A 144,179-nucleotide genomic window follows, 5' to 3' on the forward strand; every position below is an offset into this window, starting at 1 on the left:
ACAAACAAAAAAAAACCATGCACAGTAGGACAGGGGACAAATGTGGCTTAAGTTATGAGAGCGAAAGATTACACACAAAGAATTCAAGGCATGAGCAGACATTTGCCCTTTCAAAAATCCCTGGGTCTCCAGGAAGAGAGAGCGAGTTGCCGGCCTTACTCAGGCTTACTCAGCCTGACATCACAGGGACATCTGGGGGGTGAGGCCGCAGGCAGCCGCAGCATGTGAGAATGTGTGTTATCGATGGGGAACAGTTTTCCCCTGCGCTCTTCTGTCTGATATGCCTGTGGGTGGAGGTGGGCAGAGGGGAAGGGAGTATCCAGTCACTGGCGACAGAAAAGTGTCATGAGGTCATCAGAGTCCTAGCTTTCCTCGGAGACCATCGGGAGCAACTGTCTTCCCAGCTTTCATTCCACTCCTGTGGAGGGCTCTGCTCCTGGAATGGCTGTTTGGGATATTCATTTTCTTCCCACTGAAAGTATATGCTGATATCCAGATGCAGGCTACGCTACTTGGCAAGAGATTTGAGATTTAACTTTGAGAGCAACAACCCAGCTTCTGACGGCCTCTCCCTCGCATCAGATCCTATCCGAGATGCTCCCCCTGCCTCTCATATAATCCCTGCCAAGGCACAACCTTGTGGGGACCCCTCCATGTGCCTTTCCCACATCCTCCCCTCCCAGGGTCCCTTACTGTAGCCTCCCACTAGGACTGCAGACCAGAGGCATCTGAGTTTCCTACCCCCTCTTCTATCCCCAGATCTCAGAGCTACTGAAACAGTGTCGCTGGAGCTGAGAGCTGGGAATATGCGTTATAAATAGGCCACCCTGGTGATTCTGCTGCATATAGAAGTTTGGGATTCCTTGAGGCTGCTGATCTATAAGGACCAAATTAGCTCCAATAGTGTAGCATCTAAATAATCTGAGGGGTGGAAGCCTTGAGGGAAAAGGCACGCAGGCTCCACCTTGTAAGGTAAGTTTTATTAACTTAGCAAGTCAGCCTTCTTACCTCCGTAATTTGCTACCTTGGCTGTATATCTGCATCATGTGAGAGATCTGGTTTCCAAGTAGCGATGAGATATGTGTGTGTGTGTTATTTGTCCCCTCTGCCCCTTCTATAAAGCAAAGGTGGTGAAAACCTACCTTAGAATTCCTGGCAGTGACATCACTAGACAGGTAGGTATGACATCTTGCAGTCTTTCGGGCAATTCCCTTTATGAGTGTAAGGTTTTCAGAGCCAAGGGAAGTGTGGGGACCCCCAACCTCACCATGGTAACTTCCTCTCTGGGGAAAAGGAATGTACTCAGATCCTTTAGGTTCCAGGGTGGTAAAAGAAAAGCTGCAGACCCCTGTGGTGGGTCTCTGGGGAGGAGAGGAGCTGGGTGAGTGGTGATTCTGACTCCACGAGGTCTTGGGGCTTGAACTGGTCCTGACTCAGCCTCCCGGGCCCACCCGGTATTCTGGGAGGAGACTGCAGGGGAGCTGCTCTATTAAGAGCCAAAGTGGGAGCACTCTTGAGCAAGGGTAGCAGGCCTGGAGCGAATGCTCCCTTCTCCAAGGGTCTCAGTTGGTTCTGAGGCTGCTAGAAGCAGCTGTTAGGAACCAGCTGAGGGCTGGGTGTGACCAGTGTCCGACAGCGACACCATGAGGCAGTGAGAAATCATAGCAGAAGAAATGATTATTTCTTCGATGTTGTTTACCCAACATTGATGTAAGTACTTTACATTTCTTCATTCATTTTATAACTCACTTAACAGTTCTATAAGGGATTTTTTAGCAAACCCATTGTACAGAGAAGGAAATCAAGGCATGGAGATGCTAAATTACTTGTTCTGGGTTATATAATTAGAGCCAGACACTCTGGTGACCAGGTAGGCCTCGCTGCCTCCGTAACAATAGCTGACATTTATTGAACACTTACTATCTGCCGTTATGTTCTCTATGCTTTTTTAGTCATCACAATCTGATAAAGTGGGAACTATTTTTATTCCTTCTTTACAGATGAGGAAAGTGAAGCACAGGGAAACTAAATCGTGGTCCACTCATTGCCCATTCTCTCCTCTCTGGAAATGGAACCAGACTAATCCCACCTAATCTCCCTGCAGCTTCTTCACTTTTTGGAACTTCATAAGCCTCTGGGGTTCTCAGAAAATTAAAGCAAGTTGAGAAGCATCACTGGGGCATATTGGCCTTTCTACCATAAAATGTGTGCACTTTTCTGCGAAGAATTGGAAAAACAAAGATGGTGTGACATCCCCAGAGAACCTCTTTTGTTGCTCAGATGTGGCCTATCTCTCTCAGCCAACACGACAAGCAAACTCACTGCCCTCCCCCTCTCTACGTGGGACATGATTCCCAGGGGTGTGGACCTTCCTGGCAGCGAGGGACAGAAATCCTAGAATAAGCTGGGACTCAGCACCAAGGGATTGAGAAATCTTCTCGACTGAAAGAGAGAAATGAGACAAAATAAAGTGTCAATGGCTGAGAGATTCCAAACAGAGTCGAGAGGTTATCCTGGAGGTTATATAGATATCACATTTTAGTTAAGGTATATTGGAGAAGCTGGAGGGAAGTGCCAGAAAATGTAGAGCTGTGTTCCAGTAGCCATGTTTCTTGAAGATGATTGTGTAATGATATAGCTTTTGCAATGTGGCTGTGTGATTGTGAGAGCCTTTCGTCTGATGCTCCTTTTATCTATGGTATGGACAGATGAGTAAAAGATATAGATTAAAAATAAATAAATAATGGGGAACAAATGTTAAAATAAATTTAGTAGATTGAAATGCTGGTGATCAATGAAAGGGAGTGGTAAGGGGTATAGAAAAAAATAGGGGAAACAAAAGTTATAATATATTGGGTAGGTGGAAATACTAGCAGTCAGTAAGAGGGAGGGGTAAGGAACATGGTATGTATGAGTTTTCTTTCCCTGTTTTCTTTTTATCTCTTTCTCTGAATTGATGCAAATGTTCTAAGAAATGACCATGGTGATGAATATACAACTATGTGATGATATTGTGAGTTATATACCAAGAATGGAATGATCATATGGTAAGAATGTTCATGTTTGTATGTTATGTTAAAAATTTTTTTTTGAATTAAAAAAAAAAAAGGTGGTGTGACAATATTTCTACCTCCAAATTTGTGAAAGCAGATCACACCAGACTCACTGAATCAGAATACATGAAGGGTGGGGCCAGGAAATCTAAATTAAAAACGAAAAACAAAACCGCAGGTGTTTCTGGTACACCTCAGCCAGGGCGTACAATAAGCCGGAATTACTGCCTTATTTCACAATCCCCAATGCGCAGGCGGCAGTGCTTCCAGGAATGGTTTCCAATGTTTTTAAATCTTCTTTCTTCGAAAGAAACTGCATGCGGGCTTGAACCAAGACTCCTCTTCAGCCCTAAAGGAGGGAGAGGAAGGTGCTTAACCGGCAGGACAGTGAGCAGAGGGAAGGAGCCTATTAAGGCTTGGGGCAGAGAGACTCGGCTCACCTTCTCTACTTGGAAAATCATTATCTGTTCTTAAAAGCCGGGCTCAAATGTCTTATTCTCGGGGAACCCTTCTGTCTGTCTGTCTGTCTGTCTGTCTGACACGCACACCGCAGGACTGACTACCTGCCTGCGGGCCGCCCGCCCCTGCCCACGGCACTGCTCTTCGTGCTCCCGGGAAACCTGTCAGAACACTTGTCACCTGGGCCACATCTGAGGACTTGTCCCCCTCACTGGGCTAAGATGCGCTTGTTGACAAGACCTGGCTGGTGTTCACACGCTCCCCGTGGCAGCATGCTAGGGACAGAGTAATTCCTCAGAAAGCACCCACTGAATGAAAATATGGAAAGAAAGAAAGAAAGAAAGAAGGAATGGAGAAAAAGAGGGCGAGGGGAGACAGGACACAGGGATCTCCCCTTTGGATGGAGGATAGCTTGCGAAATCTGATCTAAGGGGGGGCTCCTTTACTCTGCCCCAGGGGGTCACCAGTCCAGGTGTTACCTGGTCACCCTGGAAGTGTGGGTCACGGACACCAAGAGAGGGGAAAGACCAGCAGTTGGGTTGTACCAAAAAACATGCATTACATGTATTATTTCTCTTGAGCCTTAGAACCCCATGAGGTAAGTTTTCTAAAAGGGGGAAAACATAGAAAACGAATGGTTTCAAATCTAGGAAGAAATTGTAACATATCTATGGCATTTAGTCATTGGAAAAGCCCTTTCTTGGCGTGTTCTTAGTTTTTGCAACCACCCATAAAGCAGGTAGAAGGGGGTAAACTTTTTTGTGTGTGAACAAGAATAACTGAATCACAGCTGGTGAGTGATAAGAGTCAGGGCTTGGCCTCTTCCAGGTCAAAGGTCAAACCTGGCTCTGTGTGTGTGTGTGTGTGTGTGTGTGTATGTGTGTGTGTGTGTGTAGCAGGTCTGCGAACCCCTCTGGGGACCACTCAGGTGCTGGCATGGCAGGCGCTCATGCTCTAGCTCAGGCTTCAGCACTGTCTGCCCCCAGCTGGGATTTGTGGCAGCACTTCTGAGCCTGGCGCTTTATTGTATACTATCTTATCTCAATAGGAAAAGGCAATTCGGGGAAAGAATTTCCTTGTCATGGTGCTCCAGACTGTTCATTGTCCAGCTCTACTTAGTCCCGGGTTCAGCCCTGGGCCTGACGATTATTCATACGCACGGAGGCATCTTATCAGGGCTGTCTAAGATAGAGAGCCTGTTTTTTTTCTCTCAGGCAAACTGGAATCTTTCCACGCTTTGTGGCCTGACATCATAACCACAATTAGCACGGCTCAGAATTCAGCCACACCGGCAAGCTGCTTGAAAAGCAATTCCTGGTAAACCAGCTCTTCCCTGGTCACAGGACTTCAGGGTCCCCTACCAGCAGGTGTGACGGTGGTCAGCGCACAGGCCTTATGGAGGGGCTGAGAGTCTTTCCTTATCCTGTACTTTCTCCCCCAACAGGTTACATTGCAAAATCTCAAACTCATAGAAAAGTTGAAAATTGAAAGAAAAGTACAATGAACATGCTTACACTATTTACCCAGAGCTACCAATTGTTTGTATTTCATTATATTTGCTTTATCTCTTTCTCTTTTCATATGCATGTATACTTGAAAACTAAACACCTTTTTTTCTGCTGAACCATTTAAAAGCAAGTTGTGAGCTCTTGATGCTTCACTCCTACATAGAGCATTCTCCTTCTATACAACCATAGTACTATTATCCCTCGTGCAAAAAAATAAAATAAAATGGCACAATGTTAAGTAATATTCTATATGTACTCAAATGTCCTCAATTGTCCCAATAAGCCTACATAGCTTCTCCTTTAGTCTCCTTTGAACTCGAACAGTTTTTTTCCTTTTTTGTCTTTCATGACATCGACATTTTTGAAAATCCAAGCTGGTTGTTTTGTAGAATGTCCCCCAATTTGCATTTGTGTGACTGTGTCATCAGAAATAGATTCAGATTAATATTTTGGCAAGAATACTTCACAGGTGATAACTGTATCCTGCTCAGGATATTACATCAGGAGGCGCATGATATCAATGTATCTTATTTTTGGTGACGTGAATTTGAATTCTTAGTTAAGCTGATATCCTCCAAATTTCACCAGTGTAAAGACATCCCTTTGTTATTAATGAAGCAATCTGTGGGGGTGATGCTTTGAGGTGGTGTGACTATCCCATTCCCCAATAACCTTTCAGCCAATGCTTTTAGCAACTATTGAGGTCCCGCCCTGTCAATTATTATTATGGTGGTTCACAAAAGGGTAGTATATTTTTATCTAATTTTAAAAGAAACACATACTCATTATAGAAAATGTATAAAATACTAAAAGTACAAGGAAAATAAAATTTGTTCACAAACACAGATAAGATAAAAATATATGTATTAATACACAACACAGTTATTTAAGAACTCCCCCTTTTTCTAATGTTTACATGGATTTTACTTGGGCGAGCATATACGTGTTTATAATTTTCTTTACATTGTTTTGTCTGATTATGAAATAGATACACGCTAATTGAAAAGTTTATGCTGGAGCTTGCCCATGCCAAAAAAAAAAAAAAAGTTTATAAATACCAGAAAAAGTACTAGAGAGGATGAAGTTCATAAACATATCCATAACAAAGTTACTTATATATTTTCTTTTTCACATGCCCTTTTTCCGATTCATACTAAGATTTCTAAGATAATTCAGTCTTTTTTTCTCTTGCCCTGCTTTTAAATAGCAACTTGGCTGTCATATTTCTCCTGGGGGTTCTCTCTTGTCTATTTTCCTTGATTTGGGAGTAAATTCTATCTGGTCCCCAATACCTTTCTTTAGTCTTATGGAACATGATTGACAATGAGCTGGAACCGCTCATTGCTTAGCCCAAATGGAACAAATGGTGTCTATGCTGCAAATTTTAAAGAAAAGGGAGTTTTAGGGGGGGAGATATGTTTTATTTGGGGGATATATTTAACAGTCAAGAAACTACTACCACAATAAGAATTCACTAAATCTCTTTACAATGGAACTTAATGAAACATAAGATTCTTCTGATCTTAGTAGATGTTCTAGTTTGCTAGCTGCCGGAATGCAACACACCAGAGATGGATTGGCTTTTAATAAAAGGGGATTTATTTTGTTAGTTCTTCAGAGGAAAGGCAGCTAACTTTCAACTGAGGTTCTTTCTTATGTGGGAAGGCACAGGGTGATCTCTGCTGGCCTTCTCTCCAGGCCTCTGGGTTCCATCATCTTTCCCCAGGGTGATTCCTTTCTGCATTTCCAAAGGCCTGGGCTGAGCTGCAAATGCTTGGAGGTATGCTGAGCTGCTTAGGCTGTGCTACATTGGGCTCTCTCATTTAAGCACCAGCCAATTAAATCAAACATCATTCATTGCAGCAGGCACGCCTCCTAGCTGACTGCAGATATAATCAGCAACAGATGAGGTTCACATACCATTGGCTCATGTCCACAGCAACAGAACTAGGTCCCTTCACCTGGCCAAGTTGACAACTGAATCTAACACATATCCACCCCTTGTCAACTTGGCAACTACACGCATCACCTTAAACAATATTAAGGTGCAAAAAATTCTCTTCTGACTGTGGACCTATGAATCTCAAAACAAGTTATCTGGAGCCAATATGCAAAGGAGGACATTTACAGGATACAGGTTCCCGTAGGGAGAAATTGGAAGGAACACAGGGGCCACAAGACCCAAACAGTTCTGAAAACCTGCAGGGCAAATTTCATTGGATCTCAGAGACTGAAAGTCATTTATCCTTCAGCTTTAGAAAGTGGCAGTCTCACCCTTTCCAAGGGCTTATGCAGTGGCCCGCCTCTTTCCGAATCAACCTCAGGGGACATTGAGGAGACCACTCACTTTTTTCTTGGCTCCACTCTCTCCAGGCACTAGGGCCACAATTGGGCTCTCTGCCATTTCTGGGGTACATGCTCAACCCTTCCACGTGGTGGCAGCCAGGCTCTCCCCAGTCCCCCAAGGAGCGTGCTCTACCTTCTCCAAGGCCTGAGGTTATACTTCTTCCACTGCAACAAGGTGGGAGACTCATCCTCGCCCTTCAGGGTAAACTCACCCTCTCCATGTATATGGGTGGGTCCATTTTCCTGGCTGAGGTTTCTTGGCTTCAGACCTGAGTTTCCATGGTTCTCACTCTGCAACTCCAATTTGTCCCTTTTGTGTCCCCTTTTTCCAGATTGGCAGTGGTCCCATTTACATCAACAGTCACTTCGAACACTCCAGGACTTCACCATCATTCTCTTCACAGTTCCTCAAAAATCTTCCCCTTAGCCATCCAAAAAAATGGTTCCAACATATCTGGTATTTACAAACTGCAGCAGCAGTTTGTACCTCTGGTACCAAATTCTGTTCTAGTTTGCTAGCCGCCGGAAAGCAACACACCAGAGATGGATTGACTTTTAATAAAAGGGAATTTATTTACTTAGTTCTTCAGAGGAAAGGCAGTTAACTTTCAACTAAAGTTCTTTCTTACGTGGGAAGGCATAGGGTGATCTCTGCTGGCCTTCTCTCCAGGCTTCTGGGTTCCAACAACTTTCCCCCGGGGTGAATTCTTTCTGCTTCTCTAAAGGCCGGGGCTGAGCTTAGAGTGCTGAGATGAGGTATGCTGAGCTGCTTGGACTGTGCTACATTGAGCTCTCTCATTTTAAGCACCAGCCAATTAAATCAAACATCATTAATTAGAGCAGGCATGCCTCTTAGCCGACAGCAGATGTAATCAGCAACAGATGAGGTTCACGTACCATTGGCTCATATCCACAGCAACAGAACTAGGTCTCTTCACCTGGCCAAGTTGACAACTGAATCTAACTACCACAGCATATTTTATTTGCTATTTGCTAATAGTGGCACATGTCCTGTTATGTTCTACTTTCATTACTCAATATGATCTTCTGTAGATTTTGTTTTTTTAATTGTGTCAGAAGTGGGAATTCATGGTGTGGGAATGGGCAAGCCACTCTGTCACTAGATGACCTACAGGATTGTAAGGTAATTCAAGTGTTTTCTTTAGGCTATGATTTTATGAATTTTTAGATTTAATGGTAAAATATTTATTTTCAGCCCTTTCCCAGCAATGATGTTTGAGGGCTTTACTGCTTTGTTGTTGTTGCTATCCTAAATAGTTTTATGGGAATATCTCAACAAAATAGACCAGTTTGAAAAGTAATTAACTTAAGGCAGTGTTCCTTAAAGAGTGCTTCTGTATCATCTGTAAGTTGAGCTTGTTATGAATTCCAGGCTCTGCCCAAGGCTAAGGTGGAATCTAGGAGCCTGTATTTGAACAAGGTATCACAAACAGTCAAACTTTAAGATGTACAAATGTTCTAGTTTGCTAGCTGCCAGCATGCAATATACCAGAAACAGAATGGCTTTTAAAAAGGGGAATTTAATAAGTTGCTAGTTTACAGTTCTAAGGCTGAGAAAAGGTCCCAATTACAACAAGTCCATAGAAATGTCCAATCTAAGGTATCCAGGGACAGATACCTTGGTTCAAGAAGGCCGATGAAGTTCAGGGTTTCTCTCTCAAGTAAGAAAGCACATGGCGGGCACAGTCATGGTTTCTCTCTCAGCTGGAAAGGCACATGGTGAAGACGGTCAGGGTTCCTCTCTCATTTGGAAGGGCACATGGCAGACATAGCATCATCTGCTGGCTTCATCTCCTGGCTTCCGGTTTCATGAAGCTCCCCGGGAGGCATTTTCCTTCTTTATCTCCAAAGGGTGCTAAGGTTGCTGCCTGGTTGACTCTGCTTCTAGTGGCTGTGTCATTCTGCTCTGCTCTCTGAATCTCTTTCTTTCTACAAAATGTGTTTCCTCTTTTATAGGACTCCAGAAGCTTATCAAGACCCACCCAAATAGGTGGAGACATGTCATCACCCATTCAGTTTATCAAACACTCTTGATTAAATCACATCTCCAGGGAGATGATCTGATTACAGTTTCAAACATACAGTATTGAAGAGGGATTATTCTGCCTTTATTAAATGGGATCTAGATTAAAACATAGCTTTTCTAGGGGACACAAATCCTTTCAAACCAGCACAACAAATTTCAAAGTGCGATTTCCAGGTCAAAAGGTTAAGACCTATTGAATAGCTTTTTTCACATGTGGCCAAGTTGTCCTTGGGTAAGATTGTGGCAGCCGCAGGGTAAGAGGGTCCTTAGGGCAGTTTGGCGTTTAGAAAATCCCACTGATATGCACTGGATTTCAGCAAAGGCACTTGTAGGAGGAGAGGTAGGGAGCTGAAGGGAAAGGGCAAGTCTGGTGCAGAGGTGTAGAACTTGCCAGGCTGCCCTGAAGGCAGAGTTCGATGGAGCAAAGCTAGAGTCAGAAGCAGGGCCCCAGCTCAGAAATAACAAGTGGCTGGGGAGCGCAGGCACGAAGGGTTCCACAGCAACCCGCAAAAAAAGTGAATATGTTTCTCAGTACACCGGTGACCCAGTCCTAGTTATTGTGCCTAATTAACATGCCCTTCCTGCTTTTAAGGAAGGTGGCGATAATTTAGCAAAAAAAAAAAAAGCATAATCTTTGGAACGTAACAGCTGGAAAGCATGCTCAAAATCAAACAACTGGTCAATTCAAGAAGAAAAAAAGTGGTTGTCTGACAAGCAGGACTATTGGGGAGGGGAGAGAGCACCAGAGCAATGTTATTTTTTCTCATAAACGCTTTAGTACAACTTAGATCTCTCTTTTTTTTTTTTTTTTAATCAGTATCTTGCCTTGCGTGTGTGCGTGTGTGTGTGTGTGTGTGCGCGCGCGCGAGCCGGAATAGAACCCGGTCTCCCGCATGGCCGGCGAGCGTTGCTATCACCGAACCACCCGTGCACACTTCACTTTTTTTTTTTTTAAGAAGGGAATGTATTTAAAAGCAAAGAGAAAGGTTGACAGTACAGCACCAACGCTCTTCAGCGGCCTCAAATACACTAAGAATCGTAAACTAATCCTGTAATTGTCTCCTTATAAAATACGAGAGCGGGCACTTTTACAACGCAGGCGCTGGCGGAGGTCCCGCCGCGGCTGCCAGCTCCACCGCAGGGAGGCGGCGGCCGCGCGGTGCGCATGCGCCGAGCCGCGCATTTCCTTTCTTTTCGGAAGTGGCTGGCTGCTGCTCGAGTGGGTGAGAGGTCTGTGGCTGGCGGCTTTTCTGATAAGGAGGTCGGCAGTGGAAACTAGGATTCAATTCTGACCAGTGCCGACACTGGCCCTTCTCGCAGCTCGAGGAGGCTACTTATCGCCTGGACGATCGAGGATGAGCCCGTAGAGATTGAAGGGGGTGGGTGGGGGTGGCGGCAAGCGAAGCGACCCTAACCCAAGGGAGGGTCTAAGTCCCGCCACAGTCACAGCAGCAGATCGGGGAATTTGCCGTCATTACCGTTAGCTGATGGAAAGTTTCCAGCGGAATCGGGAGGATAGGCTCAGTTCTCCGAGCGACGGATTAACTGAGGCACTGGAAGCCAACGACCGGTTTAATGAAGTGCCCTGATCAAAGTTTATAGTCCTGGATCCCCGGCCTTGTTTGGCTTTCAGTTAGTTGAAGAAAAGGCAAACCAGTTGTACTCTTAAGTCATTTGATCATTTGATTCCTGGAACTTCTATCTTCTCCAAGTCGTACCTCTCACCTGATGACCTTTTGAGTAATACCGGACAGGCACATGTAAACTTATCAAAGAGATCTTCCTCAGCATTGCACTATCTCTTGGATTCCTTCAGGACAGAGCCTTCTCTGCCAACGCATCAACCTGAACATTAGGAAAAACAATGCAAAGTCGAGAGAGTAGAGCAATGCCTGCGCAGTTGGAAAATGTAAAACAGGATGATCAAAAAGAGGCAAAAAAAAAAAAAAAAAGAAAGTAGTATCTGGGAAATGTTGTGACATTATTTTCCAGATGCTCTTAAGGTGCCCTTCTTTTCCTTAGTGAAGGACCAGGATCCCCAAGTTCAGAAACAAGGTGCTATAGTTTTTGGTTTTCAGTACTGGAAGAAATCTGTGCAGAATCTGAAGATGTCAAATGCTGTGATGTCTTCATGTTGACAGCAAAGACTGGGTTTTTAATAAAAGGTGAATTTTGTATTTTCAAAAATATCTGAAATGGGTAATAAATAGAAACAACATAAAGTGTGTATTACATAATGAAACCTATTTGCAAGGTATATTTGAAATTCGTCTTAATATAATGTCTCTTTCTTGAGAGTTTATAAAAAAGCCGTAGTCTTCTGTGAGGAATAAAGTCACTGTCATATTCATAAAAGATCTAGCCTAATTTTCATTTTATAGAGGAGATATAAAGTGGTCAGATATTCTGACACAGAAAGAGGAATGACTTGATAAATGCCGAGTGGGTGACAGACCTGGGAACTGGAACCCAGCTAAGCCCCTTGGCCGAGTGCCTCTACACTCTAAGAGTTCATACCCCATTGTAATAAACACATTATGAGTGTGTAGTCTAATGATGCTCATAAATCTCATCATACTGAAGTATTAGACAGAGATAAAAGCATCAGTTCTTCAGGATCTAGCTTTCCAAAAAAAATCTTCGTGATTAGAACTCTCCATAAATAATATAGACTTCTTTGGGAGATGGTGAAATTTCTTTCTTTGGAGGAGGTTGAGCAGAGTCTGGATAATTATTTATTGGGATTGTTGACAAGGGGCTTCAAACCTCTGAAGTTTCTCCCTATCTGTAGGACTGATTCTTTGGTTACTGGCTTTCAGCACGTAGATGGCAATATTGCCAGGAAGTATTGGGAGGAAGGAAATATTCCTCTAATATCTACTTTAAGTCGGGTATTGGGTTAGGCACTTTCATATGTTGAGTCACAACAGGCTTTCTAGATAGTTATTATTCATTATCTACCTCAGGAGTTCACAAGGGTTAGGTAAACCATGCCCCAAGCCAAGATAATTGGCAACACAACTAAGACGGCATGATACCATCTCTCATCCACAGATGAGTGTTAATAGAGGATGATTATGCAATTTGTTCCCCAGCCCTCCCCAGTGTACCTCTTCTTGCACTGCTCACTGGATCATCCAGGGCTAGTAATTCCCGTGGCCCTAGTGGTGTGACTCATGGCTAGAGATGAAGCTGCAATAGAGAGGCCCAGGGCAGAGAGGAAAGGCATTTGGGTTGGCACAGAGGTTCTAGAGCTTTACATATGAGCAGATTCTCACTGGAAAATGAAACAAAACTTTACTTCCAAAATTCCCAGTTTGATGGTTGGTTTACTCGGGATAAAGAGACTTGGGATTCTGCTTTGAGACAAGGCGGGGTGGGGCACAACAAAGATAGGAACTGGCTTGTGAAGGGAGGAGGCTGGGGCAGTGGGATCTAAGGAGACAGACAGCATCGGGGCCTTAAGTAGTTTATGCTGCTCAAAGTCTGCGAGATCATTTGATGGTCTTGGTTGAAAAGCCATTTCCACTAGGAACCAATCAGTTTCTGGTGCCCCAGGGAGCATGATCCCTGTGCCAAAGGTAACTCCAGAGGTATCATCCCATCCTTATCTGATGTTACTACTCAATACCATTTAGATTAAACATACCCTTGTCCCTATATTCATTCTGTATCCATTACTGCTTCCTGAAAATTTGAGGTCAGAGGGATGAAAAACTCACTAATCATCTGTGGTAGCCTCCTACTATGGTATCTTCAATGACTACCCATTGGCCACAAAATCAAGTACCAACTATCTAGCCTCTGGTTTCTTTCCATCCTCTTCTCCAACTCCTCCCCCGCCTCCTTCAGCCCATATTATATCATACATTCTGGCCACATTAGATCCCTCCTTCCTTGACTAGATTCTACTTCCCTGCCTCCATTCTTCTATGCCATTTCATCTGTTGGAATGCCCTTCTCCTCAGCCATCCAAATCTTCCTCTTCAAGTTCAGCTTCAGCAATTATGATAAAGGAAAGCTGACTAAGGAAATATGCCCTTACAAGACAATCAGGGACCAAAGGAATTCAGGTAAAGGGGCTAGAAGGCAGTTTTACGTTCACTTCTAGCTCAGTGGTCACCTAGGGGATTAGGATCTAAACAGAGACCTGTAGAACAGCCAACTTGCTTCCCTGAGGTGTCCCTTTCTTCACGCTGCTTGAACTTGCATTACCCCTTAGGAAAAACTGGGCAGCAGCAGTTGAGTCACACAAGCTGCCGTGGGCCAGCCAGGATCTGAGCTTCCGTTGGCATTTCTCCCGGTTTCTCTTGCAGCAGGCTTCTGCGACTGTGCTGAGATTCAGACTTATTGCTATGCTCCACATAACATACTTTCATTCACTCAAGCAAGATTTATTCACTCCTGTGCTCCACCTTAGCTCCATCCCCTTTTCCCTTCCTCTCACTCATGATCACACGATCAAAACAACAATCCTAACATGGGATTTCTGTGCTTGAATTTAACACCTCCCACTATACGTCTTACCTTCTGCATGCTTTTAGTTACCTCCTGAAGTACATAGTGTCCCCTCAGCTGCAAACCCTGCCCCAGCACATACCTTGTCCAGTTCCTAGAACAATTTGCTTTGCTTGTCTTTATAGTATCAATGATGTCGCAAACATTTGGTTGACTCAACCTGCCCTAACTCTTCCAGCAGATAATGTAAGAGGGTGACTGGAAGGCAGAAGCCAGGTCCTGTCAGCTGCTGGCTTGTGTGTCCGAGGGCCCTCTTGCATGAGGGCCCACCCCTCTCATTTCCTGGACTTAGCTAATTCTCAAAGAATGGGGCTCTGTTGAGATGCAAACACATCATGCATATGTTCGATGAACTTGTTCCTGGAACCTAGCAGGTATTCAGGGTGTGATTGAATCTAAAGAGAACAGAGAGAAAAGCAAAAAAATGGAGAAGAGGGTTCAATGTCCTTCAGACAAAAATGTTTAAAGCAAGACAAGTCTGTGAACTTCTAATCTTCAGAACAAACTCTGGGTCTGTCCATGTCTGTTCTGTCCACAGGACCCAAAATTTGGCTACATTTTGAGGTATGATGCAGCCCAGTCAAATTCAGTACAGTTACTGGTTCACTTTCCTGGCCAGCCTCTGCAGCAGCTTAAAATTCCCACCATGGGTGTCACTGCAGGTTGCTCCTTGTTCAGTTTCTATCAAAGGCCTGACCTTGGGTGCTGAGCTGAAGAGCTGGCTCCAGAGTGTATTAGACAGAGGTCAAGTCTACTGGCTTCATCGAGCCCCTGTGGACCTGGGATCTGAGCATCTCCACATTGTCTTTGTTCCTTTCAAGGTTCACATCTTCCGGGTCCCACTGTAGCGAACAGACAGTACCTTGGTGGAACGGATCCTTCCCATATCTTTCGATTCGCAAACCCAAACTTTAATCCTAGTTCTTCTGTCCCCAGTACAGATAAGGACAAACAGGTAAGGGACACGTTAACCAGGCCTGGACCTAAGGATCTAAGGGGGCAAATGTAACTTTAAATCAAAGTATTAATGAATGGCCACCCTGAACAGACCAATTCCACTTCCCTTCCCAACCTCTCATCTCTTGTGAGACTGAGTCCTGTTTCCTTTATCTTGAGAATTCCCACCTCCATGCCTATCTCCTTCCAGGAATAGGCCAGATAAATTCAACCCAGGAAAGCACCTCCTCCTTTAGGAAACCTCCCTAGGCTATTAGCTCACTGAGCTTTGATCCCCTTCTCTTGTACCACCTTTCATGATAGTACAAAGCAGCTGAGCATAGACAACCTTGCCCTTCCTCTGGGTATCTTCCTCATTCTCTCAGGTAGATGATAAGGTCCCTAATGGTACAGGTCTGCTCTTGCTCCCAACATGATGGTTCCTCTAACTTGAGGTACAGTTGACTTGTCAAGAACAAACATGTAAAACTTAATTCAGAGTGGTGGTCACTGTCAGTGACTATTTCAACTCTCAGATTCAGATAAGTAAGGACAGGAATAGAAGGTTAATTAAAATAAAAAATAGGCACATAAGCATTAATGATGTTATTTTAAAAATCTTCCTATTGTTCCAAATGATGAATGAGAGAGAGAACTTTACAGATGGGTCAAGGGAAAAGAATCTCTAGTTCTAATTCTCCATGGAAGCAAGTGGAGGTTTGGTTTGTGTCCTCCTTATCCAGTAACTTGCAGTGCAACCTTTCTCTTCTTTGGGCCTCAGTTTCCTCATGTATAAGTTGTGGCATTGGGTCAGCAACTGGATAATAAGATCTTTTCCATTTCTGAGCCTTGATGACTGATGGGTCTGAGTCAGGTCACATCTGACCATATTGAAAGACCTAGGAAACATCTGGTAAAGGACACATAGGATATGTCAGCCTGGGCCACAGCTGAATGATCTATTTGGATGAGAAAATAGGCCACAGCGTGGACATGCACTCCAGAGATACCCATCAGCTGTCAAATGGCCCAGTCGTTCGAGGTCCCAGATAAGGTCTTCAAGGCTTCCTGAGCCATTGGCAGTTAATACCCACACTGTGCCCATTACAAAACACAAATTGTGGTTTTGCTTTGAATACAAAGAAACAGTCCAATTCAGTCAGTGATTTATGGATAATAAGTGAACCGAGTTCTACTATTTGATGATAAAAAAAGCAACAAAGCTGATTTGATTCAAGCAGCTCAGCCCCCCTGTACCTTTATTTGGGCTGTGCCAGCCAATTTCAGTGCTAACCTCGCATTTGATGATGATTGCAGGCCTGACTGGACAATCTCACCAAATTTTTTACTGACATTAGCAAAGATTCCAAGTTACAAAGTTTGCCCAACCCCTCAGTCTATGTGACCCAATTGGCCCATGGCAGAACTAAGGGCCTGCCGGGTTCTCTAAAGATGGACAATGTGCTTTTCAATCAATGCCATTTCCAACTGGAGGCCTGTGTTCTAGATCACGCTTCTCATAGTTTGCTCTGGACCACCTCTGCATCCAGGCTGCTCCTTACAAGGGCTAACTCTGGAGTCCATCCTAGCCCAGATCAGTGGATTGGGACCTAAGCTTGCCATTTTAGCAGACTTCCAGGGTGATGCTTTGATGCCCTAATAATTGAGAATCTCTGTTCTAGCTTCTCAAATGACTTCCTGAGAGTTATTATTCTAATCCTGACTAACAGAAACAACCTGCTACCTTGATCAAGGGAACTGCTGGATTCAGTTTAAGTCTCAGAAAACACTTTAAATCTCTTTCTTCTCAATCCCCACAATAAAGTGTTTTAAAACACCATTTAAAGTAATAAAAACATTGCTGGGATCCAGGCATAAAGAGAATTTGAACAAAAGATGACCTATTCTCTTATCAGAAATGAAGCAGAGAGATGACAGGCACAGGTGGTTGTCATAAAACCTGTGTTTACCCATCACGAGGAGCAATTTGGCATGGAGACAGCAGCCAGCAGTCCAAGGTCTCAGAATGATGATGTGTGAGAATGTTTAGTTTACCAGCTACTGCAGCCACTCCCAGCACTACTGCAACTAGTCACTTGCAGTTATTCAGTTTGTTCATAGACCCTCTTCCAAACCCATGTTTCTTTACTGGGCTACGCATCTTCTCTGAATCCCTACATGATAATCTGGGCTTATTTGAATACCCCCAAAGGATAAAGAACTCTGAAAACCCACTGATCCTCAGACTTGCCTCCTTTTTTCACATTCCATATTTTAAAAGGCATTTGGCATGGGCTCAGGCATCCAAGTGGGTCTAATAAAAACAGGAATTGGAATCAAGCCACCGGAAGTCCCTCCTGGAATAGAGAACATGATTGTCCATACCTGTTCCGAGTTTAGGGCCTCCCAGCACTTCTGCTGCAGAATAAAAAGAGAGATAGAAAAAGTGTTGGACAGATTTTGTCACCAACATAGAGCAGAGCAGAGTGCCAGCCACTGTCTCCAGTGTTACTTCTGGGAAGCAAAGAACAGTTGACTGCTGCAAGCAGAAAGGCTGCAGCTACTAAAAGTTACAGCTTGGCTAAATGATCAATAGGATAATTATAATAATTATGAAGAAAGGGCTGCAGGTTCCTGGAAAAATTATAGTCTATAGAGATGTAAAAATTACTATTATTAGGAATGATTATTATTAGAAGTAATAATAATAATAAATCTCCCTTTTATTAACTGTATGGCTGAGATGAGTCAGCTCAAACCTATAAAACTGAAGAGAGATGTAAATAAAATCCCCAGATTGCAAACATGGGGTATTTGCTACCAGCCAAAATTCCTTTTTAATCAGCATTTGCTGCATGGTTGGTTCCACCCCAAGCCTCAAATACGCCTGACTCAGGTTCTTGAAGGCGGGCATCAAGACCTGCTCTTGCTCCTCTCACACCTTATGCAGTGCCTGGGAGACAGATATTTCTGACCTAGAGCACCTGAGCTATCAATGCCTGTTACACTGAGTAACAGCAATGCTGAACAGCATACAGGATTTGGGGGTTATCACATTAAAACAAAACCTCTCCTGTCCAACTCTTTTAAAATTTCATTTTATGTCCAGTTGACTAACATGGTAGTATAAGATACTGCAGGCTGCCATCCCCCACCCCCCAAAAAATCTTTGAACAATTAGCAAAAACGGGCAGAGCCACCTTCCTCAAAACTGTGGAAAACAAAAGGTTGTAGTAACTGGGCAAATGTGGAATAAAAAAAGTACAGTTTAAAAGTGGCAGTAAAAGCTCATGGTGCCTTTCTTGGGCTTTCCCCCTCTCCTCCCTGGCCTCCTGTTGTGGGTCCCTGCCCCTGTTCCAAAGCAAGCAGAGTAACCCCTACGTACATACTGGGGTGCCTGTATGGCAGTGCCAATCTATTGGGTGGGCAGCCTGAAAGACTGAACCAGGACACTTGTCTACGGTGTCCCACTCAGAACTTGCCTTGTAGGCAGAAGCAGCTTGTAGAAAGCTAAAGCAGGGTAAGAAACAATGAAGTTAAAGTGGATTGACCAAGATGGCCAAGTGAGATGCCACAGGGCTCCATCCCTGCCTTCGCAAGCCAGGTGCTTTGAACAACCAGAAAGAACTGGAAGAAACATCTTTGTCAGGGCTAAAAAAAAAATGGTCAAAGGACTGCAGTAACAGGGTGGGAGCTGAATCAAGAAAAAGGATTCTTAAAAGCAGTAGGATTTCATGGTGTCCTAGCTGGCTCCTTCCCTACCCCCTCATGGCACAGTGCAGAGCTGGCCCCTGGCTTCAGAGGGAGAAGAGTGATGATTGTGAGCTTGCTGAGGGTATGTCTGTGCAGCCCAATCTGTCTGGTAGTGGCCTGAAGGACTTGCTGTCCCAGAACTTGCCTTACACGTAGGAAGGCAGCTCAGGAGCTCTCCAGCAGAACACTGTGGGAGAGCAGTCATGTTGTGTTGCCTGGGGCAAGGGATCAGTGGCTGTAGGACATACAGTGCAGTGCCCAGGACTGTGAGAAACTGTTTCCTGGGGAAGATATTGGTATCTGTGTAAATGGGGGAATTCCCAGGGCCACACAAGCATGCTCCAGTCAGAGACAGGGAAAGAGCAAGAAACCTTTATGCTTTGGCCTGGAACTATTCTAATACCACCCATTGAATGGGTAAGCCCTGAAGGAAAGCACTTACACAGGTCAATCTACAAAAATTGAAAAAGGTGTTTTCTTTTTTTCCTCCCTCCCTTTTTTTGTTAGCTCTTGGCATCCAAGGAGAACTCCATACAAGCTGGATACAAGTTTAAGGAACAGACACTGAACACTGTGTTCAGTGATAATACATTAAAATACCATAAGGTTTCAACAAAAGGTTATAAAACATACAAAGAAACCAGAAGCAATAGCTTAGGCAAAGTAGAAGATTAAAGTATGAAAACCATCAACAAGGAGGATCAGACTTGGGAAAATAAGACAAAGACTTTTAAAAAATGGTCCTAAATATGCTCAAAGGGCTAAAGGAAAACAGGAACAAAGCAGCCTGGGGCAAAGGACTATGGGCTTTAGGACATATAATAGAGCACTTGGGAGGGGTATATGTCTATTACACAGCAGGTCAAGAGGCCTTTCAGATCCCTGTAAATGGGGGGCATGCCTAAGGCCAAAAGTCCAGGACAAGGTGCAGGCTCAGAAAAGACAGAGTGGGTCCCCACACTTCACTTTTGCTTCAGGCTAATATTTTTGGTAGGTAGAACCAGGATACTTGTCTATGGCTGCCTGCCCATAAACAAGTGTCCTGTCCTTCATTTGAAGGAAAGTACCAGCCAATGCAAAGCCAATTTGCAGAATGTAAAAAAGTGTTTTTTGCTTTGGTTTGATAAGGAACTATTAAACTTTACTATCAGGGAACCCCTGATACTGTGTCAAACCTTAGGGACACCCAAATCAATAGGCCATGCCCTCGATCATGGGGCTTACTCTTGTGAAGCTTATGTAGGTAGCAGAGAAGCTTAGCCTACCTATAAGCATGCCTAAGAGTTACTTCTGGAGAACCTCTTTGGTTGCTCAGATGTGGCCTCAGTCTCTCTAAGCCCAATTCTGCAAGTGAAATCATTGCCCTCCCCACTATGTGGGACATGACATCCAGGGGTGAAAGTGGGAGAAGACTCCCAGGGATGAGTTCAGACCTGGCACTGTGGGATCAGCAAGTCCATCTTGGCCAAAAGGGGGAAAAGAAGTGTAACTAATAAAGTATCAGTGGCAGAGAGAGTTCAAAGAGAGTTGAGAGGCTACTCTGGAGGTTGCTCTTATGCAAGCTTCAGTTAGACCTTGCTACCTGTCATAACCTGCCAATCCCCAACCAGGACCATTCCAGCCAATTCTAAAGAACAGCTAAGGCAATATATAAGATTCCACAAAGGTTCCATGCACTGAGTAATTTTCTGGAAACTTACAGATGGGTCCCTGCTCCAGATAAGTACTGAAACCTAGCCCAGCCTCTCTAGAATATTAGATAGTTCTGTCTCCCTACCCCATATTAGTGACAGCCCCTTCCAACATGAAAAAGTTAGAATGGCCATAGCCCAAACACCGCTAAAGAGAGGGATAGAAAGATGAAAGGTGTTGGTGGAGTTATACAGAAAAGATAGGGTTTAACAAATGAATATGAATGTTGAATCATTAAATTGATATTTCTTTTAGTCTCCAGTATCTTAGAGCAGCTAGAAATAAAACCCTAAAATTGTGGAATTGTAACCTATATCAAACCCTGAAATATGTTCTATAACAAATTGTGGTGCTGTGCTTGAAAGTTTATAGCTTTTTTGGTATATATGTTATTTTTCACAAAAAAGAAAAAAAAGTCGATTGTGATGATAAAAAAATATTTATTCCTTCTAGCCTCCTATATTCTGGAGCCGGATCACATGGTAGCCTATGAAAAACTCTGGGATCTGTCCTGTAACTTTCTTGTTGAGGGGTGCTTTGGGAACTATTGCTTTTCTATTTCTTTGCTTTGTATAAATGATATTATATATCCAGCAAGACCATCTCAAAATTGATGGAGTGATTAAGACCTTCTCAGATAGGGCCACCAACATGCTATCCAGATGGAGAAAGACCTGGACACCCTGGGGCCCCCTAAGTCAGGGCCATGGCAGTAGAGGTAGGCACTAGAAGTAACCAGAGGGCTGGTAATGTTGGTTGCATGCATCACCACAGGATCAATTTTTTTGTGTGTAATTTTTTTTCCATACCCCTTACCCCTCCCTTTCACTGAGCACTAGCATTTCACTAAATTTATTTTAACATTTGTTCCCCCTATTATTTATTTTTATTCCATATGTTCTACTCGTCTGTTGACAAGGTAGATAAAAGGAGTATCAGACACAAGGTTTTCACAATCACACAGTCGCATTGTGAAAGCCGTATCATTATACAATCATCATCAAGAAACATGGCTACTGGAACACAGCTCTACATTTTCAAGCACTTTCCTCCAGCCTCTCCACCACATCTTGACTAACAAGGTGATATCTACTTAATGTGTAAGAATAACCTCCAGGATAACCTCTTGCCTCACCACAGGATCAATTTTGACAAATATCATCCAGATTACTTTGGAAAGTTGGTATTAGACATTATCACACGAAGAAGAGAAACAAAGATGTGGGATGATAGTGGAGTGGGAAACTCTAGGATTCAGTCCTTTTATCAGAACAACTATTAAAGAAGCAGGAACTGTCTGAAACAACTATTTTGAAACTCCTGAGGTCAGTGTACGGCAGCCAGGGAAGAGCTAGAAGAAGTAGAGGGGACATTCAAACTCCTGTAAAAAGGGGAACTCCAAAGCAAATAACGAGCACAAGCCAAGGACAGGACACAGGCCCAGAAAAGAAATGGAGAACACTGCATTTGCCTTGGGGAGACCTTCCTGATAGGAGAGCTGAACCTCAGGAAAATCTGTCTTATCACCAGCTGGCTACACAATTAAAAAAAACCCAGATATCTCAGGGAATAAGTCCCAGTGTTAACATTTTAGAATATTAAAATGTACAAGTCAAACAAAGGAAAAGAAATGATGGTCTATCTAAAGGAAGGGGATGAAAATTCAGAGAACACCAATGAAGAAACCAGAATGCAGACATACCAAGTACTTTTTTAAAAATGATCTTAAAAATACTCAAGGAGATGAAGGAAAATACAGAGAAAGAACTAAAGGACAGCAGGGAAACAATGAATGAGCAATATGAGAGTCTAAGTAAAGAGACAGAAATTTTAAAAAGGAACCAAACAGAGCTACTGGGGTTGAAGAGCACATAAACAGAAATGGAAAATTCCCAGGAGGGAGTACAGAGCAGAATGGAGCTGGCAGAAGAACGAAGCAGTAACCTAGAAGATGAGACAATAGCAATGAGTCAGGCTAAAGGGCAGAAAGAAAAAAAGAGTTACAAAAAGTGAAAATAGCCTAAGTCACCTCTGGAACACAATCAGTCACACCAACATATGCATTATGGGAGTCCCAGGAGAGGAAAGAGAGTAAGGGGCAGAAAGTTTATTCAAAGACATAATGACAGAGAACTTTCCAAACTTAGTAAAAGACAGGAAGGTGCACATTCAAGCCCAAAGAACACCAAACAGGAGGAACAGGAAGAAAAATAACCCCCCTCATATATTGATCACACAGTTGAATGCAAAGGACATTTGCATAATTATAAGAAGGCTTAGCCTCTTCTTTACAGGAATAAGCTTCACAGGGGCGAGCCCCAAGATTGAGGCCTCAATCTATTAAATTGGTTGTCCCCAGTGCTTGCAAAAATAGCAGGAATTATTGTGAATTACTGATTATGTATGTAGAATGGAATGAGCATATATTAAGAATGTTTGTGTTTCATTCTTATAATTTTTAAATAATTAATAAAAAATTAAAAAAAAAAGAATTTAGAGGAGGTAGAAATCTCTTCAGGAAAGGATCTGAGAGAAGATATAAATTGGGCTGAGCCTTCGAGGTGGACAGGATTTGGAAAAAGGGAGGTTTGGTAAATTTTATTTTATTTATTTTCTTTTTTTATTAGTTTTTTGGGGTTGGTAAATTTTAAAAAGAGGACTGTGATATCTTTTTATGTAGTATTTTTGAGTGGTAATTCAGGAAAGAGAGAAGTCTTTACCAATTCTAAACATAGTTGGAAAGAAAGTTGTGGTCCCAATGGATTTGTAAACAAAGACTCAAGGAATTGTGAATTATTCAGATTGCTGGTAGATCCCAAACTGCTTTCTCTAGGAAATCTATTACTAGATTCTTTCTCCCTATTCTGAGCTTGAGCTCCTATTATGCTGTGCAGTTCTGATCTGATTTGTCTCTTAAAAGTTTGCTTCAGTTGTACACATCTGTGCATTATGGATAAGTCTTTAAGGAGGCTTATGCATGTCTACCAATTATGTGGGAATCAGATGTACCAGATATAATAGTAATAGATGTTATAGTCTGTGATACAGGTAACATAACATTAATTTATAAACTGTAAAGGATGGTAAAGACTAGATGTCATAAATTTGGAAGCAATCTGAAGGGTCTTCTCCTTTTGCAGATGAGAAAACTGAAGCTTAGAGAGATGAATTGATTAACCATGATGACAGAGTGCCAGAACCAGAACCCAGCTCTCCTGATTGTTAACAATGCCTATCATCTTTTCTCACTACATTATTCAAGTGCCTACCATGTATTAAGCACCTGGCTAGAGGCTAAGGAAATAATCCTGAGCAAGACAAATGTGATTCTTTACCTTGAGGAGAGGACAAATAAATAAATAAATAAATAAAAAGTAAACATAAAAAAAAAATAGCAGGAATTCCCCAGGTAGGGAAGTTTATTGTTTCTTCATTTCTACCCAGCCCCTCAAAGGGATTTTGCAAATACTTTTTTATTCACTGCCCAAATTACACTGGGATGTATGGGAGCATCACACTAACCTGTACAAACCAACAAGATCTCATTCCCTATTAAAGATTCCATGTAATTAGAGTGCCAACTAAGAACTTTTTATCTGGTGAAACTTTCAAAATGAGGGAGAGATTAAGACACTGCCAGATAAATGAAAACTGAGGGAGAAGAAGAGATGTTTATTTGGAGCAACATTTATGTTTTTGGTAGCACACTATCTAATCTAACTTTTAGGGTTAGTTTATTTGAACACCATAATTACTTGGAACCTTGACTAGGGAGTGTGGTCTTGTTGATTTGAATAGGTTGGTGGGATACCAAGACACATCCCAGAGTAATCTGGGCAGAGGATCAAAAAGTATTTGCAAAGTCCCCTTGAGGGACTGGGGAAAAAGATAGAAATATTAAACTCCCCCTCCAAACTCCCCCACCATGTGAAGCCCTGATTATTCTCACAACCATTGGAGACTGTCAATCTGATGGGCCAGTCCTTTGATCTTGGGGCTTGCCCTTATGAAACATTCCTGCAAAGGAGAAGCTAAGCCTACTTGTAATTATGCCTGAGAGTCACCCCCAGAGAACATCTTTTGTTGCTCAGATGTGGCCTCTCTCTCTAAGCCAACTCTGCAGGTGAGCTCACTGCCTTCCCTCCTGTGTGGGACAGGACTCCCAGGGCTGTAAATCTCCCTGGAAATGTGGGACATGACTCCAGGGGATGAGCCTGGCCCTGGCATCATGGGAGTGACAAAGACTTCTTGACCAAAATGGGGAAGAGAAATGAAGCAAAATAAAATTTCAGTGGATGAGAGATTTCAAATAGAGTCGAGAGATTGTTGTGGAGTTTATTCTTATGCAGTATATAAACATCCCCTTTCAGCTTCTGGTACACTGGAGTAGCTAGAGGGAAATACCTGAAACTGTTGAATTGCAATCTCGGTTTTTGAAGATGATTAAATAATTATAGAGCTTTTAAGTTATGACCATGGGACTGTGCAAACCTTGTGACTGACACTCCCTTTATCCAGTGTATGGATAGAGGAGTAAGAAAAAAAAGACCAAAGTAAGTAAATAAATAAATAATAGGGGGGAAGAAGGGCATGAGATGTTTTGGGCGTTCTTTTTCACTTTTAGTTTTACTTTTATTCTTATTTTAATTTTTTGGAGTAATAACAATGTTCAAAAATCAATTGTAATCACAAATATACAACTATATAATGATACTGTGAATCACTGATTGTATAATTTGTCTGATTATTTGGTATGTGAATATATAATCTCAATAAAATTTCATTAAAAAAAAGCTGAGGAACGTCATCACCACTAGTCCTGCTCTAAAAGCAATGCTAAAGGGAGTTCTTCAGACTGAAAGGAAAAGGACACTAGACAGTGATTCAAAGAGGGATACAAAAATAAAGGCTTCCGGTAAAGATAACCATTTGGGTAATTATAAATGTCACTATTATTGTATTGTATTGTTTGAATGTAACACAACTTCTTACTTCCTATAGGTGTTAAACTGCAAATGTATAGAAAGTAATGATAAATCTATGGTTTTAGACATACAAATATAAAGTGGTAACAAGTACAACAAAAGGTGGGGAGGACAAAGGGATATAGAAAAGTATTTGTGTATGGTACTGAAGTCAAGTTGGTACAAACCAGATATGATTGTCACATATTTAGGATGTTAAATTTTAACCCCATGGTAATCACAAAGAAAATAAATGAAAACTATATTCAGATAGAAAAGAGAAGGCACTCAATGTGGTACAACACAAACATCAAATAAATATAAAAGTAGGCATTAATTGAGGGACAAAAAAGGTATAAGACTTGCAAAGGCAAAATGGAAATATGGAGAGGAAAGTCCTGCATTATCATTAGTGACTTTAAATTAATTTTAATTAAAAATAATTAAAATAATTCTCCAGTCAAAAAGCAGAGATTTGCAGAATGGATGAAAAAGCATGACCTAATTGTATGCTGCCTGCAAGAGACTCATCTTAAAGTCAAGGATACAAGTAGGTTGAAAGTGAAAGGACAGGAAAAATATACCTTAAGTCAAAACAGTTACAAGGGACAAAGATGTTCATTATATACTAATAAAGGGGTCACTTCAACAAGAACATGTAACAATTATAAATATGCAAAATATAAATGGTAACTTGCTGTTACCAAAGTGAATGAGTGCTTTGTTTGCTTCTTAAAATAAAATATTACTAAATGCAATGTACATCCTTAATTGTATCCTGGAGCAGAAAAAGAACATTAGTAGAAAAACTGGTAAAATCTAAAAGTATACAGTTAGGTAATGGTAATGTACCAATGTTCATTTCTTAGTTTTGACAAATGTAATCACCGTTACATACATTACAGAAAACTGGATAGAGGAATTACTGTATGATTTTGCAACTTATCTGCAAATCTGAGACTAATTACAAAATTAAAAAATGAATTTAAAGCCAGCTAGCTGGATGAATAGATAGATGGGTGGGTGGGTAGATAGACAGATAAAGGAAATAGGCTTGGAGTCCTCCAATTGCATTGAAACAAAAATCATGAAACTTCCATTCCAAATCTTCAGCATCAGTCTAAAATTTAGGAAGAGTGCCCCCTGGTGGACTTAGTACTTGAGATTTCTTTTTTAAATTACTTGAAATCAATGAGGGCAATGTACCTAAAAGGTACACTTGACCTAAATCTTTGCAACTGAGGTTTCCTCCCACACTCTCCTACACACACACACAACCCAAACCACCCCCTGAAAAAACTTAAAGTAGTAGTAAATAATATTTTATCATTTCAAAACCAAAAATACTGATTATAGATTTCAATTGTTTAATTTTCAATTAAACCAAATAAAGATCTTCCATAATTCTACCCCCCAAAGAAAATCTCCATGAACAGTTCATTAATAGCTCTTTCAACATATAATTTGCATTTCTCTACATCCTTAAATGGTCTTCAGGAACATGATTCCATCAACCCTGTGAACCATATTTTAATTCAATTTCGATTCAATGCTTCTAAATTGAGAAACATCCTACAGCTGCTCTCTACAAGACATGTGATAACTTTTCCTTTGTTCCTGTAGAGTCTGGGGGTATTGTCTTAGCCTCTGAGAAAACGGGTCACTTTCTAGGTGTAAATTTAGGCTCTGGGAGTTGGATAGGCCCTCAGACACCATTGTATCTTTTAGAATGAAAAGCTCTGATCCAAGGTCTGGCTTCAGCTTCTTGGGAGATAACAGATCTGTGGAGGGCAAAAACCATGTCTTGAACTTGATTTCTGGCATCTGGAACCTATGAAAATACTCTGGTTCTTTCATCATACTTACATGTATTTTCTTCTAAAATTAGTGTTTTTACAGGCAAATGTACACACACGCACATACACACTTTTTTTTTCTTAAAAGAATGATATGGCTCTAAGGATGGCAAATGTCCAAGGGAGTCTGCCCTGGTTTGCTGGTGCTGGTGCTGGAAGCTGGATCCGGACAGGGAACAAGCAGTCTTGGTTATCAGGAGGCCAAGGCATAGAGGAGCAGGGACATGTGAGCTTGGACTTGTTCTCTTCAGAGTGATCTGGTCTTTGGTTTTGCTCTAATCGACCCCATGCTCATGCTCACACACACATGCACAAATGCACACTTGTGTGTACATACACACACACACACACACGATTGCACCAGCTCCAGTGACAGTCATTCTGCAACATGCAGACTTTGTGCAAATGGCAGAAGTGGCCTCCTTGCAGAATTCGTAAAAAGCTTCTTATCCTAGAAGGGTGGGATCGCTGGGAAGCACAGAAGGTGAAAAGTGACTAAATGCTCTTTTGTCACAAAGCTGGACTCAATCTTTTCTTGATTCCAAGAGCCTAAACAAAAGGAAAAATTTAAAAGGCATTGGAGCAGCATTCTTCAGGCCTCTCACAAAGCAAGTTTTTGTTCTCTGCCAGTTTTCCAAGCCTCACCCTGTGCACACACACACCCGCCTTCTGAGTAGGTAAAAACGAGGTACCTTTACGGTTGCATAGACCTGTGTGTCCAAGTGATTAACACTAGAAATATAAATATTCTTGCAAGAACTACTTCAAAGGTATGATTCATGTACAAAGAGTGTTTAAATCCAGGGCACAGGGGGATCACTGCTATTGCATGCTATGGCTATGTTTACCAGGAAAACATCAGCAGTATCACAGCTACAGCAGGAATAAATAATGGGGGGGAGGGACAAGCGTTAGGGGAGCTTTAGATTTCCTATTTGGTGAGGGTGTGTTATTGGTTATCTTTCTCTTGAGAACAACGAAATTATCTAAAATTGAGAGTGTTGAATTTTGTGGAATTCAACAAAACTGGAATTTAGGCATTATCCATGATGCCTTATGCATGCAGGATGCACTGACTGAGAAGTAGATTGGCAAACGATGGTGCATACATACGATTGAATATTGTGCTGCTACTAAAAGGAATGAAGTTGTGAGGCATGCAACGAGGTGAATGAAACTATGGGACATTTGGTGAGGCAAAATAAGCCAGAAATGAAAGTGCAATTATCGTATGATCTCCTTTAGAAGATGCTTATAGGAAAACAGGGGCCTAGATTGTAATCTCTTATAGCAGACACATTTAGCCTGGAGTGGTAATTATTATTTTCTGGATTTTGAGAGGTTGTTTTATATACCTATAACCTGGTTTTTAGAGATAAGAACAAAGCTTATCAGGTTGGAATCAAGGTAATTCAGAACACAGGGGTAAGGAAGACCTTGTCTATATTTTAGAACCTCACCTACTCTCTGAGACCAAAGGAAGAAAGGTTTATTTTGTCTGGAACCTAAATTTTCTGTAGACATAATCTAACTCAACCTGTCTGGATGGCTTATTTAAACAATTAAACACAGGGAGCCCAGATTAAGAATGAGGGCCCTTAATCCTGTATAGTTGAAGGTAATGCCTGGATACATCCTAGAATATATCGAGCAGATAATAAAAAAGTATTGGCAAAGTCCCTTGAGGGATGGAGGAAAAATATGGAACTATTAGACTTTGCCATCAGGGAATCCCCTGACACTGTGTCAAACATTAGAGACACCCAAATTATAGGCCAAGCCCTTGATCTTGATGTTTACTCTTGCGAAGCTTCTGTAGGTAGGGGAGAAGCTTAGCCTACCTATAGGCATGTGTACGAGTTACTTCTGGAGGAGCCCTTTTGTTGCTCAGATGTGGCCTCACTCTCTGTAAGCTCAACTCTTCAAGTGAAATCATTGCCCTCCCCCCTACGTGGGACATGACATCCAGGAGTGAAAATCTCCCTGGCAACATAGGAAATGACTTCCAGGGATGAGTCTGGCCTTGGAACCATGGAATCAATAATTCCATCCTGATCAGAAGGGGGAAAAGAAGTGTAACTAATAAAATACCAGTGCCTGAGAGAGTTCAAATAGAGCTGAGAGGCTACTCTGGAGGTTGTTCTTATGCAAGCTTCAGTTAGACATTGCTACCTATTATAACTTGCCAAACCCCAACCAAAACCATTCCAGCCAATTCTATAGAACACATTGGGCAATATATAAGATTCTACAAAGGCTCCATGCACTAGGGTAACTTTCCAGAAACCTGCAACCTCCAGATGGGTCCCTGGACCAGATAAATTCTGAAACCTAGAGGGCCCAACCTCTCCAGAACATCAGATAGTTCCATCTCCTTACCCCATATTAATGACAGCTCCTTCCAACATGAAAAAGTCAGAATGGCCATAGCCCAAATACCCCTAAAGAGTGGGATAGAAAGATCAAAGATGATGGTAGAGTTATATAGAGAAGGTAAGGTTTAACAAACGAATATGATTGCTGAATCATTAAATTGATATTTGTTTTAGTCTCCAATATCTTAGAGCAGCTAGAAGCAAAAACCTAAAATTATGGAATTCTAACCCATACCAAACTCTGCAATCTGTTCTATAACTAATTGTTGTGCTGTGTTTTGAAGTTTATTGCTTTTTTGTATATATGTTATTTTTCACAAAAAAGTCAATAAAAAAAAAATATATATATATATATATATATATATTACTTCTAGCCTCCTATATTCTGGAGCAGCTAGAAGGAAAAGTCTGAGAGGATGGTATGGTAGCCCATGACAAACTCTGGGATCTGTCCTATAATTACATGTTGAAGAGTGCTCTGAAAATTGTTGCTTTTTTCTTTCTTTGCTTTGTATATATATTATACAATAGAAGAAAAGTTAAAAAAAAATACCTTTAGAAATCAACTGTGTACTCATTAGACGGTGTGCCACCTGCCCCTGGAGGATGAGGCCACACCTTAAAACTTTGCTCTCTCCGGGCCTCTGGTCCCCACCAGTACACTTTGGGGCTCACTAAGCTTTAGTAAACATACCCTTGGATGGCTTTCCTGGAGTGGGGATGATCTTGTGTTGAGTGAGGGAAAGAATAATGGATTCACAGGCTGTAGCACACCTTGGCACTTATGGAGATGGCCAGAAAAGCGAAATGATCTCTACAGGATGCGGGATCTCTACACTGAGGCTATCTCATTCACCTGAACCAGTCCAGCCAGCAAACACTTGAAGGAAGGAGGAAAATAATCCAAGTCCTCATTCCCCCTGAGCTCCCATGGCCTCATCTGCCTCTGTCCTCAATCCTTCCCAAGTTCTGACATCACTGGATGTCGATAAGACAAGGCTCTCCCTGAGAACAGAGAGGCAGAGCACAGGTGAATGGAAAGAGTCCTGGGCAGAGACTCATTTTCTCTTCTGTAAATTGAGAATAAATGGATATTAGACCTTATTTTAGTTTCCTGGGCTGCTCAAGCAAATACTATGAAATGGTCAGCTTAATCAAGGGGAATTAATCCACTCACGGGTTTGAGGCGATAAGAAAGTCCAAAACAAGATGCCACCGAGGCCATGCTTTCTCCCCAAAGACTGTGGTGTTTGGGGGCTGGCTGCTGGCAATCCTTGGTCCTTTGTTTGTCATATGGCAGTGTCTCCTGGTCTCTTCCTTCTCTTCTGGGTTCCAAGGATGGTCAGTTTCTGTCTGCTCCCTCTGTGGCTTTCTCTCTCTCTCTCTCTCTACATTTGAATTTCATCCCGTTTATAAAGGATTCCAGTAATAAGATTAAGACCCATCCTGATAGAGGTGGGCCACACCTTAATTGAAGTAAGCTCATCAAAATGTCCTACTCACAATGGGTCATATCCATAGGGATGGATTAAGTTTAAGAACATGTTTCTCTGAGGTATGTATAGCTCCAAACCAGCACAGGCCTTGTCCTGCATACCTCCTTGTGAACCAGTACCTGCCGAGGCAGTGGAGTCAGTAGTTAACATTAGAGATTTCAGAGCTGGGTTCAAATCTCAGGTCTGCCACTTATGATGATACTGATGATGCTGTTTTCTTGGGCACATTAGGTAAACTCACTGAACTGCAGCCCCATTTCTAAAAAGCAAAAATAACAACCACACCAACCTCAGAGCTGTTAAGGGTTAAGGGTAAAACAGGCTTGTAAAGTAGAGCACATACCATGCCTGGCACATGACTGCACCCTGTTATTATTTAGCAATGAGTTCTGTTCTTTTTATTAATGGATCTAAACCTACTCTGTAAACGAGAGTGCTGTGGCTACAATGTACTGTTGAGGCACTATTCATTCCTCTACCTTCCTGGTACATCCCAGGAAGTAGGAGTTCATGACAGTCAATACACTAGAGGGACGGTGCAGTGAGAAATTCCCCAAGAACACGGACAATCACTCTTTGAGAGTTAAGTTACAAAATCGTAAAGTGCCACCAAAGAGAGAAGACATCATCTTGAAGGCAAAACAGGTTCCCAGGCCCACAGACCTTGATGGCAGGCAGCTAGAAAGCATTCACTTACTGACCAAAGTGGTCAAATAGACAATGGGGCCTGTGGTTGAGGCAATGGGACACCACTCAGCAGAGTCCAGGGAAGGGGCAGGGCAGGTATCAAATGGGAAGGCATGTGGCTGGCGTCGGTTGATCCTTATTCCTGCTTCCACTGCATCCAGTTTCTGATGTCAGTGGTTTCCTCTCTAAGCATCTGTGGGCCTTCACTTAGCTCCTCCAGGACAAACTTGGGGTTCTGGCTTGCTTAGCATCTCATGGGAAGGCACATGGAAGCATCTGCTGGGTTCTGCATCTCTAAATATCTGTCTCTGTCAGTTCTGAAGTAACTGCTCTTGAAGCATCTGCATGTTTCATTAAAATTTAAATTATCTCTTTATAGAACCTCGGTAACTGCCATATGCAATGTACAGATGTTTTGGGGACTGAAGAGGGATCTTCTGGGGAATGAATTGGGTGGAGTAATTGGGGGAGTGGGGCTGGGACAGCAGAGCTACTAAAATACATTCCCTGTGGGAAAGCATCGGTGTCTATGTGCCTAATTTAAGAGTGTGACCTCTTGCCCTTGGAATTTCCATATTTAAAAGGACTGGGGATGAGAGAATCACCCGTGGCCAGGTTGGAGGGGCCAGGTGCCCAGGTGAGGGTGGAGGAGGTGCACACGCTGACCCGGGTGGGGACAGGCTGTGAAGGGCCTGGGACACCACACTGAGGAGCCCAACTTCATCCCCCAGATCAATGGCCCTTGGTCTTTCAGATTTCAGAGTAGGCAATCAATTCAGCAAATGTGGGGACTCACTTACAATGGCTATTAAAACCAAAATCAAAAGCTCAACACTAACTCCCATCATTCCACAAAAGGGCACTGCTATGAGTTGAATTGTGTCCCCCCAAAACATGTTGCAGTCCTAGCCTCTAGCATCTGCCAACATGAACTTCTTGGGAAATAGGGTCATTGCCGATGGAATTGGTTTAGTTAAAATGAGATCACACCAGAGGAGGATTAGCCCTTAATCCAATAGGACCGTGTCCTTAGAAGAAGAGGAGAGGAGACAGAGAGGAGAATGCCATGTGAGAGCGGAGCCAGCGGAAAAGGGGAGAACATGGAGAAGGAGGCTGTTATGCCGCCCCAAGCCCAGGAACACCTAGAATCGTCAATAACTGCGGGAAGCTAGGAAGAGGCCAGGCGTTTCCTACAGGTTTCAGAGGGAGCTGGGCCCTCCACGTACCTTCATTTCAGCCTTGGAGCCTCCAGAACTGTGAAACAATACACTTCTGGTGTTTTAAACCACCTTGTTTGCGGTACTTTTTAATGGTAGCCTTAGGAAACTACGCCAATCTCTCTCTCTCTCACACACAGACACACATAAAAGAACAAAACTCAGAATGAAGGACAGCCCTTCCTCCTACTAGCAGACAGCTGGCAGGCGTCTGTTGGCGCGCGCGTGCGGACTGCATGGTCCTGGCTGTTCTCAGGTTTTCTCACAAGCAGAAACTTCCTCATAGAACAGGGCTGGGAACCAGACCTGTGGGGCGGAGGGTGACAGGACAGCTCAGACCTGAGTGTAAGACCTGTTCCTGGATCTGAAGAATGGTGTTTTCTTTTTTTTTTCACAGATCCAAAAATTTAAAAGGAGGCACAGTGTATAAACGCACCGGGGCACGGTGCCCCCACAGGGTCCAGCAGTGACCGAGCCCCTTTGCTGGTGGCGTGTGGCTGGTGTTCTTTGAGAGGGTGCCGGGCTCGGGCGAGAGTGGGGCAGAGGGGGGTCCTTTACGGTCAAATGGGTTTGAGAAACACTGAGATTTTTAAGAGTTTACTATTCATTCACTTATTTCTGCAGGACTTGAATGCGCAGGTGACTTTCCAGGACTGGACTCGAACATGCAGCTTTTACAAACGAAGCTGACGGTGGAAACCTCTTAGGCGCGGCGCGGTTTGGGAGGCTGGGGGGCGGGCTGTGGCGCCCTGCACAGTTACTGAGCAAGCACAGCCTCCCCGCACCGGGTGGCCCTGGGCGCAGAAGCTGCCCGGTGCGGTTGGGGAAGAGCAGCGACGCCCAAGGGGGCACCCGGTAGTGCGGGTGGGCGAGGACAGCCCGCCCCGCGCAGCAGGCGCCCGCCGCCTACCTCGAGGTCGGAGTTGACGGAGGAGGCCTCGGAGGAGCTGCCGGAAGACACGCGGGCCCGGATCACCCGAACCGGAGGGTACGAGGGGGGTTCCTGCAGGGGCGCGTCTCCAGCGTCCGTCTGTCCGTCGCCAGGCAGCCTGGTGGCGCTGCGGCCTGCCTGCAGGGGTGGAGGAGAGGATGACGGAGACGGGGGTGGGGGGAGGTGGGGAGAGATGCTGTAGTTTTTTTCTTAATTTTTGAATACATTTATATGCCCCGATATTCAAAAGGCTTAAAAGGGTGTCCCGTGCAACACCCTCTACCTCCACCCTCATCTCTCAGCCATCCAATTTCCCCACTCAGAGGCAGCCAATCTCTTATGTATCCTTCCAGGCAGTCTACACATATACACACCAATGCATATATATATATATAATATAATATGTATGTGTATATATAATACAATGTATTATATATATACCCCATTTACATAAATGATCGACTGCTCTACAGTCTCTTCTGTACCTTGCTCTCTTTTTTTTCACTTAAAAATATACCTTAGAATGAAAAGGCCCCTGACTCAATGGTAGGAAGTATTTGGAAACCACATATCTGATAAGGGTTTCATATCCAGAATATACAAAAAAAAAAAAAAATCCTACAACTCAGCAATAAAAAGGTAAACAACCCAATAAAAAAAAGGGCAAAAGACATGAATAGATATTTTTCCAAAGAGGAAATATACATGACTAAAAACCATGTATAAAAAATGCTCATCTTATATCACCTTGTTATCCAAGATGTAATGGAGAGGCTGGAGGGAACTGCCTGAAAATGTAGAGCTGTGTTCCAGTAGCCATGTTTCTTGATGATGATTGTATAATGATATAGCTTTCACAATGTGACTGTGTGATTGTGAAAACCTTGTGTCTGATGCTCCTTTTATCTACCTTGTCAACAGATGAGAGGAACATATGGAATAAAAATAAATAATAGGGGGAACAAATGTTAAAATAGATTTAGTTTGAAATGCTAGTGATCAATGAAAGGGATCAGTAAGGGGTATGGCCTGTAAAATTTTTTTTTTCTGTTTGTTATATTTTTCTGTTGTCTTTTTATTTCTTTTTCTGAATTGATGCTAATGTTCTGGGAAATGATCATGATGATGAATATGCAACTATGTGATGATATTGTGAATTGCTGAGTGTATGTGTTGGGAATGTTTGTTTCTTGTAATTTTTTTTAATTAATAAAAAATTAAAAAAAAATGCTCATCTTTGCCAGCTGTGAGGTTGGAGGCTACGTAGCCCAGAAAGGATCACGTTCTTTTAACCCATTTCTGTGAGTGCAGACCTGTTGTAGGGAAGACCTTTTGATTAGGTTATCTCAACTGAGTCTACCCGGGGGGGGGGGGTGTCTTAGTCTTCTTACTAGTCCTCTATAAGAGGATAAACACCTATAAAAGCTAAGAGATAACTTAAGAGCTCACAGAAAAAAGCTGAGAGAGGTCCCAGAGAAAACAGAGAGGAAGCCACTTCAGCCAGAAGCTGGAAGCAAGGCAACCCAGGGAAGAAGGACCAGCAGATGCCAGCCCTGTGGCTTCCCACATGACAGACATGTCCCAAACGCCAACAGCCTGTCTTCAGAGTCCAGGTATTGTCCTGTTGATGCCTTGAGTTGGACATTTTCGTGGTCTGAGAACTTGTAAATTCTCAGCTAAATTGTTAGTTAGTAAATTCCCACTGTATTATAAGCCAACCAATTTCTGGTATATTGCATTCCAGCAGCGTTAGTAAACCCAAATATTAGCTATTTGTGAAATGCAAATCAAAACCACAATGAAGATATCATTTCACACCTACTAGAATGGCTGCTAATAAACAAACAGAAAACTACAAGTGTTGGAGAGGATGTGGAGAAATACGAACACATATTCACTGCTGGTGGGAATGAATGTAAAATGACATAGGTTCGAATATAGCAATCCTGCTACCTGGTATGTACTCAGCAAAAATGAAAGCAGGGACGTGAACAGACATTTGCACGCTGATGTTCAAAGTAGCATTATTCACAGTTGCCAAAAGGTGGAAACAATCCATGTGTCCACCAACCAATGAATGGATAAATAAAAGGTGGTATATATATATATACGATAGAATATTATTCAGCTTTGAGAAGGAATGAAGTCCTGAAGCAAGCAAGATGGATGAACCTTGAGGACATTATGTCGTGTGAAATAAGTCAGACACAAAAGGACAAATATCGTATGATCTCACTAATATGAACTAATTATAATATGCAAACTCACAGACATAGAATCTAGCATATAGGTTTCCAGGAGATAGAATGAAGCTAGAAAATGGGGAGTTGTTGCTTAAGATGTGCAGAATTTTTAACTAGGTTGAATTTAAATAAGTGGAAACAGATAGAGGGGATGGTGGCATATTATTGTGACTATAATTAACAGGGCTAAAAAGTGTGTGAATGTGGTTGAATGGGGAAGTTTATGGTCATATATGTCACCAGAAGGAAAGCCAGAGGATAAAACATGGAACTGCGTAACTTAGTAAATCTTGTGGTGGACGATGACAGAGATTAACAGTACAAATATAAAACATTTTTTCCACAAACTAGAACAAATGTATGAAACTATTATAAGGAGTTAATAATAGGGTGGTCTATGGGAAAAAATGCACATTTTGCAAACTATGGACAATAGTTAAGAGCAATATCTTAATATTTTTTCATCAACAATAACAAAAGTACCACACCAAGGCTAGGGATCAATGATGGTGGCTGGGGGGGAGGGGATAAGGGTATGAGATGTTTTATGTTTTTTTCTCTCTTTTTCTTTTTTCCTGGAGTAATGAAAATGTTCTAAAATTGATTGTAGTGATGAATGCACAACTATGTGATGATACTGTGAGCCACTGATTGTATACTTTGGATGGATTATATGGTGTGTAAACATAAAAAAACATTTTTTAAATATGCCTAAGGAACAAAAAAAGAAAAAAAAAAGGGTGGTGAAATGGTGGCTCGGTGGCAGAATTCTTGCCTGCCATGCCATAGACCTGGGTTTGATTGCCAGTGCCTGCCCATGCCAATAAGTAAGTAAATAAATAAATAAATATGCCTTAGAGACAGCCTATATCAGAAGTGTTCATTTTTGTTTTTGTAGAACTGCATATGTGTTCACAATTAAACAGTCTCCAGCAGATGGACATTTAGACTGTTTCCAATCTCTTGCTTTTACAATCAACACTGATTACAATAAATTATATTGTACATCCAAGATTTCAGGGTATTTAAAGGATAAATTTCTGGAAGTGGAATTGCTGGATCAAAAGGCATGTGCATCTGTAATTTGGATAGCTACTGCCAAAAAATGTATCCTATAGGAGCTTTACCAACTCACACTCCCACTGGCAGTGTATCAAAGTAAATTGGGAAGATTTAACGAAGGAACTTGTAAGATCTTTCTTTTCTTTCTCTTCTTCCCCCCTTCTCTTTCCTGTCATCTATCTATCTATCTATCTATCTATCTATCTATCTATCTATCTATCATCTATCTATTTATCTATGCCAGTTTGAAACTGTTGTGGACCCCAGAAAAGCCATGTCCTTTACTCCTCATTCAATATTGCTGGGTGGGATCCTTCTGATCAGATTGTTTCCATGGAGATGTGACCCACCCAATTGTGAATGGGACCTTTTGATTAGGTGGTTTCCATGGAGATGTGTCTCCACCCATTCGAGGTGGATTGCTTACTAGAGTTCCTTTAAGAGGGAACCATTTTGGAAAATGGTCTTTAGAGCTAACAGAGCCAACACAAGACCCAGACGTTTGGAAATGCAGAACCCAGCATATGTCGCCATGTGTCTTTCGATGAGATGCTAAGCAAGCCAGAACTTGGAAAGAGCTAAGGGAAAACAAAAGACAAAACCCAGTCTTGGAGAAGACAAGTGAGGGGCTCCTACAGGGAACAGAGGCTCAAAGCAATGGAGCTAAGGAGCAAGAGACCAGCAGATGTCAGCCACATGCCTTCCCAGCTGAGCAAGGTGTTCCCAGACAGCATCATCCTTTCTTGAGTGAAGATAACCTCTTCTTGGTGCCTTAATTTGAACATTTTCATAGCCTTAGAACTGTAGCATTCTAACTTAAATTCATTTACAAAAGCCATTCCATTTCTCATATATTGCATTCTGACAACTTTAGTAAAATAAAATACTATCCATCATCTATCTATATTGGAGACAAGAGCTTCTTTCCAGAGGGTTCATGGGGAGCCTCCTCAGAGATCCAAAATGCTCTGTTTGGCCCGAACCATGCAGGAGTCAGGCCATTCCACTGACATATCACAGGACCGAGAACCATGCCTTCTGGAACTACATCTTCTACCAATTAACCATGTGACATCAGAAAGAAACTTATTCTCTTAGTTTCCTAATCTATAAAAGGTGTGATATTTATATATCACCCTATAAAAGGCCCTGCCTGGCCTCCCGTGAAGGGGTGTTGCGATGATAGCTGCAAATGCCCTGGACACTGAGAAGAACAGCTACTGTCACTGGATCCCAAATCAAATAGGGCTCCAGTCCTCAGTGGCTTAAGTGCACAGTTTCATGTGCAAGTCAATTGAACAGGCAGAGAAAGGCAGAAAGGAAACAAAGGCAAGAGAGGAAACAAAGACAGAAAGGAAACCAAGTCCCTCGAAGCAGCCCAGGAACCAGCTGAGGTGCCGCCCTGCCTGAGACAGATGCTGGGATAGAAACCTTTGGGCGGCCCTTTGAGGGTTGGGGGCTGAGGTGGGGGGAGCACAGAAGCCTCCCAGTCAACAACAGTGATAAATAGTATAAACTTCTCCAGGCTCTGAGCACACCCAAGTCAAAGATAAAATGGAATTTCCAAAAGCCTCAAGCTGATGGTGAGGCAGTTGGTCCACAGGTCCCCATGCCCACCAGGCTTGGCCTGAGGGGCTGGGCTGCTCTATTTGTGCCTTTGGATACTCTCTCCAAGGACCAGTTTCCCAGGCTGCTGGGAAAGCAAGGGAGCACCTCCGTGGTGCCCGTCACCCATTTCCAGGTGGCTGTCTAAATGGGACATGCACATTGCCAGCAGGGTGCCAATTTCATCACCACTTTGCCAGAATTGGAAGGGTCCCATTAAAAATTTTTTTAAATGCTAACTGAGCATGTACAAAATGGCAGCCAAGAGAGTAGGTTCTCTTTATAAAAGCTTAGATCCTAGAATCAGACAAGCTTAGAGTGAGACCTGTTTCTATGATTTTCTAACTATGGGATCTGCGATAAGTCACTACCCTTTCTGTGTCTCAATCTTACCTAGGGATAGCAATGATTTCTATCTCATGGGGTTATTAGGACATTTATATTATTAATAAAATAATAACAGGAATGTATTATTAATACATAAAATTAATTCATACACAATTTTGAATGAATTAATATATAAAAAACAGCAACCGTGTACCAAGTGCTTGGTGTCAGTTATTACGGCAAGTGAGCAAGAGTGAAGCACAGTGGTTAAGGGCACAAATTCTGGTAAAGACAGGTCTGAATCCTGGCTCAGCAACTTATAAACTGTGTGATCTTGAGCAAGTTGCTTAACCTCTCTGTGCTTCACCTTCTTTATCTGTAAAATGAGGATAATAACTCAGGGGATGGCTGTAAGGACTAAATTAATCCATGTAAAGTATTTAGAACAGTACCCTAGACCATAATAAGTGCCATTTAAGTGCTGGCCTTTACCATCTACTCAGAGCCTGTCAAGTAACACAGTAAGGAGACTACCACAGGAAAGGTCCCTGTGGGCCGAGGTGCTCCAGGCGCTTGCAGGCTCGCTGTTGCAGAGGCATCTTCGCCCTCTGGTGGACAAAGAGGGAAGAGACAGAGTGGACAAATTTGCTGGCTCCCATGGAAGAGAATAAGGTGGAACACACTTTCCCTTCTCTCACGGAATTTGTTTGTTCCCCAGCAGGAATCCACTCAGGATTCAGGTACTGGAAGGATTAAAGTGAATGCAGCTTTGTTTTGTGATTTGAAAATTTATAGTGCAAAGCTTTGGCTCCCTGTGCTTTCCTGAGGGCAAATGAAAAGGGCTCTTGGTCGTGAAGGCTTGTTCTGAAGCCTTCTGAACTTCACTTATAACACACACTGGGTTACAGGCAGGAGTACAGAAGGCTTGGGTGATGGCTGGCATTTTTTTTAGCAATAAAGTATTTTTAAATTAAGATATACCCATTGTTTTTTTCAGATGTAATGCTATTGCACACTTAATAGACTCCAGTATGCGGACTCCTGGCTTGGAGTCTATATCCTCCTTGCATAACTTTTATTGCACTGAGAAACAAAAAAAAATTTGTGCAACTCCCTTTAGTGCGATATTCTTTTTATTGCAGTGACCTCGCACTGAACCGGCAATATCTCCGAGGTATGCCTGTATTTGCATCCAATTTCCCAGGAAAAACAACAAAGTGTAAAACTTTCTCTCCAGCCCCAACACTGAGCACCAGTGTGTCCCTGGGTAGCTCACCAGGGACACTGCCAAATCCAGCTCTGGATATACAAAACACACTGTACTGAGAGCCTAGGATGACCCAGATGCTAGGTACTAGGAATCATCAGGATGGAGGGAGACAGGAACAGTGGTTAAGGGCACAAGTTCTGGTAAAGACAGGTCTGAATCCTGGCTCAGCAACTTATAGACTGTGATCTTGAGCAAGTTGCTTAACCTCTCTATGCCTCACCTTCTTTATCTGTAAAACGAGGATAGTACCTCAGGGGATGGCTGTGAGGACTAAATTAATCCATGTAAAGTATTTAGAGCACCCTAGACCATAATAAGTGCCATTTAAGTGCTGGCCTTTACCATCTACTCAGAGCCTGGCAAGTAATTAGTGCACAGTAAGGAGACTACTTGGAGTTTGCATCCTAGTAGGAGGAGATCGACAACAAATAAAAGTAAAAGATACCAAGTATTCTGCAGAGGATTAGAATAAGGTAAAAGGAGAGAGTGGAGGCTACTTCTGACCTGGTGGTCCAGGATGGATTTTTGCAAAGGTGACATTTAAGTTGAAGTTTGAAGATAAGAAGAGGCACCCATGTAAAATATCAGAAGGCAGCACTCCCTAGACAGAGGGTGGAGAGAAATCCTGTGCACTGGAGAGCAGTGAACGAAGTGGAGAGAAGAGGGAGGGGAGGCAGAGGGAGCAAGGGCCTGAGCCATAGGGTCTGAAAGTCTTAGATTTTATTCCTGGAGTTTAAATTCTGTTCGGGATGAGACAGGGGCCATAAACAAAAGATGCAATTTATATTTGCAAAAGATCCTTCTGGCTGCTTGATGCAGATGGAGGGGGAGAGGCAAAAGTAGAAATGGGAAGAAAGAGTAGGCTGCTGGATTCCAGATATTTGTTAAAGATAGTATTTGCAAGACTTGCGGATGGATCAGATGGGGGTGGAGGGTGGGTGGGTAGCGAGGGGAAGTAAGGAACTTGGGGCTTGAATAACTGCATGGATGTGCTGCTTTGAAACTGTTATGTACCCCAGAAAAGCCATGCTCTTCTAATCCAGTCTTGTGGGTACCTTTTGATTAGGTTGTTTCCAGGGAGATGTGACCCTTTTTCAATTCAAGGTGGGTCTTAATCCTTTCTTGGAACCCTTTATGGGACAGAAACTAAGAAAGAAAAATACCCTAGGGAGAAGCAAGAAGGACCCACAGAGGCTGAGAGAGCTGTTTGAAACGAGAAGCCAGGAGAGAAGGACAAGAAGTATCACCGTGTGCCCTTCCCATGTGACAGAGGAAACCTGGATGCCAGCTGCCTTACCTCTGAGAAGGTAACCTCTTGTTGGTGTCTAAATTTGGACATTTTTAGGGACTTAGAAATGTAACCTGTAACTTAATAAATCCCTTTGTAGAAGCCAATCCATTTCTGGTATATTTCATTCCATCAGCTTTTGCAAACTGAAACAATGGACAGGTCATTTCTTCAGATGAGGAGAATGGGAGAGGAGCAGATCAGGGTATGAAAATAAAAAATTCTCTTTCAGACAGAGTAAGTGAAAGATGCCCTGCGGTGATGTGAAATCAGCACCGGGGCAATCCAGACTGTAACCAAGAGGAGAGGGATAGGATGCAGATACGAACCGGGGATATCAGCCAGGAGTTGGCATTTAAGCCTATAGGACTATGGGACTAGATAAGTACACAGAGAGAAGGACACCCTTCTGGGATACAACTTGGGGGCCCTCCAACTTTAAAAGCTCAAGAGGAGGGCGGGCCACGGTGGCTCAGCAGGTAGAATTCTCACCTGCCATGCCGGAGACCCGGGTTCGATTCTCAGTGCCTGCCTATGCAAAAAAAAAGCTCAAGAGGAGGAGTCAGCAGAAGTGATGGAGAAAGAAGAGCCTGTGAGGGTGGCAGACAACCAGGAGAGCAGGGACCCAGAGATCACAAGAAGCTAGTGAGATGAATCCCAATTAGAACAGAAATGACCACTGGATTTAGCAACTTAGAGGTCACTGGCGACCTTGACAGAACAGTCTGAGTGAATGGCAGCAACAACTTAGTAAACTTGTCATCTCTTGCCCTCTCTTCTCTAGCCCTCCCTGCTCTGTGGCCTTGGAGTCACCTACCTCTCCCTCACCCTGCATCCTCACACCCTCCAATGCTCTACTTCCCAGCTCTCTCTTCACTCTATCCTTCTCTATCTGCTCTGTTTAGGTCTCATCATCTCTCTTCTTGGACTCAAAACAGTCCCTTACCGACTGACTGCTTCCCCTCTCTCCCTGGTCCACCTTCCACAGCGCCCACGCAATAGCTCTAAAATGCACAACCCATGCTGAGTCTCTGGTACTGAAACCTTTTTGGCTCCTGCCACCCTCAGGATGACAGCAAGACTGCCGGTCTGATGGTCTGGCCCCTGCCTCCTCTTCACCCTCACCCCTACTCACTCCCTTCCATCTGCCCCCAACTGTGGCTTTGAAGAGCTACTTCCTCTGGTCACATGTTTCTCTGCCTCATCTTACCCATCCTTCAGCTAAAGTGTCACCTTCTCCAGGGAGCCTTCCATGACTACTTTCCATCCTTCTGGAGGCCTGTCCATGCCCCCTGGCCGCTCACCTGCTGCACGGGCTCGATGGTCAGCTCCATGTAGTGACCAATGGGCGCCATTGTCCTGAAAGGCCTGCAGTTCGGTAGGATGGTGAGAGGCACCCAATCCGAATTCTTTCCAATGGAGATAGGGAGACAGAAAGAGGAATTCTTAAGTCAGCAGACATTTTAAAAAGTCCCCATTTTCTTCCAAAGCATTTTTTTTTTTACATGGGCAGGCACCGTTGTTTGGTCTTTTACAGCACTCTGCTTGAAATATTTGTCTTATTTCTTTCTTTAGATTGTGACCTCCTTCAAGTCAAATAGTCAGTGGTTCCCAAACTTTGCCAGACATTGGAATCATCTGTAGATCTTAAAATACCAACAAACTGACATTTAGCTCCCCAGACATGACCTAATGTGACCTAGGCATCGAATATTTTAAAAGCTCCCTAGTTGGTTTTAATTGTAGCAAAGTTTGGGAACCACTGCAGTAGGTGCTAAATAAATCTTTTGTAAAACAATGGTTCTCAAATTTTAGTGTGCAACAGAAGCACCCAGTGGACTTATTAGAACACTAATTGCCAGATCCATCCCTTAGTGTCAGATTTGGTAAATCTGGAAAGAGCCCTAGAATTTGCATTTCTAACAAGTTCCCAGGTGATGCCAACCTGAGGACCACATTTTGAGAACCAATGCTGCAAAGAATTGCTGAGGAGCTTCCAAAGCCTTCTATTTCCCCCCTTCAGAATTCTGATACACAGAGCTCTCGTTAAATATGTTAGCTCTCTTTGGGAATGTAATTTCACAATAGTTGCTAAAATGACCTGAAAATAGCCTCCTGTTAGAGACTTCATAGAAACTTCAATCTTTGGTCCAAGCATCTATACAAAGTACTTTCACCTTTGTCCTAGGAAATAGCCTCTTATACACCACTGTCTTCTATTTCATTAACCCAAATGCCACAGTCAGATTATACTGTTAAGCCTAGAACATGAGATAAGTAATTTTCCTTTTTACCTGTCTAAATGCCCCCACTTCATCCTCTCCAGCCAGGGGACTGGGTTCACCCTCAGTGAGCTTAATTCTTGCTGTCTGTATGAGAAATCCAACATAGTGCAAGCCCAGGTAACATGGAGGAAAGGGGGAGATTTTTTCCCAAGGTATTTTCTCCATTATTTTGAACCAATAACTTTTTTGATGAAGACAAATGATCTCAATCAGAATAAGTTCTAGTTACTTATAGAGGTCACCTGATTAAATCAGTAAAGGAAGGAGATAAATACATTCACCTAGATGTATTAACTATTGCCGGTGGTAGACCTCATAACTGTAAATATCGGATCTTATTATAAACAACCTCTCAACACGTTTAAAGATCAGCTTTGTAGCAGGACAGGGTGGAAAAAGCAATATAGAAAAATAAAACTAAAAGTGGAAATAACTACAAAAGCAATAATAGAGCGCGTAGTGACATTGTAGTGATCACAATTAGCAAATGGGTCCTTGCGGCTTGAGAAGACTTTCCAGAGAGAGCATCACACACAGGTTCACAAAGTGCAGGACCGAACAGCTTAGCACGGTGAAGATGAGTTCTGGAAAATCATTAGGTGAAGGGGAGGGGGCAGATTTCAAGGGTGGGACACATTCTGAAATGAAATATAAGAGTGGAAAGATTGCATTATTTCTCAATTAATTAAATTATATATATTCCACTCTTAAATATATGCAGCATGTGAATTTAAATATAGATATATTAGAAACTGTGCTGGTTTGAAAGGGTGTTATGGACCCTAGAAAAGCCATGTTTTAATCAAAATCCCATTTCATAACGGCAGAATAATCCCTATTCATTACTGTATGTTTGAAACTGTAATCAGATCTCCTTGGAAATGTGATTTAATCGAGGGGTTGTTAAGCTGGATTAGGTGACGACATGTCTCCACCCATTTGGGTGGGTCTTGATAATTTTCTGGAGTCCTATAAAAGAGGAAACATTTTAGAGAATGAAAGAGATTCGGAGAGAGCAAAGAATGCTGCAGCACCACAAAGCAGAGAGTCCACAGCCAGCGACCCTTGGAGATGAAGAAGGAAAATGCCTCCCAGGGAGCTTCATGAAACAGGAAGCCAGGAGAAAAAGCTAGCAGATGACGCCATGTTCGCCATGTGCCCTTCCAGCTGAGAGAGAAACTGTGACTGTGTTCGCCACGTGCCTTCTCACTTGAGAGAAAAACCCTGAACTTCATCGGCCTTCTTGAACCAAGGTATCTTTCCCTGGATGTATAGATTGGACATTTCTATAGACTTGTTTTAATTGGGACATTTTCTCGGCCTTTGAACTGCAAACTTGCAACTTATTAAATTCCCCTTTTTAAAAGCCATTCCGTTCCTGGTATGTTGCATTCCAGCAGCTAGCAAACTAGAACAGAAACTAAATTGCTCAACAGCATAAGCGGACATTTGATTATTTCATCTATACTGCTAGAATATATTATATTTCTTAAGTGATCAAAAAAACTTTAAAAAGCTGGTAATTGGGTAAATGCAGGATCTGATTATGTTCAAGGTCGCCTCAGCTTTGGGCATAAATGGTAGTTTTTTAAGGTGACCGTCTGGTCTAGAGCGGAGGGACTCCCACAGCTTCCATGCTGCTGCCCCTAGCCCAGGCTCCTCGCCTCCATCTCCTCCATCCCAGGAAACACTGGCAGGGCTGGAAGTTTTCCAGCTGGTGGCACCTTGTCCTCGTCTCTGGCCTCCTGGCTTTCTTCCTCGTCTTTTCCCGCAGCGGTCAAAAGGGCTTGGGTGTCGGGGCTCTCTCTCGCTTCAGTGTCAAATCCCAAAGCCCGCCTCATCTTGCTGCTCATCACACAGGAGAGGAAAATGATCTGAGGCGGTGGAAGTTAAGGCACAAGGAGGAGGAGTGCTTTGGGCTGCCTGGTCCCTGCCCCGCCAGCCCTGCTCTACCCTTCTGCACACTGGGCACACGCCGTCCCCGGGGCTACCCTGCATGGTCTGCCCCCAGGCAGGCGCGAGCTCATCTGACCACAGGGCCAGGTCCGACCCACTCTGTGTTCCTGTTATCTGCGAGGGCCCAGCACCCCGACTCCCTGCAAGACCATGCCCCCAAGACCCACCTCCTAAATACTTTGCAAACAAACATTTCAGAAAATATCTTTCTTGAAAGGTCTGGTTTACAGGGACATTACATGAAAAACTCATCGTCTCTGGACTACTGATAAGTCCATTGGTTCATACACACACACACACACACACAGATGGAGAGAGAGAGCACGAGAGAGAGAGACAGACAGACAGAATGAAGAACACAGGGGAGCCATTCCATTACCCCGTCAGGATCTCCGTCGATCACCACCCACCCACTGCCTGAGCTCAGCTTGCCCTTGAGGCTCTCGTCCCAAGGTCACTGGGGTGTCAGGGACCAGGAAGGTGCTTGGCAGTCACCGACTGCTATGTCTATGGCAGCCCTCGCCAGCTTCTATCTCAGCTTCCCCAACCCAGGCTCCATTACCCAGAGAACAGAGAAGGAATCATTAGCCCTGCATGGGAGGTCAGCCTGCAAAGCCCTTTCTGAGCCTTGTGAGAAAGGTGAGACAAAGATGAGGAAAAGGAGGAGGGCAAGGACCCATCCAGGATGAGACCCCAAAGGAGGGAGAAGAACAGATATGAACCCAGGGCCAGGAATCTTTCCACTTCCCTTCTTGGTCTTAGCACCAACCAAGGGACAATTTATTATTAAAAATTTTAAAAAGGAAACAAAACACAAAGGCTTCAAACCACCTGACTGGCTGATGGAAGAGGATTCTATCTAGTGAGAGGGGAAGAGGGCATGGTGGGGCAGGAAGATGAGATGAGGCCTCCTTCCACCACAGGTAGCTAAGCCCCCGTGGGCATGGGGTGGATACAGCGAGGTCCAGTGCTGCACAGCCGAGGGAAATCAGGAACCAGGGTGTGGCCCGTAGCAGGTACCCAGGCCGCCAGTCATGGGCCACGATGGCTGAGGCATAGAGGAGGCCAGCCAGGGCCGACAGGAGCCGGGTCCACAGGTGGATGGAGGGAAATGCCTTACCCCGGCACTGGGCAGAGAGAGGAGGGGACTGGGTGGGGACACTGCCATGCCACCATGTGCTGGATGGCATGGTGGGGTGGAAGGGAAGCCCTCTATCCACAGCCAGCCTGAATGGCACCACTGCTGTCAGGTTTCCAGCCTTCGTTCAAGCTGTTTCCTTTGCCTGGTGAACTCCTATTCATTCCTCAGAACCCGACTTAAGAAACCTCCCCTTAGTACCTCCACCCTGAGGGGAGTGAGTCCCTCTTCCAGACCCCATCACTTAACAGTAAAAGTAGGACTTTCACCCTGATCATGGCATAGCTCTTTACACATGCATCTGCCCAACAGACCGGGAGATCCTGAGGGTCCCAACTCAGTCAGTGCCCGCAGCACCTGGCGCAGGGCAGGGGTCAGTGAATGCTGGCTGGGTGAACGGGAGGAAGGGAACGACTGAATGGCGAAGAGCCAAGGCCTGGCTCTTGTCTTCCTTTGACCACATAAGGCTCTAATTCAGGCCAAACAGAAAAGTCAGGTACAACTGGGTTTCCTGGGATAAGATTAGAGATAATATTCTGAAAACTTTGAAGCCAAGGGAATATTTGGGGGGGAGTAAATAATGGAAATTTTGGTTAAAAAAGAATGAAACATATACAGCTATTATATATATATATTTCCATGTAAATACATAAATATTTCAAATTGCATATAACTGCATAATATATTTAGGTTAATATATATCTATAAATTATGTATAATTTCGTTTGCTCAATAAATGACCATATTCAGAGATGCATAGACTTTGGAAATGGAAAAAATTCAGGGGAAAAAGGATGCTTTGGCCAATTCCCCCTTTTTATTTTAACTCTAAAAAAAAATTCTCAGGAATGTTACATTTCCCTCTTCATTTCTTCTAGTTCTGTTCCCAGCCTTCAGTTTCTGGCCCGTCACGCACCGAGGGCTGCTTAGTAAGGATGGCACAGTCAGAAGCCTCCCTGTGGAGCTCGGGAAGCTGGGGAGGTCGCAGGCCGCCGGCCCAGAGGCTGAAAGGGGAGACAATTTCTCACCCCACAGAGCCCAGGAAGTAGCTCTGGTCCCAGCAAGCACTGGTTAAAGGTCTCAGCACGTATGGCCAGGAGCCCTCCTGGAGGGTCTCCCAGACTAATTACCGAGGACACTGATGGCCGGAGAGGGACCCTTGACTTCAGTGCCGGGGCCTCCTATCTCTTGGCCCTGCTCTTTTTTTCGGGGTTGGGGAGGAAAGTGCATGGACTGGGAATCGAACCCGGGTCTCCCGCATGGCAGGCGAGACTTCTACCACTGAGCCACCCTCGCGCCACAGCCCTGCTCTTTCTTGCTGCTGCTCAGGATAAGCCCACGCTGGGGGGTGGGGGAGGGGCTCCCAGCTCTCACCCCGTGCCGGCTCATTCACAGCGACACTGTCTTCTGGACTCAATTTCTCTTCAGGCTCAGAACTAGGGCCTATAGGACTCTATTTGCCTGCAGTGCTGAACATACAGTTGGTGCTTATTAACTGCTTAAAGAATAGAAGTGGATTGGCTACACGATGAGATGCAGCAGGTCTTTCTCCAGGGCATGCGGGCTTCATCTAGCAGATCAGGACAATGGCTGGACAGACGAGCTGGCCCAGGGCTGCAGCGGCCATGATACCCAGCGTTGGGATGTGGTTTCCCACTCTGTGGGTGTGTCACACACCTTGTTCCATTTAAGGACTCACTCCTAGAGCAGTGGGAAGTTTGCCCACCAAAGCCCCCCAGCACCCCACCTTGGGTAAATTAGAAGCAGCTTCTGGGGGACCAGCGTCTGAGGCTTTGCAGAAAACACCAAACCCCACTGTTCTCTGGTAAGGCTACCCTAGCACTGGGCTGTTCATTAGACCAGAGACAGTCAGGCTGGCAGCACCTGAGAAATGCTCAGCCCAGTTTCCAATCCCATCCCACCCTATCTCCTGCCAAGGGATTATCAGGGCTCTGCTTGAATGCCGTTAGTGATGGGGAGCCCACTGTCTCCTAAGGCAGCTGTCAGCAATAACAATCCTCTCTGCTCTCGACATGCCAGGCACCATGTGAAGGGTCTTACCCGCTATGTTCTTTCTCGTACCGAATGGAAACTGCCCCCCTTATCCCCAGTCTTGGTCCTGGTTATGTTCTCTGCAGAGAAAAACCCTGCTCTTTCTGCCCCCAGCAGCCCTTCTGACTCCTGCCTTTTTCCAGGCCAGATTAAATCATTCACTAAGACGTGTTTACTGCAACCCACACGGACACTTGGAGCACAGCGGAGAATAAAGCGGACAAGTCTGCTGCTCTCTTGGCACCGATGAGCTGCTGGCGGGGCAGGGAGGGCCAAGAACTAACTTAGCAAAGAAGCAAGGTCACTTCCTGTGACACACATTAGGAAGAAAATTAGGGGGTGGCATGGCGGGGCTAACTTGGGGGCCGCTTCAGCTGGGGTGATCAGTGCATTGTGCCAGTTCCTCAAAAGGTCTTCATGGGATTAGCTTTACAGCCCTGAGGCTGCCCCAAGCCCTTCTTGGGGAACCAACCCAGATGTCCCCCTCCGCCGAACCCCCAGGCACTGGTTTATATTGTTATAGCCTTAAAGTGTCCTGCCTCACGCTTCTGTGTCTTCCGTGAGACTGCGCGCTCCCCAAGTGCAGGAGTGCTGTCTTGTGACTGGATCACCCCCCCCCCCCGCCCCCGTCGTCCCCTCCGGGTCTGGCCCACATGGGGCTTCCCTAACCCCAGAAACTTGGAAAGCATCTGCCAAACTGAACTGAAATGCTTTTGAACTACAAAGCACCCCAGCAGCTTAATGACGGTCCTCGAAACACGTCTCCACCTCTAATGGAGACTTGTTTATTTGACCCCAGTGGCTTTTTTCTGAGCATCTGCTTTTCATTTGCTAAAAAAAACGGGGGAGAAAGCAGTGGGTTTTCCCTGTGAGAGGCTCTAACATCTTTGGGGCTTCCCTGGGCCGGCTGCTCCCCGCCCCACCCTCACCCCCCACTGTCCTACGTGTTGTTACTCCTCCAAGCATTTTTAAGTCCACACACACCCCCGGCAACACACACATGCATACACACCTGGCGCCACCATGTCACTTTCGGGAAGACGTGTAGTTCAAAGATACGCTCCCAGAGGCCCAAAGCCCACCTCGGGGACCCACAGTCCCACCCCGACCCCAGTCTCACGATTCTGGAGAGCGGGGGGATCCGGGAAGACCAGGAGCCGAAGGCAGCGACGCCACCCAACAGGTAGCCAAGGACTTCGGTGTCTCCCTGCAAGAACAGGTGGCACACCCTCAGCGCTCTGCAGAGGCCTGTCCACTCATCCCAAGAAGCAGGAAAACCGGGCCAGTGGTTTTGTGCTTTTAGTAGGTTCCTCCCAACAATGTGAGGGGCTAAGCTCCCCACTACGTGGATTGGGGTCCCAGGGCCTTGGCATTTGGCAGGACAACGTGGAGGGAAGGGGCCCTCACTACCCCGGTTCCTCCCCAGGTGACTCGGCCTCACCTGCAGCATGCCACCCAGCAGCCTCCGCTGTGGCCCTCGGATGGCGCCCGAAGCCTTCGGGATGGAGGTCCAGAGAGTCCAGCCGGGGCCCAGGCTCAGCGGCAGGGCCAGGGCAAATATGCTCGCCCTGAGTCGCTGCCTCCTCTTCCTATCCTGGGAGTCCTGACCTGCAATACACCAAGATCCCATGTGGCTCCAGGGACCCAGAGCTCGTCAGAGCTGCGTGGGAAGAACCGGTGTCAGCCTCCACCCTGCTCAACAGGCCAATGCCCCCTACCTCCAGGGCTCTGTGGCTGTGCCACTCCTTTGGAGAAGCCTCCCCTTCCCTTCCCACACACCCCTCTCCCAATCAGCACTTCTTCCTCAGCATTTATGACTTACCCAGGAAGAACCAATTACCTTTTATCCTACATATCTGCACACAGAGAGCATCACCTGTACTAGAGCAGAAGCCTACTGAGGAAAGGCACGGTGCCCTGGCACTTTCTAGAGTCTCCACAGAGCCTGGCCCAAAGCAGAGTTCACATGAGCTTGGGGACTGCAGCAATGAGTGAATGTGCACCACGACACCTCGGCTGTGTGAGGGACAAAGGGCATGAACCAGCTGGCAGGAGCAAATGGTTCTCTCATTAGGAGCACAGCCACAGGTCCGGAGAAAGCCAACCAGAAGGAAGGCTCATAATTTTGCTTGGAGATGCCTATCAGATGACCTCCAGGCCTTCCCCTCTTCTCACTTACATTTCTCCAACTCCCCTGAATGTTGTCCCCACCACACTACAGCTTTTCCTTCGAGCCCACGGCTCCTCATCTTAGTCCTCCCTTTCCAGCCCCTTCTCCAGTGGTTTTCAGATCTGGCTGCGTGTGGCAGCCACCTGGGGGGCTTTAACAAAGCCCAGCCTGCCCCCCCAGACCAGTTACATCAGAATCTCTGTGGGAGAGATTGGGCAGTCACACTTTTAAAGCTCCTGTACACAGTCAGGGTTGAGAATCACTGCCCCACTTTTTCCCCACAACACAGTCTTGTTTTCTGCTTATCACTAGAGCTTAGTTTGTGACACTTAGAAAAGGAAAAAAATAACATTGACCTTAACCTATGGGGAAGTTATTTCTAAAAACATCTTTGCATTTTTTCTTGAAATGTAAGACAGATGCTTCTCTGAACAATTGTAATAGCAATTTACATCCAGGCACATGAAGCAGCTGAGGGCATCTTATCTTACTCTACCAAATGCAGACAGTCCTTTTTGGTAAAGAGTCCAAGCACATTGCTGTCCTTTCTTAGGAACCCTCCAGGCCACTTTTAGGGGAATTCAACCCATCTCCATCACTTCCAGCCCCTCTGCCCGAGGTGGTCCATGGCCATTCCTGACATCCATTTCCAGAAGTTGTGGGGCTTTGGCTACCCTGGACTTTTGTACTGAGATAGTACTGTTCATTCCCCAAAGCCAAGCTACGTCCCGCTTCCCAGCCTTTGCTTGTGCTGTGCTTTTCACCTGGAACGCCCTCGTCTGCAGTCCCAGGTCCAGCGTCCCATCCTTCCCTGACACCTGCAGCCCTCTCCCTTCCTCTGGACCAGCAGCTCTAATTATGGCTTAGGGCCCCGTCTCCCTCCTTTGGTTGAGATCAAAGACTTCATTCACTCCCCTGCACCTGGCTCGAGGCCTGACAAGGAGTAGGCACTCAGTGTACTGATGAATGAATGGACGAATGAAGAAAGGAACTGATGGCCACACTCACCCGAATTAGACTTGGAGCCGCAGACTGGAAAGAGAATGAATGTAAAGTTCACTAGGTCTACAGCTGCTAGGTAGGCACCGGTGAAAACCTGGGGGAAATGGAAATAGAGTCCTGGAGATCAAACATCCTCTTTTAGCAATGACAGAATCCCTTATCCTAGATCTTCTCTACCGCGTGTTAGTCCCATTCCATACACTGATGTAATGCAGCCACGTCCGTTAGGCCAGGGAAGCTTCCCACGGACCCCAAGAGAGGCTGTCATCTCCATTTGTCTGATGAGCAGACAACATCCTTAAATGGCTGAGCCCCAGGTTACACAGACAACCTATCAACAGAGACGGGACAAGAACCCAGCCTTCTGAGCCCTACTCCACTATTTCCACTGCCTGATGTAGTCTTTGCTGTGAAACTTTGGCCCAGTCACTGAACTTCTCTGGGCCTCAGTGACCTCATCTGTAAAACAAAGATAATAAAAGTGTCTCCGTGAAAGACTACTAGCGGGTTACATGAGCTAATACACGGAAAGCGCTAAGTGTAGTGCCTGGAGGAAGGCACACTACCTAAAAATGTATTGGCCACTATGACAGTGGAGTTAGTGGTGAAGAGCAGGAGTTCTGGAGTTTGAATCCCAGCACTGCAACTAACCAGATGGATGACCTTGGAGAAGTTATTTAATTTCTCCATGCCTCAAGTTTCACATCTGTTATATAGGGATGATGGTAAAAAGAACTGTTCAAGGCTTAACTGAGTTAATGAATGAAAGGGCCTTAGGGCCAGGTACATAGTATCACATTCTTAATAAATATTAGTTCTCCTTATCTGACTTGAGCTGGGCCTCATTACACTCCATCAGCTGGAGAGAATGGACAGCCAGAATGACAGGGGATTTGCTTCTGAGAAAACACTGTTCAGAGCAGGGTCTAGAACTGTCCAAATGTGTGCCCTGACCAGCAGGATACCCTCTTTACCCTCTTACAGGGTCTCCTTGGGACCTACATTTTGGGATAGGGACTCTGGGCACAGGTTTGTTTGAGGGCCTAGACTCTTGGAGAAACTTGAAACCCCTTCTCACTCACTCCCAAGCCTGCACCTCCCCTTAGGAAAGGATCCAGGCACCCCTGCTTTAGCTGAGGCTTGCTCAGGGCTTTACAACACAGTAACAGTAACTCTTTATTGAGCACCTACTATGCACCAGGTGCTGTTTTAAGTGACCAGGATACCGCAGTGAATAAAAATGACACAAATCCTTGCCCTCGTGGTGCTTGCATTCTAGTAGGGTGCAACATACAATAAGTAACAAATCTAATAAATAAGTAGAGCACACGGTGTATTACAGGTAAGTGCTAGGGAAAAAAAGCAGAGCGGGGTGAGGGAACCAGGAGCACTGGGGGTAGAGGTGAGTCACAGTTTTAACTGGGTGATCAGGAGCGGTCTTATTGGGAAGGTGGCTTCTGAGCAAAGATGTGAAGGAGGCGAGCGGTGAGCCGAGGGGATACCAGGACAAGAGCATGGGGGCGGGGGTGGGGGAGTGGAAAGCAGAAAGGACAGCAAGGCACAAGGGCTGAGACCAGGCTGTGCCTCATGTGTTAAAGGAAGGGATTAGGTGAGCTAATAAATGTCAAGCCCCTGGACAGAAGCCTGCTGAGTGCTGTATTGGTATTTCAGTGAAGACCGGGTGGCAGGCTGTGGAATCTGCATCCATAGCAAATGCCTGAGGGGAATCTCCATTGCATGCCTCGGGTAAACTGGTCACAGCCTCCCTCAGGGGTGCTGGTCCTTTCTCCTCTGCCAGGGAATACTCAGTGGGCAGGTGGCACCATCCTGCCCCGGTGGACCCGACCTACCTGGATGGTGAGCTGTCTGGCCAGAACGGCCCCCACGGTGTCACACAGGCTGGTCAGGAGGCAGCACGCAGCACACAGCGCCGACTGGTCCTGTCCGGATCTCCTTGCACATCTCAGATAGAGAAGCCTGGGGGGACAGACCGGGGGTGTGGACACAACGTATGGGTTTGGGGTCAGGCTCAGGCAGGTGTCGGAAAGGGGAAAAGGGCATCGTGACTTTGTGTCTTTACAAAGCACTTTCTGCCCCAGCTGTTCATCAGGTGTTTCTGAACTTAGTTGATATGTGGGAAAGGATCAGAAGACCTGGTCCGCAAGCCTGGGGCAAGAGCCAGACCTCCTGACACATGGAGACGAATGCCTCTGAAATGAAGGGGAATCACTGCTCCTGCAAATCAGGCCCAGCACTCAGTGTGGACAACCAGCTGTTCAATTTTATTTTTTGAAAGGAAGTAGGAGGGCTAGAAAAGAAACCTAATCCCTGCAGTTAACTGCACAGAAGAGTTAATTGTGTAAATTAAGAAGGCGACTTGTGGTTCTCTGAAATTAAAGTGAAGTCCTTCTAACCAACCGTGACGCAGGGTAGCCCGGCTTTTCTGCCAACCTGAGCCCACGTTGAGAGAGCTCTTCACTCACACAGAGCAAAACCCCTCGAGGACATCGGCAGGCATTTTGGGCTGACCTCCCCCTATGCTGACTTCCCTGTCTTACGTCTCTCTCCCTGTGTCCTCAAATACACAGCCAGAGACAAGCCCAGAAAGGGCAGGACAGACCGGAAGAGTCAGAGGTCCCCCTGTTACCATCACTGATCACTGCTCTAGATGTCTCCCTGCAATGGAGGCACAATACATGTCTGGCTTCGTTTCCTTTAAGAAAGGGTGGCACTCACTCCACACAGTTATTTGGTTCTGAGCATCAGCCCTTAGGAATGGTGGAGTGAGGTTGGGGAGGCTCTTGGGCTTCAGCCAAAGCCTGAAGCTCACCCCAAGAACGTCAACTTTTAATATGCACCCTGTGCTCTAACCAATTCAAGGTCAAGGAGTGAAGACTCTATATTTGAGACTCTCTGAGTTGGACTCATATCAGAAATAACTTACTTCAACCCTCCCATTTGACAGAGGAGAAGACTGAGGCCCAGGAAGGAGAAGACCCTTTGTCTGTGGTTATCAGGTGAATTAACAGCAGGTCTTCTAGCTGTGTGTGTGGACATTTTGCTCTGAACTTTGTTCTTCAACAATTTCCCCACTTCTCAGGGGCCAGTAGTGTCCTGGGCACACACTACTTGGGGAGGGCAGGGGGATGCATTCCCCCAAAGACAGAAGGAGGCTCGGGGAACGCAGAGTGTTCATACCTGAAGCAAAGTGAAAAAGCAGAGGCTCTGCTCTTAGATCGACCAGCTGGGCCTTCTCTGGGGGTACTTAAACTCTCCAAACCTTTGTTTCCAGGTCAGAAAAATGCCTAATAAGGCTGACCTCAGAGGGGGACTGTGAGGATGTAGAGTGCCTCATTAGTTTCCATCCTCTGATCTGGGACAGTTTTAGCTTTACAAGCTGTCCCCTTTTAAAACAGGATCTGGAGTTTTGGTTCTTTCCATTCACTCTCAGGGACCCCAGGCAAGTTAATTAACCTCTCATGACTTCAGGCTTCCTCTTCTGTAAATGGGAGTGATAACGTACTTTACGTTTTGGGGTTGTTGCAGGGATTAGGTGAGCTAATAAATGCCAAGCCCCTGGACAGAAACCTGCTGAGTGCTGTGTTGCTATACCAGTGAAGACCAGGTGGCAGGTTGTGGGAATCTGCATCCATAGCAAATGCCTGAGGGGAATTTCCATTGCATGCTTCGGGTGAGCTGGTCACAGCCTCCCTCAGGGGTGCTAGTCCTTTCTCCTCTGCCAGGGAATACTCAGTGGGCAGGTGGCTCCATCCTGCCCATTGTCTGCGTCCTCTCCCAGCATGGTGCAGGGTGGCTCAAGACCTGGAGGCCACTTTTTACCAGACCTAGCTCCTAGAACCAGGCAATGGTGACTGCCTGGCCAAAATGCTCTGGCTGTGGTCAGAATCAGGTCACCCCAGTTGAGGGGGTCTTGTTAAAACGAAGGCCAGAAATATAGACGGACGTGCCCAGGTCCCAAAGGGTTGGTGGCATATCTGGAGAATAACACTGACATTTAATGAGCATTTACTAAAGGCTTTATCAGTATTGCCTCCTTGAATTCTCCCGTCCATCCTACGCAGTATTATGCCCATTTACATCAGGAAAATGAGGCTCAGAGAGGTGTAATAACTCGGCTTGGTAACGCATGAACACACGGCCAGTCAATGGGGAACGACTTGGCACTAGGACTCAGGCCTCTCGGTTTCCAGTCCCGGGGCCTATCCGATCCACCACCCAGGCTCCTTCTGCTGGCTCCCAGCCCAGCTTCCCCGTGCGTGGAATCCGGAAAGAAGTATCCGAATTCAGTCTACCTTGAAATGCTAGTTTCGATCCCCACATTCCGCCCCTTTTCCTCTAGGATTTCAAGAGGGAGTTGTTGATGGGGGGGGGGGGGGTGCGAGGTGGTAGCGCTCCATTCCGCCCCACTCCCCACCCCCTCGCGCTGCCCGAGTCCCGGTCCCCTTTACAGAGTGTGGGCGGCGATCCAGCAGGAGGAGGCGCAGATCCACAGGCCGAAGGAGATGCAGACGCGGTGGTGGGCGAAGCAGCGGTCCAGGTAGTCCCAGTTCCAGAGCGACGGCGCCGAGCCGGGCGCCTCTCCCATGGCTCTGCTCAGCGAGCTCCACCCCGCGCGCTGCCGGAACCTCCAGGATGGCTGGGACCCGGTGCAGCTCGATGTCCGAGTCCCCGCGGCGGCTCCTGCCGCGCGCACCAACCGCGAGCCAGGGATAGGCGCGCCCACCTCCCGGCTCCCGGGCGCCGGCGACGGCGGCGAAGACTGGAGGGAAAAGTTTCCGGGACCGCGCAGCTCCCCACTCCTCGCGCTATTGTTGGGGGTCGGCCGGGGGGAGGCCGCCCCCCAGTGGCGGGAGCCGGGAGCAGACTCGGCACAAAAGCCGCGGCCCCCGCCCGGGAGACCGCCGAACCGCGGCGCCGCCCGCTCCCCGCAGCCCCACTTCGCGGGCCGCCACCACCCCGCCCCCGCCACCCCCAACACTAAACCGCGGCCAGAGCCCGAGCTGAGGTTGGAGAGGACGAATCCTTGCCGGGTCACTGTCAGGCACTTTGTCCGTTCATCGATTCACCGCATTCACCGAGCCAAACAATACACGTACAGTTCGCGCCCGGCGCGGCGCTTGGGTACTGAGAATCCCGTGGCGAGTGGGGGCCTGGACTGGATCCTTACAGGCTGCCTCCTAGGAAGGGTGAGGCGGCAGGCAGGAAGCAGAGAACATGCTTGCGAGCAGTCGCTCCTGAGTCTTCCTCTCACTTTGTTTTCTGAAGCTGTCAACGGCATTCTCCGCCCCCATCCCGTCGCCAGAGCCGAGCTTCTAGACCTCATCTGCCCGCGGCCCTCTCAGGGCAGGAGCTAGTTATCTCTGGAATCCGTGCCCTCCCATCCAGCCACACTGTCACTCTTCCTTCAGGTACACAGGGCTGTTTTCTTGAAAACAAGCAATTATAATTTTAAAATTTAGTTATGGGTTTTTGAAAGTTTGCTTTATAAAGCAGTATGTGACTATCATTTCACAGCTTTGTTGAGAGAGCCACATAACACATAATTCATCCTTTTAAATGTATAATACAGTGGTTTTTAGTATATTTGCAGAGTTTAGCAACCAACACCGTTACATGATGTTAACACAGTTTCATTCATACCAAAAAGAAGCCGGTACCTATTAGCAGTGACTCCCTCATTCAACTAACACTTCCAGCCCTAGACAACTACTAATCTACTTTTGACATTTTCCTCTACCATTTTGCCTTTTGTATTATATATATCATATCTGATTTTCCTTCTTTCTACACTCTTTTCCATATCTCTCTCTTCTGTCTTTTTGTATCTGACTCTAGTGCTCCCTTTAGTATTTCTTGCAGAGCTGGTCTCTTGGTCACAAATTCTCTCAGTGACTTTTTGTCTATAAATGTTTTAATTTCTCCCTCATTTTTGAAGGATAATTTTGCTGGATATAGGAGTCTTGGTTGGCAGTTTTTCTCTTTTAGTATTTTAAATATATCATCCCACTGTCTTCTAGCTTCCATGGTTTCTGCTGAGAAATCTACACAAAGTCTTATTGGGTTTCCCTTGTATGTAATGGATTGTTTTTCTCTTGCTGCTTTCAAGATCTTCTCTTTCTCTTTGACCTCTGACATTCTAACTAGTAAGTGTCTTGGAGAACGCCTATTTGGGTCTAATCTCTTTGGGGTGCGCTGCACTTCTTGGATCTGTAATTTTAGGTCTTTCATAAGAGTTGGGAAATTTTCAGTGATAATTTCTTCCATTAGTTTTTCTCCTCCTTTTCCCTTCTCTTCTCCTTCTGGGACACCCACAACACGTATATTTGTGCGGTTCATATTGTCCTTGAGTTCCCTGATACCCTGTTCAAATTTTTCCATTCTTTTCCCTATAGTTTCTGTTTCTTTTTGGAATTCAGATGTTCCATCCTCCAATTCACTAATTCTATCTTCTGTCTCTTTAAATCTATCATTGTAGCTATCCATTATTTTTTCTATGTTTGCTACTTTATCCTTCACTTCCATAAGTTCTGCGATTTGTTTTTTCAGTTTTTCTATTTCTTCTTTATGTTCAGCCCATGTCCTCTTCATGTCCTCCCTCAATTTATCGATTTCATTTTTGAAGAGGTTTTCCATTTCTGTTCGTATATTCAGCATTAGTTGTCTCAGCTCTTGTGTCTCATTTGAGCTATTGGTTTGTTCCTTTGACTGAGCCATATTCTCAATCTTTTGAGCGTGGACAGTTATCTTCTGCTGCTGGCGTCTGGGCATTTATTCAGATTTCTCTTGGTGTTGGACCCAGCAAGGTTGTAATATTTTTCTGTGAAATCTCTGGGATCTGTTTTTCTTATCTTGCCCAGTATGTGGCGCACGTGGCACACATTTGTCTCAAGTGTTTGGAATGGGTCTCCCCCCAGTCACCGATCTCCGTGGCCTGGGGATTTCGGATCCAATTCTCTCCGTTGGTTCAGGGGCCGCGCGTGGTGGGGGCGTCGGCTGCCGCGGCTTGAGGGGACCCTGTGGCTGGTTGCAGGCCTCAGCAGGCCTGGGGGATTCCCCACCGGACCAGGAAGCCTCCCGTGGGGGGGGGGCTACTGCTGCTTGGATAGCCCTCCTATCCGAGACCCATATCCGCGGACTCGAAGCAGAGACTCGAAGCCGCCCGCAAAAGAGGGGTGCCACCTGCCTCGGCTTGGGAAACTTGCTTCTCCAATACTCTCAGCCGGCCCGGAAAGGAGGGAGGGAGTAGCTCGGACCACCGCAGCTGCCGCTGATCGGGAAATCACGCGCCGCTCGGGGGTCTCACCGCAGCCAAGTCTCGCAGTCAGTCTAGCCAGCCCAGACTTTGGATAGCCCTCTGATCTGAGATTCGTAGCCGCGGACTCAAAGCCGAGACTCGAAGCCGCCCGCAGAAGAAGGGCGCCGCCTGCCTCGGCTTGGGAAACTTGCTTCTCCGATACTCTCAGCCGGCCCGGGAAGGAGGGAGGGATTAGCTCGGACCGCCGCAGCTGCGGCTGCTCGGCAAATCACACGCTGCTCGGGGGTCTCGCTGCAGCCAAGAGTCGCAGTCAGACTTGCCAGCCCAGACTTTGTATAGCCCTCTGATGCGAGACTCGTAGTCGCGGACTCGAAGCCGAGACTCGAAGCCGCCCGCAAAAGTGTGGCGCCGGCCGCCTTGGCTGGGAAGCTTGTCTCTCCACGTCCCTCAGCCAGCCCGGGAAGGAGGGAGGGATTAGCTCGGACCGCCGCAGCTGCGGCTGCTCGGGAAATCGCCCGCCGCTCGGGGATCTCACTCACCGCAGCCGAGTTTCGCAGTCAGACTAACCAGCCCAGACTGGGTTACGCTGTGTGTCCATTCCCTGCTGTAGCCCCGGGAGCTGTTCTGTACTGTTTCTGTTCACCTATTAGTTGATTTGGAGTCGGAGGAACTAAGACGCATGTACCTTACTAAGACGCCATCTTGGATCCTACTTTTGACATTTTGTTTATGCATTCCTCAGTTGCTGGACATTTGGATTTTGTTCTAGTTTGCTAGCTGCCAGAATCCAATATACCAGAAATGGAATGGCTTTTAAATAGGGGAATTTAATCAGATGCTAGTTTACAGTTCCAAGGCCAAGAAAATGTCCCAATTAAAACAAGTCTATAGAAATGTCCAATCTAAGGCATCCAGGGACAGATACCTTGGTTCAAGAAGGCTAATGAAGTTCAGGGTTTCTCTTAGTGAGAAGGCACACGGAGAACACAGTCACAGTTTCTCTCTCATCTAGAAAGGCACATGGTGAACACGGTGTCATCTGCTAGCTTCTTCTCCTGGCTTCCTGTTTCATGAAGCTCCCTGGGAGGCATTTCCCTTCTTCATCTCCAAAGGTCACTGGCTGGTGGACTCTCTGCTTCTTGTGGCTATGTCGTTCTGCTCTGCTCTCTCTGAAATCTCTCTCTCCAAAATGTTTCCTCTTTTATAGGACTTCAGAAACTAATCAAGACCCACTCAAATGGGTGGAGACATGTTATCCCCTAATCCAGTTTAACAACCATTCTTAACTAAATCACATCATCCAGGGAGATGATCTCATTACAGTTTCAAACACACAACACTGAATAGAGATTATTCTACCTTTATGAAATGGGATTTATATTAAAACATGGCTTTTCTTAGGGGGCATACTTCCTTTCAAACCAGCACAGATATGTTTCCACTTTGGGGTTATTATGAATAATACTGCTATGATCATATGTGCACAAGTTTTTGTGTGGACAAATGTTTTCACTTTGTTTGGGTATAAACTTAGCAGTGGGATTGCTGGGTCATATGGTAGCTCTGTTTAACCTGTTAAGAAACTATCAAATTGTTTCCAAAGTAGCTTCTCTATGTAAAGTGGAGCACTTTGTTCACTTTTATAAATCATGATCACTCAGGAAAAATGAAACATAGTGCTAGGAGCTAGGAATACACTGTTGAGAAAAAAAGATATGGTCCCTGCCTTCAAGAAACTTATAGTCCAGTAAAAGAGACATAGACAAGCAATAAAACAAAAAGACAGAATTAAAATGTTTTAAAACAAAAGGCACCAAAATTAAAAGAATAAAATGGTTAAGATGCAGTGATATTAAAAAAAAATACATATAACCCAAGTTTCTCCAGGCCACAGTCTATAAATAACAGGGACCCACAACACCTTTCTAGCTGAGCCACATCCTGCACCCCTGAAGAAACCCTAGTCTGAAATCCCTGCATTCTGGTTCTTTGAGGGCTCTGGTGTTTGTCACCTCTGCCTTTATCTGCCATATAAACCGACCTGTGATTTCCTAGCTCCTGGGTTGGGTTCCTCTGCTGACATTGTCTGCCAGTTGATCCCCAAAGATAATCTATTCCAACAGTTTCCTTGCTAAAGTGGGGAACTCCATTCAGTCTTGCATCATGTGCTGTCCAGGCCCTAAGGCAGGACTGCCCTCTGCTCTCAGTTTTGTGGAGAACAGAAGACACCGCTGTTTTAATTCATTCTTTTTTGTGGCTTTCCTCTCCATCATACTCAGTGGTAGCATTGGAGACTGGGCCTAATTCAAAATTGTTTCCTACACCTCCACCCACACTGTATCAAGTTCACACATCTCTACTGGTTTTTTTTCCCTTAAGACTTAGCGCTTAACCTTTTTTGTTGCTTCTTCAAAAATCTGAAAAAGAACTCATCTGAAAAATATGACATGCAAACATATCCTCCACTCCCACCCCATCCCCACAATTTCTCATCTTTTTTTAATCTTTAATTTTTATTTGTTTTATTGAGAAATATTCACACACATACAGTGTATCCATAGTATACAACCCAAGGCTCACAATATCATCACATAGCTGTGTATTCATCACCATGATCATTTTTAGAACATTTACATCACTCTAGAAAGAGATAAAAAAAAAGCTCACACATTCCATACCCATTACCCCTTCTTCTCACTGACCACTAGTATTTCAATCTACCCATTTTTTTTACCTTTATTCCCCCCTATTATTTATATATTTTTATCCTTATTTATTACTCATCTGTCCATACCCTAGATAAAAGGAGCATCAGACACAAAGTTCTTACAATTACACGAACATATTGTAACAGCCTACTGGAGACTTGATTCTTGAAGATGATTGTATAAAAATATAACTTATACAATGTGACTGTGTGATTGTGGGGAAAAAAAAAACAGAAAACGAATCAAGGCTTACTGGAACACAGTTCAACAGTTTCAGGTACTTTCCTCTAGCCACTCCAATACACTATAAACTGAAAAGGCAATATCTGTATAATGTATATGAATAACATCCAAGATAACCTCTTGACTCTGTCTGAAATCTCTCAGCTGGTGAAACTTTTATTTTGTCTCATTTTTCTCTTCCCCTTTTGGTCAAGAAGTCTTTCTCAATTCCTTGGTGCCAGGTCCCAGCTCATTCTGGGAGACCTGTCCCATGCTGCCTGGGAGATTTACTCCCCTAGGAATCATGTCCCATGTAGCAGGAAAGGCAGTGAATTCACCTGCTGAGTTCACTTAGAGAGAGGGGTGCATCAGAGCAAAAAGAGTTCTCTGGAGGTGACCCTTAGGCAAAATTAAAAGTAGGTTTAAGAAATAAAAACCTAATGTTGAGGAATTATAACTCACACCAAACTGTGAAATCTGTTCTACAACTATTTGTTGTGATGTACTTTGAAATGTATTGCTTTTAGGTATATATGTTATTTAAAGAGGAGTATAACAGAGAAGATAGGATTTAACAAATGAGTATGACTGCTGAATCAATATGTTGACATTTCTGTCAGTCTCCAGCGTCTTGGAGGCACTAGAAGGAAAAACCTGAAATTGTGGAATTGGAACCCATACCAAACTAGGAAATCGGTTCCATAACTACTTGTTAAAATGTAAGTTGAAATTTATTGCTTTTTTGTATATATTTCACATTTAAAAAAAGATAGGTTTAGCTTCTTCTTTGCAGGAATAAGGTTCATAGGAGCGAGTCCCAAGACTGATGATGACACTTGATCTTGGGGCTCGATTGCTTGTCCCACTGCTTGCAAGAATGTCAGGAATTCCCCAGATGGGGAAGTTTAATATTTCCTCCTTTCCTCCAGACCCCCAAAGGGACTTTGCAAATGCTTCTTTATTCACTGCCCAAATTACTCTGGGATATTTCGTGTCATTACTGTAACCTGTACAAAACAACAAGATCTCATGCCCTATTCAGGATTCCATGTAATTATGGTATTCAAATAAACTGACTACACAAATTGAATTAAATAATTTAATTTAATTATTTAATTACCCCAAAATATAAATTTTGCACCAAGTACACATCTTTCCCTTTGGTCTCACACAGAAGTTGAAGTTTTAAAATATGGACCATATCATCCTTTACCCTGTATTCTGATTTACTTTAGTCCTATCCAGATCAGCTTCATTCATATCTCCAGTCGAAGTCTGACTGCTTTTTCAACCTTTTTAACAGGTGTTGCATTGGATAATACTGAATTTCTTCACTTCAGTGACCTAACTCTGAGTCTCACATGTCGTATAAATACCCAAAGTTTCAGGGAACGACTAGGTTATACACAAAAAGCTCAGTATCTCAGAATTTAGAGCTAACAGTTACAACTCCTGAATGTATGTGACTGCTGTAAGAGCTTACAATCTAGGACCCTTTGCAATAAGCCCCAACCTGATAACCCATGCTCTCGACTTCAGTTCTCCTAGTTTGTATTCTATAGTTAGTCCATACGAATGAGGCATGATATATTTGTCTTTTTCTTTCTGACATTTCATTCAACATACTGTCCTTAAGGTTCATACGCCTAGTTGCATGCCTCACAACGTTCCACCTTCTATGCCTCAGTAATTGCACCCTTAGGCCACCTCCGTCCATTGCGATTCACACCAATGTGCAAATGTCAATTCTGGTTTCCACTCTCAGTTCCTCCAGATACAAACCTAGCAATGGGGTTACAAGATCATGTGGCTACCCCACCCCTAGCCTCCTGTGGAACCACCACACTGCCCTCCGGAGGGGTGCACCTCTCAGCTTCCCTACCGACAGAGAATAGGTACATCTCTTTCTCCACATTTTCTCTAGCATTTGTTTCTCTCTGTTTATTTTTTAAGAGTTTTATTCATACATCATACAATCCAACCTAGGTAAACAGACATGACTTCACCACCATAATCTATATGAAGACATTTACTTTTCTTCCGCAAAGAATTCATAGCCCTCTCCCACGTCCCCACCAGTTGACATTTAGTTTTGGCACAATGCCTTTGTTACAATCAGTGGAAGCATAATACAATGTTACTGTTGACTACAGACCCTAGCTTGCATTGATTGTGTTTTTCCTACATACTATCCCATTTTCAACACCTTGCATTGTTGACATTCATTTGTTTTCTCTCATGCAAAAATGTTTTCATATTTGTATATTTAATTGCCATCATTATCCACGCTAGGCATTCCTAACTTATATAGTCTGTCTTTATCCTCTATCTTTCCTTCTGGTGTTATACATACCCCAGTCCTTTTCCCTCAACCATACTCACGTTCAGTTTCATTCACTGTGCTTATATCATTGTGCTACCATCAGATAGCATAGTGTTATCCATCTCTGCATTTTTACAATCAGTTGCACATTCTGTATTCCTTCTGCACCAAATGTCCAATCTCTATCCCCTTTCTATCTCCAGATAACCTATGGTCTTAACTTTGACTCTCAAAGTCACTAATTAATGTTAGTTCATATTAGTGAGACCACACAGTATTTGTCCTTTTGTTTCTGGCTAATTTCACTCAACATAACGTTCTCAAGGTTCATTCATTGTTACATGCTTCATAACTTTATTCTGTCTTACAGCTGCATAATATTCCATCATACATATATACCGTAGCTTGTTTAGCCACTCCTTTTGGATGGCCATTTCGGCTATTTCCTTCTCTTGGCAATTGTAAATAATGCTGCTATGAACATCGGTGTGCAAATATCTGTTTGTTTCCTTGCCTTCAGTTCCTGTGAATATATACCTAGCAATGAAATTGCTGAATCATATGGCAGTTCTATACTTAGCTTCCCGAGGAACCACCAAACTGCCTTCTAGAGAGGTTGCACCATTTCACATTCCCACCAACAGTAGATAAGAGTGCCTCTTTCTCCATATCCTCTCCATCATCTGTCGTTTTCTGTTTTTTTTTTGTTGTTGTTGTCGTTGTTGTTTTTTGTTAATGTCCATTCTAGTGAGTGTGAGATAATATCTCATTGTGGTTTTGATTTGCATTTCCCTAATAGCCAGTGAAGTTGAGCATCTTTTAATGTACCTCTTAGCCATTTGTATTTCCTTTTCTGAGAAATATCTGTTTGTGTCTTTTGCCCATTTTTAAATTGGGTTGTCTGCTGTTGAATTGTAGAATCTCTTTATATATTCTGGATATCAAATCCTTATCTGATATGTAGTTTCCAAATATTGTCTCCCATTGCATAGGCTGCTTTTTTATTTTTCTGACAAAGTTCTTTGTTGCACAAAAGTGTTTAATTTTGAAGAGATCCCATTTATCTATTTTTTTCATTGCTCGTGCTTTGGGTGTAAGGTCTAGGAAACAACCTCTTATCATAAGAGTTATAAAAGATTTCCCTACATTTACTTCTAAAGGTTTTATGGTCCTAACTCTAATGTTTAGGTCATTGATCCATGTTGCATTCATTTTTGTATGGGTTATGAGATATGGATCCTCTTTCATTCTTTTGCATATGGATATCCAGTTCTCCAAACACCATTTATTGAAGAGGCTGTCTTTTTAACAAATGGTGCTAGAACAATTAAATATCCATACATGAAAACTAAACTTAGATCTATATTTCGCACTATATATAAAAATTAACTCAAAATGAGCCATTGACATAAATATAAAACTTAAAGTATAAATCTTCTAGAAGAAAATATAAGCAAAAATCTTTGTGACTTGAATTAGGCAAAGATTTTTTTTAGAAATGGTGCCAGAGGCATGATAAAAGTTAATTGATTAATCAGACTTTCTCAAAATTGAGAACATTTATTCGTCTGAAGACACTGTTCAGAAAATGCAAAAACAAGCCACAGTCTTATGGACTTGAGATTCTCTTGGGGGTGACTCTTGGACTTAATTTTAAGTAGGCTCAGCCTATCCTTTGTGGGGCTAAGTTTCATATGAGCAAACCCCAAGACTGGGGGCTCAGCCTATTGCTTTTTTTTTTTTCTTTTTAAGTTTTATGTTTAGTCAATTACAGTTCCACAATTTTAGATTTTTACTTCTAGCTGCTCTAAGATACTGGGGACTAAAAGAAATATCAGTTTACTGATTCAGCAATCATAGTCATTTGTTAAACCCTACCTTCTCTGTATAACTCCACCATCATCTTTGATCTTTCTATCCCACTCTTTAGGGGTATTTGGGCTATGGCCATTCTAACTTTTTCATGTTGGAAGGGATTGTCAGTATTATGGGGTAGGGAGATGGAACTAGCTCATGTTCTGGAGAGGCTGGGCCCTCTAAGTTTCAAGACTTTTCTGGTCCAGGGACCCATCTGGAGGTTGTAGGTCTCTGGAAAGTTACCTTAGTGCATGGAACCTTTGTAGAATCTTATACATTACCCTAGGTGTTATTTAGGACTGGCTGGAAAGGGTTTGGTTGGGATTTGGCAAGTTATGATAGGCAGCAATGTCTATCTGAAGCTTGTATAAGAGTGACCTTCAGAGTAGCCTCTCAGCTCTATTTGAACTCTCTTCACCCACGGATACTTTATTAGTTACACTTCTTTCCCCCATTTTGGTTAGGATGGAATTGTTAATCCCACGGTGCCAGGGCCTGACTCATCACTGGGAGTCATCTCCCACACCGCCAGGGAAACTTTCACCTCTGGATGTCAGGTACCGTGTAGCAGGGAGGTCAGTGGTTTCACTTACAGAGTTGGGCTTAGAGAGTAGGGGACATACTTTTAAAAATACAACCTCTAGGTAATTTCTAGCAGAGGAATTCATTGATCAAAATGCTTTTTCTTTTCAAAAATTAACATTTTTATTAAATCAAGTTTAAAATGTTCATTGTAGAAAAGTCAACAAGGGTTTCAACAAAACCAAAACACATCTTTTTATACCAAATATGTATATATTAGCAGCAACCTGCTTCTGAGAGTTTACTTTATCTTCTTTGTAGTTTAAAGCATAAACAACATAAATTAGTACGGAATGTCGGTGAATCCACTCTTCATCCTTCACTCTAAGACCTGTGCCTACTAGTACAAGATACTTTGAGTCTTATGAATGGTATTAAGAACTAACCCAGCTTTAACAGTAAAGTGCAGTGAAACAGAATGGCTGGTTGAATCGAACTACTTCATAGTCCCACATTATCTTTGTAAATAACAATGAGCTCCATATAAATAGGTATTGTGTGTATGCTTCATGTTAACGCAATTTTGAAGGTTAGTAATAGCAGTCCAACTAGAACACCTTGCATTTGACTATTTTTCTAAAAATCTTGTGATTCACAAAATTTTAATTAAATCAGACAAACACTTCAATGTGTCTTGCTTGTCCATTCAAAAAATTCTTTATTATATAACCTGACAAACTGCATGCAAATATATGTGTATACATACATACATACACATGTGTATGTATACATATACGTTTTTAACTTTGAATGAATTTCTAAACTGAGAAATGGAGCCAAACCTCTCACGTCAATATATACAGAATATAATATCATCAATTGAAAATATGTAATAAATATTTCATCTAAGCTAATCAGAAATACTGGCTATTGAAAAATTCTGAGGCCAAAGAGCCGTCACCCAGCTTACTGTTTTGGACTTACATATTAGCCAAATGAACAAGACTGAAATTACCAAGTGCCCACCAAAGAAATAAATTTTTCTCTTGATATTTCCCACTAACACCAAAAAGAAAAGATTTTTACAAGGAGCTTTCATTTTTGAAGAATTAAATTTATCAAAGAAATCTCAGTTTTTAAAAATGTTAAAGTTATATAATTCAAATTTCTTAAAGCTGAATTCTTAGGTAGGGTTTAACAAACGAATATGATTGCTGAATCATTATGTATTGATATTTCTTTTAGTCTTCAGTGTCTTGGAGCAGCAATAAGTAAAAACCTAAAATTGTGGAATTAGAACCCTTACCAAACCCTGAAATCTGTTTTACAACTAATTGTTGTGGTGTGCTTTGAAATTTGTTGCTTTTTTGTATATATATTATTTTCATAAAAAGGAAAAGTCGATTGTGATGATAAATGCACAGCTATATGATGATACTGTGAACCACTGATTATGCACTTTGGATCATTACATGGTATGTGACTATATATCAATAAAATTGCATTAAATAAAAAAAGCTGAATTGTTTAGCTAGAATCAATTTTATAAAAAGTTTACTTTGGATTGTTCCATTTAATACTTAAAATTTCTATTCTTCAACTCTGATAACTGGCTCAGATTTGTTAGGTTTATATCAATCACATTTTTCAGAATTTGTTAAAGGTGTACAGTAAAGTGAATGCGTGAAACTGTACCAAATTTCAAAACCAAAGTAATAATGAAAAATTCAAGAATATGTAACATAAAAGAAGATAAAAGTACAACAGGGATTTCCTTTTCACCATTACATTGGTGAAATTTAATCCTTTTAAAAATACTTTTAAAGCTAATGTCATAGCTTTCATTTTTTAATTTTATCAAGAATGAAGTTGTTAGATGGCCTGCATTTATTTTTCAAATAAAAAATGAAAAGACTGGGTGGGCCATGGTGGCTCAAAAGGTAGAGTTCTCGCCTGCCATGCTGGAGACCCGGGTTCGATACCTAATGCATGTCCATGTAAAAAAAACACAAAACCTAAAAGACTGAATTACTTTTATTAATATACACATCAAGTTATTGAAATGATGACTTTATGTTAGTTCTTCCCTTATAGATGGCACTTGTAAGTACAAAGATGTAGAGATCCATAGACTTCAGATGTTTTCTTGGAAAGATTTTTCAACAACAGTCTGATATTGGGTTTCCTTATCTAGCTGAAGGTTCACATATTTTCATAATCAAACTGATTGATTATGAAACACAAATAGGACACATCAGAGGAACTATCTGAAATAGGTGATTGGTGTTACAGTGATCCAGTAAACACTACCTGGTAAAGTTTGTTTCTTGACCCAAGGGACACTAAATGGTGGGATGCCCAGGATTTGTATTCTCTTGGTAAGTTTCTGTGTTATCAGATGTGGACGTTTCACTCCTATTACTGTTCCCTACTGAATCTTGAGATTTGAAAATTTGGAATGATAGAAGAAACGCCATATTTATCTTGATATTTCTTATAAGATTTGTAATGATGCTTCATGACGGTAGAATATAATCAGTTTTACACAACACTGCAGCTACCAGAAAACTTCATGATATCTATTTTTTTTTTTTGAGGAAAAAGCATCAGCCTTTATTCAGTACAAAGAACAAAAACGTCTCTATTAAATCTCAAATTTTCATTGTTGTATACTGTTCAGAGGACTTTACAGAAATACCCTCATTAATTTTATTCAGTATGTGTCATCATTCTGGAAAAGAATGAGTTGAAATTGATCTTTGCACTTTTTGTGATAAAGGCTCGTCATGATATTTTTAAGGTCTAAGGGTCATTCAGGACATACTCTTTCTCTTTTAGTCACATTTCCAAGACAGAGGGGGACAATGTATTCCGCTTTCACTCATTGCAGTCAGGAAACATTTTCTACAGAAAACGTGCTGACAGGCCGCGGTCCATTGTTTTGAGCATCTGACAGACTGGGCAGTGAAAATCATCTTCGGTGTACGACATCATGGCAGGGGTTGAGGGATCAGGACGATGGCGGCACAGCAGTTACAGTGGCGGTGATGGCCTGGGACCCGACTCCCTGTGTGAACCCGGAGTGGAGGAAACCAAATTTTTTTTTTTTTAAACAACAAGCATAGAAACATTCTTTTTTTTTTTTTTTTTACTAATTAACGGAAAAAAAGAAATTAACCCAACATTTAGAAATCATACCATTCTGCATATGCAACCAGTAATTCTTAACATCATCACATAGATGCATGATCATCGCATAGAAACATTCTTGACATGGTTATAATCAATGGCTCACAATATCATCACACAGTTGTGTATTCATCACCATGATCATTTTTTTTTGAACATTTGCATCTTTCCAGCAAAAGAAAGAAAAAAGAAAAGAGAAAAAACTCACACGTGCTATATCCCTTACTCCTTCCTCTCACTGACCACTAGTCAAATATGTTTTTAAAATACATGAACAGAGAAAACTTTCAAACAGCTGAGAGAAGTCTGAAATAAAAGATAGTCTTCCTTCTCAGCCCCAAAGTAAGCTACTACTACTATTATCTTTCAGGAAAAATAAGTGTATGTGTCTACCAGTATATGTATTTCTCTTCACTGATCAGAAGACCTTCAGTCCCCACCACTTCCAGTATCCACTTGGTGGCCAGTATTGTCTTTGTGAAACGCAAATCTGATCTTATCATTTTCTTGCTTTAACTCTTTACTTCCATCTCCAGCCCCACCCCAGACTCCTCAGCAAGGCCCAACAAGCCCCTTACTAGCTGGCCTCTGCTTATTTCCCCTCCCCATCCCCCAGTCTCTTCTGCTTTATCCCAGTGGGCGGTTTTGAGAACAGCTGCCAGTCCCACTGTGGGTCACTGGTTGAGAACAGTAAAGGGACCCAGGCCGATCTGGTGTCCTGGTGCTGTTGGTGCCCCTGGACTGTGTTTCTCCCCCATTAGGGCACCTAGTAAAAGGTGATGAGGGTTAATTCATCCCTGTATCCCTAGCTCCTCACTTAGTGCCTGCCACATACTAATGAAAATATTTACTGGATGAATATATAGATTTTTAAAAAGGCCATAAAAAATGTGCTATATAGTACAGAAGGGGTATGTTGAAAGTGCCCTGGAGACACATGACATTGTGTGGCTTTCAAGAAATGATACTTGAGTTAGGCTTTGGAGAGTAAGTTTGCTTTAGGCAAGGTGGCCGTGGGACCAGCCCTGCAAAGGCCCTTGCAGAGGCTGGAAGAGTATGGCTGATGGAGAAGGGCCAATAATGGAGCAACTGCTGTGAGGGTGGGAGATGAGGCCAGAGAGGCAGTCAGCATCCTGTCATGAAAGCATCAGTACTTCAACCTGTAAGGATGCTAAGAATTATTCATTCTGAGTTAACCAACTCCCTCCCTGTTGTTAGGACTCCTCTCAGATCCTCCCAGCACCTTCCATGGGGCTCTTCACATGGCAGGCCCTCAGGAAGGAAAGCAGTTCCTTTACCAATCCCTACAGAGGCCTGGCACCTGCCCAGTAGCTAAAGATGTTTTCTGGCTATGGTTCAGAGTTCGCTGACAAGAAAAACCTACAGGAGGCCCAGAGAACATACCCTCCCGGAAGGTGGACCACACCACTGCTCTCAGGCATTTCCTGTTAGCAGAAGCGCCATGCCCTTGGCCATTGTTTTTCTGAAGAAGGAAGGGCTGCTGAAATCTGGGAAGTTTCAGGAGGGGTCAGCCAACAGTGGCCCTAAATTCCAGCCACTAGAGGAGCTTTCTCTTCTGTGAGGACATTTTGCTTCCTGCCAATGTTCTTGTAAAACATTATTTAGAGGAAGGGCTTGTGGCTATTACTCAAACAGTAACAGTAAAAGAAATTTGACATCAATCTGATTTACATGAAATAGAAAAGTCAGTACTGTAAGAATGCATTTTGAAATAATGGCATTTCCAAATCTTAATTCTATTGTGGACATGGGGTATCATGAGTGAAGTAGGTGGAAGGACTGTTGGGGTCCTGGATTCTATTTAGAACTTTGCCACCAACTCACTGTATCATCTTGTGAGGGTTTCTTTGCGTTTTTCTCTCAAGTTCCATATCTTTAATATCAGATTGATGAAATTCATCTACTTTGTGATTCTCAGAAGCTAGCGAAGGCTAATAGAACTGACGGCTATTGAAAGCTACATTTTTTAAAAATAGGTAAATATAATGGGTAAGTTCATGGGTCAACTTGGCTAGGTGATGGTATCCAGTTTTTGCCAAGCAAGCATTGGCCTGATTGTTAATGTGAGGGTACTTTGTAGATGAATCTGAATCATTAGTCAGTTGATTGCATCTACTGCTGATTATAGCTACAAAGGAGACTGACTTCAGCAATGAGAACAGTCTCCCCATCCAATAATTTGGAGGCCTTAAAGTGAGAAGTAAGGATTCCAGTAGCCAAGCTTTACTGCAGCCAGCCGATGTTTCTTGCTCCTGGTACAATTCTGTCTGCCCTTACTCTAAATGGCTCCTGAGCCCTTATGATATTACTATCTAGTTTTATGTCCTCCCCTCCTAATATTTCATTTTGAAATATTTTAAATCTACAGAAAAGGTGAAAGAATATCCACCTGGATTCACCAATTTTCTAATAATGAAGAATGTAGTGTTTGTCCTTCTTCAGTCCAGGTTCCTTCTCTTGGAGCACATTCCAAATCTGGTTTTGTCTAATTATTTCCTCATGATTAGACTAAGGTTAAATGTTTTTTGCAAGACTAGAAGGGAATGTTGTGTTCTTCCTTGTGCACCACATTAGGAAGCACAGGATGTCAGGTTGTCACCTAACACTGGTGATGTCAAGTTTGACTATCAGTTTCAGGTGGTGTCTCCCCGATCTCTCTTTTGTAAAAGAGCTTTTTTCCCTTTGTATTTTTTTTTAACTTTTTTATTAATTAAAAAAAATTAACAGATAAAACATTAAGATATCATTCCATTCTACATATACAATCAGTAATTCTTAATACCATCACACAGTTGCATATTCATCATTTCTTAGAACATTTGCATCGATTTAGAAAAAGAAATAAAAAGACAACAGAAAAAGAAATAAAATGATAACAGAGAAAAAAAAAGATTATACATACCATACCCCTTACCCTTCACTTTCATTTACCACTAGCATTTCAAACTAAATTTATTTTAACATTTGTTCCCCCATTATATATTTTTATTCCATATGTTCTACTCTTCTGTTGATATAGTAGCTAAAAGGAGCATCAGACACAAGGTTTTCACATTCACAGAGTCTCATTGTGAAAGCTGTATCATTGTTCAATCATCACCAAGAAACATGGCTACTGGAACACAGCTCTACATTTTCAGGCAGTTCCCTCCAGCCTCTCCGCTACATCTTGAACAACAAAGTGATATCTACTTAATGCATAAGAATAACCTTCAGGATAACCTCTCAACTCTGTTTGGAATCTCTCAGCCATTGGCACTTAGTCTCATTTCACTCTTCCCCCTTTGGTCGAGAAGGTTCTCTCAATCCCTTGATGTTAATTCTCAGCTCATTCTAGGGTTTTTCTCAGTCCCTTGATGCTGAGTCTCAGCTTATTCCAGGTTCTCTGTCCCACGTTGCCAGGAAGGTCCACACCCTTGGGAGTCATGTCCCACGCAGAGAGGGGGAGGGTGGTGAGATTGCTCGTCATGTTGGCTGGAGAGAGAGGCCACATCTGAGCAACAAAAGAGGCTCTCTTGGGGGTGACTCTTAGGCCTAAATTTTAAGTAGACTTGACCTATCCTTTGTGGGGTTAGGTTTCATATGAACAAACCCCAAGACTGGGGGCTCAGCCTATAGCTTTGGTTGTCCACACTGCTTGTGAGAATGTCAAGAATTCAACTTGGGGAAGTTGAATTTCTCCCCACTCTCACCATTCCCCGAAGGGGGCTTGCAAATACTTTTCCAGTCACTGATCAAATCACTCTGGGATTCATCGGGGCATCACTCTGGACAAACCAACAAAATCTCATGTCCTACCTGAGATTCCAAGTACTTATGGCGTTCAATCAAACTATCTACATGAGTTATATTAGGAAATGCTCTAGTCAAAATATAAATTTTGTAGCAAATAAACATTTTTTGCTTTAGTCTCACACATAAGGTGACGTTTTAAAGTATTAATTATCATCTATTTTCAGCACCCTGCAATAATGACATTCCTTTGTTCTTCCTCATTCAAAAAACATTTTTAAAATTTGTACATTGTACATTTCAGTATTATTATACACTCTAGGCATTCCTAGATTATACCATCTCAATCTTTAACATCTATCTTTCTTTCTGATTTCATTTATGTCCCCAGCCCTCCCCCCTCTATCATTCTCACATGCAGCTTCATTCAGTGTTTTAACATAATTACATTACAGTTAGGTAGTATTGTGCTGTCCATTTCTGAGTTTTTGTATTCAGTCCTGTTGCACAATCTGTATCCCTTCAGCTCCAATTACCCAATATCTCACCCTATTTCTATCTCCTGATGGTCTCTGTTACCAAGGAAATACTCCAAGTTTATTCACTAATGTCAGTTCATATCAGTGAGACCATACAGTATTTGTCCTTTTGTTTCTGGCTGATCACACTCAGCATAATGTCCTTAAGGTCCATTCATGTCGTTACATACTTCATAACTTTATTCTGTCTTAAAGCTGCATAATATTCCATCTAATGTAAATTTCACGGTTTGTTTAGTCAATTGTCTGTTGATGGACATTTTGGCTGTTTCCATCTCTTGGTAATTGTTAATAATGCTGCTATAAACATTGGTGTGTAAATGTCCATTTGTGTCCTTTGCCTCGTGTCCTTTGAGTAGAGACAGCATATAGATGGGTCCTGTTTTTTAATCCATTCTGCCAGACTATGTCTTTTGATTGGAGAGTTTAATCCATTAACATTCAGTGTTATTACTGCATGGGTAATACTTTCTTCTACTATTTTGTCTTCTGGATTTTATATGTCATATCTAATTTTCCTTCTTTTTACCTTTACTCATAGTCTTCCTTTCTACACTCTTCTCCACACCTCTCTCTTCTGTCTTTGTATCTGTCTCTAGTGTTCCCTTTAGTATTTCTTGCAGAGCTGGTCTCTTGGTCACAAATTCTCTCAGTGATTTTTTGTCTGAAAATGTTTTAATTTCTCCCTTATTTTTTTTTTTTTTTTTAAAGGAAAGACAGAGAGAAGGAAGGAAGGATAGAAGGAAGAAAGGGAAACATTTTTAAACATTTTCTTGTTTTATTGTATTCTGTTTCTCCGTTTTTGTTACATGGGCTGGGGCCGGGAATCGAACCGAGGTCCTCCGGCATAGCAGGCAAGCACTTTGCCCGCTGAGCCACTGCGGCCCGCCTTCTCCCTTATTTTTGAAGGACAATTTTGCTGGATATAGAATTCTTGGTTGGCAGTTTTTCTCTTTTAATAATTTAAATATATTATCCCACTGTCTTCTTGCCTCCATGGTTTCTGCTGAGAGATCTGCGCATAGTCTTATTGGGCTTCCCTTGTATGTGATGGGTTGCTTTTCTCTTGCTGCTTTCAAGATCCTCTCTTTCTCTTTGACCTCTGACATTCTGATTATTAAATGTCTTGGAGTATGTCTATTTGGACCTATTCTCTTTGGGGTACGCTGCACTTCTTGGATCTATAATTTTAAGTCTTTCATAAGAGTTGGGAAATTTTCAGTGATAATTTCCTCCATTAGTTTTTCTCCTCTTTTTCCCTCCTCTTCTACTTCTGGGACACCCACAACATGTATATCCATGTGCTTCATATTGTCTTTCAATTCCCTGAGTCCCTGCTCATATTTTTCCATTTTTCCCCTATAGTTTCTCTTTCTTGTCAGATTTCAGATGTTCCGTCCTCCAGGTTTGAAATCCTATGTTCTGTCTCTCGAAATCTACCATTGTAGGTTTCCATTGTTTTTTTCATCTCTTCTATTGTGTCTTTCATTCTCATAAGTTCTGTGATTTGTTTTTTTCAGACTTTCAGTTTCTTCTTTTTGTTCTTTCCTTGCCTTCTTTATATCCTCCCTCAATTCATTGATTTGGTTTTTGATGAGGTTTTCCATGTCTGTTTGTACATTCTGAATTAATTGCTTCAGCTCCTGTATGTCATTTGAATTGTTGGTTTGTTCCTTTGACTGGGCCATATCTTCAATTTTCCTAGTGTGATTTGTTATTTTTTGCTGGTGTCTAGGCATTTAATTACCTTAATCAGTTTATTCTGGAGATTGCTTTCACTTCTTTTACCTAGGGTTTTCTTGCTGGATGAATTTGTTGTCTATCTGTTCTTTGACATTCCATTCAGCTTTATCTGGACCTTTCGCTTAAGTTTTGTTTAACAGAGGAGAATTTTTCAGTTCTTGTTTTCTTGTTTCTTGCCCTGCTTGTATGATGCCTCCCCCCACCCACCCCCCCCACGCTTAGGAGGGTCTACTTAGATATTATAGACCCCAGCCAGATTTTCCCAGACCAAACTGGCCTCCTATCAGGAGGAAAGAGTCACCTGCATTGGTTTTCCCTGAGGGTGAGACCCAGCAGGTTGGAAGACCTTCCTGTGAAGTCTCTGGACTCTCTTTTTCTTATCCTGCCCTGTGTGTGGCGCTTGTCTGACTGCAGGTCCCACCAGCATAAGATGATGCGGTACCTTTAACTTTGGCAGACTCTTCCTGCTGGGGGTGTGGTGGAGACAGAGGAGAGGTTGTAGGCTGGTTTTAATGGCTTCAAATTACCAAGCCCTGGTGTCTGAATTCCTTGATGGAGGGATTCCACCTGAGTTGGGCTTCACCCCTCCCCTGGGAAAGGTACAGGGTCCAGATAAGCCCCCAATAGAGCTCACTTCTGCCTATGCCTGGGGCAGTTGCAGCCTGAAAAGTCCTGCTGCTGTATCCAGAGGCAGTTAAGCCTTTGTAGATACACAGCCACAAAAACCTGTTTCCTTCTTTTTTTCCCCCCCTTTTTCTGTCAGTCCTGCCCCCTTGGCGCCAGGGCAAAGAGGAGCAACCTCCGCTTTGATCAGGTTCACCTAAGCTGGGGGCCTATTTTTAGTAGTCAGAATTTGTTAATTAGTTCCACCATTGGCATTTGATTGTGCCCAGTCCCTGCTGCTGTTAAAGTCCTTTCCTTTCCCCTCTGGGAAGCGGCCTGTGGGGGAGGGGCGCTGGCTGCCGCAGCTTTGGGAATTTACGGTTCTGGGGGGTGCTCGCCGCAAGTCCAGCTGGTCCAGACTGGGGTATGCTGTGTGTCTGGTCACTGACATGGCCCCAGGAGCTGTTCTGTACTGTTTCTGGTTATTTAGTAGTTGTTCTGGAGGATGAACTAAAACGCGCATGTTGTTAAGCTGCCATCTTGACCCGGAAATCCTTTCCCTTTGTATTTAATAAGTAAACTGTAGGTGGTACTTTAAAACCATGTGAAGTCCCGCAAGAACCTTTCACCCAATGGCTTCAGCATCCATTGATGATTTTTGCCTGAATCAATTATTTCACTGATAACAATTATTTCATTGGTAACAAAATGGTGATGCTAACATTCTTTCAAAATTTATTAACTGAGGTACGAAAGAGCTACCCTTTCCTCCCTTTTTTGAGTATTACTATGGACTCAAGAATAGTTTTTTTAAAAATTCTATTTTGTAACTCATATAAAACATTGTCTTTTCATACTGTCAGCTGCCTACTTCAGATGTAGACAAGATATACAAATTATAAATATTAAATTTACCTCTCCCTCCTACTCTCCCCCTTTGATTATGTCAGGAGTTAGTCATCAGTGTCATTAGCAGTTAACTTCCTTAGACATCTACAAGTTTGCTACTCAATTGTGGTTCCTGGATAATCAGGATCAGCATCATCTAAGGTTTCAGTGTCATTAGCAGTTAACTTCCTTAGACATCTACAAGTATGCTACTCAATTGTGGTTCCTGGATAATCAGGATCAGCATCATCTAAGGTTTGCTAGGAAGGCAGAATTTCAAGGCCCACCCAGATTAATGAAATCAGAATCTGTAGTTCAGCAAGAGTGCCAGCTGGTCTATATACAAAGTAAAGTTTGAGTAGCAGTGGTTCTAGAAGATACCTTAGAAGTGCTGGGTTCAATATTTTAGAGGCTGGGTCTTAAGCAAAAAATAGTGTGAGTACAAATAGCTGCCAAATAGCATATGAGACTTGTGTAACAACAGACTTAGCCTCTGTCATCTTGCCTGTCAGAAAAAAAATATTTTACTTTCCTGAACGAAACTATGCTATTTCACTTATCCATTTTCTGATAGCTAAGAAACTAAGAAAATAAAAGTTGAAAGCTGTATTAGTTAGGGTTCTCTACAGAAACAGAATTAACAGGAAATATCTGTAAATATAAAATTTATAAAAGTGTCTCATGTAACTTATAGGGCAGGCTGTGAAGCTGACGATTCCATTGGAGGGTCTGGACGAACTCACAGGACAGGCTCACTGGCCGAAGCAGAAAGAGAGCCTGTCTCTTCTGAATCCTCCCTAAAAGGCTTTCTGTGATTAGATTAAGCACCACCCATTGCAGAAGATACTCCCTTTGGCTGATTACAAATGGAATCAGCTGCAGATGCAGCCAACGTGATTATGACTTAATTCTGTGAAATGTCCTCATAGCAACAGACAGACCAGCACTTTGCCCAATACCTGGCCAAGCTGACACATGAACCTGACAATGACAAAATTCTATTTCAGAGAGATGACATAAGTACCCCAAACAAAGCCTCAGCACTCAAGTTTTTTGAAAGGCATTTTCCAAAATCATTTTCTAAAATATTCCCCCATTCTATTGGTGCTGCTTCCAAATCAATCCAGTAACAGCCACATCAGTTTCAACTATGTTATTTTTAATATACACAAGTCAAATTGCTTGGTTGTGGTTCTGTCCTGGAAGATATTAAAAAAATTAGTTACACACTAGAAAACATGAGCCACTTCTACATTTTAGCATCTACCTGTAACGTTCTTGAAAACTCAATGGAGTAATTTAGACAAAAGAGCAAAATGAAGGTAAAAAGGTGATATTAGGAAAGGACAAAGAGCAAAGGACATACATATTTTTAAGTCTGTCTAGCCACATACTGAATGCTGGCAGAACTTGCTTGTTCTTTGTGGCCCCTGAGAAGAGACTTAGGAAGAGACTTAGCCAGCAATGGTATCATTTTGCCAAAGCTCAGGTGCCTAGAAGCTGTGATGCTTAGGCATTGGAAACATTTGGAGAAGGGAGAGTGTATTAGTTTGCTAAGCTGCCAAAATGCAATATGCCAGAAATGGAATGGCTTTTAAAAAGAGAATTTAGCATTTACAAGTTTATGGTTCTAAGGATGTGAAAATGTCCAGATAAAGACACCATCAAGAGGTTACCTTCACTCAGGAAAGGCTGATGCCCCCCAGAGAACCTCTTTTGTTGCTCAGATGTGGTCTCTCCCTCTAATCCAATCTGGCAGATGAATTCACTGCCATCCCCACAACGTGGGACATGACTCCCAGGGGTGTAAATCTCCCTGACAACATGGGACAGAAATCCCGGAATGAGCCAGGATCTGGCATCAAGGGATTGAGAAAGTTTTCTTGACCAAAAGGGGGAGAGAGAAATGAGACAAAAATCAAGTTTCAGTGGCTGAGAGATTTCCAAGAGTCGAGAGGTTATCCTGGAGGTAATTCTTACGCATTATATGGATAACCCTTTTTAGTCTATGGTGTATTGGAGTGGCTGGAGGAAAGTACCTGAAACTGTTGCGCTGTGTTCCAGTAGCTCTGATTCTTTTTTTTTTTTTTTTAGGAGAGAGTTTATTACTACACGTGTAGCAGAAGAGCAGACAGCCTAATGGCCCAAAATCTGTCTCCCGGAACAAAGGGGATTTGAGGTTTTTAAGGATTCTAGCAAGGGGAGATGAGGTTATTTCGGACAGTAAATTCAAGGCAGAAGTTCAAAACAGAAAACACTGTTTACACAGATTAGCATAAATTGAAAGGAGGCAGAGCTATTTTTCAAAGGCAGAGTTTAGCGGATGATTAACAAATGTAAGGGACTAAGGCTAGTTAATGACTTTTCCTTAGTGCTGAGGCCAAGAAGAGAACAGCATTACAGTTCTCATAGCCACTCAAGCACCAGGTGAAAGATAAGGGCTTTTACAACCCCTCCAGATGTCCAAAAACCAGCTTAATCATAGTTCAGGGCTTCCAGGGGCTTTTCTTTGTCTACTTCAAAATACCAAAGGCAAAAGGAACATTTATATAATGATTCAGTAATCAGAATCATCCCTTAAATCCTGATTTCTCAGTTAAAATTCCTCCCTCTCATTTAGTAGCCTTGATTCTTAAAGACAATTATATAAAGATTTAGCTTTTATAGTGTGACTGTGATTGTGAGAACCCTGGGTCTGATGCTTTTATCCAGGGTATGGATAAAAAAATAAATGAATAATAGGGGGGGATAAGGGGTAAAATAAATTGGGTAGATGGAAATACTAGTGGTCAATGAGAGGGAGGGGTAAGAGGTATGGTACGTAAGAGATTTTTCCTTTTTATTTCTTTTTCTGGAGAGATGCAAATGTTCTAAAAAATGATCATGGTGATAAATATGCAGCTATGCAATACTGTGAGCCATTGATTGTATACCATGTATGGAATATATGTGAAGATTTGTCAACAAAAATATATAGAAAAAAGAAATATGAAACACACACACACACACACACACACACACACACACACACACACACACACACAGAAAGGCTGATGTGTCTGGAATACCTGTATTAGCTGGGAAGGCACATGGCTGGTATCTGCTGGTCCTTGTTCCCAGTTCTGTTACTTCCAGCTTCTGATGCCAGTGATTTCCTAAGTATCTGTGGGCCTTCACAACTCTGGGTTTTGGCTTGTTCAGCATCTCATGGGAAGGGACATGGTGACATCTGCTGGGCTCTGCCCATGCCTAGCACTCCACGTATCCCCAACTATCCATCTCTGTCAGCTCTGAAGCAACAAACTGTTCTCTAAGATTTTTTATCTGTTTCTGCTCTGAGCTCTCTTGAAATTATTTCCTCTTTTAAAGGACTCCAGTAAACTAATCAAGGCCCACCTGGAATGGTTGGAGTCACAACTCTATCTAATCAAAAGGTCACACCCACAATTGGGCACGCCACATTTCTGTGGATATAATCTAATCAAAAGTTTCCACCCTACAATACTTAATCAGGATGAAAAGAAATGGCTGTTCCCACAAGACTGGATCAAGATTAAAACATGACTTGTCTGAGGTACATAAAAGCTTCAAACCAGCACAGACAGCATATCTAAATCCAGACTCTGTTTCATGAACACCCTGTGAAGACCCTGGACCACTAGTTACCAGCAGACAGGACACAGGAAACTCACTGAGATACAAAAGTATACTATGGATTTGCAAGTATTTCAATACTACACAACTTGCCCCACAACTAAACAAATGGAAAAAGCTTGAGATGATCTTATTGCCCTATGAGTCAAGTGCTAGTTCAGATGCAATGGCACCAGGTAGGAGTTCCCTCGAATCAGAAATATCTGGGAGGAAGGATATATATACAAACAAGAAGTAACAGAATACATCCCCATCTACCTTACCACAACTTCAGTGAAGACTGCAAGTCTATAATACCCAGGCAAGTTCTTTAAAAACAAAATTCCATTTCAGCCCCTATGAAATAAATGACAAACCCAGAGCACTATATAATTCTTCTTTGTACTTCCTACAGATTCATATGAAGGAAAGTAACTCACTGCATTTCTCCCAATTCTGAATATATGCATATCCTTATAACCCAGCTATTCTACTTTCAGATTTATACCCAAGATGTGTACATGTGTTCACTTAAAGACAGGTATTAGAATTTGGCTGCTTAGTAATGGTAGACATAAACCACATATACCTATTTATATTTAAAATAATTAGAATTAAAAATTAAAAATTTGGTTTCTCAGTAACACTAGCCACTTTTCAAGTGCTTAATAGCCACATGACTGTGGTTACCTTATTAGACAGCACAGCTATTAGACAGCAGACTACAGAACATTTCCATTATAGCAGAGAGTTGTTGGACAGCAATATACTAGAACGTACACAGCAGTATTACTCTTAAAAATCCAAAACTGCAAACCAGCCTGTATATCCTTCAACAGTAGAATGGACAAATCATGATATATTTACAAAACAGACTACTATACAGTAATGATAATGATTTACTACTACATGCAGCAATATGGATGGATGGATCTCACAACAACAAAGAAGCCAGATACAGAATATACACTGTAAATTCTGTTTATATATAGTACAGTGTCAAAACATAAGAATAGTGGTTACCCTTGGGAGGGTGAGCAGTTACTGGAAAGTAGCATAAAGCAGGCTTCTGGGTGTTAATGTTCTGTGCCTTGACCAGTGTGCTGGTTGCATCAATGCTATTTACGAAAGCTCTGTTACCTGTACACTCACGATTTGTGGGCATTCAGAATACATAATATACTATAAAAAGTGTTCAAAATTCAGTCAACTACATGCTGGACATTTTTTACTTACATATGCCCTTTGCTTTTTACATTGTTAAAACTGTGTTCCCTTTATACTGGAAAGCCTTTACAAAGCAAGTGCTTTCTTTTTGTATGTCCTTCTTTGCATTCTCAATCATATACAGTTCATTGAACACAACAGATGACAGTTATTAAGGGTGAAAATTTTGCAATCAAGAGCTTGCTTGAAATATTTTGATTTTTCTCACTTCTCCACAAAGACAATAATGGAAAGGGCTTTCACCAGGTTAGAGATCTCTGGCTTGCTGCCAAATTTTCCAGACTTACCTACAAAGAAAATATAAGTTGCTCTTAACAGCTTGACAAAACATTTCAACTTCCTTCTGATTTCTTTGAAATGTAAAAAGAATGTCATTTCTTTGAGATGACAGATGGGTAGCTAGTTCTACTTTAAAAGGGTGGTATACGCCTTATAACAATTGCTGGAAAAAATTCAAACAAAGTGAAATAACGACCTACATCTAGAATACCAACCTCTACAAGGGTTAAAAATTGCAAGGGATGCTTAACAATGCATATTCTTGGCAGAAGCAAAGGTGAATATAGAAATTGGGTTCCCTCAAAAGTAAACCCTAAGCAAAGGACTTGATTCCATTTATTTGGGAGGTGATCCTATGGAAGTAGAAGTGAGGGAGAGGAAAAAATCAGTGAGACAGTCAAGAGTGAGTTAATGAGTTTCAGTTGTGGTCAACTGGGGATGGTTCAACTGAGGCTCCTCTGAATTGAAAGTACCCACCAAGTGACAAGGAAGCCGGGGTTTCTAATAAATTAACCATGCTCCTTACAGGTTGATGGCAGCTCTGGGGCTGTTACAATCTCATCCTTTCCAGACTACCCTGTATGCAAGTTTAGAAACTCCAGTGAGGCAGGCGCCAAATTCTCAGGCAGCAAAGCATAAAAACACAGGGGTTGAGGTAGGAGGCTTGTCAGCATGCAATGGAACTCCGCTGGGGCTTAGAGGTGGGGTTACAGGCTATGGGGTGGAAGTGTCTAAGGGAGTAAGACACAGATGTCTTACCATTAAGACACTTTGCTAGAAAATTGCCAGGCATTACTTAAATTGCTTCAACTTTCTTGAACGTTAAATATCAAAGGTATGAAAGTACTACATATCTAATATCACTCATTAAAGTCATTCTAAATCAGTACACACTTTGTCCATTTGGTACGTTTTTGCCATATGTATGCCTTTTTACAGTAAATGGAACAAAGTATATTTCCACATGCCAATGCTTCTTCCATGAATTCTGTATGCCAATCCAGTTTCTCTAATATAAAAGGAATGATTAGAAGTCGGATGTTACAGATAGAGGAGCTTAATCTTTCAACATAGGTGATCCTCCCCAAGAAGCTTTTAAAACTCCAAATAATCATCTACCATCTCAAGATGTATTTACTCTGCCCCATCAGAGGTGTACGTAGGTGTGTGTCAGGTTTAGATATAACCCCCCAAATTGAGTATCACTAATCTAAACAACATACTCAAAAGATTCCATCTAACCCCCCTGCCATATCTTGGAAAATTAAAACTGTTAAAAGAATGGACGTGGTATATCCTATTGGCAGTTATCTATTTAAACCAATAAAACATGTTAATGGCAATTTAATATATTTTCAAATCAGTATGCATTTGTGTATATATTTACACAAATATGTATCAGTCCATCATCCATTCACTCATCTTCAGTTTAGACTTCTGTAGGTGTAGGTTTCTGAGACTCCAAGGCGACTACTTCAGATAGGGGTGGTGTTTCAAAGAGCCCCTCAGTCTTGCAATCAAGCATGCTGGGTGCAGCTGTGCTCCCCAACAGCGAGGTCCTTTCTGTAGTGCTATCACCTAGGAAAAGGTCCACAGGCAACAAGCAGCTTCTGTCTTTTTCTAGTTGCACAATGCAAATGCGATTTCTGTGGCAACCTGAGCTTACATATCCAGGTGCTTGTAGAGCCTACGGCTTTTCTCTTTTTTGTTTTTGTTGCCATGTTTTTTCCAGGGCTTCCCAGCCCCGCTCTCTGAGCTTCTCATATTACTTGCAGTCACCAGGACACTCCCAGGCTTGTAGCCCATGACAGTCTGGATTCCTTTGGTCAAAGCTCTCACATTCTCCTAGGAATAAGAGAAAACATTATTTGAAATGCCAGCAGGCTATTTCCATCAGGAAATATGAACAGTATTGTTCATGGACAAGATAAAACCAAGAAAGAAGGGGGTAAACACTTGGTTTTATGAAAGCAGATTTCCATCTCTTTGTCTTTTCTATCCTTATCTTTAAATGATGTTTCCCAGTATTCTGTTCTCTATTTATTCTCTTCTCCCTTATTTTCTCCTCCATCAACTTGTTTAGTCCCATAACTTTAAATGCCATCTATAACTATCAATATAACTAAACTACTAGTCTTCTGAAAAATTTTTATTAATTTTTAAATTAAAAAAAAATGTAACAAATGCAAACATTCTTAACTTATGATCATTCCATTCTACATAATCAGTAATTCACAATATCATCACATAGTTGCATATTCATCATCATGATCATTTCTTAGAACATTTGCATCAATTCAGAAAAAGAAATAAAAAGACAACAGAAAAAATTTCATACATAACATACCCCTTACCCCTCCCTTTCATCAATCACTAGCATTTCAATCTAAATTTATTTTAATATTTGTTCCTATTATTTATTTTTATTCCATGCTTTACTCATCTGTTGATAAGGTAGATAAAAGGAGCATCAGACACAAGGTTTTCACAATCACACAGTCACATTGTGAAAGCTGTATCATTATATAATCATCTTCAAGAAATATGGCTACTGGAACACAGCTCCACATTTTCAGACAGTTCCCTCCAGCCTCTCCATTACATCTTGACTAACAAGGTGATATCTATTTAATGCGTAAGCAAACCTCCAGGATAAAATCTTGTGACTCTGTTTGGAATCTCTCTCAGCCACTGACACTTTATTTTGTCTCATTTTGCTCTTCCCCCTTTTGGCCAAGGTTTTCTCAATTCCTTGATGCTGAGTCTCAGCTCATTCTAGGAGTTGAAAAATCTCTATCTTGATATCCAAACTCAACCTGCCTCAAACAAAATTAATTAGTTTCCCTTAGAAACTGGCTTTTCATTCTACATTTTGTTTAATAGTTTAGGTATCTGCCCAGCTGCCCAACTAGCACACTCTACTTCTGCTACTCCATCTTCCTTAGCCCCACATATAATTATCACTAAATTCTTTTAATTCTGTTGATCCTAGTACTTTTAAGTAGCCTTTTTTCTTGATTTGGCTCTTGCCCTGTTATTGCAGTCCTTTAACTGTTTTCTGGAGTTTTGAGAAAGATGGTTCTGCCAGTTCTTGCTGACTATTTAAAGCTTCTGTGGGGGGATGGAGCCCTGTGGCATCTCTCACACCGCCATCTTGACTGTGGTAGATATCAACCCAACTGGCATATTTTTATTCATCCATCAAAGTCCAGTTTAATAGCACCTCCTCTGACCAAGATTCCAGATTAACTGTTCCTTCATATGGATTTACAAGGTACGTAATGTGCAATTCTGTCCTATCATTAACATGTCATATTATTTATTTAACTTATTTGTCTTCCCTTGGCAAAAATGCGAACCCCTCGAAAGCAAGAGTTATATCTTATTCATTTTCTATTTCAAATCCTACTATAATGGCTAACACATAGGAAATCAAAAAAGTGTTTTTTATAAACCTGAGATTTTATTTCATCTATTTAAGTAAAACAAAATCAAACAGCAACAAAAACCTAAACAAAGTTTAACTTTACTTAGGAAAAAAATTTTAATCCAAGATGATTTGCAAGTATAAAGCAATATTTCATGATCTTCTTATAATTATAAAATATTGCTAATATTAGAAATAATATGAATGATTACAACTAATAATAATTTTTTTGATCTCTTATAAGGGCCTTTAAGAACTTCTTATAAATATTTAAAATTTCAACCTAAATGCTCAAATGACGGTTATAAGGTCAAAAAAGAATTTGTCATCTTTCACACTGGTGGTCATTGTCTCCCTAGCACTGGAACAGATCTGGAAGTAACACAAACTGGGAATCTCAAATATCCAAATTCTATCCCAGTTTTGTGACTTAACACAAGTGTCCTTGGGTAAGTCTATCTCCTTGAGCCTCAATGTCCTCAGTTGTAAAATGGGGATATTATCTGCTTGGCCACCTTGGAGGCTTGTGTGAGGCACTTGGATAAAGCACGGTATGAGCACAGAATCATTCTCTAGTTAACTTTGTTTTGGATACAGCAGTCAACTAAAATAATTTAAAGATGCTCAATGTAAAACAAAATGGCAATGAGATGTCACTTCATAACGACTAAGATGGTTAAAATAAAGAGACTATAATACATATCGGTGAGGATGTGGAAAAACTGGATCCCCATAAACTGCTGGTGGGAATAAAACAGAATGTGGCATATATCTATATAACAGAAGATATTTGGCTACAAAAAAGAATGGAATACTTTTACATTTGGATAAATGGCACAAGGATGAACCTTGAAAGCAGACATGTGACAGGAGCCAGTCACAAAAGGCCACACATTATATGGTTCCATTTTTATGATGTGTTTAGAAGAGGTAAATCCATAGAGAAAGTAGATTAGTAGTTTCCTAGGACTGGGATGGAGGTGAGGGTAGGAGAGCTGGGGTCAGGTTGGGGGTGGTGATGACTGAAGGTCATGGAGTTTCTCTTTGGGGTGATAAAATGTTTTAAAGTTAACTGTAGTGATGGTTATACAACTCTGAATATACAAAAAAAAAAAGAACTGTACATTTTAAAAGGTGAATCGTATGGTACGTGAATGATATCTCAATAAAGCTTATTTTTAAAAAATGTGTTGGATCAGAAGTTAAATAAAAACGTTAAAACTTACTTGATGAAAAAAACTTCTGTCAACTGCATTTTCAATCTGTTTTGCTCTTTTACTTCTGCCTGGCTGAACTTTTATTTCATTGCCATTCATTTTGTTCTCCAGGAGTTGCTGGTGTTGATGCTGAAAAGTCACAGGATCAGTTCCAGGAGGAGGATGACAGTAGAGCAGTTTACCCTACAAAGACAACATGAATGATAAAAGTGCATTGTAAGGGCCTCTGTGTTACCCCAGGAGAAAGAAAAAGTCCTCAGAGGAGGTATTTCCAACTAGGTACACTATGATTCAGTTCTCTAGTATCCTTCATGACTGAAACCTTCCCTCAAATTCTGAGCTTCCAGACCATGTTCTGGCCTCTCTCCCTCTGCTTCTTCTACACATTACATGGATGGCTCCCCCCCCCCCCCCTTAATTTTTTATGTATTTGGCACTTATTATCTGTGGAAATGAAAACTATAGCTTTCATTCAACTTCACAACATATACACACTATATAATTTATCCCCAAATATGGTCACTGAACTGTTATCCCACTGCTTTACATGTCAAATACAAAAGAGAAAATTATATTTTATCATAAAGTCCACGTAGAAGATGAAAATTCAAAAAATTCCTCAGAAAGAACTGACTGGCTCAGTATAGGTTAGGTGGCAACCCCTAGACAAATCAGTGTGGCCATGAGGCAGGATGATGTACCATCACAAGTAATTTCAATAATCACTATGGCCTGTGTACCTAATAATCCTTCTCTTGGAATTGTCTCCTCTCTCCCATCTACAGCTGTCACAGGAGCTCTTGGGTACCTAGACTGCAAGCTACGAAACAAAGGAGCTGTCAGCAGCCATACTGGCGCCATGCAGAGTAGAGGTGTAAAGAAGATGACATGCGAAAGCCAATGGACGAAATGTATGCAAAGAAAAACAGAGACAATGACAGAGTTCTGATGGCATTCAAGATGCATTCAGGGATATATCCAAAAGAACTGAAAATAGGGTCTCAAAGAGATAGTTGCACATCAATGTTCAGAGCAGCATTATTCACAGTTACCAAAAGATGGAAGCAAGCCAAGTATCCATCAACTGATGAATGGATAAACAAAATGTGGTACAGACATACAAGGGAATATTATTCCACCATGAAAAGGAATGACGTTCTGATACATGTGACAATATGGACAAACTTTGATGACATCAGCCAGACACAAACAGGAAGATATTACATAATCTTACTGATGTGAAATAATTAGAAGGAGTAAACTCAGAGTCAGAAACTAGAATACAGGTTACCAGGGGTTGGGGTGGAGTGGGGCATTAATGCTTAATTAGTACAGAATTTCTGTCTGGGGTGATAGAAAAGATTGGGAACTGGATGGTGGTGATGGTAGCACAATGCTGTGAAAGTAATCGACACTACTGGATTGTATATCTGAATGCAGTCAAAGGGGGATATTATGGGAGGTATGCATTTACTAGAATAAAAAACTAAAAACCAACCAACTAACCAACCACAACTGCACAGCACAGTGAACCCTAATGTAAACTACTGACTGTAGTAAGTGTATAATTATACTGCAAATTTAAAAAATAGGGTTGGGTATATGGGAACTCTATATATTCTGATTTCCCTGTAAACCTACAACTTTTTTTAAACAGAAAAAGAAATATTGAGGGCACAGACTTCGAGAGACCACTCTACCCCCCACCTCTCTGTACCCTTTAGAATAATTTCCTCTTTCTGATTAAGCTAAGCTGAAGGTTTTCAGTCAACTGCAACAAAAGTGTTCGAATATCCCAATGACAATCTTGGTGTTTTAAAATTGAAAATTATTTTCTGAATTGTTAAAGATTATTAAATTACATTTTAGTATTCTTTTCTCACTTATTTATAGCATTCTACTTTTTCAAAATTGGTAACACATATAACCAGACTAAATTCTATTCTAACAAAGTTCATCAACACAGCCAGCAGGCTTAAAGTTAAACCACACTTAAAATAAATCTTACCTCAGCCCATGGGTTCCTTCTAACTAAAAAAGGTCTTCCCTATGCAACACCCAGCCCCTCCCACCACCATTTTTTCTTTCTAAAGCCAACCCAGTTTCCAAGGCCCTGCTCAAATGCTACCTCCTCCATAAAATCTTCCCATATCACCCCAGACTAGAATGAAATCTTTCTTCCTTTACTGACCCCTGCTGCTTTTTAACTTCGTTTGTATTTCTATGAAAGCATTCTTCAGTATGTTTATATGATTACAATTATGGTGAATATACTCCAAAATAAAATCTAGGGCACAATCTGGCCATTATGACAGTAATAATGGAAACACTGGGATGGAATACTTAAATCAAAATAACTCCTAGGTTCCTGTATGCAGGGATGCAGTTGTTCACTGGGTGCATATTTGCCTTTCCACCACAAATGCTCTGAAAGCTGTGACTGTTTTTTAATTTATCTTTGCATCCTCTACAGTGTCATAAACTGTAAATGAATGATTTATCCCCACAAATATTCCATTAACTACTTCTTCAATTGAAGGCAAGAGAAAATGGCTGTCCATTTTTATTTCTATTCTTGAAGAGGTCCCACTGATGCTATCCTGAGAAAAGGGAATAAAGCCAAATCCTCACAACCTGTTACTAACAGATCCCTACAATGTTTATTTTTAATAACATTGAATTATTAAAATTCAATGGAAAGAATTAAACTTACCTTTAATACCTAATAATTATCATGGACTTATTTTGTGCCAGCAACTGAACTTTAGTGCTTGGCATATATCCACTATTCTCATTTATTCCCTATAATAATCCCATGATCTAGCTACTATTATTACTTTACTCATGGGGAAAACCCCAAACTTAATCATGTTCTCATTTGTAATATGGGGATAGTACCCTCACAGACTTGTTATGCCTTCCAAAGGGATAATATATATAAGACATTTGTAACAATCCTTAACAGAATAAGCTTTTGATAAATGTTACCTATTATTATTATTGATACTATTGAGGCAGGCATGTAAACAGATACCCCATAAGGAAGACTGTGATAATAGTAATGATAGAGACAAGGGCTGTAGGAGATGGAATAACAAGAGGCATAAATTTATTCTTTTCATTAATTAATAGTATTCAGAGCTCTTCACCATTCATGATATGCTGTCCATCTATCACTGAATGATTTACATGATGCTAATTCCTCTGGATCAAAAACACGACCCTAGTTATAATATAATCCAAATGAAAAAACATATCCTTTATAATTTAACAGGATGCCATTATCTAGGACACACTAATGGAGAAAAAGAAGATGTGCTTATTCAAAAGCAGTAAGAAGCAAGGTCACATACACTGACATAATCCTTCAGGATGTATCGTGCAGACCGAGGTTGGTCTGGCTGCCCATGAGCTGTCATGAATCCTCGCATATCTGTGAGAAAAAATGTATTTTACAATACCTAAATTAGACAGAATATCACAATCAAAACAACTGAGGGACAGAAAGTTTTTTTTTCATTACTATACTAACAATACATCCTTATTCTATCTTTTTAAAAAATCACATAACTATCATTATATAAATATTTTAGTTAGCATTAAAAATATTCACTAATCCAGGAGCAGAGACAACATAGTTGTTTGATAGGCTACCCTAACCACTACCTGTTTGACAGGCTATCCTAACCACTACCTGGCACCAAGCCATAACAAATACACTAGATTTCTCTCTACTCCAGTAATTTCTTCTACCCCTTTAACTGAAATATTTATCAGGTCACTGGGAGGAGAACACTATATATCATCAATATTACAAAACCAACAGCAATAGAGGAAGTTTTCTTATTTGATACACCTACATTTTTCCCCTATTTCCCAAATATAAAGCAAAGATTCCTTGAATTAGAGTTTGGTGTGCTTAAGAACAAGGACTTTAATCTAGCTGTGTGTGTTGGCTTTTTCAGTTTAGAAGAAAACAGAACCCTAATTCACACCATACACAAAAAATAAATTTAGACAGACTAAAAATTTAAAAACTTATACAAAAGAAATTATAGTACACAGTTTTATCCTTTGGGGATAGGGAAGGCCTCCCCAAGTAAAACACCAAATACAGCAAAGCCAAAATGGAAAAAAACAGTCTAGTGAAATCGTCAACTTCTGCAGGTTTAAAATAACCATGAATAAAAGTAAATGGGAAAATATCTGCAGCACATGTAACAAAGAATGTCTACAAATTGTTAAAACAAAGGCAATTCCCAAATGAAATATAAATGGCCAAAACGACATGGGAGGATAGTAAACTTCATAAGTAAAGAAATGCAAATTAAAACGAGTAATAAAGAAAAATGCAATTTAACAAGAGTAATTTAGTAATACCTTTTAAACATATTTCTAAAACTCTCCTCTACAAAATTTCTCTTATACGTCTTAACTACCAGGAACTTTAGTCTGCACAGACCTGCAGATAGTGATCTTAGAAACTCAGTGTGCATAGTCATCCTGTTTTTTGGAAACTAACTGGCCTTTCCCTTACTCCAATTTTATTAGCTCTCTCAATTAAGATTAAATTCAAAATCTGATTTAAGAGTGGGTCATGTCAAATCATTTCTCTCTGTTAGTTAATACTTGAACCCCTTCCTAGCCAGTGGAAATTCCTTAAAAGCCAAGACACACCTGCATGGAAATGTCTCTATTCTTGCTGTCTCTTTAGGTAGACAAAGGTTCTCCAGACCACCTTTAAAGTTTGCATTTAAGGTAAGTAAATAACACACAAATTGGGAGAAATGATAGGCAAAGATAACTCCCATGTGGAAGTGGGGTAAAACATGAAGATGGCATATCTATGGACTCATTTTAATGTCAAACAAGGTTTACAGGAGACAAATGGAAGGGATGAGAGGGGATACTTTGTGTCCCTGTCCTAACCAATCTCCACTCTATCCCAATTTCTGAGGGCTTTCCCTTCTAACATTTTTCTCATAATTTTCCTATCCCTCTCTGACAACCAGATTAATTTTCTTCCTAATACCCCATTTTCTTCCCCATTTGGGAGAAGACTCCAGAAAAAGCCAACAGTAGCCTCAGATCAGAAACCCTGTGACTTGGGCACCATGAGAAGGGCAAAGCCCTGAGGTCCTGAGCTCCCTGAGGGCGCGTTAACCTTGCTCTGGGGAAACAGAGGAGAGAAGAGGGAGGACAGCTAGCTTCCCAAGATTCGATTTTTACTCTTAAGGTTAGGAACGATCAGACCTGGGGAAGAGGCAAGGAATAGAAAACATTTTTTTTCCTAACTCTAACAAGCACTTAATTCATTAAAGTGAAATTCTTTCAAGGTAGCAGTTCTCCCTCACTTACTGTTCAACCCTGAAACCACCACCAAATCAGCCACCTGGAGCTCATTTTTTAGGCAAGGTTAAGCAACAATAAAAGCATCAAAACAAGACGACAAAAGAAATGCTGAAAAAAATTGTGAACGTTTCTTTGTAGAGTATTATTTCTTTCATTAACTATATAATTGTACAGGTTTTAAAATAAATCAAAACTCACATCCATAAGCTGTCAGTAATTCTTCTGATGTTGGAGGTCGAAGCGGATCTTCATCTTCTCTAGGCTTTATGATATTAATTCCATAGGTAGCTTCTAAAACATGTCTTGGAATATTATGACAAACATAAGCTTGTCAAGAAATCTGTTTCCCTGAATTGAACCCCTCTTCGCTCTGGTGCTAATGCTTCTCAGAACATGGTTTATCTACGAAAAACACCCTTTTTCCTCCCTAAAGGAAGAGTACAGCCATTCATTAAAAGACTATTTTTCTTTTAAACAAAACCTTATGGATAAAAAATCACTTTAAATTATTAACTATATAAAATATCTCTGCCCCAGTCTTGGAGTTTGTTCATATGAAACTTAACCCCACAGGGGACAGGTCAAGCCTACTTAAAATTAGGCCTAAGGGTCACCCCCAAGAGAACCTCTTTTGTTGCTCAGATGTGGCCTCTCTCTCCAGCCAACACAGCAAGCAAACTCACCACTCTCCTCATCTACGTGGGACATGACTCCCAGGGGTGTGGATCTTCCTGGCAATGTGGGACAGAAATCCCAGAATGAGCTGAGATTCAGCATCAAGGGATTGAGAAAAACTCTAGAATGAGCTGAGACCCAGCATCAAGGGATTGAGAAAACCTTCTTGACCAAAAGGGGGAAGAGTGAAATGAGACAAAGTGTCAATGGCTGAGAGATTCCAGAGTCGAGAGATTCCAAACAGAGTCAAGAGGTTCCTCTGGAGGTTATTCTTACACATTAAGTAGATAACACCTTGTTAACCAAGATGTAATGGAGAGGCTGGAGGGAATTGCCTGAAAATGTAGAGTTGTGTTCCAGTAGCCATGTTTCTTGATGATGACTGAATAATGATATAGCTTTCACAATGTGAAAAAAAAAAAAAAAATCTCTGAAATAGACCTTAAAGATGACATATTTTTACCGTGAAAAGCAAGATTCTAAATAAACCAACAATTCATGAAATTTTCCAAACAAATAAAGCACAAAGAAAATCTTTGCTTCCAAATCCTTACAACTATGCAAGGAGAGGTTATCTTTTCTTCCCTTATCTAATAATCTTCCACAGCATCTTATTTGTATTTTTCTTAAGTCACTTACAGCATTTTACCTTGTATCAGTTACTTATGTACAGGCCTTATACCCCCATGGACAGAACACTTAAGGTGAGATCTGGGTCTAATTGATGCTTTATCCTCCACAGTACTTAAGGTAAGCCAGTATCTGGCTTAGAGCAAGTGCAATGTATGTTTGCTTATTAATTTACAGTGGTTTAAACAATACAAAAAAGCACAAATAATATAACAATAGTGCTGCCAACTACCAAGGATAACAATATTTTAGTTCTTAAAAAATCATGTGCAAAACTTGAACTTTTAAAACATTTATCAGCCCCACCTCCCTACCCAGAGGGAAGCAGTTTGTGTGCATCCTTCAACCCACTTTTCATATTTTTACAGATATGTACCTAGGAATAGTGTTTTATGATATGGAGATTTTTACAAATATGATGTCACACTAACTATATATGTATATACTGTATAGTACTTTCAGATTTACCCACATTACCATAAGGTTTACTGCATTTCTTTTAATAAATACTGCTCTTTACAGACCATATTTTACTAATCCTGGATAAACTAATTCTTATTCCTTATTTCTTCTAAGAGAAAACAGAAATTGAGGGAAACAAAAAGGTGTGGTCTCAAATGTAGTCATTAAGGATCTTGCTGAGAACTGTTCAGGGCCTGAAATTTTACTTTACTTACATGCTACCAAATTAGTTTGCCAATTTCTGTGGCAAGCAATCGATGAAACAGTAACAAACTTACCTTGTTAGCTTAAAAGCAGGGTAAAATCTTAGTCCTGATCAGTTTTTAACAGATCAACAGATCAAGAAGTAGCAGAATTTCTAAGCTATCTCATATTAATTGTGAGATCTTGGGCAAATTATTTAACTTCTCGGTGCCTCAGTTTCCTCATGTATGAGGGCATGGGATTAACAGTAATACCTGCCTTAAGAGTTGTTTTGAGAATTAAATGAGATAATATTTTTCCAATTATACCAGGCTAAATTGCAAAAATCAGGAGATGAGGTTCTAATTCTGAAGTCCTAATGCTATCTCACTGTATAAACTTGGGCAGATCACTAGAAAGCATTTTAGATTCTCCACTCGTAAGGTATCAAAACTGAATCCATCAAACGCTGCCGTAAGCAATGTTAAATCAAACTTGAAGCCCCAGTACACATATAACAACCAGATTCCTTCTGAAGAAGAAAGGATATTAGTGACACAGGTGGGATGTGATCTCTCATCTGGTCTATTGGAAGGATACCACTGCAAATCATCTCTGCCTTGGTAGAGACAAAGGATGGCATCACGAGACCTGGACAATCACACAAGCACAGGCCAGGCTCTACATACAGAGTCTGAAAGACAAGTTAGAGATTTATGATGGGTACACAGCAGATGAAGAAGAGCAGCACAAAGATTTGCAACACATACCCAGAGAGGGAGGGAGTGGGTGAGAAGGAAATATAGAGGTTAATGTTGCAAAAATACCTGAAAATGCTTGGTGTGACCAGGTGTGGCAGACACAGAAACTTTCTTGTTGCCCATGATGGTATTGATTGTTGAGCTTTTACCAACATTAGGGTAGCCCACCTAGAAAAGACTCAGAAATTACTGAACAGAAGACAAATAGTATATCTAAAAATACTAAGTAAATGGCCCTAACACTAGCACAAGCAACTCGTCATTTCAGAGTATTATTTGAAATAGATGCTCTGTGTTTGTTGACAAACATTTTAATAATTACAATAAATATTTTTAATTTTTAAAACTTTTTAGCTAGTTTCTATCCTGCTTGCTAAAAAATTAAAATGGCATAATGATTTGATGTAAGTTAACTACTCCTAGGTTTAGGGTGGGACAATAATCGTTCTTGCCAACTCCCCTCAACATTATCAATAAATCTGAAATTTCATGTTGCCACAGATAAAGTGGGATCATATAAAGGAACAAAAGTAGTTCTTAGATAAAGTGATAAGCACACCTGGTTTTCCCTAATGCCTTCAAATCCAACTCCCTGTGTGACATGACTCCCTTGTCAAGCTGACAAACCTCAAAACTTTCAACCCTAATACAAAACTCACAATGCATATACTTTCACTATTCCAGTCATAAATTTCATCACTCTTCAAACCTCAACCAGTCAATCACTTGCCATTCCTTGAACACAATAAAAAACTTCACAGAAGACAGTTTAAAAGTTGTTTGGGGGCTCTTGCTACAAACCCCTTCCCCTCGGATTTGGGTCCTTCATTATATACTCCCATTGGGTACTGAACTTTCTTTCTCTCCTTAACAGTCTTTATGCTTGGAATTCTTTTCCTTTAGGTCAGCAAATTATAGAATGGGGACTGTAACTGTCCTGCCTACAGAGCTACTGCTAGGACCCAGCAGAATGCTTGTGGCAGGTACTCAATAAATGTTTGTAGAATGAGTAAATGAATCTGTTCTAGATATTAGTTTCCAGAGTAAGAAATCCAGAAAAGGAGGGAGACTGCTTTGCATTTTCTTAAAAGTGAGAAAGAAATGAATTAATATGCAAGAGTAGCTGTACCATCCAATGAATGTGAAAAATTAACTTTTACCAACAGTATTTACCAAATTAAGCCTTAAACTCAGAGAAATAATGTAACTTTCCCAAGGTTCACAGCAAATTAGTTCAAAGTGGGAATTATACCTAGGTCTGACCCCAGAGACAATTCTTTTTAACAGTACACCAAAATGTCTATATAGTCATTTAAATTAGAACTTTTTCTTTTCGAAAGGGGTAAGGGGGCTCAGAAAGAATTGTTACTCGGCACATAACATAAGAGCTAGAAAACAAACTTGCTGGGATTTCCTTTCTTCTACTTTTTGTTCTTCTGGAAAGATCATCTTTACGGTACCTTACCTAACATAATTACATCTCCTTAGCTAAGGACAAAGCCACATGAAGCCACGTTGTATTGCTCTGGAGTTTGGGGAAATTTATAGCCCCCTTTGGATACATAATTAGGGATGTGATCTTTTCTCCATTTTCTAAGTAGTATTTGTCTTGAAAGCATCTGTCTTATTTTGCCTGGCCCCAAGATTTTGGAATCCCCCTGATATGCATGTGAGACATTCACAGTGTAAGTTGACAAATACCAAGGATCACAGAATGCCAAAAATACAGAAAAAGGTAAGAATACTGGGATTGGAAGTCTAAAGATAATACGAAAAGCTCTCTCATTCTAGTCTCTCAGTAATTTTCAAGATGTGAACAGCAGAGATGGAAAGAGACTGGAGACGATATTTAATATACACTGGGGTATAACAAATATAAGCCTTGAGAAAGTTCACTTCTTTAGGCTTTGAATGTCATACTGCTTACTCCCACAGGGCCAGGGGCAACACAAGTGCAATAATGTTTCCTACGATTCCAGAAGCCTAACTGGTCTCTGGGTTCCCAGTTTTGCCACCAAAGAACGGAGAATGAAGATCTCCACAGTGGGAACAATTTTATAACATACATCATCTTACCAATCCAACAGTAAACTGCCCATCCTTCACCTTCTTCCCAGTGTGCAGCTGCTTAAAGATCTCCAGTAATTCCTGCTTCGATACTAAGTGGCTATTATTGTGTGTTTGACTCTTCTGTGGGGTTTTCCTTTCCTGAGCCTCAGAATCCGCAGCACAGCTTTCCTTCCAGTCGTGGCCACAAGACTCTTCGTCAAGGTAACCATCTTCTTCTGAACATGTCTGCCAATCTTCTTCCTCCTCCTCCCGACAGTCCTCATACTCACTGCTGTCTTCATCACTGGAAGCATCCTCACTAACTGAGAGAGGATCCCTGCTAGGGAGATGTTCTGTCTCAGCCTCATCAAACTCAGAGCTTTCAAACTCAGTTGAGCTGGCTTCTCCAGCATTTCCATTTACTTGTTCCTAATGAAATAACAGAAACCATAAAAATGCAGATGTAACAACTATATTCATGCCAGTGAAAATACTTAATAAGTTGGTAATGTAAGATAAACAGGATGGCTAATTATTTACCAATTGCAGATTCCTAGGGATGTTTTTAAAACAATAACCTTTGGCAAAGAGAGAGGTTAAAATAATTTACTATTCATGGATATGTTAATTCTTCTGAATCCCTCAGGCAGAAATAAGGCAATTTACAGTGTTACCATTTCTTACTGATAAGGGTACTTTAGGTGGGATTTGGAAGTGATATAACTGCACGTCATTTCCAAATAGTTTAGTGATAAAATGAGTAACACTAACAAAAGGGACACAAATTCAGTTAAACACATCTACATTTTATAAAAGTAGAAATAAAAACAAAATGTTGGTAAAATGGATATGTTTTCATGATTATGCCTGGCAACTCAGAAACAAGGCTTACAATGAACCACAAATTGGAAGCAATTTGTCAGATACATAAGTAATGAATATAAAGAAATCTGTGCTCCTCACTATGAGCTCTTTGAGTCATATTCTAAAATATGAAGGCACAAAAACAAGAATGTGATGTAAACATGTATATGTATTAGAAAAAAATAAGGTGGAAACAGGTTAGGCTCAAGAAAAACGTTAAAGACAACAAATAATGTTAGAAATAAGAAGGAAAATTCCTTGAGGAATACAAAGTGTAACTTAACAGAGGCCAAAAGTAAAGAGGTACTCACCTAAGTCACATTTTTAAAAAATAAGAGAGTGAACAACTGTTAGAGAGAACCATAACCACTAACAGGTGAGGAAACAAGTGAATATTAAAAACTTCTGATGCCCAGATTATATCTGTGACTACAGATATGATGCCATAACCTCAGCTGCTAAATATACATATATATATTTTTTTGAGAAGTCACACACAATGTCAGAGATTCCAGAAGCCTGGAGAGGAGCAAAGGGTACCTGACTTTTTTTTTTTAAAGAGTATCTTTCATAAATCACACTGTTAACCCAGATACTGATACTGAATGAATTCCACAAGTTGGCTTGGCGAGCCCTAAAAAAGATGATGGTCATTAATAGGAGGCAACAGGATTCCCTGAGAATGTATCATGCAAAAAAATTCCATTTCCCCTTGAAATTCAGGCTACTTGGTTAGCAGATCAGGGAGTGCCACAAATATAGAAAGTAACCTTTTTTTCCATTTCTGACAGGGTTATGTGGCTGGCGCATCAAGGCAAAGAGATACAGTGATAGACAGTTAAAGTATTTTGTATACAGGGATTATTAAGTTCACAGAGGACTCCAGATCTCCGCCTTTGAGCCTACTCTTATTCAACAATGTTATTAATGAGCTGAAATAATATAATAAGGGCAAACACAAAATCTGCAGATATTCAAAGCAAGAAGGGGAAAAAACAATTTTCATATTCAAAAGGAACTCTATCTTGGCTCAAACTACTAACCTAGTATTAAAGAGGAACAATCCTATCATAAGTTGAGGTAAAAACAAAATACAGGAATACACCATTTTATTGTGCTTGTTTTATTACACTTCGCAAATACTGCCTTTTTTTAAAAAAACAAATTTACAGCAATCTTGTGTTGAGCAAATCTGTTGATGCCATTTTTCTAACAGCATGCGTTCACTCTGGGTTTATGTGTTACTTAAATAATTAAGGTATGTACTTTTTTTTAAGACATAATGCTATTGTACACTTACCAGACTACAGGATAATGTAAACATAACTTTTATATGCTCTGGGAAATAAAAAAAATTCCCAGAGGAAAGTTTTTGTTGTTGTTGCTTGAGCAGGCACCGGGAATTGAACCTAGGTCTCCAGCATGGCAGATAAGAATTCTGCCATTAAGCCACCATCAGACCGCCCCCCAAGGAAAGTTTAGGAATAAATTTAACTCAGGATGTAAAGGATTTGTCCATGGAAAACTACAAAGAAATTAAAGAAGACCTCAATAAATGGGAGGACATTCTCTGTCCATGGATAGGAAGATCAGATACTGCTGAGACATCAGTTCTACCCAAAGTGATCTATAGCTTCAACACAATCCAAATAAAAATAATAGCCTTCTTTGCAGAAATGGAAAAGCCAATCATCAGATTTATGTGGACGGGTAAAAAACGAAATTGGAGGACTCACACTTTCCAATCTTAAAACTTACTACAAAGCACAATAATCAAAATAGCATGATATTGGCACAAGGACAGACATTTAGAATAACTGTATCCAACTGAGAATTCAGAAAACAACCCTCACATTTATGGCCAACTTATTATTTGACAAGACCATTCAATTTGGAAAGAACAGTCTTTTCAACAAATGGTGTTGGGAAAACTGGATCTCCATTTGTGAAAGAATGAAGTTGGTCTCCAACCTCACATCATATACAAAAATCAAACTGAAATGGATCAAAGACCTAAATATAAGAGGTAGAATGATAAAACTCCAAGAAAAGAACATAGGGAACCATATTCAGGATCTTGTGTTAGGCATTGGCTTCTTAGAGTTCATATCCACAGCACAAACAAGAGGAGAAAAAAATAGATAAATGGGTTCTCATTAAAATGAAAAACTTTTACACATTACAGAACTCTATCATAAAAGTAAAATGACAACCTACACAATGGGAAAAAATATTTGGAAACCACATATCTAATAAGTGTTTAGATCCAAAATATATAAAGATTCCTTCAACTCAACAACAAAGACAAACAACTCAATTAAAAAATGGGCAAAAGACTTAAATAGAAATTTTTCCAAAGAGGATATACAAATGGCCCAAAAGCACATGTAAGATGCTCAGTATCATTAGCCATTAGGGAGATGCAAATTAAAACCACAATGAGATACCACTGTACAACCAATAAATTGACCACAAACAGAAAACAACAAGCATTTGAGAGGTTGTGGAGAAACAGGGACAGTCATTCATCACTGGCAGGAATGTAAAATGGATAGTTGCTGCGGAAGACTGTTCGGCAGTTCCTCAGAAACTGAAGTATAGAATTACCATATGACCCAGCAATCCCACTATTAGGTATATACCCAAAAGAACTGAAATCAAGGAATCACACAGATATTTGCACACCAATGTTCATACTGACATTCTCCACAAATGTCAAAAGATGGAGGCAACTCAAGTGTCCATAAATTGATGAATAAACAAAATGTGAAATATACATAAAATGGATTATTATTCAGCCATAAAAACGAACAAAGTCTGATATAACTGACAACATGGGTCTTAAAGACATCACGTTGAGTGAAATAAGCCAGACACAAAAGGACAGATATTGTATGATCTCACTGATGTGAAATAATTAGTATAAGCAAACTCATATAGTCAGAATCCAGAATAAAGTTACTGGAGGACAGGGTCGAATAGGGAAAGGGGAAGTCAAGGTTTCAAATGTATAGGGTTTCTATTTGGAATGATGTAAATGTTTTGGTAATGGATGGTGGTGATGGTAGCACAATATAGTGAACGTAATTAACAGTACCCAATTATATATTTGAATGTGGTTAAAACAGAAAATTTTAGGTTGCATATATATAACTAGAATAAAAAAAAAAAATTCATGGAACCACACAGCACAAACAGCAAACTCTAAGTTAAACCATAGACTATAATTAACAGTACAATTATAAAAATGTACTTTCATCAATTGTTAACAAATGATCAATAGGGTTCTGTAAACCCACAGTGTCCCTAATTTAAAAAACAAAATAAAACACAAATAAAGGACACTAATCAGAAACCAAAATCCTCCTCTCTGAAAGCCAACCTGAAGAATTCCCCCTGGTTACCTTAGTACCACCATTCAGTTGAAGGGCTTCAGCCAAAGCCGACCAGAAAATAACTTTCACACCTTCTGTTTCAAAGTATGTGGCCCAGGCACTCCGCTGCTCTGCAGTCAACAAGTCAGCCTTATTTATCAGAATAACATTCTCCTTATCATCATCTATTTCTTTTACATAACATTCCTAAACAAGACAAAGATAACTAGTTAGGGCTCTTCAAATCAGGCTAATTATGGAAGATTTCCCCAGCCTGTCTAAAAGTTTTTACTGCTCCCAGCTTTAAATCATTCCCTAATTCAAAGCTTTTCAATCATGGCACCATTTTTTTTTTTTACATGGGCAGGCACCAGAATCAAACCCAGGTCTCCGGCATGGCAGGCGAGAATTCTGCCACTGAGCCACCACTGCACCGCCCTAATCATGGTACATTTTATTTTATTCATCTTTATTCATCTTTTCAGTAAGCTTTTTAAGGGAGTATAGTCACATGCACATATAAACTTCAACATAAGAAATTAGAAGGGTAAATTCCTGTCCAATAGGAACAGGCACATTTTTCTATCAATATATAATTGTTCTCTTTAATAATGCTGAATTGTTTCTTGTAAAACAAGTTAAAGAACCATTCATCTAGGAGACCTATCAGCCAGCAGTAACAATTTTTTAGTCAAGTGATGATGGCCAATAATAATCTCTTCTTTTAATGTAAAAAATATTTTTTGAAGCCTAAAAGAAAAACAAGTCTCAGGAACAGAAATGAATTCTCTATGATAGTACTTCATTAGAAAAGCAAAGGTATAAAAGCTGACTTTAACAATTTTATCGTTAAGATTCTGTTATTCACCAGTGGATTTAAAAACAATATTATTATTACTATGATGGTCCTCAAACAGAAATAGGAACAACTTCCATATATACAATGCTTTATGAGTTCAACGCACATATTGCATTATTTCATGTGAACCTCACACCTCAATTATTACCCGCTGTGGCATTTTACAAACTTGGTTCACTTGTAAACCACCATAGGAGGTAACATATAAGATGTGAGGTGGGAGAACTTGATGGAACAGATAAAAAGTGAGATGATTACAACTATGCTAAATAAGTAAAACACTACTTCAACTGCGGTCTCTTGAAAAATGGGAAAAACTGGCAGATGTCTCTTAGCAAAGTGGTTTCTAAACCAAAAGCTAGAAGTCTGTGTGACAGAGCAGATGGGAAAAATGGTTTGAGAAAACATCTGTCTCAGCAGTGGTATTATGTAAGTTCCACCCAAGGTTAGGTAAGACCTAATTAAATCTAGAGGAGTATTATAAAGAACACTTGACTAGAGTTACTTCTACGAGTGATCACGTCCTCTTACTTCTGCTCAAAGGACTTAAAATCTTGTCAAACTTTACTTACCAAATCCTCACATCTAAACAGGAGAGGATTTCGAGCATCTACTATCTGGACCACAATATCACTGAAAAACAAGTATGAGATCATAAAAAACCACAGGACCAACCTTCGGATTTTCTTTAGCAGAAATGAAAGGGAACACTAACCATATAATAATGACAGTAATTGCAAACACTTTCCATATATAAACTTACAAAAAAACCTCAAAACAAAACACATTTGGTTAACCAGCCTTTGAATTAACTCTTTGAAACCTAGCTGAACACCAAAGGAAATGCATTACATTCAAGTTACCATTTAGGCAAGGTTTTTTTTTCTGTTTGCAAACATTAAATTTTTATTTCATTTTCCTTTTTTTAAAAAAATTTTTATTAATAAAATCAATCAACATACAAACACGAATATTCTTAATGTATGAACATTCTGTACTTGGTGTGCAATCAATGGCTCACAATATCATCACATAGTTGTATATTCATCACCACGATCATTTCTCAGAACATTTATGTCACTCCAGAAGAAAAAACTCATACATACCATACCCTTTTCCCCTCCCTCTCATTGACCACTACTATTTCCCTCTACCCAATTTAACATTTTCTCCCCCTATTATTTTATTTTTAATCCATATTTTTGACTCATCTGTCCATAGCGTAGATAAAAGGAGCATCAGAATAAGGTTTTCACAATCACACAGTCACTTTGGAAAGCTATATCACTATACAATCATCTTAAAGAAACACGGCTACTGGAACACAGCTCTACAGTTTCAGGCACTTCCCTCTAGCCTCTTTAATACACCTTAAACTAAAAAGGGGATATTTATATAATGTGTAAGAATAACCTCCAGGATAACCTCTCGACTCTATTTGAAATCTCTCAGCCACTGACACTTTATTTTGTCTCATTTCTCTCATCCCCCTTTCAGTCGAGAAGGTTTTCTCAATCCCTTGATGCCGAGTCCCAGCTCATTCCAGGATTGCTGTCCTACATTGCCAGGGAGGTTTACATCCCTGGGAGTCATGTCCCACATAGAGAGTGGGAAGGCAATGAGTTTACTTGCCGTGTTAGGCAGGGCTTTTTTCTTTTTAAAAATTTTTTTAAACATAACATACAAACACAAACATTCTTATCATATGATCATTCCATTCTTGGTATACAATTAATAACTCACAATATCATCACATAGTTGTATATTCATCACCATGATCATTTCTTAGAACATTTGCATCAATTCAGAAAAAGAAATAAAAAGAAAAAAGAAAAAACTCATACATACCATACCCCTTACCCCTCCGACTGCTAGTATTTCCATCTACCTAATATATCTTAGCCTTTATTTCCCCTATTTTTTTCTTTACCCCTTACCACTCCCTTTCATTGATCACTAGCATTACGATCTACCAAATTTATTTTAACATTTATTACCCCTATTATTTATTTATTTTTACTCTATATGTTTTACTCATCTGTCTGTACCATAGATAAACGGAGCATCAAACACAAGGTCTTCACAATCACACAGTCACACTGTGAAAGCTGTATCATTATACGATCATCAAGAAACATGGCTACTGGAACACAGCTTTACATTTTCAGTCACTTTCCTCCAGCTTCTCCAATACACCTTAACTAAAAAGGTTATATTCATATAATGTGTAAGAATAACCTCCAGGATAACCTCTTGACTCCATTTGAAATCTCCCAGCCATTGATACTTTGTCTCATTTCTCTCTTCCCTCTTTTGGTCTAGAACGCTTTCTCAATCCCTTGATGCTGCGTTCCAGCTCATTCTAGGATTTCTGTCCCAAGTTGCCAGGCAGGTTTACACTCCTGGGAGTCATGTCCCACGTAGAGAGGGGGAGGGTAGTATTGTGTTGGCTGAGAGAGAGAGGCCACATCTGAGCAACAAAAGAGGTTCTCTGAGGGTGACTTTTAGGCCTAATTTTAAGTATGCTTAGCCTATCCTTTGTAGGGATAAGTTTCATATAAACAAACTCCAAGATTGGCCTATTGCTTTGGTTGTCCCCACTGCTTGTGAGAATATCAGGAATTCTCCACATGGGGAAGTTGAATTTCCCCTCTTTCTTGTCATTCCCCCAAGGGGATTTTGCAAATACTTTTGTATTCACTGTCCAAATCACTCTGGGATTTATCAGGGCATCACTCTGGATAAACTGTAGGCAGGTTTTGTTTTTTTTTTTAAATAGTTTCAGTATTTATTGCACGATGATAACACATCTGCGTTATAAGTTTGCTGATTATTTTGCTCTGCAAAATACTCTGAATGTAGTCTGAATGTCCAGTGTACATTCACTGGCTAAATTGAACAGCAAATGTACACCGGATCCTTGCTTGTTGGCATGATAAAAGTATGCTCCATAGTTATTGTTGTCTGAGTTTATACACTGCTGCAAATTTGATGAGCTAACATACAGTCCTAAATTATAAACAAATCAAAGCAAAAAGTCAGAGATTCAGTTCTCCTAGTCATTAACATATTTTCAAGATAATCACTCAGAGGTAGCAGGTAAAGCTGTACAAACCAAAGATGAGCTTACCAAGCAGCACAAGTTATGTTTTGTTTGGTGTCTGATGTACATTAAGTAGATATAACATTTGTGTATGTAGAGTTATATTTCGCGGTAGGTATTTACTCCATCCATTCACAGTCATCACAAACTACAGCTTAAAAACAGGTTTGCATGTATTCAGCTAGCTGAACCTTTAGAAGAGAACACTGCCATTTAATCTAAGGCATTTTAGTAAGCATAAATTGAGTACCCTGACAAGCTCCTGTGACACCAGCTTTAATTTCTCTCTACCAGACTTGTGTCTCACTGTTCTTCAGCTAATATAGGCTTCTCCAGGCTGGCCAGTCTCCCTGCTGCCTCCTGCCAGCATGGTTTTGTATTCCCTTCTCTGTGGTAACAGTCTCTGGACTGCGCTCACCACCATCTATCTTGAGTACTACAGTTTCCTCATGGTCTTGCTTCGACTCCACTTCCTCTCTGAATCATGCCTTTGTCATATTAATAATTTTTTTTTCTGTAGGCAGGTATTTTAGCAAGATATTTTATTTCACAATAGTTAAATTTTCAGCATAAATTTTATGATTGAAAGGAACTCACAAATTTGCTAATCTCTAATATTTTTTAAGTTCTCTAATTAAGCAGATCTCAGCATTTTTCCCAATTATTTATTTATTTATTAAACATAACCACATACAAACACAAATATTCTTACCATATGATTTTTCCATTCTTGATATATAATCAGTAACTCACAATATCATCACATAGTTGTATTTTCATCATCATGATCACTTCTTAGAACATTTGCATCAATTCAGAAAAAGAAATAAAAAGAAAACAGAAAAACATTCCTACATACCATATCCCTTACCCCTCCCTTTCATTGATCACTAGCATTTCAATCTACTAAATTTATTTTAATATCTGTTCCCTCTATTATTTATTTATTTTTAATCCATAAGTTTTACTCATCTGTCAATAAGGTAGATAAAAGGATCAGCTTTTTTTTTTTTTTTAACATGGGCAGGTACCAGGAAACGAACCTGGGTCCTCTGGCATGGACCTGGGTCCAGGGTCCACCATGGCCCTCAGCATTTTTTTAAGGCAGTATCTACTACTTTCAAAATTGTGACAATTCAAGACAATGCAAAAATTTTGCAAAAAATGGACAAAGTCAAATAAACGAAATCACGAGGTCCAGAAACATTATGTGTACCTACCAAACATGAAGAAAGAATAACTGTCTTAGAAACACCCTTTAAAGAGATGGCATTTCAAAATAGCTTAATTTATGTACTGAATTACGATACAAATAAAGTGCCAACTATGTACCAGGAAAGACATGTAATGCAATGGAAGTGCCTTATCTTACTGGAATGTAGTGTTCTGCCCCCAGTGCTTTAGCAGTTTCCTGCATTTCAATGATAATTTACACAATTTTTCTCTGATAACTACTACTGAAATTAAAGAGGCAGATGGCTTGTTAGCCTGTTACCAAACAGGAGACATCTGCTACAGAAGACTCAATACATGTTTCCTGTCCAAAGATGTGGTAGTAGTCACTTTATTTCTATGTAATGTAGATCAACTTCCATGCAACATAAACCACGTTCTTTGAATTAGAAACATGTTCTATCTTTTAAAAAAAGGGAAATACTGGGTGGTGCGACAGTGGCTCAGTGGCAGAATTCTCACTTGTGAAGCCCGAGACCAGGGTTTGATTACCGGTACCTGCCTAGGCAAAAATAAAAAAATTTAAAAAAAAAGGGAAATACCACATAGCAGAACAACAGGACAAGTAAGTATTGTAATTCAATAGAATCTGTAACTTTTGACAAGGACAGGCTCACTCTAGTGAAATCAATGCCTTATTTAGAGGCACAGAAAACCTGTAAAGAGCCTTCCTTTTAAACACTGGTGACTGAACACATATTATCACCTCTGCTCCCTCTCAAAACCTACTAAATGAAAATAAAAGTAAAAGCTGAAACCTGTTAGGATAAAGAAAGAACAGCAAATAAAGAATGTCAACTCACTTTTGGAAGATGGAAATCTGATGGAAGGATTAGAACCAAGAAAGCTGACTATCAAGGGCTTCCAGAGGGAACTTCCTAAGAAGCAAACCTGTTCATGCCTCAGAGCCCTGAGAAGGCTCAGCATTAGAAGCATCTGGCATCTCTGAAGGCAAAGGTGAGGCATGAGACCGAAATCAGGAGTGTTTGTATAAAGTCTTAATACGAAGCATTATTCCAATTCCTTTAGCTCTATTTGTGGCAGATTACTTTTCTCTTTAAGAAACTGACTGGCCCTGGACAAATCATGGTAGGTGTCTTCTGTCTACTACCCTCCCAGTAGTCCTGTTATAATGGCCTCACTCCTCTTGCATCTGTCCTGACATCAGCTGGGTGGTTCCACCTTTCACCCCAGGTCACAAATGATTGGCCCAGGGTGAGCACCTGACTCAAGCTGAGCCAATCATATTCCATTTCTGGGATACTGGCATGGAACTGAAGTGTTTTTGTCTGACTCTGCCTGCTCTCTTGAATGACAGCGACAAACTCAGGAGCTGTCCGGCAGTGGAGATTTTTTATCGTGCATACCAAGAGGAAAAAAAGTCAGGCAGTCAGCAGTGAGAAAGAAAAGAAAAGATAATGCTTGGATTTCTGAGGGTGTTTAGGTTCCTGATTAGGGTTCAGCTCCATCCCCACTCTTGGATTCTGTGACCCAATTAAGTTCTTCTTTGTATTTAAGTCACACAAATAGCATGAATCTATTGTTTTTACCTGGTAAAAAGCCAGGCTTTACTCTCAGAAAGTTGCTCTCCCAGGCTCAAGTTTTTCCTCCCTTGGGCTATTGGGGAAAGAAGCAAATTCAAGGACCCTGATCTGGAGCCTGGAGAGGAGAACCCCCCTGCATAGCTCCAGAGTCTTCTACCCCTACTTTGGAAGGGGCTTTTGAGCCAGAGAACTTTAGAAGCACAGAGAGGTGGAAACAGTCCCGTAAGTCTAAATTGCCAGTGTGTTAACTGCTCAGGACTTGCCTGGGAGGGACTAATTTTCCTTAGTTGAGGAGGAATTTCTTGGAGAACCACTGTCTCCTGTCACCTTCCTTCATATTCACAGCTTCTTAGACAATGACATCAAAATGACTCCTAAGCCTATGTTATGAAATGGAGGTCCTTGTGCCTGAGGGACACTGGAGGTAAAGCCCAGAGTCTCAGAATCCAATGAGGATTCTGGCAGCTAAACACAGTAAGTGGAACAGCACTTTCCTATAAGGGGAGGACCACATGTCTAGCACGCGTCCTGGCAACTAGGAGTACTCAGTAATTATGTAACCGAGAAGTTAGGATTTATGGGATGATTATATGATTACTGAATCATTATAGATATTCCTTTTTTACTTCTGGTGTATTAGAATAGACAGAGGGAAATACCTGAAATCTCTGAACTGTAATCCAGCTGCCTGGATCTCTAATAATGATTGTATAGCCTTTATTTTATGCCCTTGTGCTTGTAAAAATCTTGTGACTAACCCTCACTTAAACTCATCTTATCCGGTTTTTCAACTTTAGAGTCTTATGATCACTAAAGACAGCCCCTAATGTTTATTAATAAAGGGTCTTGGATCAGCCCAGAACTAATCCACCCCACTTCCAAAGTTATCTTGATAAATAAAGTTGGATTTAACCAAAATGGACCCACCTAACATGTACAGTAGCTTAGATTTTTAAGCTATATGTGACCTATATCTCATTATAAAACTAAAAATCAGACCCATCATCATATCAAGGCTGTCATTTTCTTACATTCTGTGACTAAGTATGTAATCAATTTGTACGTGCTCAATAATTAGATCACTTCTAATTATATCATTTAAAGCCACTGTGCTCATTATTCTAAAATTTGCCCTTTGCTACTAAAAGCTATCAGAATTACCGTAGTTTGGGGAGACAGAATTTTAGACTGATAGGCCATCTAGTCTCTGGCTTTGTGCCTAGCAATAAACTTTGTTCTTGGGGGGTGGGAGGGGAAGAGAAATTGACTGGCTCTAAGGAAAAGACCTACAGATTCTAACATCTTGGAGTATTTCAACAAGATAAAATTGATCCTCGCCCAGTCACCCTACAGAGAAGCCTACCAGTTAGCAAGCTCCACCCAGACATATCAATCATCTTTGTAATGCTTCATTCTTAAAATGGACATGACTACACACTGGAGCAAGGCTTCTTACATAAGTCAGAAACCAAAATAAATAGAAAAAATAAAAAGGAATACAGAGGAAAGAAAGAGAGACAATAAAAGGAGAAAATCTAGAAATAAAACAAAAATTCTAATTGTTAGGATGTGGCGTCCCCTCAAGGTTGAGGTTGTAATATTTCAGAGGTCATTACTATTGTCTCTTTGGAAATAAGAAAACAGTCATTCTCAACAGGACACACCTTCAACTGCTACATTACAATTACCCAGCAGAACTGTACTGTATCTTCCCAGGCCCCATTCAAGTCTAATCAAAACTCTAACCGACAATGACAGGGGCCTGACTGGAGGGTAGTTAACAGCAGCAACTTCTAAAATGTCTCGCTATGTTGACCTCCTCATTCACAGCCCATAGCCCTCTCTCTACCTTTGGGGGTGCGGCGACACACACATAAGTAACTTAAAAAAGAAAAAAAAGAAAAAAGGAGAAATAATTAACGTATAATAAAATTCACCCCTTTAAAGTGGTTTTTAGTCTATTCACAAAGCTGTGTAACCATCACCACTATCTAATTCCAGAACATTTTCATTACCCTAAAAAGAAATGTAAATGATATTGAAAGTTTAATCAAAGTTCGGTTTTCTTAGTTATGATGCTAAGTATGGTAATACATGTTCTAAGAATCCTAATTAAAGCTTCCAATGTGTGGATATTCTTACTGGGTACATTGTGTGGATTTCAGAAAAATACAGCTTGAAGATTCAAATATAAGGTTCACTTACGGCATCCTTGTAAATAATTCAGAAACTCTGAGGAAAATAACAACATTTTAACTATACCAAGAAGGTGACATTAACAAGAAAACTGATTCCTCAATAGCACTTTTTGAACAATCAGGAGTTTTCCTTACTTTTACATGGAAAAGAGACCAAAAATCTCCCATTCTCAATTTATCAGTCATTCAATTCTTTTCAAAGTTCAATTTAAAAAAAAAAACAAAAAACAAAACAAACCACTCCTTTATTTCACTCAATCCTTATTCCATGCTCCTTCCTTTGGTAGGAGCACACTACCTTTCTATCTCTAATGTAGCAAGACTCCTACTCCACTGTACTGTGCTAGATATCGAGTTATCTGAGTGCACAGATGGCATTTCATTGAACTCCGTATAAGCCTGCCAAACCAAACTTCCATGCCTGTATGCTCCAGTAATTGACGTGCTCTTTGCAGGATGGAACCTATGTTCTTCATACTTATTTTATGCGTATTACTGATAGGAACTCAGTATACATTTGCTGATATAAAGTGATTCAGAACTCATCTTACAGGAAACGTGTTCACCATTTTTACACATTCATCAATGCCTTCAAAACATCTACATTTAGTAGTTTGACTGAATGCCGTAAGTACTTGGAATCTCAGGTAGGACATGAGATTTTGCTGGTTTGTCCCGAGTGATGCCCCGATGAATCCCAGAGTGATCTGATCAGTGAGTGGAAAAGTATCTGCAAAGCCCCCTTCGGGGAGTGGTGAGAACGGGGAGAAATTCAACTTCCCCAAGTGGAATTCTTGATATTTTCACAAGCAGTGTGGACAACCAAAGCTATAGGCAGAGCCCCCAGTCCTGGGGTTTGTTCATATGAAACGTAACCCCGCAAAGGACAGGTCAAGTCTACTTAAAATTTAGGCCTAAGAGTCACCCCCAAGAGAGCCTCTTTTGTTCCTCAGATGTGGCCGCTCTCTCCAGCCAACACAATGAGTAGTCTCACCACCCTACCCCTCTCTACGTGGGACATGATTCCCAGGGGTGTGGACCTTCCTGGCAACGTGGGACAGAGATCTTGGAATGAATGGAGACTCAGCATCAAGGGATTGAGAAAAACCCTAGAATGAGCTGAGACTTAGCATCAAGGGATTAAGAAAACCTTCTCAACCAAAAGGGGGAAGAGGGAAATGAGACAAAGTGTCAATGGCTGAGAGATTCCAAACAGAGTCAAGAGGTTATCCTGGAGGTCACTCTTATGCATCAAGTAGATATCATCTTGTTATTCAAGATGTTATGGAGAGGCTGGAGAGAACTGCCTGAAAATGTAGAGCTGTGTTCCAGTAGCCATGTTTCTTGAGGATGATTAAATAATGATACAGCTGTCACAATGTGACTGTGTGATTGTGAAAACCTTGTGTCTGATGCTCCTTTTATCTACCTTGACAACAAAGGACAACATATGGAATAAAAATAAATAACAGGGGGAACAAATGCTAAAATAAATTTAGTTTAAATGCTAGTGATCAATGACAGCGAGGGGTAAGGGGTATGGTATGTATAACTTTTTTTTCTGTTATCGTTTTATTTCTTTTTCTGTTATCTTATTATTTCTTTTTCTAAATCGATGCAAATGTTCTAAGAAATGATGAATATGCAACTAAGTGATGATATGGTGAATTACTGATTATGTATGTTGTTTTATTTTGTTTCTTTATTTTTTAAATTAATAAATAAATTTTTAAAAATCTACATTTAAAAGTAAGTATCATACTTTCAGTGTTTTAGAATAATTCTCAATGTTCCTTTGTATAGCTCAAGTCACCCTTACGCCCCAGAACCTGGGCCTATGAACATATATTAATCTCTGAATCCAACATAACACCACTACAATGCCCTCATTACACAAAAAGAAAATAGTAACTTACCTTCTCTCAATGACTCTCCAGAGCTGACGCCAAAAGTCCAAATTTCTTTCAAATGGAGTCAATATCAGCCTTTGTTCCTCTTCTAGCCTGGCTTTTGAAAAGGAAGTTAATGTCTTTGCCAGATTATTACGGAAGGTTTCAAGCAGGATAAACACTCCTACTTTTACTGCAGTAAAAACGAAGTATATTAATTGTCAAATTATTTTTCTATTACCTTCTGTTAAGATAACATGAAAATAGTTTATTTCATACCACAGAACACCAAATTCAAATTTTATATTTAAGGTACATAAGAACTGAAAATCTATCTTTCACACAAAGTAACATCTCTCATACACCTCTGCCTGGAATAATGCTTAGGAAGCAGTGTCAACTCTAGGACAACCCAGACGTGCTGGTTTGAAATGATGTATGTACCCTAGAGAAGTCATGTTTTAATCCTAATCCCATTTCATAAAGGCAGCCATTTCTTCCAATCCCTATTCAGTATTGTATGTTTGAAACTGTAATCAGATCATCTCCTTGGAGATGTGACTTAGGGAGTAACATCTTGATGGGATCTTGAGGTTATCTTGAGTGATCAAGAGTGGTTGTTAAAATGGATTAAGTGAAGATGTGCCTCCACCTATTTGGGTGGGTCTTGATTAGTTTACTTGAATTCTATATAAGAGAAAGACAAGAGAGAAAGCCAGGAGATTCAGAGAGAACAGAGAATGCTACAGCACCTCGAAGCAGAAAGTCCACCAGCCAGCGCTTTGGAGATGAAGAAGGAAAATGCCTCCCAGGGAGCTTCATGACACAGGAAGCCAGGAGAAGAAGCTAGCAGATGATGCCATGTTTGCCACGTGCCATTCCAGATGAGAGAGATACTCTGTGTTCGCCATGTGCCCTTCCACTTGAGAGAAAAACCCTGAACTTCATTGGCCTCCTTGAACCAAGCAATCTTTCCCTGGATGCCTTTGATTGGACACTGCTATAGACTAGTTTTAATTGGGACATTTTCTTGGCCTTAGAACTGTAAACTAGCAACTTATTAAATTTCCCTTTTTAAAAGCCATTCCGTTTCTGGTATATTGCTTTTCAGTAGCCAGCAAATTAGAACACCAGAAAAGAAAATGAAAGGAGAAAAAGCCAGAATAGAACCAACACACCATCTTTGGCAATATCGTGACACACACGTGCCAACATGCACTTATTAGAAGAAAGCTACCATTTCCTTTTTGCAAGAATCAAGATGTCAAAATGCAAATGGCAAAACAAGCACAAGAAAAGAACTCAGGCTTTCCAGGCTAACCTTCATATAGTTTAACACTCACCGGACAAGCTGACGTCTCCATTCTAGAAAGTTATCTTTCTCTGCCTGTTTGAGTTCTTCTGGAGTAGTCTCTTGGTTCCAGTTTGGTCTGAAACAATCAGAGGAAAGGCAATTCCACATGAGTCACCAAAACAAAACAGTGGGTTTGGATTTAATAATGGCAGGGAAGCAGGGAAGAAGTGAACTTAAAAATTTTTTATACCCAGTGCCCTTGCTATGCCTTGTAAGGTACTAAGTTTTTGTTCGACTTACCTCCTTGGTATACACAAGAAGTGTTTGTTTTCTTCTTGAAGTTTCTTAATTTTCTGGCTCTCCTCAAAAGACAGCAGTCCAGTTCTAGCCTCAGGAAGCACAAACTTAATATTAAGCTTCTCTGTTTACAGAAAAGATAAGTACTATTACTTAAGAGGCACTACAAATACTGAGGGTTTGTTATTTTGATAAGTGTGGAAAACTAAAAATATGAGAACCTAAAATAGAAAATTTAAGTTTCCTTGATTTAAAATTCCTCTGGTCTAAGATAAATTTATAATATCTAAATGAGGTTCTCTGCCAAAGAGAGACAGGGAGAGAAGGAGGGAGGGAGAGAGGGAGGGAGGGAGGGAGAGAGAGAGGGAGGGAGGGAGGGAGGGAGGGAGAGAGGGGGAGAGGGGGAGAGGGGGAGAGGGGGAGAGAGGGAGAGGGGGAGAGGGGGAGAGGGGGAGAGGGGGAGAGGGGGAGAGGGGGAGAGGGAGGGAGAGGGAGAGAGAGGGAGAGAGAAGAGAAGAGAAGAGAAGAGAAGAGAAGAGAAGAGAAGAGAAAAGGGATTTTGCTGAAGATTTCAAAAGGCCAATCATTTCAAGTACTGATTTTACAAAAAAGGATGGGAGAAGAGGAGACTCATTTCAGTTAGAATTGAACTACTATACTACTATAATTTATGTAATATACTTATGATGAACACCCACCATTAGAAATAAAATAATAATAATAATAATAATACACCGTGCCTATGAATGAACTACAAAGGCCTCTGCTCTCAGCCTCTATTTTACCACACATAGTCACCTTGCCTCCACAGGCAGTGGTGACTCCACTGAGGATGAGTACCTGAGAAGCCAGCTACGCTTCCTCCTGAAATGCCAAGGAAACAGTCCGTTTAAAGAAAACAATATGACTTTCAGCAACATTCTTCTTGACCTTTAAGCAAAGACTGCAGCCTGCTACCTTTATCAGACCACCAATACCATCTAGGACCTTGATCTGCACAGTCCAGTAATCTATCTCTGTTCCAGGTACTGTTCTAAGTGCTTAGAAGACAAATGCAAATAAAACAAGGGAGAGCAGTCATTAAAGCAAATTATGTGCATGGAAAAATTCCCTATAATGTGTTGAATGGTGCTTTAAAATACAATTCAAACTGACTAAAGCCCAGGATTCTGCCACTAAAAAGGTATTGGGAAACATTTTCTGGTAAATGCTGGTACTGACCCCATAAGGCTTACTGATATTTTTCCTATGAGAAAGTCAGTTTCTTGAACTCAATATAATGCAACATACTCTGAAGTGTTTTTAAGAGATGAATTTAAAAACTATGGCACATTCTGTACCTCATGGCTTGAGTTCAACTGAATCTTCCCACAGTGCTTCTGGGGCATATGCTGCTGGGTTAAAGACAGCCCACTTACAAATTTAGTAGGGACCTCAAGCACTTCCAAGGAGACTTGTCGGTTATCTATTCAGCAAACTGGAAATGTGACCAGTGTCATATATATCCAGGAATAAACAACTTACCAGCCACAAACTCTGTTCCTGCAAGTTCCGCAGTTGCAAGGAAGTCATCAAGGGAGTTCTGCTCAGTCACAGACTGAAGATTAAGACGACCCCAGTCATAGCCATCATTGAGTTCACTTGTGTGCAACTATGAATAAAACAAAGGGTAATTATACAGCACTATCTTCTGCTCTTGACAGCCAAATAACCTCTACACTTCCATACACCTATTCTACGATCTTTGGGGTGGTGTCAGCTCTTTAAGAGTCAATACTAACAATTGTTAACATTGTTAATTAACATTTAAAGGAGGACTTGCTTACCTCAGATTAAGCACTTTTATTATCATGTTTAACTTTCAGAATCTTTTGAAGAGAATTTTATTGTATTTCTACTTTACTGATGAAGACACTGAGGCTTAAATTAATAAAATAACTTGCCTATAGTCATTGGCTAGTAAGTGGTAGGAGGAAAATTTGGACATAGACTGTCCCGACTCCTGCCAGCCAGTTCGTCACGCTTTTCAAATGGAGACTCACATAAATACATTTCATGTAGTGACCCATGTGTGATACACAGTGATATACGTGCATGTAACATTTGTATAGTAAAAGAGAGAAAAAAGAATCCTGAAAGGAAAATTACGCATGTAATATACTCTGATCCTAGAGCTGGATAAACACAGTTCCAAGCTACATGCTTAGCAAAGGTACTAACAGCCCCACCAAACAAATGTAAACTTTGGAGGTGGTGTGCACAGAATTCAATCTCCCCCTACTTCCTAAAGGCTACATTAATAACAAATTACTTCAAAATCAATTAAAATTACCAGTAGCCTAATGTTCAGAGGCACTTTGACCTAATGACTATTTATGACACCTGCGTACTGTTTATTCTGGGGATTATATGGATACAAGCCAGATGGTGTGATCTTAGCACAGGTATAGTTAGCACTAGTGACATCTTTGACGTTACAGAAGATTCTTACAGAAACTTACTGAGAATTTAATGAGTTCTCAAATACCTGGGGAATGAATGGTAAAAAATGACAACTAGAATGATAAACCCAAGTCGAAAAGCACTTTTTTTTTCAAGGAGCCTACAGCTATTATTTTCCCTAGGTCCAAGAAAAATGAATTTTAGAGCCTACTACGTTTTTGCATATTAACTGTCCATCTTTGAGCTAATCGTTAAGAGAAAAGGAAAAATGAAACAGGTATCTAAGTTATTTTTTATTTCTTGTAGTAACAGCCGCTCTTGGAGAAATTCTTTGAAAGAATTAATACGAAAAGGAGTAATGTCTGTTTCCTGTTCAGAAACTCCCAGGAGCTCCCTGGTTGGTAGACAAAGACCAACTTATCCTGATATCCGAGAATCTTCCCTGTCTCATCATCACACTAGCGTCCTTGCAAGCCTCTACCTGTGCTCTGTGCCTTGTTGAAAGACTTGTCTGCTGAACAGCAATTTCAATTTATCCTTCGAAACCGGGCTTACGTGTTACCTCCTCGGGAAACTTTCCTCGTGGCCTTTGACCCCAAACACGCAGCAATTACGCTCTCATAACTAGAAAGCATGAAGAAGATAGTAACGGCTGCCTTACCCAGGAGTCAGTGTGACGGTGGCTACGGCTCCGTTGAGTTTGATGGCGAATGAGGGCCCGACCTAAGGATCCACCACCCGAAGTTCTCCTGCGACCCATAGCGCCACATACGGAACACAAACCTTCCCCACGGAACGCGTGCTTTTTCCGGTATTCAAGGGCCGATTTCCGGAAGTGCATTTTGGACGAACCCAAGAGTTAAGACCCGTTGGGGGGGGAACTGAATTAATTGCTTTGAACTGCACATCATATATTTCGACCTTGCTAATATTGTAGAATATAAATGTAAAAATCGTTCTTGGAGTTTAATTTCCATAAATATCCTTAAAATGTCTCACATTTAGATAATGTGACCGAGTAAAAAGAATGATACCTTCCAGATGTGTGCATCTATGTTTTGCGTCCGGCAAGGAACGCGGCTACCTGGAAAAAAATTGCCTCTAATAATCACGGTACTAAACCCTGCCTCCTGTCTGTTTTCGTCAGGATGAGGCGGAGACGCAGCAAAGGGTGTTTCGGGGGCCCCGGGTCGGGGGAGCTCTCTGGCGCTAGGTTTTAGCCGGCCTTCCAGGGCGTGGCCTCGCGCTGTGGAGCTGTCGCTAAATACCGTTGTGTTTACCTAGTCTTTCCAGCAGCGAACTGGGGAGACAATTGGGGCGAATTTGGGAGAACTCCCAGAATGGGCGTTCGGAATGGCAGAATGAGTAATATTTCCCGGAGCTTTGAAAGATTGTTAGACGACAAGATCCGACCTCTGCTTTGTTAAAAAAAAAAAAAAAAAGAGAGGAAAGTTCTACTTAAAAATGTATTACAATTTTCTTATAATTAAACTTATAGAGAAAACAGTAAGCCTGCTTCACTCATAGTGGTCCGGGCTTTTGTTCTTCACTTTATCTTTAGATTTCCTCTAAAATGAGACTATAAAAAGCTGCTTTAGAATTGTGTGCGTACTGGGAGTTTTATCTACATTCTCACTAATCAGAGAACACCTCACTGTCTTGATGCTCAGAGAAATGAAGCAGTTTGCCCAACTCATAGATGGAATATGTGCTGTATCAGGACTCAAACCCAAGTCTTGCCATTATCCTATGCAATCATGGGAGGAGGGGAGAGTGAGGATTTTAACTTAGCATACGATGGTCAATTTTATGGTCAGTTTGCCCAGGTTGTGATGTCCAGTTTGGTCAAGCAAGTACTGGCCTGATTGTTATTGTGAGAATATTTATTAGATGCTTTTGCATCTGTAATTAGTTGATTGCATCTACTGAATGATGGCATCTAAACTAGTACTTTTATTATTATTATTATTTGCCTGGAAAAAAGTTAGCTTAATTCTTAGTAAAACCAGTGCTTCTCAAACTTCAATGTGACATGAACATCTTGGGGGATCTCATTAAAATGTGATTTGTTGATGTTGCTGGTTCATGGACCACGTTTTTGAGAAGCAAGAGCACCCCACTCTTGGTGCAGATGAAGAAAGTAAAGTCCATAGCTGGCTAAAGGTCCATCACAGCAAGTTAGTGGCAGGCAGAGCTAAGCCCATACCACTTACCCATCACTGGATGCCCTGCCAAACCTTCTGTGAGCTAAACCTCACGGCTGACTCTTGCTGAATTGGTTTAAACTTCGGGAAGCACACAAGCCATGAAGGAGTTGGTAAGGCTTTGGGAAACCAGTGAAGGAATGCATCAGAACAGGGTTTTTCCAATTTCCCAATTTAGAAACAATATATCTCTTAAAAACCTGAACATAATCTCAAGGAGTAAGGTATAAAAACCTATGGAATAGAATTTGCTGACAGCTCCCCACATGTTCTCCAGAAATGAGGGGTTAATGATAAAACTACTGAATAAAATAAAATTAAATGGTTTCTACATCATTGTCATCATCACCATCACAGGAGATAATACAGGAGAAAACCTCCACTGGGAAAAGAGACCACTAATAATCACGGTAGCAACCAGAAATGTGGGACTTCACCCTAGTTTCTTTTTCTAGACTTTGTCTCCTCCAGGGATTCAGGGAAAGTAAACACTTTGGGTTTCTATAGTCATTTTTCTAGCAGCTCCAAAAAAATCTTGACTAAATAAACCAAAGTGTGAATTTAATCAGGATTGGTAGGGAATAAAAAATACACTGACACCATGAGGTTAAAACAGCAGCAAGTAAGTAAAGCATAGATAAGTCTAATAATTCCCCAAGATATCACTCCAATCTACAACGATAAAGAATTAACTGAGCTTTAGTCTTCTTATCTGGTCAATGGGGATAGTAATTCCTGCAGAGGTAGCAAATGAGGTAACCTTGCATGATGGTTGTCTGGGAGTCCGTGGGATACTGATTTTTACAGCTAAGCAATTTTTCCCGTCAACAACTGGAGAATGCAGGTGAGAACTCCATTATATAATTGATATATATTAAGGGATTATGAGGCTAGTTCAGCAAGTAGGGCAAGGAGGAAGGGAATTGAGGGTGTTAAGGAGACAAGTTAATGGGATTCAGATTAAAAGAAAAGAAATGAGATTGAGAGAGGAGTGCTGATTGTGATAGAGAAGGGTGGAGCAAGATGCTGGCTGCTACTCCAGTGAGGGGATTGCACAGATGAATCAGTTCAGGTCTCTGCCTACCAACTGCAGAAGCCATTCCACCCACGTCTTCAGTGAACAGCCCAACATAGTCAAACTTCCCTCACCACGTTGTCACATCAATGGAAATGCTCACTCAGTAGGCTCGTGTCTGGAAGACAAGTCAAATTCTCCCAATTCTCCACATAGCTGATCCCTTCTGTTGAAACCAGGATTTTGGCCCCTGGAGGAGGCTGCATTGATTCTGGGATTGGAAGCCTTGTATCCAGTTTCCAGATGGGACACAGAGAGTGTTCCTTATTCATGGGGTTGGGCAATCCTTGATTTACTGTGGCTAAATAAATGTAGTTACAAGCCCTGAAACCCACACCCAGGAACAAACTTGGCATGGCTTTCAGCTCTCCAACTCTATGCTATTGTGCTGCTGGGTAGCTTCACATCTGTCTGAGGAGGGAGAGAGGTTAGTGGATGGGTTCCTGTCTTGTTTGTCCTTTCTCTCCTTGGCCAAAAATGTGCCAATAGCAGGAAAAAGTGTTCCAGTGTAAGCTCGCAGTCCTGTCTCTTCCTCTCTCCTCATTTTACGTACTACTCCTTTCTACAGTTTGCATAAGGCTGAGAGTTGTGAAAATAAAAGTCTGACAGTTTCTGCAGAGCGTCACTGAATCAGTAGGGAAACTCCCTTTGAATATGTGCCATTCTTAATTTATCCCTGTTGAAAATGGGTGGATTCTCTCATGAGTGTCAACAATTCAGCAGACACTTATTTGTAGCTATTATAAATGATCAATTTGAATCCCTGCAATCAAGTATTGATTGCCTGCTTGTGCCAGACATTGTGTGTACAAGGAAAAGTGCAGAAGACCTCTTGCTATGGTGACACAGCTACACAATCCTTTGTGCATTGTATTTGAAGCCGAAAGTTTTGCTCACCTCCTACAGTTACATGTGGAATAGCTAGAGTCTTTTATTCACAGATAACTTTAGAATTATTTTATTCCTCACAACAGTCAAGTGAGAAAGGGTATTATTAGTTTTCTGCACTTTTAGATGTAGAAATTGAGATCCAATAAAGGTAAGCAAAATAAAGGAGGCCAGAAATTGAATTAATAATCCCTAACTCCATAATCCATTCATTGAACACCAAGATCTGGGAATTCAGCGCTTGACAAATTCCCTGCCCTTAAAAGCTTTCATTTTAGTGACAATTAGCCGGATAAGGGAATCACTGAGGATTAAATAGCTCAAGTCAGCAGTGGGGCCATGAATTACATCATCAGGTAGAACTACTCCACCAGGGGGCCTTCTGATTATCAGGAATTTACTTTTTCCCTCTAAATTTGACCTCTCCCTCTTAAATCACTCAAAGACATTAATAAGCTTTAATATATCAATATGAATGGTGAGAGAATTCAAAACTACATTGTATGAGGCAGTGAAGGCAGTGTGATCGTTTAGTTTAAGAGAGGACTCCACGTGGACACGGGGGTCTACCTACATACATGTAAAGGACTGTAAGAGGGCAAGGAACAAAGATTATTCTAAGGAGACACAAGACCAACAGAACTAGAACAAATGGGCAGAAATTACGGAGTTGCACTTTTAAATTCAATTTGTTTGAAACTTCTTAGAATCTGAGCAGCTCAAAGATGAAGTGGACAGCTTTAGAGGCAAGTGAGTTTCCTGCCACTGGAGTGTCCTAGCAGAGACTAGATAACCAGGTTTCAGGATGGTCTAAAGCATGTTCATACCTCAAAGTGGGTGTGGAATAGATGACCCCTTAGGTACTCTTCACACTACGTTTTGTTTCACCCAAATATCTGAAATAGCAGCTACCCGGGGAACAATGATGTTCTCAGACAACATGCCTTGGCTGGCAACAGCAGGGTGGTGACTTCTCCATGTAAATCTGCGAGAGGCACGCAGGCATCCTGCCCTCTTGCTCAGGTGAGGGTGGAGAACACTGAACAATCTTTTGACAATTTTGGCCATCATTAGTTCTGAATACTATTATTAAAATGGAAATGTTAAAAATAAGCACTTGGTGCTATTTTAAGATTCAGGGTTTCTGCTTCAAAGCCAACAATGCAGGAGTAATGATTTCTCCTCCCTCCACCACCTGGTCCTTCTTTATGGCTGCCCACCTCTGTTTGCTGGCACCAATGAAAAAAGGCCCAGTGGTGAGTTACAGTTGTAAGACTCAGGGTTTCATCTCTCTTGACTTCCTCATGCCTTTGTATTCTGCGTAGGCTTTGTCCAGGGGACAAACGTTCCAAGTAAGCAGCCCCTGAAAAGAGGGGCTATGTACCAAGGGTCATGTTGAGAACATTCTGGGGTGTGTAAGCCACAGCGTGACCTCCTGACTTTGTAGACCCCTGACCTTGCCTATTTACCTCTTTCACTCTGGCAATTTCTGGTCATGGCCACCAAGATCTTAGAACTGGAATTCTAAACTGGAATTTGCTTAGCTCACAAACTGAGAGGCAAAGGCCTAGAAAGAGCAGCCTCTGGCTCTGTGGCCCTCAGTCAGTCAGGGCCGGTCACGGGCGTCTGCGCTTTGGCGCCCATCGTGCTGCTCCCTGGCTGGGACATGCGCAGTGACTCACCACAGCCGGGGAGAGGCCTCTGCCTACCAGTACAGAGACTTTGCAGCCAGGCTCCAGCCTGACTCAGTCAATGGGACATAGGCTTTGGAGATCTTGGACAAATTCATTAACTCCTCCAAGCCTCGGTCCTTTCTTTCTATAAAATGAGGAGAAATACCATGCACTTCACAATACTTGGATGAAGATGAAATGTCAGGGTGGAGTTGGAGCATTTACCACAATGCCTGAGAAATTGTAGTTGCTCAATATGTTGAGTCCCTGCCTTACTCACAGGTCTAGTGTTCAATACTAACAACCTTTTTTAAACTTTTTAATTGAATAGTATAACATATATCAAAGCAAAGAAATATAAAAGCAATAGTTTTCAAAGCACTCTTCAACAAGTAGTTACAGGACAGATCCCAGAGTTTGTCATGGGCTACCATACAATACTTTCAGATTTTTCCTTCTAGCTGCTCCAGAATATAGGAGGCTAGAAGACTTAAATATTTTTGTATCATCATAATCAACTTTTTTCTTCTTTTCTTGTGAAAAATAACATATATACAAAAAAGCAATAAATTTCAAAGCACAGCACCACAATTAGCTGTAGAACATATTTCAGAGTTTGACACGAATTGCAATTCCAGAATTTCAGGTTTTTACTTCTAGCTGCTCTAAGATACTGGAGACTAAAAGAGATACCAGTTTAATGATTCAGCATTCATATTCATTTAACACTAACCAACTTTTATATGGGCCATTTCATCCCTCTGGACTACCCTCCCCCATCTTTGTCCACAGCAAGCTGCCCTCCCTTCAGTGCTTAGCATAAAGGCTGCAGCCTGCGTGGAGAGGGCCCTGAATTCTTCACTCTTTGGTTGGAAATATTTTTCCCTGAGTCCCCAGAATACTTTTTCTGAGGAACAGTCTTCACTATGTCAGAATAAACTTGTTTCTGCCTATTCACCCCTACAGCATACCCACTGCCACTTCTTCACATCCTCTTTGAAACAGTGAATACTGAAACATAAGCTCCTTAAGGGTGGGGACCACAAGTATCTCCTCCAGCACCTGGTGTGGACAGGACAGTTGAATTAATATGTGTGACTGAATAACTATTGCTTTGCCAATTCATTTGCATAGCCAAAAATGTGCCAGGCCCACACGCCCAGAGAAGTTCAACAACAATAAGCAAACTAAAACAGGCTACACAACACCCTCTCTACCCTCAGTTTGAAAATCTTCAAGTATTGACCACACACACTTACTTTTATTTGTACTTTTTTATATTATCTCCTGAGAAATAGTAACCACTTGTGCTGGTTTGAAAGGATGTATGGACCCTAGAAAAGCCGTGTGTTAATCAAAATCCCATTTCATAAAGGCAGAATAATCCCTGTTCAATACTGTATGCTTGAATCTGTAATTAGATCATCTCCCTGGAGATGTAACCTAATCAAGAGTGGTTTGTCTCCACCCATTGGGTGGGTCTTGATTGGTTTACTGGAGTCCTATAAAAGAGGAAATATTTTGGAGAATGAAGGAGATTCAGAGAGAGTAGAGAATGCTGCAGTGCCATGAAGCAGAGAGTCCACGAGTCCAGGTTGCTACTTCTGGAGATGGAGAAGGAAAATGCCTCCTGGGGAGCTTCATGAAACAGGAAGCCAGGAGAAGAAGCTAACAGATGACGCCGAGTTCGCCATGTACCTTTCCAGACGAGAGAGAAACTCTGACTGTGCTCACCATGTGCCCTTCCACTTGAGAGAGAAAAACCCTGAACTTCATCAGCCTTCTTGAATCAAGGTATCTTTCCTTGGATGCCTTTGATTGGACATTTCTATGGACTTGTTTTAATTGGGATATTTTCTTGGCCTTAGAACTGTAAACTAGCAACTCATTAAATTCCTCTTTTTAAAAGCCGTTCCGTTTCTAGTATATTGCATTCTGGCAGCTAGCAAACGAGAACACCACTCAAACACTCATTCTTTTTAAAGTGAAAACCCCTGAGAGGTCAAGGGTTAACTCAAAGAGCAGAAGACCCCAGTGGCTCCCAGACTGTTATGGACCTGAGCATGATCTCACTTACTAGGGAGGACAAAGGCAAGCTGTGTGGACACCTAGGATAGTCATCCTTCATCTAACCTCTGGGTGGTGGCAAGAGCCATTAATAAGTGGGATTTTCACTAAGGAGCCCCGAGAGTGGTGGCTCATTCAGGTCAGGGGGAGAAGTATGGCTGCTGAAGGCTGCTGAAGGCTGCTTCTGCCCAGTTCGGCAAACGCATCCATGAGCCCCCCAAATGTAGCCCATCATAGGTGGGAAGTGAATGTGACAATTTGGGAAAGTGATTTTTCCAGTTGAAAACATGGGTTTACAAATGTATGAGTTTAAAAGTCACTGGTTTTATGTTTAGTGGGAGCAAAGTGTCTTAAATTGAGACTCAGGTCATGTGGGTCCCAATCCTGCCCTGGGAACTAAATCCCCTCATGGCTACATACAAGCCCATCCTTTCTTACGGCCTCAGTTTCCTCATCTGTAAAAGCAGGGTGAGTGGGCATTGACTAGATTATCTTAAAGGGCCCTTCTGGTTCTGAAGTTTGTGCCTCCAAGATTGTGGTGACAACAAACACATGGCTAACTGTCATCCCACAAATGTTTATTGGACAGACTTTGTCCTGGGAACCAGGGACACAAGGATCAATAAAATACATGCCTGCCTTCAAGGAGCTCACAGTCTAGCAGGGGAGACAGAGAGTTAAAGGCAATAATATTACAACAAGGCAAGCGCAGAGACAGATAGATACACAGGGAAGCGTGCAGACTTAGGGAGGCTTTCCTGGAGACGATGGTCCTGAGCTGGCTCTTTAAAAATGAGCAGGAATCAGCCAGGGGGAGTGGCAGGAGAAGGTGATTTCCGAAAGACAGAACCACATAAGCAATGACAGGAAAACAAGAAACAGTCTCATGAGCATGGGGAGAGAACTACAGGCTGGAATATAAATTACGGAGTCAGGAGAGGCAAAGAATGAGGCTGGAGAGGGAGGCAGGCACCAGACCTGAAAACTCGTGTGTAATGCTGATGAGCTGGGGCTGTGGTTGGTGGGAAGCCACTGATGGGTTACAATGAAAACAATAACCTGGTCATATTTGTGATTTGGTAGCAGCATGGAGGATGGGTATAGGGGGAGGGGGTTAGGTTAAAAGGAAGAGAGACTTTTGAGTCTGGAGGAAAGAAGGGAGAATGGGTGTGGATGAGGCCAAGTTAGCTGGTTAGTTGGGGTTGGGCAGCAAGTTAATGTTGCTCTAACTGCCTCTTATTTCCTGAGGACGCATCAGGTCACCTGCTTGGCTCTGATGGGGAGCAGGTGGCTTTTGAAAATGGTAAGGATTTATGCTACTCATTGAGAAAAGTGAGAGAGAGAATGGAGTTACGGTAAGGGAAAAGATAGCTGTATGAGAAGTGTGTTCATTTCCTATGACTGCTGTAATGAATTAGCACAAACTACATGGCTTAGAACAATGAAGATTTACACTTCCATGGGTTAGAAGTCCTGGTTTCACTGAGCTAAAATCAAGGTGTCAGCAGAACTGTGCTCCTCTCTGGAGGCACAGAGTAGTATCTATCTCCTTGCCTTTTCCAGCTTCTAGAAGCTGCCTGCATTCCTGGGCTTGGGGCTCCCTCCCTCCATCCTCAAAGCTAGCAATGGTGACTTTAGGTCCTTCTCATGTCACGTTACTTTGACCTGCTCTTCTGCCTTCCTCTTCTACTTTTAAGGACCCTTGTGATTAGAGAACTTACTCGGTTAATCTAAAATAATCTCCCTATTTTACAGTCAGCTGGTTAGCAATCTTAATTACATCTTCAACCTTAATTCCACTCTGCCATATCATATAACATATTCACAGGTTTTGGGGGTTGGGACATGGACATTTTTGGGGGGCCATTATTCTGCCTACCACAAAAGGGATCAGAATGTGTTAAGGTACCACCTGGGTAGCTGAGAGATTCTCCTCAATAGGCCAGCTCCAGAAGCAGAGCAGATGAGGTAGTGGTCCAGGATTGGGGCTGTGCTGGGAAGATGTGGTACACATCTGGGGGAGGAGGGATGAGAGGCTGGGAAGGGGTGGATAATGGGGGAAAATAAAATCAGCTTTGGGCAGGGCTTCCCAAATTTCCATGTGTATTCAGTCACAGAAGACCTTGTCAAACATGCAAGTTCCCTGCCCCCAATGCCAGAAATTTTGATTTAGGGATGGGATCCAGGAATTAGCCCAGGGAGTTCCACTCACTAGCGTGAGTCTACCCTGCGAGGAAAGCTGATGTAGATGCTGGAAGTCTTGAGGAGGTTAAGGAACTCACGTGACAAAAAAGTCAGGAATGGAAAGGGCTGGAAGAATAAGAGGCTGTGATCATGCTGTGGGATTTTGAAATGCAAGAGTGCTTGAACATGCCGAACTCATTCCCTACGAACATGCCAGGGCCTTTTTGTTAGCTATTGTGCCTTGTGTGTAGGGCAATGCTGTCAATATATGCAATTAAAAATTTCCTAGTAGCCACATCAAAAAAAAAAAAAAGGCAACATTAATTTTAATAATATATTTTCTTTAATCCAACATAATCAAAATACTATCATTCACTATATAATTAATAGAAAACATTATTGAGGTATTTTACATTCATTTTTTTCTTACGAAGTCTTCAAAATCCAATGTGGCTCTCCTTGGCAGTATATCTCAATGTGGGTTAACTACAATCAAATGCTCAAGACCCGCAGGTGGCTGGGGGCTGCCATTTTGGACAGCACAGGCTGTACTTTATAATGACAAGGTCAGCTGTCCAATGCAGATCTCTATCCAGAGAGACACCTTCCCTGACCTCGCTGTTTACACCAGCCACCTTCCACTTCTAAAACTGCTTTCTTTTCTTCAATAAGCTATCACTATCTGACACTTTATTCATTAATTATCTGCCATAGGATATAAATGCCATGAAGACAAGATCTTGCCTATCTTCTTAGTGTTATATCCCAGCAACTATTCAACACCCACAGTAGACTCTCAATAAATATTTGTTGAATTGCTGAAGATTCCAGGTGTGCAATTGCCACCTTTGAAGTCAACGTCCCCAGTGGGATGTTGGGGGAGGGGTGAAAAGTGGGGAGCATTATGCAAGAAATAAGATGGAGGAAGCCATCCTGAAAGCTTTCTGTGAAATAACAGGCTGACTCTCAGATGTCAAGCGAGGAGCTGGGACTGTGTGATCACAGCATGCCTTTCCAACTTGTGACTTGGCTGTGTCTTAATTCAACCACAGGCTTATCCGGTTCTATGAGAAACCATCCCACCAAGCGGCAGTTCTGCGTGGCACCAGTAGGTGGGGCAGTGTCATTAAAAAGTACAGTCAGCAGCCCCAGAGACGCAGTTTCTAACCCCTTTCCTAAAATGACTTTGCTGGTGTGTCCTGGAATTGCCCTGTGTCTCGGATCTAAGGGGTAGGCTCGCAAATGATGCTCCCAGCTATCCCGGCTGAAGAAACGCCACCTCAGTGATTTTCAGCGTGGGAGTGTGGGTGTGTGTGTGGGTGGGGGCAGGGGTATCCAAATTCTCTCCAGGGGTCAGCAGGATGCGGAGGCTGGCTCAATCTGAGACTCAGGCGCAGCTGGTCCTCCTGCCATCTTCTGAGCACAGGCAAAGAGCATGACTAACACACTAGGGTGTTTGCATTTGCCTAAAATCTCCTGAGGTCGAAAACAAGCTTATTAAGATGATAGTCAAGGCTTGACATACACTAGTCAACAAATGCAGCTCTGTGGGCTTGCACCTCTGGGCTGGGCATCTTGACTGCTCCTTAAAAAGTGGGGCGGGCCTGTGTGATCCTTTCCCCTGCGTCTGTGATCTACTTGTCTCCCTGCCTTCGTGTGACATGCTCCATGCAGAGGCTGAGACCAGTCTTAGCTCCCTCATCACTGCCGACCACTGCTCCTTCTTCCACTTTCCTAACCCTTTTGACCCTTGGATTTCAAAGCAATTTGGAAATGTTAACTACTTTAACATTCGATATCTGCTTTTGTAAAGTCTGGACTTGGAGATTATGGACCAGCTAAAGGTCACTTAGCACAGGTTAATTTGGTGTATTTTTACTAGAATTTTATAGATCTTTGGAGCTTGCACTGTCCACTCCATTGCAACAGCAAGATATTTCTAAAATTTTGAACAAAAAAGGAATTAATCTTGGTTTAAATGCCTTATTATAGCTCTAACTAGCTTGCTCCAACATGGTGTATGGCATTATTAACACATCAGTGCACTGGGGATATGGGATGTTTTCACAGAGCCTATTTTCCAGTGGAGGCCCAGAGGTGGGTGGGGTTTACATTCCTGGAGACAGGAACTGGGTATGTGTCATCTATACTCCCCGCAGCTCCTAGCTCACAGATTGGCACCAACAGATACTCAGAAAAGTTACTTCAATTAAAGAGTACCAGTGACTGAGAAAATTAGGTTAGAGTTCAAAGAAAGGTTAAAAGTTAGCAAAGATAGAAGCCCAGGGAAATTTCAGGAGGGGCCACAGTGGTTCTAAAATCAGGACCTGGCATGGAATCCAGAGATAGCCAAGGCCTCCAGGGTGGGGGAGGCTGGAGTTTGATGAAGCCCTACAGGATCATCTGGACAAACATCACACATTCCAATTCATTTTTTTTTTCTTTGATTGCACAGACCATAGAGTCAAGCAGTTTGTTTCAAGGGCCCATAAATGAGTTACTAGGCAAGGGTCGAGCTAGTCAGATGACTAAAACTACACTGGCACATAAGCAATGCATGAATAATGCAATTAAGACTTCCCTAGGGCACGGTGGGCATTATTTGATACTCAAAAAATGCCATCTGAAACTTTACTAGGAATTCTCTTCCAAAATGTGTCAATGATGTAATAGAACTGAATGACTGGCCTGGCAGAGTAAACTGAGTTACCACACACAAGCGTTACCTAGAAATTGTATATATTTCAGAGAACTGTTCTACACAGGGCCTGACAGCAAGGGTGGGTCACTATACTGTTCACTCGAATTAATACCACTCACCTCTAACTCTTAAACTCTCTGCTTCTCACCTGTGTAGAAAAAGTCCCAAGAGAGTGAAAGATAAATCTCGGCTTTTTCGTTGCTCCTCTTTGTTTTCTTTAATAGAGTTAAATTCTGACAATTATAACATTAAACAGCACTTGGTAGTTCTCAGGGAGTTGTCACACAGAAAAGAATCACTATTTTCCCAATATTAGTTTGGCATAGGAAATTATAGTCTACAATCCCACCTTCTACCACCTCCTCCAGAAGTTTCGATCTAGACATACATTTTTTCAAGGAGTTGCAATTCAGGCTGGGGGTGGAGTGTCTGAGTTCAAGTTCCTTTTGCCGTGGGGCCAGCCCAGGTCTTGGTGGTTTCTGTAGATAAAAGAGATGCCAGTAAATTTGGGAGGTAATTGCTCTATTGGACGGGTTTTCCCCCTCTCTCAAACAATGGAGACAACCTGGTCCCTTTAAGAGATCAGAAACCACCAGGTGTCGAAGCCCGAAAAGGATCCTCTTCTCTGCTCCTCCCCTGTCCGCGCGCGGTGAATGGTTCGCGCCGGCTTATATTTACCCGAGCTCTTCCTCCCGGGCGGTAAGGATGTGAGGCAGGCGAGCCGGCCACTGCGAGCCGCATCCGAGAGGGCGCGCTGCAAAGGCGGGCAGCTGACCGACCGGAGTCCGGGATCGGAGCCGAACACCCCGGGAAGGGAGAAATGAGGTAGCGGCCATCTCCGGGGCCGACCATGCGCGCGCTCCGCTCTCGGAGCCCTGAGCTGCCCTGGCGGAGCCAGCCGGGACAGTGAGCCGGCTGAGCCCCGAGTCCCCGGTGTCCAGCGGGAGCGAAGATGCAGTGAGGCACGGCGTGACTGCTGCGCGGGGCCCGCCGCGGCCAGCGGGACCCACCATCCGACCGACTGCACTTTAGACAAGCAGCTGATTCTGGGACCAGCCCCGCAGAAGGGTCTGTCTCCAGCACTCACTGAGGGTCGAGAACATTGGGCTCTTGGCAGGCTAAGTTTCCGCGGTTTCTGGCCCCAGGTTTCGGGGTTGTGTGTGTATGCGCGGGGGGACCTTTTTACGTACGCCGAGGAGTTTCTGCATCTTCTCGCACCAGCCTGGGAGCTTTTTTTCTGGGTTCCCTCTATTTGCACGAGCGCAACTAGCATTTTTCTAAGACATTTTCCCACTCCACTCTTGTTCCGTCTTTCGTTTTGCCCTCGTCCATGCTCAGTCTGGGGTAATTTGGTGTAATTCTGTGTGTGCGCGTGTGCTGCTCCTTTTTTTTTTTTTTTTTAATTGTTGTTGTTTTACGCGCGCAGCTAAATATTTTCTTTTAAATATTCTACCTCCACTCCTTCCTGCGGGATTCCCGGGAACTATCCCGCTGCCCACCCCCTCCCCTCTCGGGGCCTTCCCAGCAGAGTTTTATTTTTTGGTCTTGCCCGGGCCGAGCCCGGCCGGAGCGGGTGGCTCAGCTGGGCTCGCACCCGGCGCTCCACCGCCAACGCCGCCGCCGCCTCCCAGCAGCGCAGGGGCGCCTTTCGGAGATGCTGCCGTGGAAGAAGCACAAGTTCGAGCTGCTGGCCGAGGCGCCGCCGCGGCAGGCATCCAAGCCCAAGGGCTACGCGGTGAGCCTGCACTACTCCGCGCTCAGCTCGCTGGCGCGGGCGTGCCCCGAAGGCGCGCTCAGTCGGGTGGGCAGCATGTTCCGGTCCAAGCGCAAGAAACTGCACATCACCAGCGAGGACCCCACCTACACTGTGCTCTACCTGGGCAATGCCACCACCATTCAAGCGCGAGGCGACGGCTGCACTGACCTAGCCGTAGGCAAGATTTGGAGCAAGAGCGAGGCGGGCCGTCAGGGCACCAAGATGAAACTGACGGTGAGTGCACAAGGTATCCGCATGGTGCACGCAGAGGAACGCGCACTGCGCCGGCCGGGCCACCTCTACCTGCTGCACCGTGTCACCTACTGCGTGGCGGATGCGCGACTGCCCAAGGTCTTCGCCTGGGTGTACCGGCACGAGCTGAAGCACAAGGCGGTAATGCTGCGCTGCCACGCGGTGCTTGTGTCCAAGCCCGAGAAGGCGCAGGCCATGGCCCTGCTGCTCTACCAGACGTCGGCAAACGCGCTGGCGGAATTTAAACGCCTCAAGCGGCGGGACGACGCGCGTCACCAGCAGCAGGAGTTGGTGGGCGCACACACCATCCCGCTAGTGCCGCTGCGCAAGCTGTTACTGCACGGACCCTGCTGCTACAAGCCGCCTGTGGAGCGCAGCCGCAGCGCACCCAAGCTCGGCTCTATCACCGAGGACCTGCTCGGAGAGCAGCAGGAACAAGAGCTGCAGGAGGAAGAGGAAGAGGAAGAACCCGAGGGCTGCCTGGAGGAGGAGGAGGAGGAGGAGGACCGTACCAAGGAGGGGGACGCCGGGGAGGTGGAGGCCGAGGCTCAGGGGGCACTGGTAGTGGCCATGCACTTCGAATGCGGGGACTTGCTGGACACAGTGGAGAGCGGCCACGAGGAGGCGCTGAGGGGCGGCGGGGTCTCGCTGGGCCCCGGGGCCGGGCCGCCGCCTCTACTGCTGGGCAACGCCGCCGACATGAAGGCCGAGTTGTCGCAGCTCATTAGCGACCTGGGCGAGCTCAGCTTCGGCAACGACGTGCTCAGCCTGCAGGCTGACTTGCGCGTGACGCGCCTGCTGTCGGGCGAGAGCACTGGCAGTGAGAGCTCCATCGAAGGCGGGGGCCCGGACGCCACCCCTGCCACCGCTGGGGACCCGCCGGGCCCTGCCGATGGCGCCAGCCCTGACCAGCCCCACTCGGGCTGAGCTCCCAGCAGCCTACTGCGCAGATCTCCCGCGCCACATCACGACTCCCCACCTTTCCCCCCACCTCAGCCCTAGGAAAGAGGAAATGGGGTACTGGGGCCCAGGTCTCCCTTGGGACTGAGGTCCAGAGGCCTCCCCTGTTCCCTTCAAGCGTTTGGCTCTGTTTGAGGCCGGGCTCAGGCGGCAAGTGAGGAGACAGGGAGACGTAGGAGAGGGGGAACCCTCACCCGAAGAGAAGGAGAGACAGCTCTGGGGCGGGAGATGAGGAAAGGGCAGGCTGAGGTGCCTGCCGACCAGTTTCCTGTTTGTGGGACAGCTGGGGCCTGAGCAGGAGGGGTTAATTTCCGCCCACCCCCTCACTGCCCCCCCCCCTCCTGCGGTCCCGCATTGTCATTGACATGTCATTAAAAAAAAAAGAATTTGCTCTCACAATGTTAGAGGCTTCAGTGCCACCCCCTGCCCCCAGTTGTTTTTGGTGTGAGAGCTCCAGTTGTTTACCTCAGACTCAGACCCTTGAAATTCTGCCAAATTCTTCAAATAACTGTTGTGGGGGGGGGGGTGTTAGTGAAAGAACGTTGCATTTTGTTTACACTTAAAGACATCTGATATCTAAAAAAAGGAGTTTTCATTTAGAAAACGTACACCTTCCTCCTGCTCAAAAGATCTCATTCCATGATACTGTGTAAAATATTTTTGCACTGTTGTTAAGTATTTTTGATCTTTTTTGTACATAACTGTGTTCTTGGAGCTAAATGTTTATATCTTTTGCTGTGCAAAAGGGACATGTAAAATGTTGTTCAGTTGTACATACAAAAATGTGTATAAAACATTTTGTTATTTTTTAAGAATAGCACTGTTCTGGTTCTGTTTGCACGTCAGTGGGGAGAGAATAAAGAGGAAAATTTAACAGAACAGGAGAGCGTCTGGAGCTGCTGCTGAAGGTGCTTGGCTGTGGGCGAGGGAGAGGTGTTCGCATCCCCCACGGTGGGTGTGATGGGACAGCCTTTGGCCTTTGCAGTGCCTGGAGGTGATTGGGGAGGGGGCCACTTTATGCATAGTCTGGGGTCTCTTGGGCCTCCTCAGCTCTGGGTGCTGTTGGCAGGGGCCAGACTTCTAGGCTACCTCCCATTATCTTCGCCAAGTAACTAGCGTGAATCTGGTCATTTTGAGTTAACATTTGCAGATGAGTTCTGTTCCCACTCTCAGACCTGTGAAGTTATTTGTGGAGGAGTGACTCTCAAGGCCTAGGGTTTTTAGCACCCCCTTCTCTGGATTATGCTACTGATCAGGTATATGCACATTGTATAATCTGTTAAACTCATAGAGCTTTAAAGATGGGCCAGAAACCTAAAGAAAGTCCCCATGGGGCTCTCTTAAGAGTAGAACTGTCTCTGCTTTTCCTGGGAGTAAAATTAAGGAGGCAGGAGTTGAAACTTCCAATTATGGGGTGAGTGAGTCAGGTGGGCTGGGTGGGGAGGCAGGCCACGGAGCCCATTTTCTTTCTTTTTTTTTGCAGCCCAGGATGACCCAAGGAGGGAATGGTGTGGAGGTCTAGGAGGAGGGCGGGTAGAGCGTGGTCTCTCTGTGTGTGCAGTTTAGGGTTTTCATGTTTTCCATGTGATTGCTTCTGTTGTAAATTCCAAACAGATGTCTCTAGTTTGGCTCCACCCGATCAGCCAGAGTTGTAATAAGATGCTGCCTAAAATGCGTTCTTCAAATTATTTTTTTTCTGCAAATTATTTTTTTCCTTTTGCTCTTTTGGGCCCCTCTGTGTGGATCTCCCTCCTGGCCTTCCTTGCTGTCCTGAGGAGGCAGGGAAAGGCCACTTTGCTTTGTTTTCATCATAAATATGTTCTGAGCAGCTAGATCCAGAGGTCCTGAGGAGTCTGGAATTCACTGGAACCACAGAGGAAAGGAGGGTGAAAGAGTTTCTTCCTAATTAAAGGGAGTGGTTCAGGCAGAAGACTGTCTTTAAAAAAAGCAAAGCAAGAGGGTAAATATTTAAAACTTTTTTGAGAATCACTTCTTACAGGCATAGAAGGACACGGTCCAGGCCTTTTGATCTATTTTATTTTGGTTCATCGAAAAGCCCTGTTGCTCTCCCCGGTAACTCAGATATGTGCCACTGAATGACATTTTAACCCCCCAGGGAGAGGTCAGGAAAGTCAAATCCCACCCTCCCAGCAGCAGCAGCGCTGTTCCTGTCTGATGGGCTGACAGCTGAGGGGCGGCTGGGGGGAGGGTCCAGCACAATCCTGCGCGATTAGATTTCACATTTCAAATTATTTCCACGCCTTGCCAGATTCCTCTGCTGTTTGAAATGGATGAGGGCATAAAACAGGGTGAAGACAATAAATCTAATATTGGGGGGTGGGGCGGGGGCAGTGTGTCAATTCTTACACAATTTATGTGTCCAGTGAGAATGCCAAGGTCGCCTTTCATCTGTGACCAAAGGGGAATAGTGATTGGCTAAAAAGTTCAGACAAATGACATTTAAACCAAGACCATCAATAAGTGTAAAGAAAATGTCTCTTTAATGTTTGATTTGTCCTGCTAACTGATTTAGAAATACGGGGAAATAGGGGAGGGGAATTGGAGGTGAAGAGAAGAAAGAAGAAAATGACATGACTGCAAAGAACCAGCTCCTGGCGTCCTCTCTCCTCCCTTCTATTTTTCGGCCCTTTTCTCCACTGCACCCCGGAGCCCAGGCTGATGTAACTCTAGAAGAGATGCAAAGGTGATACTGATTCACCTCTTCTTACATCTCAGTCTTCCAGGGATGATATCACTAGAGTAAGGAGAGATGTTTTGAATGAAAACAAACAAAAAACCCAAATCAACAAATTTTCTCCAATACTCAGATAGAAAAGACTATGCCAAAAGCAAGGCTAAGTCGTTAGATGAAATACACAGTCCAGAAGGCACCTGGTGGTTTACTTATCGAATTCAGCTTTTCCTTCTTGCAAGGTGAGGTTCATGTTTCTCCTTTATGTAACCTGATGGTACTTTAAACGCAGTGAGACGCTTTCCACATTCTTTCCCAGCTTCAGTAATCCTCCCACATCCAACAATGCAGCACTGACTGAGGAACAGAGTGGCAAAAGGGATTGCTACAGGGTGGCAGCGAACGTCAACGGAGGAAGCATTTGTCAACCTCTCGGCACAAACCTCCCATGTCCATTTGTGTAATTCCTTGTGTGTGTGGAGGGGAAGGAGGAGGAGTGGGAGGGTGTAAAGTAAATAACAGTATGACACACTCTCAACTATTATAGTTTCAGAGCAAGAATCTCCCCTCCATGTACACACACTCCTCCCCAAAGAAAACATCCCTCTCAATGCCCCACAGTCAGCATAACAGTAGATTTTAAACAAATTGGAAAGGCTCTGTTCTACTAAGAAAGCAAAATTCCTTCCCAGGGGACAGAGTTGTTTGTAAATGTTCTGCTTGTGAAAGGAGAGATTGCTGGCTGGTAGATCCACCCCTGGTACCACGCTGGAGATTAAAGGACCTCAGGGAGTCGCCAAGGATTGCAAGAAACGTAAAAAATGTATTAGGAGTGAGTTGCCCTCTTTGCCAGCAGGATTCAGTAATTTAATAAGCATCACGGTCCTGTAGAACTCTTTCGTCTGTGTGGTATGCATCAGTAGCCTTAGCCTCTGCTGGCAAGTGATGTGTGGCTGAAATAGAAATGCGTGCGAATCTGGGGGCCAGATCTGACACTTGGGAAACTAATGGGGGCTCCAGCAGGCACAAGGTCACTGTGGTCAGACACTGCATTCCCTGCGGTACCACGCTTCTCTGCAAACAAGTACCTCTGGATATGGCTCTACTCTTACCTTTGCCCTTTCTTGCTCCTGCTGGTTTATCCATATCCACAGTCCCCCTGGGACAGAGCTCCCACCATCAGCTCAGAAGTGACCCAGTTTGAGCAGCCTTGACTAACTACCATTTTGGTGGTTCAAATAAGTAGATAGTCTGGAGCTTGTCACTCATTCTTTCCCCTCTCAAGAGATGTTCAGTGGCACCAGCAAATGACTTTGTTTCTAACCCCCACCGCCTTCTTTTTAATGTCTCTCCCCTGCAACGTTTTCCTGTTAACGTATCATTCCCTTCTCACTTCTCCTGTTTCCTGGCTCCCCACCTAGTCCTGGCTTCATTTCTTCCCCTTCCTACAAACCTAACCCAGACCCTAAATCACCTAAAAAGGAAGAAAGCCTGCACTTTAAGGGAAAAAAACAAACCAAATGCACAGGATCAGCCGGCACCGATCTTGTAATTCCAGGAGGAGCTCTGGCCGTGCCTGTGCATCCTTTCCACCCTTAGAGATGAACAAAATGAGTCCCAGAGGACTGATGTCCTGCCCAAGGTCAACACAAAGAGGGCCTGATACCCACAGGTCCAAACTCCAGAACCAGCGCTCTTTCCACATGCAGCTGGTCTTTGTGGCTCATAGTCAATGTTAAAATTTTAGAATGGCAGAAACTTTTTTTCCCCTTTCTTTCACCCCCTGTACTTTGTACATGGTAGATGCTGGAGGACAAGTATTTGTGATGCTTTTCGTCACCACCCCACTCCCACTGCTAAGTGTTATTGAATATCTGTCTACTAGGCACAGTATGCTAGAGGTGGAGAGATCAGATGTCTGTCTGCCTGGGGAGAATGTTCCTGGTGGATGGCATGGGAGCCTTCAGAGGACCTTATCTCCTCTTGCTTCCACCCCTGACATCTTGTCTGGTGAGACCCCACCCTGGAACAGCAGATCTAGTTTGAGGTTGGGGGAGCTCTTCTTGACTATGAATTATCTGTATTCTTTCTTGTAAGCTGAATTCTTAAAAAACAGGCATGTGTCTTAGACTTCTTTGATTCACCACACATTGCACAAAGCCTGACACCTAATAAGTATTTAGTAAATGCTCAGGAAGGAGTAAAGGATTGATTCCACTCTGGGTTAGAAGAACAGGTCTGATAAAACTCAATTGGAAGAACCAATGTTCCAAGCATACGTGTTTCCTGCGGTAGAAGGGAGAGGAAGGTGTATGAAATTGGGATTCAATTGACTCCTCAATTCTACATGAGGCAGATTTAGTTCCACAGATTTTCCTTGGAATTTCCCTGACCTTCTAGGGAGGGTGGTTCTGGTTTATTTAGAAGGGGCTCTGCATAGAATTGGAATCCCATCCTTGCTCATCCTAGCCCCAAATTCATTGTCCAAATCCCTTTAATTTGAGGTAAATGATGTGGTGTGGCAAAAAGCCTGGGAAGCGAGACTTGGGTCCAGTTCATGAATTGACTTGGACTCAGCATCACCTGGTCAGGTCACTTCTCTCTCTGGTGTCAGGATCCTTATGTGTACATTGAGTGGGTTGGATTATATCAACACTAATGCTCTGAAGAAGGGGCAAAGTCTAAGCTCACGTGCCGTTCTGCCTTCTTCCAATCCTGGTGGGACAGAATAGAAGAAACTTCTGGCTCTGGGCCAGAAACAGTTTAGGGCACTGGGGACAGAGTTCAGCTTTAAGACTTGTGTGGCCTGGACTCCCACCAGGCCCTGGTGTGTAGGTGATGTTCCCTTGGTCAAACCACAGCAGGAGTCACCTGTTAGTATCCCTTTCACCAGCCCCAAAACTTGGAGACTATGATTAGTCCTGAAATGGGGACTGTCACTGGAACAAAAGGCCAGGTTGGGCCAGAGTGCTAAAATGACTTGCTCAAGATCACTCAGCAAGTTAGGACCCACCTGAGATAAGTCTAGGATTAAGAGAGAGTTGATAATCTGGGCCAGGCTTCCCACCCTCCCTTTGTAGCAGACTCAGCCCTGTTCCAAGACCTGTAGCCATACCAGACCCCTCCCCTAGGATGGCTTGTTCTCAGCTGCCAGTTCCCCTCTGCACTAGAATTGACCAATAATGGCAAAAGATATTATTGGTCACTCCGGAATCTTCTACTTTATATAGCTCTGAAAGTCAGATAGAACTTCAGAACTCCAATCTAATCCCTTCATTTTACCGATGGGGAAACTGAGGCTCATAGAAGGGAAAGGACTTGTCTAGGTCTCACAGCAAGCTTAGAGCACAGCCAGAAACCCAGATTTCTGCATTCCTCCAATCTCTTTCCAAGATACCATACTGCCCTCTTTCAAAACTCAATAGTGCAGGAAGCCCCACTTCCCAGGTGAGATGGGCCATTTGCGTGTGTGTGAAGCTCACTCCTTACTCACAACAGATAAACTCCCCATGTTTGACTCCTCAAACTATGGTGAGGAGTGGTGAATACCCCAAGCTGTTACCTAAATGATCTTTTGGGAGAATTGGGATTTTAACAGTGGACTCTTTTTTTTTTTTTTTTTTTCATATTCATCATCATGATCATTTCTTGAAACATTTGCAACTATTCAGAAAAAGAAATAAAACGAAAACAGAAAAAAAATTTATACATACCATACCCCTTACCCCTTCCTTTCATTGATCACTAGCATTTCAAACTAAATTTATTTTAACATTTGTTCCCCCTATTATTTATTTTTATTCTACATGTTATACTCATCTGTTGACAAGGTAGATAAAAAGAGCATCAGACACAAGGTTTTCACAATCACACAGTCACATTGTGAAAGCTATATCATTATACAATCATCTTCAAGAAACGTGGCTACTGGAACACAGCTCCACATTTTCAGGCAATTCCCTCCAGCCTTTCCATTACATCTTGAATAACAAGGTGATATCTACTTAATGCATAAGAATAACCTCCAGGATAACCTCTTGACTCTGTTTGGGATCTCTCAGCCATTGACACTTATTTTGTCTCATTTTACTCTTCCCCCTTTTGGTTGAGACGGTTTTCTCAATCCCTTGATGCTGAGTCTCAGCTCATACCAGTATTTCTGTCCCATGTTGCCAGGAAGGTCCACACCCCTGGGAGTCATGTCCCACGTAAACAGGGGGAGGGTGGTGAGTTTGCTTGTTGTGTTGGCTGGAAAGAGAGGCCACATCTGAGCAACAAAAGAGGTTCTCTTGGGGGTGACTCTTAGGCCTAATTTTAAGTAGGCTTGACCTATCCTTTGTGGGGTTAAGTTTCAAATGAACAAACCCCAAGACTGGGGGCTCAGCCTATAGCTTTGGTTGTCCACACTGCTTGTGAGAATATCAAGAATTCAACTTGGGGAAGTTGAATTTTCCCCCTTTCTCACCATTCCCCAAAGGGGACTTTGCAAATACTTTTTTATTCACTGTTCAAATCACTCTGGGATTTATCGGGGCATCACTCTGGACGAACCAACAAAATCTCATGTCCTGCTTTAGGTTCCATGTACTTACGGTGTTCAATTAAGCTGTCTACATAAGTTATATTAGGAAATGCATTAGTCAAAATATAAATTTTGTACTGAATAAACATTTTTTGCTTTAGTCTCACACATAAGTTGAAATTTTAAAATATTAATTACCATCTATTTTCAGCACCCTGCAGTAATGACATTCCTTTGTTCTTCCTCATACAAAAACATTTTTTAAATTTGTACATTTAGTCACTATCATTATACACTCTAGGCATTCCTAGATTATACCATCTCAGTCTTTATCGTCTTTCTTTCTTTCTGATGTCATTTGTGCCCCCAGCCCTCCTCCCTCTATCATTCTCACATTCAGTTTCATTCAGTGTTTTAACGTAATTGTATTATAGTTAGACATTGTGCTGTCCATTTCTGAGTTTTTACATTCAGTCCTGTTGCACAATCTAACAGTGGACTCTTGAAAACAAAAGCCTTTGACATATAAAAGGCCAAATACAGAGGGTATCTCAGGCACTGTGATGAGAAGTGGCTAGAATAGACAGGAAGAAAGATTTTATTACAGGTGTTCTCTTACTGCCATGAGCCACATTCCTAAAGGTTCCATTCTTGCAGCTAAACTCCTTCACAGAGAAAGAGAAAGTGATGTTTCCAAAGTCACATGAGTTTGAGGAGGGAAGAGCCACTGGGTCCCGCATCAGCACACTCTCAGTTCTGTGTTCCAGTTCACGGCTTGCAAATGATTCCAAGGCACCATCTACAGATCTACAAAACCAACATCAGTTCCTTATCCACAGCTGCTGCCCACCCTCCTCCAAGGCTTCCCCTGCAGATAAACCTCTCTTAGTATATGCATGCCAACTTGCCTGCAGTGGCCCCTGATTCTCGAGGAAAATCAGTTCATGTGTGCTTGTCACCTGATTCCCAGCAGAGCAGCTCATCTCTTTCAAATAACATGTGATTAGGAGCTACTGTTTGTGCCTGGACCAAACCACCTTGCTTGTCCAAATGAGATATGTAGATGCACTGAATGAGACATATGTATGACCCCTCTGATATCTACCCCAGCTGCTGGAAATGAAAAAACTTACAGAGTCCTTGGCTGGTCAGGTCCTTTTGGAGATGTTCACACTGATGGGGTCTAAACAGGTTTCAGTATTATGCTATTATTTCTGTCACTCCACTCATAACCAGCTCCTAGCAAATGTCTAGTCATTAACTAACAAATGTGGGATTGGGGGGACTGGGGTACAGAGGGGGACAGTTTTCGTGAAGGTGAGGCTATAAGGTGTAGCTGAAAGAGAACTAACCCTGGAGAACTAGTACTGACCCTGGTTTTTCCACATATTAGCTCTTTGACCTTAGGTAAATTTCCTTTTAGGATTAGTTCTTTCTGTGAAATGGGGTTTGTAATACTTAACTGGACTATCTCCTAGGGGTTTTGAGCCCCCAAATCTAAATATTGGCTAAACGCTTTGTAAAGTACAACACAGGAGAGGGGTGGTTGCTGGCGGAATATTCATATTAAAATAACACAGTCCAGACAAGTCAGCCTCAGTAGAGTCCCTCACCCCCACGCCCCCAGAGCAAATGCATTCATGGGCGGGCACATTTTCCATGAAACATATTCCAGGGCCCATAGAGGGAAAACAAGGAAAAATGAGGAAGTAATCTATTAAGAATATGACACTATAGGTGGGCACTTAAATGTCACATTTTATGTGGAAAGATTATGGGTTAATTTTCCATCTGAAGCTCTAGATACCCACACGTGCGACATAGCTTCTCTTTCTCCAGCCCAATCTCTTTCATCAGCTGCAGCAGGAGGGCTTGGAGCCTGCTCTGTGCTCTCTGGCTGACTTTTCATTTGTTCCATGTAATGGGATTCATTTTGTCAGCATTTGATTATCAACCCAGATTGGTTATTACTAGTGTGATCAATGTCCCCCTTTCTATGCTCATACGCATGTGCACACACACAGTGACCCCAAACTTTCCACAAATATTTGCAATCTTGACTTCACTTACTTCTGAAATAGATGTACCTGAAATGGACACAGATCCCCTCCAAATAGTTCTTTAGACTGATTGTTTTCTAGAAGTGTGAAGGTTCTGAGGTTGTTCTTGGAGGCATTATATGTAGGTAAAGTGCACCCTGGAACATTTAGGATCCTCTTGTCCTGACAGTACATTGGGGTGTGTGTTCTGCTGGGTATGCCTGGGACCATGCTCAAGGCTGAATATGAGCTGTATTGCAAACCCAAGTTGTTGTGGTTGGCATTAGCATGAAATGATCAGTACAAACTCAGTGCAATGAGAGAGCTATGCTAATCCTCCCAGATTTCTGCCAAGAAAAAGTTTGAATCACTTCACCCTTTCCTTTCCATTCAGTTCTGAGTATACTTCTTTGTTTTTAATCTTAAAAGGTCCTTGGACCACAAATAAAAGCACCACTTTCTTTTGGGAATGTTTATATTGCCAGTGACCACAGTCCAAATGCACCTGTCTACTCTTAGGATGACTGCAGATCACGGTTTGCTTTGGATAGTCCGGTTTTTGCTTAATGTCCCCACAGAACTGTAGCTGAGCTGCCTTTCACTCTCAGAAGTATCATAGTTTGGATGATAAATGATACAGTTGTCCTCTTATTACCTAAGCAATTTTGACCCTAGCCTGTGCCTGTCTCCATTTGTTCATTCCTTCCTCCTCCTTAGAGCAAAGACCAATGGTAGATCTGCTATGTGCCAAACATGCTAGTTGGTGGTGGGGTAGGGAGAAGACAGAGATAAACACAAAGCACTTCTTACTCTCACGGGGATCACAGTCCAGAGGAAAAGGCCAAAATGTTCAACACCAATCCAGTATAAGAAGAGGTATATCCAGTTTATATGTAAAGCATTGAGGGAGAACAAGGAGTGACAGCCAACAGCATGGGAGGGAGAGGTGGGCTTAGACAGGTGAGCATAGATGCTCATTCTCTTCAATCATCGAAGTGGAACTCTTTCAAAGAGTCCAACTAGAATCATAAACTTTTGTCTGACTTAGGTTCTAGAGAGAGCACAGTCCTTTAGAGCCTTTTTGGTGGAGTGTGGTTTTGAAGATCTCCTACCTGTATCCTCTCTCAAATATGTACTTCCAAAGTTCGTTTCAGAAGACTATTCAAGTTTCCTTCCTCTTTGGTCCAATTCCTCATCCGTGAATTCAGCAATCAGAAGCAATACCATATGGTAGGCATAACTAATGAGGGTAAAGAGTGCTTACTGGCTTAACATAATGAAACTCTATTTCTTGCTTATGCAGTGTTCAATACAAATACTCTTGGTTGCCTTCCAGAACCCAGCCTCCTTCTCCACTGTGACTCTACCACCAACTGAGGTGAGGTTGTGGGCCAAACTGGGCTTCTCACCTGTTTTGTCTGGGGAAGTTTTCATGGAATGCAATCACATATATTCACTTACATGTTGTCCATGGCAGCTTCCATGCTGTAATGGCAGAATTGAGCAGTTGTCCGTATGGCATACAAGCTTAAAATATTTACTGTCAGGCTCCTTAAAGAAAAAATTTCCTAACCCCTTGCCTAGGCTCTCAGAATTCTTTCTGGATCATTTGCATCTGGCCAGTGGACAGAGAAAGTGTGTATGAGCATTTGGGAGGTTTTTATGGCCCAGCCTTAGAAAGATACACAATTTCCTCCCGCATTCCAGTGGCCAGAGCTCAGTTCATGGCTACATGTAACTACAAAAGAAGGTGGGAAATAATATAGTTGTGCTGCATGGCCAGAAGGAAGGGAAATGGGCTTGGGGAAGAGTTATACATCTCTATAGCATAGTGGAAGTGACGTGCTCAGTTCATTCCAAGTTTGCTCATACATGAGAGATTCAAATTTTGAAAGCTACAGCCTTAACTGGCCCAAATAAGAAAGATATCCACTTTGTCCTCTCTTCATTTTAGGGCCACCAGTCCAGGTTTATATGAGTTAAGACTTTGATGGGATCATGGGGAAATAAACCATGAGTTTGTGAAAAAAATCAGTTTACACTTGGTCCAAAGGGCGGCTTATCTGGGAAATCTATTGGTTTTGATGTTGATGGAATGTGGCATTACTTTATTATAATTATTATCCTTTTATAAGTTTAGAGATAAATCTGTACATAGTTGAAATAAATTGTGTCATTATCAAGAGAAAAAAGAAGGAAGGAAGGAAGGAAAGAGAAAAGGAAACAGGGAGCAAGTAAGAGCTCTTCTAGAGACTTACCACCATGTATGGGAGAAGCACAGGGCTCAGACTCAGCGGCTTGCATCCCCATTCTAT

At 42.3% G+C, this 144,179-nt stretch overlaps 3 protein-coding genes and 1 pseudogene across 7 annotated transcripts; 1 reads left to right on the forward strand and 3 right to left on the reverse strand.

The window, feature by feature from the left end:
* Positions 1 to 12,730: 12,730 nt before the first annotated feature.
* Positions 12,731 to 57,144, reverse strand: TMEM44 (transmembrane protein 44). 4 transcript variants are annotated; one of them, XR_013158467.1, is made up of 12 exons: positions 56,706 to 57,141; positions 54,087 to 54,213; positions 52,243 to 52,330; positions 50,506 to 50,672; positions 50,185 to 50,271; positions 46,831 to 47,001; positions 45,643 to 45,792; positions 43,928 to 44,002; positions 42,938 to 43,042; positions 33,818 to 33,976; positions 29,512 to 33,213; positions 26,627 to 27,681 (listed from the first exon to the last, which is right to left on the reverse strand). XR_013158467.1 is itself a non-coding variant. In XM_077117918.1 (11 exons), exons 1-11 carry the CDS (start codon positions 56,840 to 56,842, stop codon positions 14,666 to 14,668), a joined length of 1,374 nt encoding a protein of 457 aa, XP_076974033.1. In that variant the 5' UTR covers positions 56,843 to 57,144; the 3' UTR covers positions 12,731 to 14,665. The 4 variants fall into 4 exon arrangements, 2 of the variants coding, with proteins under 2 accessions (XP_076974033.1, XP_076974032.1); XM_077117918.1 differs by lacking the exons at positions 26,627 to 27,681; positions 29,512 to 33,213 and adding an exon at positions 12,731 to 14,773 and having other exon boundaries at positions 56,706 to 57,144; XR_013158468.1 differs by lacking the exon at positions 43,928 to 44,002 and having other exon boundaries at positions 56,706 to 57,137.
* A 12,134-nt stretch (positions 57,145 to 69,278) lies between these two features.
* Positions 69,279 to 70,135, reverse strand: LOC143648926 (E3 ubiquitin-protein ligase RNF138 pseudogene; annotated as a pseudogene).
* Positions 70,136 to 84,331: 14,196 nt separating this feature from the next.
* Positions 84,332 to 117,685, reverse strand: LSG1 (large 60S subunit nuclear export GTPase 1). 2 transcript variants are annotated; one of them, XM_077117919.1, is made up of 14 exons: positions 117,513 to 117,685; positions 115,934 to 116,060; positions 114,413 to 114,533; positions 114,162 to 114,248; positions 112,846 to 112,932; positions 103,424 to 103,484; positions 102,023 to 102,199; positions 97,782 to 98,183; positions 95,772 to 95,873; positions 95,495 to 95,638; positions 93,193 to 93,316; positions 90,996 to 91,075; positions 87,652 to 87,825; positions 84,332 to 84,843 (listed from the first exon to the last, which is right to left on the reverse strand). In XM_077117919.1, the coding sequence occupies exons 1-14, from the start codon at positions 117,609 to 117,611 to the stop codon at positions 84,661 to 84,663; spliced, it is 1,968 nt and encodes a 655-aa protein (XP_076974034.1). In that variant the 5' UTR covers positions 117,612 to 117,685; the 3' UTR covers positions 84,332 to 84,660. The 2 variants fall into 2 exon arrangements, with proteins under 2 accessions (XP_076974034.1, XP_076974035.1); XM_077117920.1 differs by lacking the exons at positions 90,996 to 91,075; positions 93,193 to 93,316; positions 95,495 to 95,638 and having other exon boundaries at positions 117,513 to 117,684.
* Positions 117,686 to 130,192: 12,507 nt separating this feature from the next.
* Positions 130,193 to 133,490, forward strand: FAM43A (family with sequence similarity 43 member A). Its single transcript, XM_077117922.1, has one exon. The coding sequence runs from the start codon at positions 131,298 to 131,300 to the stop codon at positions 132,576 to 132,578; it is 1,281 nt and encodes a 426-aa protein (XP_076974037.1). The 5' UTR covers positions 130,193 to 131,297; the 3' UTR covers positions 132,579 to 133,490.
* The last annotated feature ends 10,689 nt before the right edge of the window (positions 133,491 to 144,179 follow it).

This window comes from Tamandua tetradactyla, chromosome 10 (genome assembly GCF_023851605.1).
Source record: "Tamandua tetradactyla isolate mTamTet1 chromosome 10, mTamTet1.pri, whole genome shotgun sequence".
NCBI lineage: Eukaryota > Metazoa > Chordata > Mammalia > Pilosa > Myrmecophagidae > Tamandua > Tamandua tetradactyla.

What these genes read in the sequence shown, in the direction of transcription:
- TMEM44 (XM_077117918.1), bottom strand. Translation starts at nt 56,842, where the DNA reads ATGGGAGAGGCGCCCGGCTCGGCGCCGTCGCTCTGGAACTGGGACTAC. An exon ending in AGGCCAGAGACGAGGACAAG is followed by an intron (nt 44,003 to 45,642) that starts GTGCCACCAGCT and finishes TTTCTCATACAG; the next exon opens with ACAGCAAGAATTAAGCTCAC. An exon ending in CCGTCAACTCCGACCTCGAG is followed by an intron (nt 14,774 to 33,817) that starts GTAGGCGGCGGG and finishes TGTTCGCTACAG; the next exon opens with TGGGACCCGGAAGATGTGAA.
- LSG1 (XM_077117919.1), bottom strand. Translation starts at nt 117,611, where the DNA reads ATGGGTCGCAGGAGAACTTCGGGTGGTGGATCCTTAGGTCGGGCCCTC. An exon ending in TGGAGAGTCATTGAGAGAAG is followed by an intron (nt 103,485 to 112,845) that starts GTAAGTTACTAT and finishes CTTGTTTTTCAG; the next exon opens with TGATATTGTGGTCCAGATAG. An exon ending in TGTTTAGATGTGAGGATTTG is followed by an intron (nt 102,200 to 103,423) that starts GTAAGTAAAGTT and finishes TGTCTTGTTTAG; the next exon opens with GAATGTTATGTAAAAGAAAT.
- FAM43A (XM_077117922.1), top strand. Translation starts at nt 131,298, where the DNA reads ATGCTGCCGTGGAAGAAGCACAAGTTCGAGCTGCTGGCCGAGGCGCCG.